This window comes from Sorex araneus, chromosome 1, assembly GCF_027595985.1.
Source record: "Sorex araneus isolate mSorAra2 chromosome 1, mSorAra2.pri, whole genome shotgun sequence".
NCBI classification, from domain to species: Eukaryota; Metazoa; Chordata; class Mammalia; order Eulipotyphla; family Soricidae; genus Sorex; species Sorex araneus.
Window position 1 is genome coordinate 2,033,684 of NC_073302.1, and position 117,613 is coordinate 2,151,296.

General features: G+C 65.4%; 4 protein-coding genes across 4 annotated transcripts in view; 1 reads left to right on the plus strand and 3 right to left on the minus strand.

Annotated features, from left to right (window-relative positions):
* Positions 1-671: 671 nt before the first annotated feature.
* GTF3C4 (general transcription factor IIIC subunit 4) lies at positions 672-12,562 on the minus strand. Its single transcript, XM_055119765.1, has 5 exons — positions 12,175-12,562; positions 5,406-7,229; positions 3,099-3,229; positions 1,972-2,060; positions 672-1,183 (listed from the first exon to the last, which is right to left on the minus strand). The coding sequence occupies exons 1-5, from the start codon at positions 12,505-12,507 to the stop codon at positions 1,119-1,121; spliced, it is 2,442 nt and encodes an 813-aa protein (XP_054975740.1). The 5' UTR covers positions 12,508-12,562; the 3' UTR covers positions 672-1,118.
* A 155-nt stretch (positions 12,563-12,717) lies between these two features.
* On the plus strand, positions 12,718-51,077 carry DDX31 (DEAD-box helicase 31). The gene is made up of 20 exons (XM_055123879.1): positions 12,718-12,910; positions 17,323-17,588; positions 17,669-17,744; positions 17,888-17,931; positions 18,556-18,626; positions 19,750-19,814; positions 23,311-23,355; positions 24,261-24,302; positions 25,499-25,563; positions 27,707-27,826; positions 27,905-28,011; positions 28,551-28,834; positions 29,206-29,382; positions 31,335-31,394; positions 36,412-36,462; positions 36,957-37,096; positions 38,374-38,455; positions 41,769-41,880; positions 44,943-45,111; positions 50,161-51,077. Exons 1-20 carry the CDS (start codon positions 12,836-12,838, stop codon positions 50,321-50,323), a joined length of 2,214 nt encoding a protein of 737 aa, XP_054979854.1. The 5' UTR covers positions 12,718-12,835; the 3' UTR covers positions 50,324-51,077.
* A 2,198-nt stretch (positions 51,078-53,275) lies between these two features.
* On the minus strand, positions 53,276-58,985 carry BARHL1 (BarH like homeobox 1). Its single transcript, XM_004613437.2, has 3 exons — positions 58,133-58,985; positions 54,905-55,121; positions 53,276-53,776 (listed from the first exon to the last, which is right to left on the minus strand). Exons 1-3 carry the CDS (start codon positions 58,596-58,598, stop codon positions 53,482-53,484), a joined length of 978 nt encoding a protein of 325 aa, XP_004613494.2. The 5' UTR covers positions 58,599-58,985; the 3' UTR covers positions 53,276-53,481.
* A 6,160-nt stretch (positions 58,986-65,145) lies between these two features.
* CFAP77 (cilia and flagella associated protein 77) overlaps positions 65,146-117,613 on the minus strand; it is a 74,453-nt gene continuing 21,985 nt past the window's right edge. The window contains exons 2-6 of the mRNA XM_004613438.2: positions 96,289-96,388; positions 95,778-96,006; positions 78,005-78,110; positions 77,661-77,762; positions 65,146-65,425 (exon numbers count right to left, since the gene is read on the minus strand). Of these exons, the coding sequence (XP_004613495.2) occupies positions 65,303-65,425; positions 77,661-77,762; positions 78,005-78,110; positions 95,778-96,006; positions 96,289-96,388 (660 nt within the window). The 3' untranslated portion in view covers positions 65,146-65,302. The remainder of the gene's footprint in view (positions 65,426-77,660; positions 77,763-78,004; positions 78,111-95,777; positions 96,007-96,288; positions 96,389-117,613) is intronic.

Genomic DNA, 117,613 nt, shown 5'->3' on the forward strand with positions numbered 1-117,613 from the left:
CGAGACGTCATGGGGGCTTTAGAAGGAAGCGGCACGAAGACCCCCTCAGCGAGGCCAAACTGACCGCTGGTCTGGTCAGGCGAGAGCGCGAGGCAAGCCGCACGTGCCGGCGGCCGGGGCTGCAGACAGCATCGGGGCCATGAGTCGGCCACGCAGGACCCTGCCGCGCCCGGCCCTCCTCCTGGAAAAGGAACCGAACAGGCTGGACCCTGCGATCTAGATGCACATTCCGGAAATTCCCTCCAAGGCGAGAGCGATGAGGAGACGTGAGACGCCCGCGGCTGCGGTGAAACCGGGACGGCCCGGAGACGCCTGCGAGGGGCCAGAGGGGCAGCGCTGTGCTGCGTCGGGGCTGGACGACCCGGAGGAGCCGCGACCGCCGCGCGCACTTCCCACCCGGCTTCCCAGCAGAGCGGGCAGGGGGCCGGGTGCCCGCGGCGGGACACCCCCACCTGCGACACCGCGTCAGAGGCAGAGCCTGCGCGGGGAGGACGGCTCCAGGGCCGGGCTCGGCGCCTGCGTCTCGGAGACACGGAGGCCGCTGGGAAACAGCAGGACAAGACCTTCCTCTCGAGCAGGTCAGCAGGGATTCAGGGCGGGTGTGAGCATCGGCCCTCCCCCGCCTGGGCGCACTGCGGCCGGAGGTCTGACAGCAGGGAGGACCATCAAAGTCAGTTCGTTATTAATTTATTGAGTCACCTGATCTTTAAACACGTTAAAACCAACTTTAGTCTCACTTCAACCTCTTAAAAATAGAGTTTTAGGAAAATGTTTTCAATGTACATGGAAAACAGCAACGGGCGGGATCCGGCCCGGCGGCAGGCCCACGACACCGTCACGCGGAGGCCGGGGCACCGGGTACCAGGCGGGCTAAACTCCGGCCCTCAGAGCCGGCCCAGCCCTGCCCGGCGGCCTCTGCTCCCGGTGACGTCACGTCGCGGCACCGTCTGCTCCGGCTGCTGAGTGTCTCCCACCGGGACGGCTCGGGCACCAGCACCTCTCCCGTGACCTCCACCGCTGCACGCAGTCACTGGCGAGAATCCTGGGGTCGCGGGGGCCTTTCGCCCTCAGTCCCAGGCCTCTGCCACCGCGGGGGCCGGGCTGCGTTCAGGCTCCGCTCAGAAGACGGGTGAGTCGCAGAAGGGACAGGGGCTCTGCAGCAGCCTCTTGATCCAGTCGGGGTCTGCGGGGGGAGGGGGGGCTGAGCGGGTGCCGAGGGGAGCCTGAGGGGAGCTGGAAGACGGGGCGATGTGACGCCCGTCCCGGACTCCAGTCCCTTCAGCGGGGCCCTGTTCTGAGCCCGTGGCACCGTAAGCCGGGATCAGCGCGGCGGCCACGGGAAGGTGATCTGCCGCGAAATGGCGCGCTTTATTTTTCTACTCTGGGGTCTCGGGGGCTGCGCCCAGGGTTCACATGAAGCACAGTTTCTATCTGCCACTGAGCCGCGCGCCCGCCTGGTGGTTTTGGTTTTTAAATTAACTTTCTCCCCCTGGATTTCCTGCCACACAGGGAGCAATGCCTGGAGGAGTTTGTAAGCTCTCCAACCCCGATTTGAAGAGCGTCCGTGAGAGGAAGTGGGGGGGGGCATGAAATCCACGGTTTCGAGGCAGGGCCGCGTGCAAGGCAAACGCCCTCCCCGCTGTGCTCCCGCTCCAGCCCCGCAGGAAGAGCACGTGTTGTTTCTGTTACAGGACCATGGGCTTCTCCCACACGACCGTCGATGCTAGGTCGAGGAGGCGCTCCTGGGAGCGACGTGACGCCCGTGGGCCACAGCCGTGGGTTTCACTCCCCCAAGGCGCTTCAGACCATCCCTCCCTCAGCCCCAATCGTACTCCCAATCAGGTGGTTAGAAAGGTGGGCTTTACTGGGGGAGCGATCGTGAGAGAATCGAGACCCCAGGAGAGACGCAGAGGGGCCCATCCCGGACTGCACCAGCAGAGTGGTCTCCTCCGCCAGGGCTGCGGGACTCACCTTCCGGAGACGGGTGGCGGGCGATGCTGTCGTGCAGCAGACACCTCCTGTAGATCAGGCTCTGGCAGGACTGGTAGGTCAAGAAGCACCTGGAACAGGACAAGGCACGACGCGGCTGAGCACCGGCACACGGAGCAGTGTCCGGCGCCCTGGAACCGCCCAGCGCCCAGAGAGCCGTGTCCCTGCTCTGGGGACGTCCCTAACAGCCCAGGGGTCTGTCCTGCCTGGCTGCTTCGGTTTACATCTCATCCCTTTCCGAAAATGATTCCTGTCCGTGATTCTGAAGGACGGGTGTGAAAAGCAACTTCCCAACAGTGAGGCCAGCACAGCAGGGGGGCGTCTGCCTTGCACACGGCTGACCCGGGTTTAACCCCCGGCATCCCACAGGGTGCCCCGAGCACCACCAGGAGTAATTCCTGAGTTCAAAGTCAGGAGTAAGCCCGGAGCACCGCCAAGTATGGCCCAAACAGGGGTGGAGGGGAACCAGCGAAATGAAGCAGAATATCCAGACAGGACCTCGGGGGGCACAGGGGGGGAGAGGCAGGAAAGGCTGGCCGCTGACCCAGCCGCTCGCTCCACCCCGCCGGGCCCGGCTGAGGGAGCTGGGGTTGACTCTAGCCAACGGAGGCAGAGATCAGTGAGCACCCGGCGGGGAGCTCCGGGGCTGGCAGGGCACCGAGGCCCAGGAGACGGGCGGATGCAGGAAGCCAGGGGTGCGAGTGCGAGGAGGAGGAGGGCACAGCGCCCAGGCTGTCCAATGCTCATCCAGGCTGGAGCGCTGGCCACCCGTGAGGGCGCCGCGGGGAGAGTGCCCGGGCACCAGACCCGCCAGCGCGAAGGGCTCGCTCTGCGCTCATTTTCACTCTGAAACAACACGGCATCGCAAGGACAGGAGAGCCCGTGTGCCACGCGGTGAACGCGGCCCGGCACGGCTGTGCGGCTCGGTCAGAGCATCCACCGTCGCTGCTCGAGGCACAGGCCCCAGAGCACAGAGCTGGGAGCAGGCGGTGAGTGCCCACACATGCTTCCGCCCGCTGCAGGGCTCGGGCACCAGATCCCGCGGGTCAACACAGCGGCCTGTGTCCCCAGGGCCGGGCGAGGCGCGGGGCGGCCGTGCAGCGGCTTACCGGAGCCAGATGTGGCCGTTGGAGCAGACGGCCTGCTTGCGGTCGGTGAAGGGCAGGACCTCCTTGCACAGGCTGCAGTGCTCGGGGAATGTCTGCTTGTTCATCTTCTTTGAGATGTGGCCGATCAGCACCTGGAGGGCAGAGCAGGTGATGCGGGGGGCGCCGGGCCAGGGCGGGGCTGCTTCCCGCAAGGGGCAGAGACCTGTGCGGAGTGCCGGCGCGGCGGGCGCCAGGACGCCCAGGGGGAAGTGCTGAGGCCACAGCTCTTACTTGCCTTGTCCGGGCTGCTCCTGAAACAGACTGCAGAGCTGTTAGAAGACAAAGTGTCTCGCTACTATTATCATGCTCTGACTCTAAGAAGACGCTACAGGAAACGCGAACTCTGTGAAGCCGAACAGTGTCTGCTCTCGGGAGCGCCCTGCAAAGGGAAACCGAGCATCGGGATTTAAAGACCTCTGCCCGCCCGCGGGGCCCGAGCCTGCAGCCTGACGGACGAGCGCCTGCCCTCCGCTCGCTCGCGCCGGGCCCGGAGGAGGCGTCCAGCAGCTGCCCCGTCCATGGGATCCACGCCTCGGCAGCCCACTCGGAGGTGTGGACGTTGTGACCTGGAGCCGGGCTGTGTGGCCCAGCGACTCCCGTCTGCCTGGAGCCGGGCCCCTCCACCCTGTGCCAGCTCCCTCGCCGGCAAACAGGCAGACAGCGGCGCTGGGACGAAAATCAGCTATTTCCTTTTCTCGATGTCTTACAATTCCTCTCACAGGGATGTCCAGTCCCACCCCTCAAGCCCCCGTTTCATACAAGCAAATGTATGAGCAGAACAGTTAGTTCAACTGAGGCATCTTCCGTGGGAGGACATTCCTCGGGGCGGGGCAGACTGGTTCTTGGGGGGACAAACATCTTCCCCTTTCAGGTGCAAAGGACAGACATGGAGATCACACGTGCACACAGTCTGTGGCACTAAAATTTCCAAAACTTAGGAAAAACTGCCTTAAAAATGCTTGGGTGGGGGCTGGAGTGATAGCACAGCGGGGAGGGCATTTGCCTTGCACGAGGCCGACCCGGGTTCGAATCCCAGCATCCCATATGGTCCCCTGAGCACCGCCAGGGGTAATTCCTGAGTGCAGAGCCAGGAGTGACCCCTGTGCATCGCCGGGTGTGACCCAAAAAGGAAAAAAAAAAAAGAACTGATTGAAACATGAGCACGAAAGTGTGTAAGTCTGTCACGCGTGCGTCTGGCCCGTGGCTGGCCCGGGTTCAATCCCTGGCATCCCACATGGTCCCCTGAGCCCTGCCAGGAGCAATCCCTGACCGTGGAGCAAAGAATAACCCCTGAGCATCGCTGGGTGTGGCCCAAAGCAGAAGCAGAAGCAATGCTTGGGCGAGGGGCTGAGGAGCTCTGCGAGGGGCCGGGCGGTCGTGCGGGGGGAGGCTCTTGCCTCACACGGGCTGGCAGAGTCCCCAGTGCTGCTCTGGGCACGGTGGGAGTGAGCACTGTGCGATCAGAGGTGCAGCACCCCCTCCCCCCCGAAACCACATGACCCCGGGAAATGCTTCCTTAGCTGACGTGGTTTCTAGGCGACCACCCCAACTTACACCCAACCCCTACGGGCATGGCTAACGTCTGTTACTCCTCACTGTGGTCTTTAAAGCCACAGCCGGCAGTGCTGGGGGCTGAACTGGGGGCTTCGCTGGCTGAGCAATGCTCTGGCCCCACCCTCTAGCCCTGCTAGGGCCAAGAAATGAGAGTCGGATACTATTTAACGGGCGGAAAAGGGCGACACTTTCTAAAAGCTGCCGTGTAAGAAGTCAGCCTCAGACGGACACTGTAACCATTCCTAAAGATGTCTGGCGCCGGGAGGCCCTCTCAGTCTGTCCCTGCGTCTGTCCCTGTCCGAGGCTCCCAGCATCGACAGCTACAGGCCGGAGGCTTCCAGCAGTCTCTCCGAGTAACACTCAACTATTTCTCAGAACCCGGAGGAAGGAGAGTGCCTGGGGCCACGCAGGCGTGACGCGTGTGGGGCACCTCCCAAGGCGGAACGGAGGGTCCGCCGGGACACTTACGCTCCGTGGGCTATTCCCAGCGGAAGACTGTCCTAACGGCAAACAGAGCCGCGCTTTAGACGGAGACGGCGTGAGGAGCAGCACTCACGCACGCGCCTTTCGGAGTGAACCTTAAGCCCCTCCGGGTCCGTTGGACTCCCGCAAAGGCCAATCACCTTTCCAAACTGTCACCGAGGGAGCCGGGCGCTCGGGCCCCCCCACTGACCACGGCCCGTCTGCTCGGCCGCCTCCTCCGCGGCCACCTACCCGTGCTGTCCTGTCCTCGTAGTCCTCGTCGGACATGAGGAAGTTGCAGAGCCCCCGCGTGGGGATGCTGGTGTTCTCCGTGATCCACGTGTGCAGGTACACCTCGCCCAGCACGCGCTTCATGTGCTCCCGCGTCAGGTGCATCTCCACGGCCTCGATCTTGCCCTGGATCTCCAGCAGCTTCTCCTCCACGGGCTCCCGCCCGCCGGGCTCGTCGGCGGGCTCGTCGGGCTCGCTCTCCCGGCTCCTGTCCTGCGGGCCCGGCCTGCCGCCCGCCCGGGAGGAGGAGGCAGCGGAGGCGGCGGCGCCTTCCTCGTGCGGCTCCTCCTCCGAGGGCCCAGGCCGGGGCGAGTCCGTGAGCAGGACCTTGGCGTCCTCGTGCGGGGGCTTCCACAGGACCTCGGACGGGTTCTTCTGCATGGACTGGTACCAGATGCGCAGCAGGAAGAGCTTGAAGCGCCAGAAGTAGGTGGTGCCGCTGCTCTCGATCTTCTTGTCCAGCGCCTCCTGCAGGAACTGCGGGATGTGCTTGTCCCGGAGGATCTTCCAGCGCACCAGGTCGATGAGGTCCACCTGCCGGAAGAGGTTCTGCACCGAGGACTCCAGGAGCTGGGCCGCGGCCTCCTCGAAGGTCTTCAGGGTCACGAACTGGACCTGGTAGTTCTTGTTGACGGGGTGGAGGCCGTTGACCATCCCCTCGGTCGTGATGACGGCCAGGTAGGCCCCGCAGGGGCTCACGGCGATGCCGTGCGTCCGCACCGAGCCGAACACGTCCGACAGCTTGATGAGCTGGTGCTCGAACTTGAGCGCCACGTCCGTGAAGATGGGGATGAGCTGCCGGACCTTGCCGTCGCTCGAGCACGTGTAGACCGTGCCGTTCTGCTTGTCGGCGGCCATGGAGACGATGGGCAGCGAGTGCAGGCCCGTGACGTGGGAGTTGTGCACGTTGAGGCCCGCCTTGGAGATGAGCAGCAGGCACCAGAAGACGTAGGAGCCGCGGGCGGCCACCACCAGGCTGCAGCTGCACTTCTGGTAGGGGTGGTAGAGCGGCACGCACTTGATGCTGTGCACCGGCAGCTGGTCCGTCTCTTTCCACAGCACCACGGGCTGCCGCAGCGTGAAGTAGCCCTTCACGGCCTTGAGGTTCACGGGCAGGATCTTGACGGGCCCGAAGGCGCTGCCCACGATCAGGCCGCTCATCTTGCGGTTGCTGTGCTCGTACTCCCACCAGAACAGCACGCTGGGCGAGCTGATGCCCGACTCGATGGTGTTGCAGGAGGAGATGGACTCCTTGCCCACGAAGGGCAGCTGGAACTGCCACACGGCGATGTTGCCGTTCTCGAAGAGCACGGCCAGGAGCACGCTGCCCACGTCCCGGCACTCGTTGTTGTGCTTCACCTGCTGCGTGGTGCAGATGCCCGACCACTCCATGCGCACGGGCGTCTGCATGCTGTGCCGCCGCTGGAACTCGGCGAAGTCGCCCAGGCTGCCCTCGGGCACCTCGTTGGTGGAGAGCCGGAAGCTGGTCTCGTACAGACGCTCCCCGTAGATCTCCGTCAGGTCCACCAGCTGCACCCACTGCAGCCGGTTGAGGTTGGCCTGAATGGTCAGGCGGTTGTCCATGGTCAGCGCGGCCAGCAGGCACCTGCCGTTGGCGTCACAGCCCATGGGGGACCAGCTGGTATACTTGAACCCCCGCATGGGCGGCAGCGCCTTGCCCTCGGGGTTGAACACCCTGTCCAGCATGAACGTCTGGCTGACCGAGGGGTCTTTCGAGGTGGCGAATTTCTCCTTACACTCGGCAACTTCTGTTTTCGAGCCGACCTGGAAGCAAGAGGCACAGAAGCATGAGTGAGCGCTGCACTCTGCCGCGCTGAGTCACCCGGGCGGCGGGAACGCGCGTCCAGAGATTCTCCAGCCACCCCGCCGGCTTTCGTGTGACACGCATGACTGAGCAGACGTCTGGAGAGCACGCGAGCAACCTCTGGGGAAACAGTGACCGTCCCCGTCCCGGGTGACAGGGGAAGCTCACCAGCTCACACCTCCCTGGGCAGCTACAGGCTGCCGAGGGACGTTCGACATGGAGGAGAGACGGAGGAGCAGGAGAAAGAGTCCCGTAACCAACGGTCCCTACACGATGCCAGTGCATGACGACAGAGAGCCAGAGGCTGACCCGGAGCAGAGCGGAGGAGCTTGGCTGGACGCGGCTGCTGGCTCCGGAGAGAGCACGGCCCCCTGCTGCCTTCCCGCACTGCGCACCGAAAAGGCAGAACCAGCAGGCACAGTTGCAAAGGCTTCAGCCGAGGCTGGAGCAACAGCACAGCAGGGAGGGCGTTTGCCTTGCATGAGGCCGACCGGGGTTCGATTCCCAGCATCCCATATGGTCCCCTGAGCACCGCCAGGAGTCATTCCTGAGTGCAGAGCCAGGAGTAACCCCTGAGCATCACTGGGTGTGACCCAAAAAGAAAAAGAAAAGAGACGCTCCGGCCTAAGAGGGCAGAGCAAAGCCACCCTCCGTGCTGCGTGTCCCCGAGCCCAGAGAGGGAAGATGTGGCCCTCCACGGGGGCGTCCTGCAGAGAGGGGGAGACGGGACCCAGAGCAGCTTCAAAGGAGTCCCTGAAGGGAAATGACGAAGGAAGGAAGGTTACAGACGTAACAAGCCCCAGCCGTCACAGGCCCCCCAGGGCAGGCCAGTGAGGAGGGGTGGGGTGGCAGCAGACCAAGCTCTGCGTGCAGGAGGCCTGGTTCGGACCCCTGCAAGCCCTCTCCCCCCAAGCCCCACCACGAACGGCCCCCGAGAGTGAGGCCAGGAGTAGCCTCGAGCACTGCCGGATGTGGTTTCAACTGTTTAGAAACTAGCGCGGGGTAAGTGGAACGACCTAATGTCATTAACAAAACCAAGACTGTTCTCAGGCTAGAGAAACAGCACAGTGGGCACCTGCCTTGCACTGGCTCACCTGGGTTCGATCCCCGCCCGGCACCCCTATGGCCCCCCACGCCTGTCTGAAGTGATCCCTGAGCACAGAATCAGGAGTAAGTCCCGACCGCTGCCAGGTGTGGCCCTAAAGCCAAAAAAAGAAAAAAATAAGAGACTAATATAGCTTGTCCCTCCCTGCTGGGAAGGCCACCTCAGTTGCACGAGTAAAGCACACATCAATGAGGCTCGAGAAACGTGAGCAACCAACTGTTCCTACAAACGCTCTCTGAGGGCTGAAACCGCAGGACGCAGGAATGCAGGGCGTCTGTCTGAAAGTGACCGTGGAAAGGCCGTAACTGATGTCCTTCACCGAGACGGCCTAAGCGACACTCCTTAGTGTAGCCGCGCCCGCTGTAAACACCAGCCCTCTCAGAACGGACCGAACGTGCCACCTAGAGCGGCCCGGGTCCCCCCACGGAAGACAGAATTCCCGACAGGGGGCACCAGGCTGATGTCGGCCTGCAGGGAAAATCCTTCGGGCGTGGGGAGCCAACTTGGATCCGCCTCCTGCACCTCCCCCAACCCACCACCCCACGAAACTAGCTAACAACTTAAGGCAACTGGGCCACAGTCCAGTTCCGAGGCCTCCAGCCAGACAGGTCAGCACACGTGACCTCATGCAGCGGCACATCCACACACACCTGCAGCCACCTGACGAAGCTTCATTCGGAGCTAAAGGGAGTAAGCTTCTTGAGGGCAGGGCACACAATCCCAAAGACGAGCCATTCTGAGCTAACAAAATGTGGTCCCGAGTGAACACCTTGCAAGTCAGAAGCACGGATCGCACCAAATTTATTAGCAGAATTTGGGATTGCATACTAGGCAAGTCTACAGCAGCCGTCCAATCAGAAGACTGCAAATTGTTACAACTACAACTTTTGTTCATTTTAGTTTCGGGGTCACACCCAGGGTGCGCAGGGATAGAACCTGGGTCAGCCGCGTGCAAGGCAAGCATCCTACCACTCGACTATCTCTCTGGCCCGACACCCCGAGTTTAAAGTTTTTCAGGCTTCCATTTCCCCTTTGCACCCCGTAAGCTCTGTGCCCAGGGGGTCACCTGCAGGAAGCCGACAGTGTCTGAGGTCCTGGGCAACGGCAGCTCCCTGACGTCATCCAAGTAGCAGAAGCAGGGAGCGCCAGCCTGCAGGTCTCCCCACCGGCCAAACCAAGCTCTTCTCTGCAGTCTCGTGTCAACGGAAACACCACCAGAAACCCTAGCCCTTTAGATGGGGAGAGAGTCCAGTCCTCCCGACCCCCAAGGAGCCGCCCGACCTTATCAGACAACACTCGGGCCCGAGACACCACGGCTGCCACGCAGGAGGGCCGTGAGCAGTCTGCCCGGGGGCCCTCGGGAAGGAGCGTGGCCGTGCCCACTGGCTGCCGCACTCAGCGATTTCCACTTTTGGTCTTTTGCTCTAAGATCAAATCCTCTTTGGACTTCTTTCAGTCAGCCAGAACAGATACTAAGAAAGGTATTTCAGGAGAGCAAAGCACTGGAAAAAGAAAAAAGAAAAAGACACAGGTGAAGATTTCTTTTTGGGCCACACCTGGCCGGCTCGGAGGCCCATACTCGGCAGGCCGTGAGCAAGGCAAAAGCCCTCCCCATGTGCCATCTCTCCTGCACAGACCATCGGTGGCTGAGACGCGGTGCAGTCCAGGGCTGACTGGAATTTGGATCAGATACCAGAATATTCGCGTCCACAGCCCAGCACTGACCCAGATTCTTACTCCTCTGTGCCTGCCTGAAAGCATTTTCCACCTGAGCACCTACAGGGTAACTGAGGGTGTGCAAGCACATCTGTACCTTTCATTCATCTCTCAGCAAAGGCCAAACGGGCAGATTTTGTTCCCTGCTGAGAAACCTACCTTGCACGAGCCCTGTTTTCTACGACAGCTCAGCACTCACCCGCTGGCCTCCAGCCCAGCCAGTCACATTCCTACACATCAGCTCGGTTCGTGCTTAAGAAACTTGGGCTAGGGTGGGAGAAACTGCAAGGCTTCGAGCGTGAGCCTGGTGTGCAGTGGATCCAGGTGCAAGGGTCCCTGACATCACTAGGCCAAGTACTCCCAGTCCCGAGGGTCTGCACTGAACCACCTGAAGGCATCTGTGAGCAGTTTTTTGGGCAAGAATTGCTGGGAGGAGGACCCGAGACAGTGAGCATGGCAGACGGGATCCTTGCCTTGCACACGGCCGACTCAATCCCCAGTACCCCATACGGTCCCGAGTCCACCAGGAGTGATCCCTAAGGTACCTTAAGGCTTCCCAAACGGAAGCCAATGTTCCCACATATACTTCACCCCCCCTCTGGCTCTAGTGAGCTGGACGATGAGGCCACCTGTCATGTCCCTGTGTGGGGCGCACTCTGGGAGAGGCCTTTGTAAACAACGGCCTTTTCTTATTTTTATGCCTATAGGCTTTGGAGTCATACCCAGCAGTGCTCAGGGGTCACTCCTGGCAGTGCTTGGGGGACCATAAGCAGTGCTGGGGATCAAACCAGGGCTGGCTTCATGAGGGCAAGGGCCTTACTCCTGCACTCTCTCCAACCTGAAATAATCAGGACTGGATCGCTCCTGAGAAGGACACGGCATTCCTGCCACCGGAGACCCAACCCCACGCCACTTTTCAGAGCAAATCAGATCTGCCATCAATAGCCACCTCCGAAGACCTCCTTCTTCCTTTCGTGAAACCCCCTCTAATAAAACTCGAACCTTCTATGCGTTTACACACACCCCAGCAGTGTTCTCTAACTGGCTGCTCAAACCCTAGGGTGCTCCCCCACTCGGGCTGTGAAAACTGTTTCCAAGCAAATGCCTGACTCTCAGTAAATGCTTGATTTGAACGCCCACTTCCTTTACTGAGGGGGGCTCCCAAGTCGAGCTCGGGGCCCCGCACAGCACACCCAGGGACCAGGTGTTACTGCAGAGTGACCCTGGGTCAGCACGCACCCAAGCACTGCACTTGCTCCCGGGCCGTTCCCTGGCTCTACCTCGCGGACCCGGTTTCATGAGCAGGTCGGGAGAGGCGGTGATGGCAGCTGAGCGAGTCCTGCCAAGGCCAGGCTGCCCAGGAACAACCTCTGGCAGTCCCAGGCTACCTGGTTTGTTCATGCTTACCCCAGCCTCTTCCCACCTTCTCCAGATCTCAGAGGTCTGAGTCAGACTGATGGGCAGTGACGGAATTCACACAACCTGAACGCTGAGTCCTTCAAAAGAGCCGGGCTCCCCGCACCTACTCAGTGATGCATATTTTAAAACCCATGCACGGGCTGCGTCCTGTGGCGAGAGGAAAACTTCTCTTCTGCGTCAAGTGTGCTCTCTGCCTGCGGGGCCCTGGATCTGGTGCGGAGCTGCAATCAGCTGAGACTGGAAGCTCCGGGGAGCAGGCGCTTTGACACGGCTCCAAGCCACCCTTCGCACACATCGGAGCTGGCACGGGGCAGCAGGGGCACCACTCGGACGGAGCCACGCGCGCCCGCGGGCAAAGCCTCCATTCATCAAAAGCGCTAAGGCACGAACGAAACGGCCTGCGCTTTGGCGGGAGGGAGGAAAAAGACAAAAGAGAAAGACCCGCGCCCCCCCCCCCCCCAGCACGGACTTGCCACGGGCCGGGCCGGACGGGAGCATCCGTGTCACACTCCGCAAACGCGGTTCCGCGGAGCAAGTCGCAGAGACAATGGGCCGGGCCGGGCCGGCCCGGGAACAAAGCCGGGGCGCCGGGCGCAGACAATGGGCGCGGCGGCCGGGGCGGGCCGGGCGGCGGGGCGGGGCCTCGCCGGGGGTCGCGGGCTCACCTTGAGCAGGCAGCTGCTGAGCGGGGCGGGCACCGAGGTGCGGTGGATGACCAGGTCCTGGCCCGGGTTGTGCACGTCGCAGATGAGCTCCAGCACGGCGATGCTGCGCGCCGTGGACACCGACACGCGGTGGTCCTCGGACCAGGCCAGCGGCTCCAGGCCGCTCACGGCGTGCTGCAGCTTCAGCGACGGCTCGCGCCGCGTCACCAGCAGGCGGAAGGCGGCGCTGGGCCCCGCCGCCGCGCCCGCCGCGGGCTCCCGGCCGCCCGCGTCGCCCTCGTCCTCGTCGCCGGCCGCCGCGGGCCCCACCCGGGCCATGTCGGCCGCGCTCATGTCCCCCCGCGCGCACAGGCCGGATGCCCGCGCGCCGGCTCCTCCCGCGGGCCCCGCGCGCCGCCGGCCAGGAAGGACCCCGCCGTTGCCAGGCGACGGGCCGCGGCTGCCCGGCGCGCTGCCTGTCCGCGGAGCGGCCGGCCGGGAAGGCCCCCGCCGTTGCTAGGCGACGGGCCGCGGCTGCCCGGCGCGCTGCCTGTGCGCAGCGCGGGGGGGCGGGGAGCGGGGCGCGGGGCGGGCGCGGGGGCCGGAAGGGGCGCGGCCCGGGCCGGGGCTGGACGCACGTGGGGCCGCGCTGGCCGCTTCGCTCTCCGCTCCCGCCGCGTCCATGGCCACCGCCGGGACCCTCCTGCAAGTCTCGGGGCCTCGGGCCGCCGCGCCCGCCGCCGCCTCCAGCCCGCGGGTGAGTCCCGGGGGCGGGGGCGGGGGCCGGGGGGCGGGGAGCCGGGGGGCCGGGGGGCCGGGGGGCCGGGCTCTGGGGATCGGAGGGGCCGGGGGGCCGGGAGTCCGGGCTCCGGATTCCGGGGTCCCCGGGGGGGGGGGGTCGCGGCCGCGGTGGGGGAGGGGCGCGGCCTGGCTCGGCCCTGCGAGGCCCCGGCGCCCCCCGCGCCCGCCTCCCGCGCGCGGCCGTGTCCGGAGCGAGGGCCGGACGCTGGACATTCCTTCGCGAACTTTCCTACGTGGCAGGGGCCGGCGGGCGCGTCGGCGGGGCGGGGGCGGGGGCGCCGGACCCCGCGGCGCCGCGCTGGGCAGCGGGAGTGACCGCTGACCCCCTGCCGGGCGGGGCTGGCCCCCCGCGGGAAGGCCCGCGGGGTCGCGCGGACGCAGCCCCCAGCGCCCAGTGAAGGGCAGAGAGCCGCGCGGGGGGGGGGGGGGGGGTGGGAGCCGGAGTGACCCCGAGCGACCCCGAACCCCCCAGCGGGGGTCGCGCGCGGGGACACGGGGCGAGGCGGGCCGAGGGGGTTTCTGCCCCGCCTCTGGCTCCCCCGCTTTCTGTCTGCAAAGTGGCGCTTTCGGGAAAGTTAGTTGGAGCACTCGGAGAGGAGCAGGGGCCGGCGCGCTGGGGCGCGGGGCAGGCGCTTGCCGCGTGCAGCCCACCCAGGTTCGGTCCTGCGCCCCAGGGGGTCCCCCAGCCCGCCAGGAGTGATCCCTGAGCACAGCTGGGTGTCTCAGAGACAAAGAGAGGATACAGCGGGGCCCCTCGCTTCCTGGCCCACGGGGCCCCCTGATAAAGGCCGGCCACACAAAGAGGCTGTATTCGGCTGCAGGGGGCTACAGAATTCCCCCCTCTGCAGACCGGGGGGCTGCTCGCCCAGGCCCCCCACGCAGGAAGCACTTTCTAGCACTGTTGAGCCAGTTGGGTCAGCAGAGGGGTTGTGATTTTCCGAGGGTGGCAGAGCATGGGTTCCTGAGGGGTGTCTCCGCTGTGTGGTGTGATGGGGCGAGAATTGGGTGTGCCCACCCCCTGGCGAGCCCAGGCGCCCGAGCTTCGGGAGATCGCTGAGGCACGTATTACCCTTGAGTTTTGCATCCCGTTTTTTTGGTCCAGAAATTGGCCTCTCAGCTTCCTGCTGCTTAGTTGTCGCAGGGATGGTTCTGTTCGTGTGGCTTCAGAGTGAACAGCAGGGACTGGAAACGCAGGACAGCGGGCTGGGTACTTGCCTTGCACGCCGCCAGCCCGTGTTCTAGCCCCAGCATCCTGTATGGTCCCCCAAGAACGCCACGGGTGAGCCCCGAGCATCGCCTGGTGTGAGCCAGCCCACCCTCCCCCCAAGTAAGAGTAAAGAGCAGTGATTGTTTCATCAGTGCCCGTGGCTGCAGCCTCCTTTTTTGCCCCCTCCTCCAAATTGGCACAAAGTATGTCATAATTATGCAGTTAAACGTGGAAACTCAGTTTGGAAAGACTTGAATGGCTGGATTGTGCTAAGTCAGACACCGTGCAGAATGCCTCTTTCCAAAGACTTTCTGATTATTGATATCAGAATTGCTAGAGGATACTCACTTATTTTGGTTGTTTCGTGCCGTTCCTGGCAGTGACCGCGTGTGGTGCTGTGCTTTGAACCGTTGTCAGCCGTGTTCGAGGCCTATGCCTGGTCTGCTGGAGAATATTTAGACGGCTTAAAAGGTGGCTTAGTAAGAGACAGGACCCACCGAAACCCCGGGGACCAGAGGTGGCACGGCAGCTGAGGCGCTCGTCTTGCCCGTCTCAGCCCCAGTTTGATCCCTGAGCTCCGCCAGCTCTGGCCCCCGCACCAAAGTCCAGGCTAGCCTCAGACCCAGGCTCGGAGCATCCTGGTGTACGGCCGTCTCGGGAAGAAGGCCACGCTCACGGGGGTCGAGCGCTGCTGTTTTCTCACCGGCCCGGGCACACAGTGAGCATGTGCCTGTGGAACTTGTCACCAAGGTCTGGCTGCAGACCCGGGACGGCCCGGTTCCCCGGGAGCTGAGGGCGGTCACGGTGCAGTGGGCTGGGCGAGAGAGCCCTGCCTGAGGAGGCCCTCAGACCCGGGTGGCTTGGGGAGGGTCCGGTGTAGCCTCACGGTGCCCGCCTGTGCCCGCCGGCCCCTGTCTCTGCTGGGCTGGGGGGACAGGACGTGTTCAGAAGCTCCAGACCTCCCCTGCCTCGGGGCAGCCCCCGGGCTCTCACCCGGCGCAGCCCCTCACTGCACGGGCCGCCTGGCTGGTCAGTGGTTGGACACATCGGCCTCTTCTCCAGGGTCTGATCAAGGGCCGGAGCCAGGGGGTGGTGCAGAGGCGTTCGCCTTGCGTGTGGCCAGCCCGGGCCAGCTCCGCACTGGCCCGTACCCCGAGCCCGTGGGGGGTGGTCCCCGAGACGGCGCCAGGATGAGCGCGAGCGTCACTGGGTGTGCCCCAGCGCCGGGAAGGGGGGAGAAGGAATTTGTTATTCTTTCCGACGAGCAGTCTGGCGTGCCTCTGGCCAGGCCTGGCCGGCGGAGGGGCCGAGGACAGCCCCGGGCCGTGGGTACACAGACTTCACCCCCGACCTCAGCCTTCGTCTCTGCCTCTGGCCAGTTTTTTTTTGTTCTAGGGTCCATGTCCAGCTGTGCCTGGGTTACTCCTGGCTCTGTGTTCACGGGTCACTCCTGGTGGGACGTGGGGTCCCTGTGCAGTGCTGGGTCCCGCCCGGCCGCGCACGTGCGAGGCAGCCTGTGCTGTGCCCGCTCCGCTGTGGCCAGGCCGTCGGGCTTTGTTCTCGCTCGGCGGGGGGCACGGTCAGTAGTGCCCAGGGTTCCTCCCGCCTCTGCACCCAGGAGTTACTCTGGCAGCGCTTGGTGGCCACAGAGGGTATGGGGACCGGCCCCGGGTCGGCCACATGCAGGGCAAGCGCCCTGTCCCCTGTGGCCGGCTTTCCCCGCGGGTGTGGGTGGGCCTGCAGTGCCAGGCTCCTTTCCGGCTCATGGGACAGGCCCGGGGTGCTCTGGGGCTGCTGCTGGGGGCCCAGACCCTCTCTCTGGCCCTCGGCCCCTCCTGTGGGGGTGGCACAGACTGGCCAGGGCAGCCTGGATTCCATTTCTTTCTGGAGCTCCCAGCCCGCTGGGGCCCCAGGGGAGGGGCCTGTGGGCGCCGGATGGGGCTGGGTGCGGGCGAGCCCGTGAGGCCTCCCCAGGCCCCGCGCCCAGATCTGCAGGGCGAGCGTGGATTAGCCAGAGAAGGCGGGAGCAGGGCAGGCGGGGACTCTGAGGGGGGCTGGGCATGGTGGCCCCCGGGGCCAGCAGGCCAGCGCGGGGCACGCCCCAGACGGGAGGTTTTCTGCAGGCCTGCAGAGGTGGGGGCTGTCTGGGCCTGAGAAAGGCTGCTCTGGAGCAGGGGGTGTCTGACGTGGCAGGTCCTGCGCCCTGCAGGCGGCCCTGCGGGCAGGAGCCCCCGGCCTGGTCCCCAGCCCAGGGCTGAGAGTAGCCCCTGAGCACCTCCGGGTAGGGGCCTCCCTCCCCCCCACCCCGAAAAACCCACCCCAGCCTCGAGAAGTGGCGGGTTCTGCTTGGGTGGCAGAAACCCTCCTCCCTCCCGCACGCAGATGGGCTGCCTCAGGCTGAGGCCCCGAGCCCCCAGCTGCCCGCCCCGCCCCCTGCTCCCATAGGGTCTCCCCGCCAGCGGGAGTGGCCACGCCTGTGTGTGCCGAGGGGCCCGGGGGCCGGCGGCCGAGGCTCTGCAGCCCGGAGTGGCTTGTAAATGATCCAACAGACTCCATCTCTCCTTTGCTCTGGCGCTTCGTACAGTCGGGGCTTGGTGAAGGCACGTCTGTGAAATGGAGGTCAGTGCCTCGGGCGGGCCCGGGCCGGGGGGCTCTCGTCGCTGGGGTTCCCCAGCCAGAAGCAGGGGCACCGCCACCCTCGTCTGAGGTCAGCTTGCTCTGGGAGAGGCCCTTGTGCTTCCAGGCCTGGTGGAGAAGTGACATATTTCAGGAAAAAGCAAAACTCCAGGGAAGCAGCTCTGGCTGCTCCCGGGGAGGGTCCTGCTCGCGGAGGGGGAGGGGAAGGGGAGGCCCTGGGCGTTTCCGTCCCCGGCAGGGGGAGCTGGGGCAGCGCGACTCAGGAGTAAGAAGCAACAGGCGAGAGTCGTGTGGTGCTGTGGCGCGTGGCCTGGACAGGCCAGGGGCCGGACTCCTGCTGCCCAGGGCAGCGGGCCCCCAACGGGCAGCACGCACCGTCCTCTGCAGCCTCTCCGTCCCCCGCGCTCGGGGCTGGGGGCCCTTTGGGTCTCCCCGTCCCTCGGGGCTCTCCCCCGCGGGCGGAGGGCACAGGCCTCACCGTGGCCGGGATGCTGTCGGGCCCCCTGACGCCTCTCTCCCCGCAGCCCGCAAAGGCCAAAAGGAAGCGCCCGGCGGCAGCCTCCGGGCAGGCCCCGGCGGGGAAGCGGAGGAAGAACGCGGCCCTGCTCAAGGCCCAGAAGGCCCAGAAGGCCGCCGCCGGGCGGGCCCCCAGGACGGTGCGGGGGAAGGCGCCTCGAGCCGCCCCCAAGAAGCCTCCGGCCGGCGCAGGCGGCAAGAGCCGAGGGCAGAGGCCGAGCGTCAAGACGTCGTCCCTGTTCAAGAACAACCCGGAGATCCCGGAGCTCCCCAGGTAGGGCCCGGGCGGGGCGGGGGTGGGGGGCGCGGGGCGGGCCGGCCTCTGTCTGCTCACCGCGGGCACTCGCCCCGCAGGCCCGCCGTGAAGCCGGCGCAGGAGAAGGTCTTCACCTCGGACGCCTTCCAGGACCTGGACCTGCACCCGCACCTGGTAGGTGCCGCCTGGCAGGGCCCTGGGGCCGGGCGAGGGGCCGTGCTGGTGTCACCCGGCACGCACGCCCGGTGGGGGGGTCTGGGGTGTCGCGGCCTTGGGGGCACTGCCCGGAGCCCTGAGGAGTGTCTTGGCTTCTCTAGATCTCCACGATCAACACGGTGTTGAACATGTCCAGCATGACCAGGTGAGCGCCGGCCGGGGCGGGGGGAACCCGGGCAGGCTCTGCGGCCCCCCCAGTCCTGCCATCCCCTCCGAGTGGTGTCCGCTTCAGAAGAGGGCTCCCAGGAACCCCGGGAACACGCCCCCAGAGAAGCCTCTGACGAGCACTGTGGCCCGACGGACTGGGCCTGAGCCAGGGAGCGTGAGAGTCGCCAGAGGGGCGGCTCAGCCGGTGGGGCGCTCCAGTGGGCACTGGGTGTGCTTTGGGGCGCTGGGCAGCGCTTACAGGGTTTCCTTTTTTCTTTTTTGGTTTTTGGGGCCACACCCAGCAGTGCTCAGGGCTGACTCTCAGCTCTGTGCTCAGGCCTCACTCCCGGCTCTGTGCTCAGGGCTGACTCCCCCCGGCTCTGTGCTCAGGACTGACTCCTGGCTCTGTGCTCAGGCCTCACTCCTCCCGGCTCTGTGCTCAGGGCTGACTCCCGGTTCTGTGCTCAGGCCTCACCCCTGGTGGTGTTCGGGTGCCCTCTGTGGTACTGGGGGTTCAGACTTGAGTTCTCCCGTGCGGGGGGGGGGGGGCTTGGCCCGTGTGGTCTCTCGCCTGCCGTGTCTGGGCCACCCCGTTGGCTCACGGCAGTGCTCTCTCCGGCAGTGTGCAGAAGCAGAGCATCCCCGCGCTGCTGGAGGGCAGAGACGCGCTTGTGCGCTCCCAGACGGGCTCAGGTCAGTGCCTTCCTCCTCCTCTCCTCCTCCTCCCCCCCACCCCCCGCGCCAGGTGGGGGCAGGGGCTGTGGGTCCGAGCCCCTGGCTGCTGCTTGGCGGTTGAGGGGAGGGTGTGCGGTGTTGCGGCAGGGTTTTATTTATTTATTTATTTTTAATGTTGAGCTTAATTTTATTTAATTTCTTTATTTATTGATTTTTTTATTTATTTTACTTTTTTGCTTTTTGGGTCACAGCTGGCAATGCACAGGGTTTACTCCTGGCTCTGCACTCAGGAATTACTCCTGGCGGTGCTCAGGGGACCATATGGGATGCTGGGGTCGAACCCGGGCCGGCCGCGTGCAAGGCAAATGCCCTCCCCGCTGTCCTATTGCTCCAGCCCCTGATTTTTTAAATTTTACTGAATCACCGTGAGAGAGTTACAAGCTTTCATGTGTGGGTTAATCTCACAGTGATCAAACACCGCCCCCCACCAGTGCACATTCCCCACCACCGATATCCCGGGTGTGCCCCCCTCCCCCCTCCCCTGCCCCCACGGCAGACAGTGTTCCCCGTGCTCTCTCTGCTTTCGGGCAGTATGGCTTGGTGGCAGGGATTTTTGTTGGTTTTCCTGGGCCATGCCCCGCTGTGGCCTTCCTCCTGGCTCTGTGCTCAGGGGTCACTCTTGGCAGAGCCGGGGGTTGACCCGGAGCCAGGCCTGCACCCCCGGCCCAGCTCTCGGCTTCTCCCTCGTGGTCCCTGTTTTTGCCGGGCGGGGGCCGGGACCCCCCGGCTGTGCTCAGGGTCTCCGGGGCCTTGGGGGCCGGCGAGGGGCCGTGTCAGGACTGGCGTCGCGCTGCTGCCAGGCTTGGTGCCCCCGAGCCCCACTCTGCCCTTGTCCCCGACCCTGTGCCCCGCCCAGTTGGCTGGCAGCTGGCCTGGCTCCCTCCGTCCTCTGCCCACTCGCAGCCTCGCCACCCTGCCCTGGTGGCCGCGTGTGTGCCAGCCCCGCTGTGCCAGGGCCAGGGCCGAGCTCTGGGCCCGGAGCAGCTCCGCCCGTTGGCAGCGCAGGGGCACTGGGCCGGGCCTGGGCGGGGCCTGGGGGGCCTCCCCGCCCTGCCTCAGCCGCTGTCCGCTTCCCCCGCAGGTAAAACCCTGGCCTACTGCATCCCCGTGGTGCAGTCGCTGCAGGCCATGAAGGTGAAGATCCAGGTGAGCCCCGGGCGCCCTCACCCCTGCTCTCGGGCGTGTAGGGCGGGAGGAAGCTCCCCCCAGCTCTCCTGCCCGTCCGTCCCGCCGAGTCTGTCTGTCCCCCCGTGTCACCAAGAGTTAGGGGGCGTGGGGGCGCCCTGCTTGCAGGCCAGCGGGCGGCTGCAGGGGTGGGCGGGAGGGGGAGCAGGCGGCCACGCGCAGGGCGGGGTGGAGGGGGATTTGCGTTTTGGTGGGAGCACGAGTTGCATTCCGGTGAGAAACGTTTAGCTCACGTCTGGACGGGGGCGAGGGCTCCGCTCCTGAGGGGTCGGCGAGCTGGCTGCTCCGGCCCAGTGTGCTCTGACCTCGCCCCGGTGGGGGGACGGCCCGGTCAGACGTGGGTGCTGGGGCGCGGGCGCAGAGGCAGAGCCACATTTGGGGGCGCGCGGTAGGGAGCGGCTTGGTGCCGTGGGGACCGAGTGGGTGGTGGCCTGCGGCCTGCACTGCCTGACGGGGCTGGGCGTGGCCCCCGGGACCCCCGCCTCCGGGCAGGAGCCGGCCAGCGCAGACCCCGCAGGCTCCTTCCTGTCCTTGCCCCGGCGCCCACGTGGGCGTGCCCAGCATCCGCTTGGGTTGCTCCTCTGCTCTGAGCCCCAGCAGAGCCAGGGAGGGGAGCCGGGGCCCCGTGCCGAGCGCGTCTCTGCCCTCTGAGCCATTCCCTGGCCCCACAGATGCTGCTTGGTCACAGGGGCGCCCGGCTGTCACCTCTTCCTCTCGTCACCGAGAGATGAGAGCCGGCACCCTCCCTCCGCGGTGCGCGGGGACACGGCAGCACCTCTGGGCTCTCGCCCACATGGTGGCCCGAGTCAAGGGGCGTTTCAGAGCCATTGATCAGGACCCCTCCCGGGTGTGGCAGTGACCTCGGACAAGTGCTCCAGAGTCGCCCAGCCCACAGAGGCGAGGGACCGTGGCCAGTGGCGGCTGACCCGTTTGGAGAAGGGTGTCCCCAGGCCTGTGGGTGCCACCCCCAGCTGCCAGCTGCCTGGCTGGGCGCGGTGCCCCGTGAGCTTGAGAAATGGCCGGGAGAAGGGGGTGCGGGGAAGACGGGAGAGCTGCTGGCGCTAGTCACCCGCGTCTCCGTGAACTTGGAGGGATTCCGGCTTCATCCGAAGAGCGTCACCAAGAAGCCCTAACAAGCACGTGGTCGATAGGCCCTTCTCGGCCGCTAGGAGCTGGTGTGGGTGGGGGGGGCGTGTGTCTGCACGCAGGGGCCCCCGCTGTCCCCCCAGCAGCGCGTGGACCCCGAGCACGGCCAGGAGCAGCCCCGGGACGTTGCTGGGCGTGAGCCAGAAGTAAATCTGGGGAGTCAAGGGCGGTGGTCTTGGTCACTGCTGTGGGCTGGACACGTGCTCGCCCTGTAACAGGAGGCGGGCCACGGGCCCGTGTGGGGACTGTGGTCCCGGGACGTCCGGGAGAGGCAGGTGGCCTGCAGCAGTGCTCCGGCAATGGGCACAGCCCGCTGGGCGTCTGGGGTCGTGCTAGCAGGGCCTTTCCCGGGCCCTTCCTCAGCCTGGCAGGGAGGGAGCTGACCCGGGAGGAGCACATCTGGACGGGCGCACGCAGACCGCGCTGCCCTGGGCTCCCCTCTGACCGCACCTCCACCCTCCTTCCCTTCCCTTTCGCCCCGCACGCAGTTGATCGTCTTTCTTCCTGTTTGAAACCTCAGTGTCTCCTGCCGCCACTCGGCACCTGGGGGCGTCTGCTCGCTGACACGGTCACCGTCCCTGCCCCAGGGCCGCTGCACCCCCCAGGGCCGCTGTGGGGCGTGCACCGGGGCGACTGTGAAAGCACCAAAGCCCACCACGGGCGGCCCTGTGTGGAGCCCGGCCCTGCGCAGCGCCCCCTGCTGGCGGGGGGAGGCGCCTGGTTTCTCCCCCTGTTGGTGGCTGCTGTTCGGTTCCCTTCCTGGGTTTCGATGGTTCCCTTGCTGGTGCCGCGTTGCTCTGCCTTGGCTTTGCGAGGCCCCAGCACCTGGCCGAGTGTGGCAGGCGCGACCCCACGGGTCCCGTGCCCCCGGGCAGGGTTGTCAGACGCGCTGGGTCTGTCCCCGTAGTGCAGGTGGGCGTCTCGGACACCAGCCTGGAGCGGGCCCCGCCTGGCACTGGGCAGAGGCGGCCACGGTCGCCCTTGGAAGGGCTGTGCCCTCGCCAGCGCCCGCAGCTGTTGGTGCCGGCGGGACTCCACTTGGGCTTCTCTCCTGGCGGGCCCCCGCGGCCTCTGCCCTCCCGTCACCCTGCGGCTCTGGGTTTGACGCAAGCGTCAGTTTTCCACACGGGAGATTTGGGCTTTTCTGTGTGCTTGTTGTAGTTTTGGGGCCCCCCGGGGGGTGCTCAGGGAGCACTCTGGTGGGACTCGGAGACAGGCCACACGTGGGTGTGAATTTGTGTGTTCCGGTGTGTTGCTGTTCTCTCCTGTCTGGATTTCATGTGGTCAGGATAAAGGGCAGCATGATTCCAGCTGCATTTTTCTAATTTCATTTTTTTCTAAAACATCTTTTGTTTCTGAACAGTTCGTTTTTTCTTGCCTGTATCCGCCTGCCCTGTCTGTGTCCCTGAGTCTCTGCAGTTGACTCCGGGCTGTGGCCCTGCCGTTGTCATCTTTCCTTTGGTGCTGGTGTCAGAGGAGGCAAAATTATCTTTAAAATTGAAATTCTTCTAAGTGGTTTTAACACGATGTTTTTCAGAAATGTCTTGGTTGTTTATGCACGTTTTAATCTTTTTGCATCAACTTTGAAGTCCACTTGTGTGATTACATGTTTTATATATGCCTGGTCATGGCATGTTCAGGAGTACATGACACGGAATCAGTCGAGAGGAAATTAGCTTATTTGTAATAGTTTTATTCAAGAACGGGATGCATATTTTCGCTCAAATTTCATGCTCCTCAGATCACAGTTTCCATCATATAGATTCTATTTGCTCTTTTCCTCCAGTTTATTCTCCTTTTTGTTGCTGCCGTGGTTGGTGTTCCCTGTTCCGTTGTAGTTTCTAACTTCTCTCTTGGAAGACTGTTGATTTTTGAATATCTTACATTCAGCTGTTTGGTCTTGTCAAACAGTAAGAAATTTCCTTTCGAAGGGGGTTTTCCGTTGCTTCTCTTGGCTGTTTTTCCCAGCCTGAGCTGATCACATTTGGGATGGACAGGCAGTCCAGCCGCCCGCACCCCAGAGGGCCCCCAGCACCGCCAGGAGTGACCCCTGAGCATCATGGTGTGGCCCAAAGGGAAGACAGACAGACAGACATTCGCTCACAGTAACAGCTGGTGCCTACTGTGTGTCTGTGTGTGTGTGGGGTGTGTGTGTGTGTGTGTCCGTGTGTGTCCGTGTGTCCCTTGGTTCTGGCTGCAGGGCCTTTGGAGCGTGTCCCCGACTACGGGGGGGGGGGCGTTTTCGTCCCTCTGCTGAGGGGCAGGACTTCCTTCTTCCTTCCTGTGACTCGGTTCCTTCTTATGTCCACAGCGGGGTGACGGCCCCTATGCCCTGGTGCTGGTGCCCACGAGAGAGGTAAGCGCTTTGGGGCGAGCGTCCAGCAGTCCCGACCACAGGGACAGCACGTGTGCCTTCCAGCGCCCCCCCCCCCCACACACACACGTTCTCCCTTCATGTACACAAACGAGGCTGCGTTTCTCTGTCAGGGGAGGTAAAGTCGTTGCACTCGCCCCCTTTCTGGTTTGGGTGTTGGAGCAACTCAGAAAGAACATCAGTTTCACGCTGTGGGTTCCCTCACTCCACACCTCCGCCCATTCTGTTCTCTGGGTTTTGTTTTCGAGCTACTCTCCCTAAAATTTTCTTGACTCCTAAAAAGGCTGAGCTTTTGGCTCACGTTTGCCGTCTGGGTGCCGCCTCCGCCTGTCTGTCCGCCCTGCTTTGTGTGCCTGCCCGGGCAGGGGCCGGACCAGGCCGTCGGCGTCTGTCCGAGCGCAGGGGCCCAGCGCGCCCGTCTCGCCAACGGCCCGGCCGGGCACGCGAGCACGCTGCCCCCAGAGCTCCCCGCGCCGCCCACCGCGGAGAAAGGGTCCGAGTTAGAACCCCCGTGCCTCCTTCCCGCCCCCCCCCGCCTGCTGCTGGGGCCTCGCCTCTGTACGCGCCCCTCTCTTGGCCCTCCCCGCCCCTCTCCGCGCCCCGCCCCGTGGCGGGCACTCTGGCGCCTGAGCCAGCAGAGGGAGCACAAACAGCCCTTCTGTAGCCGTCCAGCCCCCGGCCGGGGTTTCTGCCCACAGCCCCTGGCCGACAGGGTCCAGTCAGCCTGAGAGGCGAGTGCAGTTTTCCAGCAGGCTCTGAGCAGATTTTCAAAAAGTATCTAAACGAGAGTCATCCCCACATTCGGACCCTAAGCGCTTAGTATCACCTGATGCGTCCAGAGTGAAGTGGCAAAGTTTGTGCCATGGTCTGTCCCTTGGTGTTTGCAGCTGGCCCTGCAGAGCTTCGACACCGTCCAGAAGCTGCTGAAGGTGAGGCTCGCACCCGCAGCCGGCCCCGGGGGAGGAGGGTCTGTGCCCTGAGGGGGTCCCGGGGAGAGGGTCTGTGTCCTGTGGGGGTCCCGGGGGAGGAGGGTCTGTGCCCTGAGGGGGTCCCGGGGAGAGGGTCTGTGCCCTGAGGGGGTCTGGGGGAGGAGGGTCTGTGCCCTGAGGGGGTCTGGGGGAGGAGGGTCTGTGCCCTGAGGGGGTCTGGGGGAGGAGGGTCTGTGCCCTGAGGGGGTCTGGGGGAGGAGGGTCTGTGCCCTGAGGGGGTCCCGGGGAGGAGGAGGGTCTGTGCCCTGAGGGGGTCCTGGGATTGAGGAGGGTCTGTGCCCTGAGGGGGTCCCGGGGAGAGGGTCTGTGTCCTGTGGGGGTCCCGGGATTGAGGAGGGTCTGTGCCCTGAGGGGGTCCCGGGGAGGAGGAGGGTCTGTGCCCTGAGGGGGTCCCATGGAGGAGGAGGGTCTGTGCCCTGAGGGGGTCCCGGGGAGAGGGTCTGTGCCCTGAGGGGGTCCCGGGATTGAGGAGGGTCTGTGCCCTGAGGGGGTCCCGGGGAGGAGGAGGGTCTGTGCCCTGAGGGGGTCCTGGGATTGAGGAGGGTCTGTGCCCTGAGGGGGTCCCGGGGAGAGGGTCTGTGTCCTGTGGGGGTCCTGGGGAGGAGGGTCTGTGCCCTGAGGGGGTCCCGGGGGAGGAGGGTGTGTGCCCCAGCCGGCCCCGGGGAAGCCCCCCAGTCCACTCTTGGCTGGTCTCTGGCTGGGCCGCAGACCCGAGCACTGCCTGCCCTGGTGTTGCTGGAGCTTCGCGACTCCCCTGGCTCCCGGAGGTCTGTGCCCCTCCAGCCCTCGGGAGCCGCGGCCCTTCCTCCGTCCGTCCTTGCCACTAGCAGGCGCACACCCGGCTCAGTGCCGTGGGGCAGGCGGGAGGGCAGCGAGTGGGGGGCACGCAGGGAGGGCGGGCGGCAGGAGAAGCCTGCGGGCCCCACTCGGGTCATGGTGGGCGTCCCTTCTGGGGGCGGGCGGTGGGCCGGGCACCGGCTTCGTGGCCTTGGGAGACGTGTTTCAGGTCGGGCTTCCCTGGGGAGGGCGAGACACTGTGTCCACCCCGTCGGGGGCCTGGTCGGGAGGAGCCTCGCTGGCAGGAGCTGTGGGGGGCTCGGGCCGTGACGGGCCCTGACTCGCTGCTGTCTCCACAGCCGTTCACCTGGATCGTGCCCGGCGTGCTGATGGGTGGAGAGAAGAGGAAGTCGGAGAAGGCCAGGTAGGAGGTCAGCCCGCCGGGCCAGCCCGTCCCAGGGAGCTGGGCGCAGGCCGCGGGGGGACAGCTCTGGGCCGGCCGCCGTGTCTCAGCGGCTCCCCTTTGGGGGCGGGGGTGGCTGCTCGAGGACCGGCCAATGCCCGGGGGTCCTGCACGCCTCACTGAGCCTCGGTCCCTGGAAACCAGCCAGGAGTGCAGGAAAGTGTTGACTCAGGTCGTCTGCATTCTTATGCTTTAACTTATTTTGGATTTTGGACCCACGGGCAGTGCTGTGCTCCTGGCTCTGCGCAGGGGCCATTCCTCATTGGGATCGAGCCCGGGTTGACTGCATGCAGGGCAGCGGCCCTACCCCCTGTTCTCTCTGGCCCTTTCCATTCTTTTTTGCTTTTTGGGTCACACCCGGTGATGCACAGGGGTTACTCCTGGCTCTGCTCTCAGGAATTACTCCCAGTGGTGCTCAAGGGACCACATGGGATGCTGGGAATCGAACCCGAGTCGGCCACGTGCAAGGCAAACGCCCTCCCCGCTGTGCTGTCACTCCAGCCCCTCCTTTCCATTCCTTAAAAAACGCCATATCCAGGCTAGTGCACGGTCACATCAGGTCGTCTGTAACCTTTAACTGAGAAGTGAGTGTTCAGTTTGGAGAAGTATTCGTTCAAATTACTTCCAGCTGTAGACGGTTCCCACGGATAACAGTGGCACAGGTAATCGTGGAGACTTTGCTTCTGTGTCCCAGGAGCCTGGCAGGTCCCTGCGGCTCTGGCCACTCCCTGCACCTCTCAGCCTCGGGCTCCTCACGGCCTCCTGGTGTTGGGGAGTTGCTGGAGCCCCAGCTGTTACGTCCAGTTCTGTCGGCCGAAGCCTCCTCCCTCTGCAGAGACTGGGACTGAATGCCCCTTTCATCCACGCATGGTGGTGCTGGAACGGGTCCAGACTGACAGGGGAGCCCAGAAACCTGTGCCAGTAAGGTTCACTGCCACGCGTGGTGCAGACGGACGGAGGGTACGAAGGAAGTGAGGTTTGTTGTTCCCAGTTAGTGGGACAGCAGAAAGCAAGATCCAGTGTGACTCAGTATGAGGAAAAATTCAGGGGCTGGAGCGACAGCACAGTGGAGAGGGGTTTGCCTAGCCTGCCACGGACCCTGGTTCGATCCCTGGCATCCAATGGTCCCCTGAGCACCACCAGGAGTAACCCTGAGCATCACCAGGTGAAAACACCTACCCCCCCAAAAAAAACAAATTTCAGCTCTTTTTGAATATATTGATCTGAGGTACGACTCATTCAGAGAAGTTTCCAGGCAAATAAACATTGAAAGAACAGACTATAAAATGACCATTTTTCTAGAACGTTCCAGAGAGAATCTGTGTGTTGAGAAAAAGCTATCGTGTTATATAGTTAAACTTCTCTCACAGTAAAGATTTTGTGCTTTTAATGAGATTTCAGGTCTTTTTCTTTCTTTCTTTCTTTCTTTTTTTTTTTTTTTTTTTGCTTTTTGGGTTACACCCAGCGATGCTCAGGGGTTACTCCTGGCTCTGCACTCAGGAATTACTCCTGGCGGTGCTCAGGGGACCATATGGGATGCCGGGGATCGAACCCGGGTCGGCCGCGTGCAAGGCAAACGCCCTCCCCGCTGTGCTATCGCTCCGGCCCTCTTTCTTTCTTTCTCCCTTTCTTTCTTTCTTCCTTTCTTTCTTTCTTTCTTTCTTTCTTTCTTTCTTTCTTTCTTTCTTTCTTTCTTTCTTTCTTTCTTTCTTTCTTTCTTTCTGGGTCACACCCAGCGATTTACAGGGGTTACTCCTGCTCTGCTGCACTCAGGAATCACTCCTGGCAGTGCTCAGGGGACCATATGGGATGCTGGGAATCGAATCCGGGTCGGCTGCGTGCAAGGCAAACGCCCTCCCCCCGTCCTATCGCTCCGGCCCCAAGAGGTTTCAGATCTTTAATGATTAGATCTGGGGCCAGAGAGCCAGGCCAGGCATTCAGGCTGTGTGCGGGCCGGCTCCGTCCCCGGAGCACCGCCGAGTGAGCCTGAGCCTGATCTGACTGCGGCCAGGGGTTGCTAGCGGGTTGCCCTCTTGATTTTCCCTGTTTCTCTTGATCCTGCTCCCTTGATTTATTTCTTTTTCTGATACAAAATTTTAAACAGAATCCGCAAAGGGATCAATATCCTCATCTCCACTCCGGGGCGCCTGGTGGATCATATAAAATCCACAAAGAACATTCAGTTCAGTCGACTGCGGTGGCTGATCCTGGACGAGGCCGACAGGTGAGCCTCGGGCCGCGGAGGGGCGGGGCTGGCGCCACCCCCGCCCTCCCTCCCTGACGCTGCCTCCGCGGCCCGCAGAATCCTGGACATGGGCTTCGAAAAGGCCATCACGGTCATCCTCAACGCCCTGGACGCCGAGTGCCCTCAGCGCCAGAACGTCCTGCTCTCGGCCACACTCTCCGAGGGTGAGGGCAGGCAGGAGGGGCGTCGGGGGGGCGGGGGTGTCCTGGCGGGGGACCGTGAACGTCACTGAGGAGGAAGACCCTGAAACTGTGTAGGCGGGACTGTCCTGTGTCCCCAGCTGTCCCCTCCATCCCAGACTCTGCCGTGTCCCTCGGGACAAGGGCCTCCCGGTGATCACGTCGAGGTGGACAGGGAGCGACAGGCGGCCCCGGCCTGGCATCTTCCTGGGGGTCCAGGCCAGCCACACGGAGCGGGCCCCGTGCCGAGCGAGGCCTCTGCCTTCCCCACGGACGCTGTCCCCGGACACGGTCCTCTCCAGCCTGGGCCCTCGGGACTGGGCCGGCCCCTGCTCGGGGTCCTGGCCGGTGGGGTCGGCCCAGTGGGAATTGGGAGATGCTCGAGTGTGGCCAGGTGGGAAATGGGCATGTGTCCCCCGGGTGGACGGTGGGACAGCTCTGCCCAGCGCCCCGCCCGGGTGTGTGGCGGCGTGACCCGCCACGCGTGTGCTCACGCCTCTGCCGTGTTGTCCCTCCGCCCGCAGCCGTGACCCGGCTGGCTGACATCAGCCTGCACAACCCGGTCAGTATTTCTGTGCTGGACGAGAGCCACAGTTCAGACGGCTCAGATGACGACGATGATGATGACGACGATGACGATGACGATGACGATGACGATGACGACGAAGATTCAGAAGACTCGGGGTCACAGTCGGGCGACGAGCTGGACAGCTTCGTGCTGCCCGAGGGCCTGGAGCAGCACGTGGCCCTGGTGCCCAGCAAGCTGCGCCTGGTGTCGCTGGCGGCCTTCATCCTGCAGAAGTGCCGGGTAGGTCGCGGCTGTCCGGTGGCCCCGGCAGCGCCAGGAGCAGGAGGCTGGCCTGGGTGCCCGCGGTCTGGGCTCGTTGCGAGCAGAAGTCCCGGTGGCGGCTGGTCCTCCCGCCCGTGCCTGGGGCGGGCGGGGGCTGGAGCTCGGGCCTCCCGCGTGTGGGACGTCTGGGCCCCTTGGCCCGGGTGCGAGTCTGAGGGATTTCGTGTCTGCACCTTTAGGCTCCGGGCGCGTGGGGAGGGCCGGGGAGGGCGGGGTTCGCTCCCTGGAGAGCCGGCCTGTGCCAGCCCTCCCGCCCCTGCCCCGCCCGGCCGCCTGCTTTCCCGCCCCCTGGTCTCCAGCGCGTCCTCGTGTGCCCCTTTGTCCTGCAGTTCGAGAGCGACCAGAAGCTCATCGTCTTCCTGTCCAGCTGCGAGCTGGTTGAGTTCCACTACACGCTCTTCTCCCAGACCCTGCAGCGTGGCACGGAGCCCCCCGCCCCGGGACAGCCGCCGGCGGCCTCGGCGCCGCTCAGGTTCCTGCGGCTGCACGGGGGCCTGGAGCAGGAGGTGAGGGGGCCCCGGCCCCGGGCGGGTCTCTTCCACCTGAGGGCACGCGGCCCGGCTCTTGGCCGGACTCTGCCTCGGCCAGCTGTTACGGCAACCGAGTGCCACCGGGCCGCTGGCACTGGGGCGGGCGCTTGCCTTTTTAGTGCCCAGTGTGTAATTAGGGCTTGATGTCTTCAAATTAAGAGCATTAATGGAGCTAAATTGTGGATCCCATATGGCACTGCTGAGCGCGGCGGCTGTCATTGTCAACAAGATGCAGCGCTCGCGCCGCGTGCGGGGGGCGGGAGCCGCGGGCCGCAGAGGGCCGGGCCGAGCAGGGGGCGCCAGGCCCGAGTGTTCCGGGAGTCGGCGGGCAGGAGGGGCCGTCCGTCCTGGGGGTCAGGAGGAGAGACGCAGCCAGGTCGGGTGCCATGCGGTTCGCTCGGACCCCTTCCCGCCGACGGGGGGGGGGGGGGCACCGCAGGTTTGGCAGAGACCTTCCCAAGGTCGCCGGGGACACAGTCGCTTCGCCCTGGGGTTCCAGTTTCTCCACAGCCCGGCTGGGGTCTCACCTTCAGGCCCGAGCCTGGGCGGCCGATGCAGGCGCCCCGCTGCCCGCTGGCCCTTCTCTGTCTGAGGGGGCTGCAGAGGCGCGGGACGTGGACGCAGGATGTCTCCCGGCTGGGGTGTGCCCTGGGGGGGCCCGGCGTGGTCTCCGCGGCGGCTGCCCAGGCCCGGGCTGGGTCCGTGCAGGGGTGCTGGCCAGGCCAGCGGACGTGGACCCCGCTGGGCTCTGGGCCTCCTGTCTCCCTGCAGCCAGAGCCGATGACGTCCTCGTGTTACTTGTGTGGCCTCGTGGTGGGCTGGTTCACCTTCACACGCCCTCCTGTGCGGGCCAGAGCCGGGGGGGCCCATTGCCCGTGCTAGTAGGAGGTCCTGTGTCTGGTCGCAGGGGGCTGGGGGGAGGGGCACCTCGCATGCGACCTGGGTCAGGCTCCACGGGGAGGAAGCTCCGGATCTGAGCTCACGCGGTGAAGCTCCAAGCCGCCGCCCGCAGTCCCCCGGGCTCAGCTCGAGCCCCGCGCAGGGCTGCCCGGGCCGGGTCAGGGCAAGGGCAGCTCCAGCCACAGGCTCCCCGAGGGCTGGCGAGTGCCCTGGCCTGAAAGCGCCCCGGGGCCAGCCGAGTTGTGCTCCTGAGACCGTGTTCTCTCCAGCCTTGTGGAAGGTTCCAGATTGCGTGGCAGCTGGGCAGACGCCAGGATTCTGCCCACGGGGGTGTCCACGCTGGGCCGTGGGGGGTGCCCTGGGCCTCATGAGCACCCAGGATGCTCGACAGCCAGCTCAGCTTCTGTTGGCATCACAGGGCTGGTCTGGGCCATTCACCTGCACACATGGGGGGCAGAGCCGGGAGGGAGGGCCTGTTGCCGTCCCAAACCATGGTACAGACTGACCTGCCCCCGGGGTTTTTGGGTGTTTTTTTGTTTTTTTTTTTTGGATCTCACCTGGTGATGCTCAGGGCTGACTCCTGGGCTCTGCACTCAGGAATTACCCCTGGCGGTGCTCAGGGGACCATATGGGATGCTGGGAATCGAACCCGGGTCAGCCGCGTGCAAGGCAAACACCCTAATCGCTGTGCTGTCGCTCCAGCCCCGCCCCTGGGTTTTTAATTTGAGAAAATTAAAATTACGGGTTTTGGGGGCCGGACAGTAGTTCAGTGGGTAGAGCATTTGCCTTGTGCCCACCAGGTTTGTCCCTGCCCCCCCCTGGAGTCGGCCCTGAGCACCCCGGGAGTGGCAAGGCTCTGCGGGGAGCAGCCCCTGCTCTGTGTTCCTGGGGCCGGCCTGGGCGCGTGCCCGCGCGGGGCGGCCCTGCGGGGCGTGCAGGGTGCGCTGCCCCCTCCCCGGCAGCCCTGCTCTGACGGCGGCGCGGGTGCGAGCGGCGGGTGCCGGCTCTCAGGCTCTCTCCCGTTGCAGGAGCGGACGGCGGTGTTCCACGAGTTCTCGCGCTCCAGGAGCGGCGTCCTCTTCTGCACGGTACGTGCCCCGGTGCCCGCGAGGGAGGCCGTGTGGGGAGGCGTGCGGGCGAGTCCGCGGGAGACCGGCCCACGGTGGCGGCTGCCGGCCCCAGGCCTGTGGCCACAGCTGCTGGGGGAGTTGGAGCAGGAAGCCCTTCGGCCGGGTCCCGAGTCCCTCTCCTCCCTCTCCCTCTCCGCGCTCTCGCTGTCCCCGTCTCGTTGCCGGGGCGTTCCTCCGCCCAGTGCAGCGCCGGTCTCTGGCGCTCGCAACCCGGGCCTGTTCCCGAGCCGGGGGTCCGGGCGGGTGTGACCTCCTCCCAGTGTGTGTTGGGGCAGGACGGCCGGCAGGCGGGGGCCGGGCACACACAGGCATTCCTGACGGGGCTCATCAACACCGGTACAGGCTGGGGTGGTGGCCGTCCCCGCGCTCGGGCGTCACTCCTGGTAGGTGCCCCCGACGGACCTGGGCCAGCTGCGTGCGAGAGAAGTGCCCCCCGCTGTGCTCTCCCCAGCCCCTCGGTGCAGTGACTTGGTTGGTTTGGGGCCACGCCTGGCTCTGCCCTCGGGGCTCTGCTCTCGGGGCTCCCTGCGGTGCTGGCCCTGGGCCCTGGTGCCGTCCGACCAAGGCAGGCGTCCCCCGGGCCCAGTGCCGTCCCGTTTTAAGGAATCCCCGCAGTGCAGTTCACAGAGGAGCGGAGATACGTCCGGCCCAGACTCCCTGCCCGCTCCCGTGCCCATCATTGTGAAAGTGTCACCGGGCCTGGGCTGTGGGGACGGGCAGGCAGCACCTTGGTCACGCTCATCCAGGGGCTGCAGCAACCCCGGCTCCACCCCCCTGCTCCCCTTTCCCGGCCCCTGACCATCTCCCATCCCTCCGCCGACGGAGGCTGTTCCTGCCCCATGCTCCTGGCGTCCAGCCCTGAAGACGCACGACCGGGTTTAGCTGGTTCCCTGGTGTCTGGGCCGGAGCAGCCGTGCATGTGGGGGGGGGCCCCCAGGAAACCAGGTGGGGGGAACCCGCCTCCAGGTATCCCCCGAGTGACTGGCCTCGACAGGAGGGGGTGTGTAGGGTTAGCTCCTCCCCGGGCGCGTGCCCTCAGGTGTGAGGCGGAGGCCCCCTGCAGCAGGTCTGATCCTCCCGTCGGACCTGGGGTTCCCGGCGGGCGGAGAGCAGAGGGGCCATGTCCCGAGTGGGAGGGCACAGGGGCGGGGCGTGGCAGCGGGCCAGGTGCAGCGCTGCCCGTGGGCCACCCGGGAGAGCGGGAGCCCCCTTGCCCGCAGCCCCACTCTTCCAGAACCTCTTCGTGTATGTCCACTTGCTGGCCCGGCTGGTGCCCACGATCCCCTGTCTCAGCCTCTTCCTGGCGTGCTCCGTTTCCCGGCCCTTCCCCTCTCGGGGCTGTGGGGCGCCACCCTGCCATGTGGGCGCTTCCTGGCATGCTCAGCCCGGGGGCCTTGGAGGGGCAGGCGGGAGGACGCTGGGCTTCTACTGTCTCAGGCCACACTGACCTCTGCCCATTCCTGTGTCGTCAGAAGGCCTTACAGGGGCCGGGAGACGGGAGAGTTGGCATTGGGCAGGGTGGCACGAGACCCACTGTTTCTCCTGGGAGACCCTCCCGCACCCCAGCTCCCCCCATGCCACACACTCACACACACTCACACACACACACTCACACACACACATACTCTCACACACACACACATACACACACACACTCACACACACATACACACTCACACACACATACACTCACACACACACTCTCACACACTCACACACACACTCTCACACACTCACACACACTCACACTCACACACACTCACACACACTCACACTCACACACACTCACACACACATACACACACATACACACACACACACACACACACACACACACACACCGTGTGCGTGTCCCCAGAGCAGAGCCTCTGCTCATCCCACTCGTCCCACAGTCTCACAGGAGCTGGCGTGGGGCCTTGTTGGGGGGGGCGGGGGCTGGTCTCGGGGCACCTGGGGTCTGGGTGGGCTCCGGGGTGAGTCCCCGGGGGAGCAGCAGCGAGTCCCGTGACGTGCCCGGGGCTGCCCGTCGGCTGCGTCTCGGGGTCTGTCCTCGCGGGACTCAGGCGGCTTCCCCGCGTTCCTCGCGTGCGTTTCCCGAGAACTTTCCCCCCGCTCTCCTCTTTGTGCAGGGCGGGCCGGCCGCGGTGCTGGCTGCTGGCGCGGCCTCGCCGCTCGTGGTGCCAGCTCCGCGCGGCCGCAGCCAAGCGCTCTGACAGCGTCTGCGCCGCTCCTTCTCCTCTGATCACGCAGCCCAATCTGTCACCCGGCCGGCGGGGGCCGCACCCCGCTGCTGCCTTTCCACACACGGCAGTAATGACTCTTGGCAGGCCGGGAAGGCGGCCGAGGCGGCCCTGCGCGTGTCCGGCCCCCGGAGCACGCCCCGCCCCCCGTTAGCGAGAGCACTTTGTGAGGTTCTCGGTAAATAAATGAGTCATTTTAATCCGACTGACAGGCTGGCACCTGAGCAGGCTGCCTTCCATCTGCACTCCGTGGGCGCGCGGAGGCGTCCGATTGTCAGGCCCGGCTCCAGGCCCACCCCGGCGTCTCTGAGCACTGGCGCGAGCCATTCTTCTGCCCTAATTAGGTGGAAGGGGCACAGTGGGGCGGGCAGGGAGCCTCCGCCCCGCCGGCCTCCGCTGCCCCCTCTCACCTTCCAGGGCGGTACGCCCGCGCACTCCGGGGTACTCTGCAGCGGCCCCCGGCCCCCACTCCTGATCGCCGAGATGCCGGAGCACTGAGAAGCTCCAGGCTCTGCTCCCCTGGCGGCCACGGCCTGGCGGGCCCAAGAGCGCAGCCTGTGGCCCGGGGGGTGAGGCTGCGGCCCGCTCGCTGCCCCCGGGCCGGCTGCTGGGTCTGGGAGCCTTCGTGGGGACGTGGGGGACGTGGGACCCGTGTCCTGGTCCCCTCTGACTCGGCGACTTGCCCGCCTGGCACACGCCGGCCGAGTAGCTGGCTCCCGGGAGGGCATGGACCCCCACAGAGCCTGTCTGCAGGTGCAGGGGCGTCCCCCCTACACACAGCTCCTTGTAGCGGGCGTGAGGCCCCGCTGCCCCGAGCCCCAGCCCTCGGCACACGGGTGCTCGTGCTAATGCCCCGCCCCACTGAGCCCCCACCCGGAGCTCCGTGCAGAAACCGCAGAGCTGTGACTGTCCCCTTTGGGTTTGGGGTCACGCCTGACGGTGCTCAGGCCTTTCTCTGCGCTCAGCCGTCTCTCCTGGGGCTCGGGGCCCCTGGGGGCTGGCGGGGACTTGGACTCCTCCAGACACTCGGACGTTCCCAAATTGGTAGTCGCCCCGAAACTGGGTGAGTCTGCGAGGGCAGGGCACCCCGAGGGACGGGGGCAGGCGGGACCCGTCCCCGTGAGTACCGGTGCCACTGCAGGAGGTTGGGTGTGGCCCGGCCACTGGCCGGTGGTGTGACTCTGCAGCTCTGTTGGCCCCGAGGGAGCGTCGTGTTTGCAGAGCGAGGGGACACCACGTTGCCGCTTCCCTGAGCTCGGCCCGGTTGAGCCAACTCACTGTCAGGTGCGGAGATGGCATCGTCCCTGCAGCCCTCTGCCCGTCGGGACGCCGCCGTCCCCCTCTGCTGCCCGTCCCACCCCTCCATCCCCGTCTGTCGGTCCTCTCCTGGGTGTCCTCTGTGCGTCTCCTCCTCGGATGGGACTTTCCTGGTGCTGGGCCCTTCGTCCTGCCCTGGGTGCGGGTGGACCGTCCCTCCCTCCCTCCGGGGCTGGGGGGCATGGGGGCCTGGAGTACCCTCCTTGTGGGCTTGCGGCCTCCGGGTTAGTGTCCAGTCACGTCATAAAGGGGCGGTTTCCAGGGTCAGCTACAGTCCAGCGGGGAGGGCGTTTGTCCTGTATGCAGCCGACCCAGGTCCGATCCCGGTCCCCCGAGCACTGCCGGGAGTGATCCCTGAGCGTCTCGAGTGCGGCCCCAGAGAGCAGACCAGCAGCTGCTGCCTCGGGCCTGTTGTAGCCCTGCGGCCAGCGTGCCTGTGAGCCACGGCCGGTGTGGCCAGGCGCCGCCCCCTGGGGTCAGGCCGCGGGTGGGCGTCTCCCAGCCTGGCTCAGAGACCGCCTGTTGGCGGGGCGCAGGTGTGGTCTGCTCTGGGGGCCCGTCCCCGGCTCCTGTCCAGGCCTGTGCCTTGGGTCTGTGCTTTAGGCTTTTCCTGGGGAACCAGCGGAGCCCCGGGCGCCCCCACGGTGCTGGGCCGGGCCAGGCCTGTTTCCATGGCGACCCCTCTCCTGTCTCTGGGTGCAGTTCCAGAAGTCGCTGCTCTGGGCAAGGGGCAGGTGCGCCGGGCCCCCCGAGGCCAGCAGCGTCCCGAGACAGTCTGTTTGACTGCAGGGGAGGGGCGGGGACAGCGACCCACGGGGCCTCCTCCTGGGCAGGCGCGGGTGCGAGGCACCACCGCTCTCAGCGCCCCCAGGCTGGCGCAGGTGAACACCCGCCCGCCGCACGCTGTCTGGTGGCTAGTAGGTGCTCAGCAAACGTTCCCAGGCAGTTCTCGGCACGACCTTAGGGTTGAAGGCCAAGGGCAGCGTTGGGCCTGAAGCCGGGCTCTGGTCTCTGGAGCGGCCAGCCCCGAGCACGCGCCGACTGAAGGGACACAGCTGCCAGGCTTTGGGTCGGGTCTGGGTCTGGGGCAGTGTGAGGGGGCGCGTGACTCGCTGGGCCCAGGGGAACGTCTCAACCCCTGGGCTGGACACACAGGCCGCCACAGGCGCTCTGCCCAGGAAGGGCTGTGGCCAAACATGCTTCAGGTCTGCGGCTGCTCTCGGCACAGTGCTCGCTCCCCCCTCGCTGTGCTCCTCCAGCAGCTGCCACAAAACGGACGTCCCTGCTCGCTGCAGTGTGTGTGCCTGTGTGCGGGGGCGTGGGGGGCGTGGGGAGTGGGTGAGCCCGAGTGCCTGCTGGGGGCACGGGGCCGAGGGGCGGGAAGGCCAGGCCTGAATCTCTTCTCTTCTGTCTTGAAGGACATCGCAGCTCGGGGCCTCGATCTGCCTCAGGTCACGTGGATCGTCCAGGTAACTCGCCCTAGAGCCGGGCTCGGGGCAGCTGGTTCTTCCCGTCCTCGGGGCCGGCCCCGGGCTCACAGGCCGGGACAGTGTCCGCGGAGTCCCAGGCCTCGCGTTCCCCCGTGCGCCTGCTCCTGGGCCCTGCGTCCCACTCACCGCGGGAGGGTGTGGGGGGCCGGGTCCCGCGTCGCGTCTGTGGGGTGTTTCCGTGATGGCCTGGCCTGGCCTGCCCAGGGCGCTCGCGGGGCCGGGCCGGCTCCTCTCCCCGCCGCGGTGCGGTGGCTCCCCGTGGCCCTGGGCTCTGCCGAGGGCGGAACTGAGGCCAGTGCAGCCCCCGAGCCCCTCCTGTGGCCGCAGCCTGGGTGGGCCGGGCCCGTGGGGCCTGCCGGCTCTGGGCTCGTCCCTGTTCCCCGGCTGGCCCTGAGCCACCGTGGGGGGTGGGGGGGTTCGAGGGTCTCGCTCTCGAGCGAGGTGGCCCCTGACCTCGCAGCCTCTCCCCGCAGTACAACGCCCCGTCGTCGGCTGCCGAGTACGTGCACCGGGTTGGGAGGACGGCCCGCATCGGCGCCCGGGGCAGCAGCCTGCTCGTCCTGGCGCCCTCGGAGGCCGAGTACGTCAGCTCGCTGGCCGCCCACGGGATCAAGTGAGTGGACACGGCAGGGGAAGGCCCCGACTCACTGTCCCCTTCCCAGGCCGGGCCGTCAACCCTGCGATCCCTGGAGGGTCCCCCAGTAGCCCTTGGCGGCACATGCCGGGCGGAGCCCTGCGAGGGGAGGTGCTGGGGCCGCCCTGCCTTGCCCCTGCACGGCCTTCTGGCGCCTTCCCTCCTGCCAGCCCTGTGCCAGCTGCTGCCCGGGGGTGCTGGACTGGGGGCTCGCACCCTGCACCCTCGGAGCTGCCGGCCGGCCAGCCGGGTGCTCCCTGAGTCGGGGAAGGAAGGGGTGCTCCCAAGTTCCCACTGGTTGGGGCTCCGCACCCCTGGGCCGCAGTCACGTGCACCCCTGGGGAGCGGCGGGGCGAGGCCTGGCCCACTGCAGGGCCCGGGAGCCCACTGAGCCCTGGGCGGTGTTCTTGGCGCTTCCTGCCGGAGGGCAAGTGTCAGACACCCCCCGACCCTGCTCCCCGCACACTCGGCTGTGACTCGGGGGGACAGGACAGGACTTGCTGTCCCCAGAAAGTTCGAGTTCCGGGGACATCAAGGAGGAGATGCGGTCACTGGCAGGAGGGACAGGGCCTTAGCAGGGCAGCGGACCCCTCTGGGTGGGGGGTGGGGGGTGCAGGCCTTCTACGGCTCACCCAGCTCGCCCCCAGGCCCCTACACCCCCTGCCCCCCCCCCGTCCTGAGCACCGTCAGGTGTGGCCCCCAAACCAAACAAAATCCTGGGTAAGTAGGTGGCGGCCTTTGTGCGGGAGCAAGGGGAGGCCCTCCTGGTGGCAGGAGGCAGCTTGGGGGCCGGCCTGCAGCCCCCTGGCCTTGCGGTCCTGCCGCTCGGGTCCTCTCCCTCCCGAGATGTGCCGTGCAGAGCGGTGACGCCCCCTTAGCCCGGCGGCAGGCCCTGGGCCTCTGTCCCCCCACGCCGCTCCCGGGAGGGAGGGTCTCCCGGGGACACGGGGGCGCCTGCCGGCCAGGTGGGGACACCCTGACGTCAGGCCGGAGGGGTGCGGGGCCCGCAGGCAGACGGAGGGTGCCCTGGGTCGGGGGCAGCCAGGTGACGGGCCAGGGCACTGAGGCCACCCCGTGGGGGCTGGACAGAAGGTGCCAAGACTCTGGTTCCTGAGGGTGGGGCCCATGGCCGCTGCCCCGTCAGGACCCGCCCCTGCGAGGGGCTGTGACCCCGGGCCATGGCCATGGGAGGGGGCTCCTGGGGCGGTTGGGGGCGCCCGCGGCGCTGAGTCTGGCGGGGCCCCTCGCTCCCACAGCCTCTCGGAGATGACGGTGGACGACATGCTGGGCGCCCTGACGCGGGACGACTGCCTGCAGGCCACGCGCTGGGGAGACCAGGTGAGCTCGGGACCCCCCGGGGTGCTGTCCCCGCCGCCCTGTCCCTCTAGGCCTGAGGACCGTGTGATCAGTGCAGGCCAGGGGCCGTTTCCCGGCTCCCCGTGTCGGGCAGCCCTGGGCCCGCCTCAGCCTCCCGTGTCCGTGTGTGGTTGAGGTCGTGGTTGCGGACGTCAGGACTGAGCGGGCTGGTTCCGAGACCCCGGCCAGCCCTTGCGCTGGGCGCACGCGTCACTGTGTCTGGGACAGGCAGTGGCGGTGGGCACGGAGCAGCTGCAGTGCCCTCTCGGCCGGCTCCTGGCCGGGTGCAGCTCCGCCTCTGTCCTGGCACCGCCCACTCTCCTCTCCCGCCTCCCTTCGGCTGGCTGCCCTCGGTGAAGCCAGCTGCAAGGCGGGAACCCCTGCCCACTCAGGCCTGGGCCTGGCCCAGCTCGGCTCGGGGACACGGGCGTGGATGTGTCCAGGCTTTGGTGGTCCCTGTGGTTTAAAAGAAGAAAATGCGGGGGCTGGAGCAATAGCACAGCGGGGAGGGCGTGTGCCTTGTACACTGCCGACCCAGGTTCGATTCCCAGCATCCCATTGTGTCCCCTGAGCACCGCCAGGAGTAATTCCTGAGTGCAGAGCCAGGAGTAACCCCTGTGTATTGCCAGTGTGACCCAAAAAAGCAAAAACAACAACAACAAAATAAAAAGTAAAAGAGGAAAGTGCTGATGAGCAGGTAGGGCTTTCACTGACTTCACTTAGTTAACTTCGAGCAATAAGTTGATACTAGTCCCAAGTGTCGTGTTGGGACCGGAGCTATAGCACAGCGGGAGGGTGTCTGCCTTGCACCTACTGACCCAGGTTCAGTCCCTGGCGTCCCTTATAGTCCCCTGAGCACCGCCAGGAGTAATTCCCACCTGAGCACCTCTGAGTGTGACCCAAAAAGCAAAAATAGGGGCCGGAGCGATAGCACAATGGGTAGAGCGTTTGCCTTGCACGCGGCCGACCTGGGTTCGATCCCCAGCATCCCATATGGTCCCCCAAGCACTGCCAGGAACAATTCCTGAGTGCAAAGCCAGGAGTAACCCCTGTGCATCGCTGGGTGTGACCCAAAAAGCAAAAATAAATACGTAAATCGAAGTGTCACATTGCTTTACAATGAAAAGAACGGGGTGGGGTGGGGCTGAGCCAGGAGTAAGCCCCTGAGCATTGCTGGGTCGTGGGTGGGACCCAAAAAAGCCATAAATAAATATATAAAAATTATAAAAAACATTTTGGACCAAATTTCACTTTGAGCTCCAGGGTCCAAGAGAAACTGACGTGTCGTTGCTGCTGGCTCAACGCGGCCGGGCTCCTGCGTGTGCCCCTGTCCCGGCCCCTTCCTGCCTGCGGGGGGGCCCTTCCCCTCGGCGGGCGTCCGCCGGCAGCCCGAGCTGAGCGGGACGAGGAGGCGTCTGTAAAATGTATATTTCATATTTGGGGCCATGAAATATACATGCCCGTGGCTGGGTCTCTGCGTCCTCATCTCCTACAAAGAGAATAAATTGGATCCTTCAACTTGGCTGGGAGGCTCGCGGGGTCCGAGGGACCGTGAGGGCGAAGCCGCTTGGCAGCCGAGAGAGGAAGACAGGACCCGCCCGTTCAGGGGAAAAGCACCTGAACGTTGGGGCTGTCGGGACACGGGCTCAGGAGGGAAGGAGAAACTCGCCCTCCCGCCCCGGCCGTGCCGGGTTCAGGCTCTCCGGGCTCGAGTTGGTGGGTGGCTCCCCGGGAGCGGAGGGTGCTCGGGCCGGCTGTCCCCCGCTCCCCGAGGGGCGGGGCAGGGGCGCGGCGGAGACACTGACCTCCGCGTGCGGAGCCGGGCAGGCCCGCCGCGCTCGCTCCGCGCACGCTCCGTGATGTGTGTGTATGTGGAGGGTTTTTTTGGCTTGGCTGGGAAGAAAAGATACCTCATTTGAAACCTAAAGGGGGGCCTAAGAAAAGCCCTTTGTAATATATTGCCATATTATCACTAAATCCCCTGACAGCCGTGACACAGAAGCAAGTCACCTGTCACTTAAGCTTGAGGTCTCTTTAATTTTCTCCTGGAATTCGCACCAGGCTGTCTTTAATTTGAGGCCTTTATTGGAATTCTGAAACCTCTCTGCCTCCCTGGCTCTCAGATCTATTCTGAGAGCTGTTACAGAATGTATACAATAACCAACAGAGGGATTCAGAGGGCTGGAGCTGTGTTTATTTAACACTCTAGAGGGGATTCTCGTGCTTACTCGGTCCTGGCTGCCCGGCTTTCAATATCGCTTTGACAACCATTCTGCCCTTCTCATTAATTTTAAACAGTTAAAACACAGGAAAAAGAGGAAAAAGTTTTCATTATTAAAGTGCTTTACTTTTTAATAACAGAGGATTCTGTCCGCCAGGGGAAAGGGCACCCTCGCTAATTTCACATTCATATTAAAAAAAAAAAAAAAAACCACGGCGGGGAGGACGGTGGCAGTCGCCCGGCGAGGTGGCTTAGGGAAGGAGGGCAGCGGGGAGGTTTGCACTGCATGTCCTAACCGACGCGGGGAGGAAGGAGCCTGGTCAGCCGCAGTCGGGAGTGTCCACGGCAGGACACGGCCCCCGCCGGGCAGTTAGCCAGAGTCCCCTAACGGCAGCGATGGGTGTGGCTGAGCCGGGACAGGGCTGCAGCGGCAGCTGCCCCCCCCCCCAGACCAGCCGCTCCTGGGCGCTTTGTTCTCCCACAGACACACCCCCCACCCTGGGACCACTGAGCTGGGCTGGGGCTGCTTGTCCAGGGACACCGTGTGCAGGGCCGGGGGCACCACCACATTCCTGCCTGTTGAGCCGGGCCGAGGGGCCAGACTGACCGTGTAGCGCCCAGCGGTGCTCCTGCGGGCCTCCGTGCCCCACCCGCGTGGGTCCTGCCAGGCCCCTGCCCCAGGACCCCCCGGGGCTGCGGGGGGCTGCGGGGGGCCGCGGGGCCTGGGCTGAGCGGGGGCGGAGCAGGGTTGAGGCCTGAGCAGGCTCCCTCGGAACCGGCTTACGGTCAGGTACCTTAAATACCCGCCTTGGGCTCGGGAGGCTCCGGGCCTCGGCGGTCTCGCCCTGAGCGGGACTGCAGAGGTGAGTAAACACAGCCCCGCGCTGCCGCCACTCAGCTGCCGCGTCTTTGCGCGACGTTAGCGTCTGGCCGCCCCTTCGCTTCCCTGCAATATTGAGAGGATTACCCTCGTCGGCCCGGTGGCTCCGGTGTGGTTTTACTGTTATTAAATCTATTAGAAACTGCTTCATTATTCCTGACTCTGTCTCTCCTCTAATCCCCGCCCCCGCCCAGCACCCCCGCGCCCTCGGCCCCCCGGACGTCCAGGCGCGGGCCACGGTCCTGCAGACGGTGTTCGAGGATTACGTGCACGCCGACGCGCAGAGGGTCTCCTGGGCAAAGCGAGGTGGGTGACCGCGCAGCTGCCAGGTGGGTGCCCGGGGTGGGGGGAGCGCCCCCGCCCAGAGCCTTCGGGCCCAGCCCTGCGGTGCAGGACGGGCACAGAGGGCTTGAAGGCAGAATTAGCTGTTAATTTCGCCCTCCCCACGTTTTGTGCCGGTGAGGCTTTATCGTGGCTTATTCCCGGGCTCGAGCCCTGGGGTCTTAGGGATGTGTCTCCCCCTGCCTTGGGAAAGTGGGGAGGAGAGCCGGCTCCGGGGGGCGGGGCCAGGCGAGCGTGCAGAGGACGAGGCGCAGACCCCGCTCTCAGGGGCGCCAGCTCAGGGCGCAGGGCTGGGCAGGTGTCGGGGCCGGCCTGAGCATCCCCGGCGAGCAGGCCCCTCGGTCCAATGGCCCAGCAGGAGCCCAAGCGCTGGTGCCCAGGGGCTCCTCCCTCTGGGCGCCCTCCGGGCGACACCGACCATGGGCCTGGGGCGTCCCATGCCCAGGAAGGTGGGCCAGCAGGAGGCGCTGTGGGACGAGCTGCAGGGAGGGAGGACTGACTGGAGGCGGCAGCTTCAGCCACTCACGGGTCAGAGGGCACCTTCCACAGTGAGGGCAGTGCCCGGTGGGCACCGCCATCGGGCGACCCGCAGGCCCCGCTCTGTCCGGGAGAGGGCGCCCCCGAGCAGCCAGGCAGTGGGACTGAGCCGGACTGTCGCCTTCGGGGGCGGCCGTCTCGGGTCAGTCGAGCCTCGGGGGGCGGCGCCCACCTGCCCACGCGGGGCTCGCGGCAGAAGCAGATGGCTCTGTGCGCGCTCGCTGCTGGCACCCCGGGGTGCTGAGGTCCAGGAGGGCGCGCTGACCTCTCCTCTGGACAGGGGGCGCCCGTCCCCTCCTCTCGGAGCTGCTCCCAGGGGGCCTTCGGGGACTCGACACTCAGCCACTCGCCGCCACGTCAGGACGGGAGTCGCCGAGCCCTGCCGGCCGGGAGAGTGGCTGGATGCCGGCCGGCCGGGAGAGTGGCTGGATGCCGGCCGTTCGCGGCGCCTGTCCCGTGCTCTGGCCCTTCCCCCTCGCTTCTTTGCAGCTTTTAGCTTGGGACTCGGTGCTACACACCGGGGGCCGGAGCTATGGTGAAGCAGGTCCTGCCCCCCATGGGGTGCCTGGGCCCCGGCAGGATGCGGAGGCGGAGTGAGGTCCGGGCGTGGCCCAGGCGTGGTCTCAGAGTCAGAATTCAGTGCCAGGTGGTGCAGTCTCCTGTGACGGGCCTCAAGCTCCCTCTCGGGGCCCAGGAGACCCGGCAGTGCTGGTCAGCCCCTCCCCTCACGTGGCTTGAGGGAAGCTGCGTCTGCCCCACGGGCTGGTCTCCGTCCTCCCCTCCCCAGAGAGCAGAAGCCTGCAGGTAGCTTGGGGTGCTCTGGGGGCAGGGGTGAGGGGGCCGCGTGTGCTGTGAGACTGGACGGGAGCGGCGGGATGCAGGGCAGGCGTGTTCGCGTGTCTCCCAGAGTAGGCCGGGCGCTGGGGGCCGAGGTGTCCACGTGCTCAGAGCTGCACCCCGGGCCGTGCTGGTGTGCGTGAGGCTGGACACGCGGCCTGTGGCCCCGGGCCCCCGGAGACCAGTCAGTGGAGGACAGGGAGGGACTCTCGTGCAGACGCGTGGAGCGGGCACTGCGGCCGCGACCAGCCTCTCCCTGGGAGCTGGTCATGGCTCCCCTGGGCAGCCGCCCCCTCCCTCGCCCCTGGGCTGCCCTGGAGAAGGGGAGGCCCAGAGGCTGGACGGGAGGCCCAGAGGGTGGACAGGAGGCCCAGAGGCTGGACAGGAGGCCCAGAGGCTGGACGGGAGGCCCAGAGGGTGGACAGGAGGCCCAGAGGCTGGACGGGAGGCCCAGAGGCAGGACGGGAGGCCCAGAGGCAGGACGGGAGGCCCAGAGGGTGGACGGGGCGAGGCGTGAAGCTGGCGGTGTGGGAGAGCCCAGCGCCTCCCGCGGGGAGGGGTGAAGGCCGGCCGGGCCGGGGTCTCAGCAGAGGACGGAGTGAGGCCCGCCCGTGTGCGGCCACTCTGCGGGGCGAGCGGAGGGGCTGGTTCTCGCTGCCATCGACTGGGAAAGGAGTTCACTTTGCTCGGTAAACAGAGCTTTGACGGAGTCCCAGGGCCCCTCTGGAGCTGATCTGCTAAAATGACACTTTTTATTACTGTTCAGAAACGCCTCTCTCCAGGCGCTGCCGGGGCGTTCGGTGTAAGCTGCGGGCAAACTTGCCAGGCCAGCCGCACCGCAGCCGGGGCCTGGCCGGGAGGGGCGGCACCGGCGCCCGGGGCCCGCCTCACGTTCCGCCCCTGCTAGGGGTCTGGATCCTCCCCCCCTCCTGAATCAGAGCCGGGCTCCAGGAGAGAAGGCGTGACGGGCCGCGCCGAGGAGAGTCGCATTCCTGGGCTGCGCACACACACAGGCACACACGCATATACACGTGCATATGGACACGCACACACGCATATACACGAGCACATGCGCACACACAGGCACACACACGCATATACATGAGCACGCGCACACGCGTGCACACACAGGCACACACACGCATATACATGTGCATGCACACACAGGCACACAGGCATGAGCACGTGCACACGCGCGCACACACAACACGGCTCCCTGAGAGCCCTGGGCCCGGCCCCTCGAAGCACACACAGGCGCACGCTTCAGTTTGCCCCACACGCACAGTCACAGACACTCTGTTCTCACCCGTGCTCTGAGCTGCTCAGTGCCACTCTGCCCCCGTGCTGGGACGTGTACCTGGGTCTGAACCCCACGAGCACTTGAGGCTTTGCTCTGCAGTGAGCCCTCCAGAAGGGGACCTGCAGGTGGCCCGGAGCGGCCCCTCCGGAAGGCCCCGTCCTCTCAGGCAGAAGGACCACCAGAGACAGACCTCGGGGGCCTGTGGGGAGGTCGGGCCCCGGCCAAGCGAGCGGCCCCCAAGCCCCCGAGGAGGGGGCGGGCGAGAGCTCCGAGAAAGGGCCCTGGGGCCAGCGCCTTGCTGGGCCGAGCTGGGCCAGGAGGGGACCGACCCCGACCCCGTCTCTGCCCGCAGCGCTGCAGTCCTTCATCCGCGCCTACGCCACCTACCCGCGCAGCCTGAAGCACGTCTTCCACGTCCGCGCCCTCCACCTCGGCCACGTGGCCAAGAGCTTCGGGCTCAGAGACGCCCCCCAGAACCTTGGCGTCCCGGCCGTGAAGAAGAGGAAGGCGAGCCCCAGGAGGTGAGGCGGGTGCCGCGGGAGGGTGGGCGGGCGGGCGGGGCGCTGTGGGGCCTCCTCCCACCCCCGACCTTGGCGTCCAGGGCCGCACCTCCCCTCCCCCCCTGCACCCCCTTGCCCCTGCCCGCTCAGGGTGTGCGGGTCACTTGCACGGGGCCGGCATTGGGGCCGGCAGCTGGAGAGTGGTGGGCAGGGAGGGGACTCCAGCCCCAGCGCTTCAGGTGTGAACTTTGAACCTGACCTTGGCCAGTGTCCCCGGCTGCCAAAGGGAGGAGGAAACACTTGGGGCCCACCTGCCTGCCCTGGCCGGCCTCAGGGGTCACCTGCCCGCCCTGGCCGGCCTTGGGGGTCACCTGCCTGCCCTGGCCGGCCTCAGGGGTCACCTGCCAAGGCCCTGAGTGTGGGCAAGGACTGAACCGTCCCGAGGAGGTGGGTCCTAGTGTCTCGGTGGACAGGCCCTGCCCGCCCAGCCTACTGGACTGTCCTCCCAGGGTTCCCCAGCAGGGGGCAGCACAGGATGGGGCTGGATTTGGGGTACGGCAGTGGGGAAGGGCCTGCCCTGGCGTCTCCTGGCGTCGTCTGTGCGTGCACTCCATTTCCACGGGTGTGAACACCCAGGTGGCTGCCGGGGGCGGGGGGCAGGCGTGATCTGGTGACGCTCATGGGGGTCAGGACTGACCGGGGGGCTGGGGGCCCCCGACCTGCCTTTGTGGAGAGCAAGGGCTCTGCGGCGCGGGCTGGGCCGGCTTTGTCCTCGCCGAAGGCCTCCAGGGAGGGCGGGCAGTGGCCTCGCACCCGTGCCCACGCCAGCAGATGGCACCAGGCCCGTGCCCCTGCGAGCAGGGATTTGCCAGCCTTCTCGGGAAGAATGGGCTGATTAGGCGGCGGGAACACGGCAGGCCCGGGCGGCCTTTGATGTGGGACCGGCCCAGCGGGGGCCGGGCTGAGTGACAGCAGCATGTCACAGGATTACCGCGACAATGCCTGGTGCCTCCCTGCGCCGGGGCCTTTGCTCCCGCTCCCTCTCCCGCCGCGGGACGTGCTCAGACACCCCGGCTGCACGTGGTGTCCCGCTCGGGGTCCCCACCCGGCCCCGTGTGTGCTGGGGCCGTGCACCGTGCCCCGCCCCGGGACTTCTGGGGTCGCAGGAGGCAGGAGGCAGGGGGCAGGGGGCACGGGCCCTGCCCGGCCGTGGGGAGCAGCCTCGGCGTCCCTGCACGCGGAGTCCAGCCTCGCCGGTCAGAGGCAGGGCCGGCCCGGCCCCAGGGCGGAGTCCTCGCGGCCCGGGTGGGGGCTCTGTCCCCCCACACCCGTCTTTCTGCTGGTGCCGCGTGCCCGGTCCCGCCCCGGGCACTGCGGTGGCCCCACGCTCTGCCCGCACGGCCCCTCACCCCGCCCGGGGCCGGACCCCCGCACACACACGCCCCGTCTGCCCGGGGAAACCTTCCCTCTTGGGCTGTTGGGGTGTCTTGGCCACACTTGAGGGCCCCCCGCGGGCCTTGGGGAGGCTGGGGAGGTCCTGGCGCGCCCGCTGTGCGGCTCTGCCGGCCCGTCTTCCACCACCTGCCCCTCCCCAGCTGGACGCCCGCCCGCCTTCTGTCTGGCGGGCCCCTTCGAGGCGTCCCGTGCTGCTGTGACAGGCCGGGCCGTGGCGGGCACGTGCGGGGCGGGCGACTCGGCGTGTCAGCCCGGTGCCCGCGCCCCTCCCAGCCTCCACCCTGGAGCAGCCCCTGCTTCCCCGGCCGAGCCGAGCGGGCCCGCAGCTGGCGCTGCCGGCAGGGCCCTCGTCGTGACGAGCACCTGCCAGTTTCCCGTGGCATTTACAGCCTCCCTGGTATCACTTAATTAGCCGCGGCAGGGCTGGACCCGTGCCCACCCGAGGCTGCTCTGGAGTTTGCCACGCCCGTCGCCCTTCGTGAGGCGCAGCCGGACAGAGCCCGGAGGGCGCTGCCCCCGTCCCGCGTGTTCTCCAGGCTGGACCCTCCCCCGGGGCAGCCCCTGCGTGTGACCTACGAGGGGGGGGGTGCGTGGGGGCCCGTGGCCAGGCCCTGGAGTGGCCCGGGCGTGGAGTCTCGGGAACACGAGTCCCCCGACCCCGGCTCTCCCGGGCACGGCCAGGTGCCAGGTCGAGTCACAGCCCCGCAGGCCAGCGTGCCCGGCCCTACCAGGCTGCCCGGGAGGGGCCTCTGTCGCCTGCGCTGAGAAGGGCACCGGGGCGCGTGGCGGGGCTGTGCCAGGCCGCCCTGTGGCCCCCAGCCCCCCGGGGCTGCCCCCACACCCCGCTGGCATCCCCACAGCTGTGCCCTCGCCTCCCACGCGGCCAGTAGGAGGCTCCCCGCCCGGTCACCAGCCCGGCCAGCCTCACCGGGAGCCGCCAGCAGGGTGGGCAGCGGCAGGAGGTCCCCAGGCTCCTGACACCGGCCGGCCGGGCTCTGCCCCAGCTGCTCCCCCGCGTGTGCCTGGCCAGCCACCCGGCCCCTCTAGCTCATGCCACTCGCCGTCCTGTCCCCGAGCCCCTCTGTGTCCTGGCCACAGGCCCCTCGGCCGCAGAGGGCAGCGGGCCGTGTCTCTGGGCGCCTCCAGCAGTGGCCCCGCCCCGCCGGCCACCCTTCCTGGCACGGCATGGTTCCCTCGGGCCTCAGCCCCTGCCCGAGGTGCGCCGACCCCCCCCCCCCCCGTGGGTCCCCCCAAAGGTGCTGTCCACTCGCCTTCTTCGAGCTCTGGGCCCTGCAGCCCCCGGAACACCCCCAGCCCTTGGGGACAGGCGCCTTTGTAGCGTGAGGTTGCAGGGCTGTCCACAGAGCCCCTCCCTGAGGGTGAAACGGCCCCTTCACCGGGGGCTTCCACGGGAGACCAGGGCTTACAAGGGCCGTGAAGGGCTGGAGCACGGCGCCTGCCCCTGCGCCCCAGGTGGTCCCCTGAACCCTGCGGGCTGACAGTTCCTCCTCTGTGTGGCCCGGAAAGTTAAGATTCATCATGGGTGACTGGGCCCACAGGGTCTACCTCAGTACATTTGCGGGGGGTGCCGTGGGTGTGGGGCCACCACCTTCACCTGCTCGTCCGTGCAGGAAGTTCACACCTGAAGGAATGTTCTAGAGGCTTAAGTCCTGGGTGGGGGGTGGCCGGAGTGGGGTGAGATTCTCAGGGACTGAGAAACCTTGGGAAGAAGCGGTAAAGTCCTCTGCATCCTTCCGGAAGCCAGCGTGGAGTCTGCGTGGATTCCAAGCGGTGGCGTCCGGGAGGAAGGACGCGCGGGGATTTTCTGAACGTTCAGGGAAGACGTTCCCCAGCGGGAGCCAGGCGTGCGCAGGGATGGGCCGGCCTGCGGCCCGCGGCTGGGCTCCCCTCTGCAGTGGGGCTGCGGCCCGTGCTAGGAGGGGCTGGCTGTTGCTTGGAAACGGGGTCACTTTGGAGGGTCTAGCCTCGGAGGGCAGGGAGGGCCCCAGCACACGGCGCGCCCACCCGTGTCCCGGGCGGACCCATCTGGAGTCTGGGGTGTCCGGGAAATGTCCGTGCTCTCGGGGACCCGGGCCTCCTTCCTGCCCTGGGCCGACGGAGGCGGCGTCCGCCTGCTCGTCCGGGAAGTGGCAGGGCCACCGTGCAGCTGTCCCGTAGCGGCCACTTCTGTGGGAGCACCAGGCGGGGAGGACGTTGTGACAGACCTTCCGTTTTGGGGTTGGGGGTGTCGCGTTGAACCCCATCCCCGTTGCAGGCACCCACCCGCCTTCAGGGTGAGCGTGGCAGCGAGCAGGGGGCTGCCGGGGTCTCCCACAGCCGTTGGGGCTGGCACGGTTGGCAGCAGAGCCCAGGCTCCCGCGGGCACCCGCTCGCACCCGCCCTGCGGAACACGCAGCTGTGCCAGCGCGGCCCCAGCCCGGGTCTGCTGGGTCCTGTCGCTGCTGCTTCCCGTGTGGAAACTGAGGCACATCCTGGCCCTCAGGCATGCTGTGCCAGGCAGGTGCTGCCCATGCACCACTGAAGCCCCCCAAACCCCCCATGGGCCCCCCATCTCCGATCCTGCCCCGTTCCGGACAGATCACACGGGGGTGAGGAGAGAGCCTGGCCTTGGTGTCTGCACCCCGTACACGCACTCACACACACACACACACACACACACACGCGCGCGCGCGCGCATGTGCGCACGCGTGCTTGCATCTCGGCTCCGAGGAGGGCCCTGGCAAACACCGCCCGCACCCGCCCGCTGGCCTGGTCAGACGCAGTTAGGGGTCGGGCCTCAGTCACCTTCAGGGGTAGAGACGCCCCGAGTCCCACGCGTGTGCTCACGTGCCCGTCACCCTGGCTGACCCTGTCCCAGCCCCGACTCCTCTGGGCTCAGGTGCCAGGCCCGGTTGTCCCTCTGGGCTCAGGTGCCAGGCCCGGTTGTCCCTCTGCCTCCCGCCTTTTGTCCCCACAGGTCACCTTTAGCTTCTCTGATGTGTACAAACCCGTTGTGAAACGCAGGGGTGGGCACCGTGGCCTGACCCGCCCCTGGGCTGCGTGAGCCCCCACCCCGCCCCCGCCTCTCCCAGGACCCCCCAGCACTGCCATGTGGGGTGAGGCAGCCTCGCCGTGGTGGGTCGGGCCGAGACGGCGGCCCCGTGGCAGTCTGGGTCGGGAGTGTCCCGGGAAACGTCACCTGTGTCCAGTTGTTCCCGTCGCTGCACAGGGCGAGTCCGTCTCTGCCTGGACGGACCCGGGCCCACCGCTGGGCGTCACTGCCGCTCGGCCTGGGCGCGGCCCCGGCTCCCGCCACGCGCTCTGAGCGTGGAGTCGGCGTTCCCGGCCCGGCCCTGCCACCACGCACCTCATTTGCCGTCTGCGTCTGCCCCGCGCCGTTTCCCGGGAAAACAGCAGAGAACAAAGCCTCCCTCTAACGCCGTGATATTTCGCCTCCGCCACGAGAATCTGTCAGCGCCGCATCTGATCTTCCGGTGCAGGGACTACCGCAACAAGCGCCATTGAGGGGCGTGCGCGCGTGTGAACACGGGCGGGCGTCAGCCCGTGGGCTCGGGACGAGCCTCAAGTGTCTTTTCTCCCCGGTCTCTGCTGCAGGTCCGGCCTGGCCCAGAAGACGCCCAGGAAGCAGCGCCTCTCGGAGCTGCTGCGCTCGGAGTACGCCAGCGGCTTGGAGCCGGCAGCCAAGGCCGGGGAGCCCAGCCGGGCGGCGGGGCCCGGGCGCCCCGGCCCCAGCGCGGACGGAGGGGCTGCAGTCTAACCCGCCGGCCCCGCCCAGGGTCAGCATCCTCCCGGGGGCCTTGTGGCAGGACCTGAGGACGCGGGCGCGGGGGGCAGCATAGCAGGGTGGCCAGGCGGGCCCCTGTCCCTCCCCCTGGAGCCCCCGTTTGCCCCCTGTGCCTGCCCGTCGACCCTCCCCGGACGCGCCGGGGACAGCCTGGGAGCCTTCTAGGGGGACCCTGGGCCGCTAGGGCAGAGCCCCCAGCCGAGAGCTTTCTTAGAGGGAGGGGGTGGGGGGGGAAACGAGTAGTTTGTAAACGCAGAGAGAAATATCACTTAGTATTCTTTTTCATTTTCTTCTTTTTTTTGTTTCTGTGTTTTTGGGCCCCGCCCAGTGGTGCTGGAGCTTGGGGGGCTGCTCCCAGCTCTTCGCTTGGGGGTCGCTCCCAGCGGTGCTTGGAGGACGTGTGTGCTGGCCCCAGCCTTTCCCCCCACCCCGCTGCGTTCCTCACGCACACAGCCACACCCCCAGCTTGCACCTCAGACGGGCCTGGGCCACCCGGGTCCCCGCCACCCCCACCAGGCGCTCCCGAGGCTCGGAGCAGCCCCCCTCCCGGCCCGTGGGTTTCCCAGTGAGTCAGTTTGGACGGGGCGGCCAGGCTGGAGTGTCCAGGTGGGGCCACGTCTGCACAGCACAGCACACCGCGGGGGGGGAGGGGGGCTCAGGCCTGGGCACCCTGGGGCCAGTAGGTGCCTCGTGTAACCGGAAAGATGACAATAAAGCAAGCCTGCCATGTCCCGTCTGGTCCGTGTGGAGCCGTCACGTGCTCTGACGAGCGAAGAAGGGATCAAGCCCAGAGACAAAATCCAGCTGTGTGAGAAACAGGATTAGCGCCGCGATCACAGGCGACCGGAGAGAAGCCGCTTGGGGTCACACCCATGCACACCCCCTCTGCATTCCAGGGCAGTGGGGCCGGCCCCGCGCGCCCATCTCCGAAGGGGGTGGGGGACCCACTGACCCCGGCTAATAAATAGGGTTCTGCGATCTGGGGTTAATCAGCTCAGAACACGAACACGGATCTTTCATGGTGGCGCTTGGCGGTTCTGTGTTGCAGACACACGGAGCCGAGTTCGGTCAAACTCCCCCATGCAGTTTTGGGCCCAGAACCTCGGCCCGGGGGCAGAGGTCACAGAACTTGGCCCCCGCAGTGAACGACACGGCCCCGAGTGTTTCCTTGAGCACGGGACACCAGCACGCGTGCCCCACTGGTGCAGAGCCTTGGTGTCTGGGCCCGCACGAAGGGCGCCTACAGGGCCACGCCGCCAGCCCAGGCCCAATCCCCTGCACCCCGTGTGGTCCCCGGGCCACCAAGGGGAAGCCCTGAGCACTGCCCAGGTGCCCGAAAATTACCCCACTCAAAAAAAAAAAAAAACAGGGAACCCTAATTTCCCCCTCTGAGCCCCTGCAGGGGAGAGACCCTCTAGGGCAGGAGCACCCCGCGCCGAGTGGCCCCACTGTTCAGCACTGCATCCCCCGTCAGGCTTTCCTACCGCCTGCCGCCCTGTTGGAGAAGGGCCTTGGGCTGCGGGCCCCCCGCCCCCTCATCCCACCAGCCCCTCTGCGGGGCGCTGCGGGAGGGGGGGGTGCGTCTGCAGGGTGTGGCTCACTGGGGCGTCCCCCTCTACAGCTTGGTGCCTCCGGGTTTCCCAGGAGGCAGACAGGGGACCTGGACCCACGTTCTACCCTGGTCGCCCTGCCCTGGGGGCCTGGGGGCCTGCGCGGGGCCCACCATTGTGCCAGCGTGGGGGGTCCACCCCCTCCAACGCGTCAGTGATCACTCCCCCCTCCCGGCGCCCGCGGAGAGAGCCGGGAGCCCAATTTCACCGAGAGGCACGGGAGCCGGAAGCCAGCCCTTGCGAAGGTTGTAAAGTTATTATTACAGCTGGGAAGTGCAGGACAACTTAAAATAGTGTAATTATAAACTTGTCGGGAAGCCTTGTTCTTCATTAATGTCAGCTAGGAAGCCGCCTCTGCCGTACAAGGACGATTACATAGTTGGGAGCGTGTCTCGCCGCGCCCGCCCCTCCTCCACGCCGGCGAGTGAGAGGCACCTCCGTGCAAGTTGTCCTTTGATAGATTTTTAATATGATTTTAAAGAGTTTTGTTTGGTCTCATTCTTATTCAATGAGATTAATTTAAAGCACTTATCCCCTGGGTTTAAGTCAATCCATGTAGGATTTGGACTGGGTTTGTCGCTTGGGGGGTTTTGTTTGCTGGAGGCTAGCGGAGACTCCTTTCCCACTTCATTAACCCTGAGCTGGGGACTGGCCCCCCCCCCCGCCCCCCACCAGCCCGAGCCCAGGATTTACCAACCCCCATTCACATGCAAAAGAACTCCGAGCCCAGAACCTCGGCGACTTAGTCAGCTGCTGTGCACTTTGCAAAATTAGAATAATACCCTCCCCAGCCGCGGGAAGAAAGGCCTGGGGGCTGGGGGTCCGGGGGGCAGGGGTGGATGCGGTGGGGGAGGCGGTGGGGGAGGGCCCCCACCCCGCCCTCTCCCCGGAGCGGTCCTGCCACCCAGCTGGCAGGGGCCGGGCGTGCGCCCCGCGAACCGCAGCCCGGGGCGCTCGGCCTCCGAAGGTGACCTTGGCCCCTCGGACGTGAACTCGGGCGGGGAGTCGGGCTTACGCCCCCTCCCCCGCGGGCCGGTCCCCCCCGCCCCCCACCCCGGCGCTGGGCCCGGGCGTCCGCGTCGCCTTCCCGCGCGGCCCGGCCGCCGCCGCGCGTCCGCAGCCGGGGTGCGGGCGGCGGGGCCGGGGGGGCCGCGGCCTCGGGGTCCATCTGTCGGCCCCGCGCCCCGCGCTCCGGTCACCAGCTGCCGGCGCCCTCGCCGCGGCCAGATGAGGCGGCTCGGCCGGGGCCCGCCGCGCCGCCCGCCCCCGGCGCCGGCGCCCCCCGCCCGCCCCTGGGACCCGGGGCCAGATGGAGGGGGCGCGCCCCTCCGGGGAGCAGGGGCTCGCGGCCGCGGCGGAGGGAGCGCGGACGGCGCCGGGTCGTTTGTAAGAAGTTTATTTGGACACTTAGAAAAGCGCGCCCCGGGGTGGGCGCCGCGCGGGCCCCGGGCCCCCCGGGCGTCGCGGACTCACGGGCACGAATAAATAACTCGGCGGACACGGCGCGGGCCGGCGCGGGCCTCACCGGGGCTGCGCGGCGCGCGGGAGGACGCCGGCCAGCGGGGGCAGCGGCGGCGGCGGCTCGGCCGCGCCCTGGAGTCCGTGCAGGAGGAGGCGCGGCACGAGCGGCCGCTGCAGCGCGGGCGGCGGCGCGCTGGGCCCGCGGTACAGGTAGAGCGCGGCGCCCGGGTCCAGGTTGGAGACGAGGCTCTGCGGGTAGAAGTAAGGCGACGGGAACATCCGCTGCAGCGCCGAGTAGTTGCCGGCCTCGGCCAGCAGCTCCAGCCCCACGGCCGTCTGCCGCTTCCACTTCGTCCTGGGGACCCAAACACACCGTGCTCAGCCCGCGCCGCCCGGGCCCCGCGGGGCGGCCCAGGGGCGCCGTCGCCCGGACCCCACTCCCACTCGGCCCGGGGGCGGGAGCGCTGAGGTCCGGCGGGCCGGAGGGCCGCGCCGCGCCCGGGTGCTGCTCCGCGCCCGCTCAGCCCGGAGGGGGGGGGGTCCCAGAAGGGCCCTTCGGGGCACCCTCAGGGAAGGGGTTGAGGGCTGCAGGGACCGTTCAGGGGCGCGCGATCCCAGGAGTAAGCCAGGCGCCCCCCAGCTGCATCAGCTGCGGGCGGGGGTTCCGTGCTGCTGCGGGAGGGGCGGGGCGGGAGGGCCACCGGCCCGGTCCTGCTGCGTCCGCAAGCCGACAAGGAGCCCAGTGGCCTGTGGCCCCAGCCGCTCCCGGGAGCCCTGGGTGCACCTGGCCCATCCGTCCGCGGACGGACCCCCGGCCCTCCCTGAATTATTCATCTTAGCCATAATCGTGTAATTACTGTACCGCCCCTTAATTATTGATGCCCTGAGCAGTGGTCGGATCTATTATTCATGGGCGGTTCCAGGCTTGTTGTGGGACACTCCATCCTGGCGGCCGAGTGGTGGGTGCATTGTGCACGTATGTGCACGTATGTGCGTGCACGTGTGTGCATGTGTGTGCATGGATTTGCATGTGTGTGCATGCATGTGTGCGTGCACATGTGTATATGTGTGTGTGTGTGTGTGTGTGTGTGTGTGTGTCCCTCCATGTGACTGGCCTACTCAGGTGTCCAAGTTTCCATCAGGTAATGCATTTGGGGACAGAGATGGGGTGTCACCCCCTTGTCCCTGTTATGGGGGGCAGGGGGCTGTGCCCTTCCCTGCTGGGGTTAGAGATGGGACTCAGAGTCCAGAACCTGCCTCAGCCCCCCCCCCACTCCTGACTCCTGCCTGAGCTACAGCTCACACCTAGGCCCGGGCCCCTGGGGACTCGGGAAGCTGGAGTGGGGGTGGGGGAGGTTGGTCTGAGAGGGCGGTGGGCCTGGGGCCCGGGAGGGTGGGGGTTCTCGGGGCCTCGGTTTCCCCCGCCGCTCCCTCCGGGGCCGCCCCTCGCCTTAGGCCTGGCAGGTGCCGGCCGGCGCCTCACCTGCGGTTCTGGTACCAGGTCTTGACCTGCGTGTCGGTGAGGTTGAGGGAGGCCGCCAGCTCCATGCGGTCCTGCACGCTCAGGTACTTCTGCCGCTCGAAGCTGCGCTCGAGCTGAGCCAGCTGGTGGTCGGTGAAGGCCGTGCGCGCCTTGCGCGGCTTCTTCAGGCGCACCGGGGGGCTGTCCCTGGAGCTGGAGATCTCGCCCTCCTCCTTCACTGCGGGGAGAGCCGCGCGTCAGCCCCTCGCCGGCGGCCCGGGACAGCCCCAGCGTGGCCGGCAGGTCGGGGTCACCCAGCCCTCGGCCGGGCCGGGCGGGGGCGCCCTGCAGCCCGCATTTGTTAGGCGGTGAGAGACCCGACTGCTCCCGTCCGCTGTTTCCGGCTGGGGCTCCCCGCTCCCTCCCGCGACCAGCCCCGAGACCAGCCCGAGACCCAGACCCCGCAGAGCTGAGCGGACGTGGGCTGTCGCGTCTCTGTTCCCCCGCGGCGGCCGGAGACACCCACCAGACCCACCCCTCCGATGGAGCAAACTCAGAGACCCCCGTTCTTCCCCCCACGCCCCCCACGCCCTGCGCTCCCTCTGGCTCTCCTTTACGGTTTATCTCGCTATGAGCACTGTGCAGAGAGGGGTTCGCCTGGCCTGGCCCGTTGATCTCTCTCTACAGGAAACAATAATCCAGTTAATTGAGCCGCTCGGGAATGCGCCTCTTCGGCGGGAGCCCGTGGCAGGGTGGGTGGGGACCTGGGGCCGAGGGGCGGAGAGGCAGAGCAGGGCGAGGGGCACTGCAGAGGGACCCCCGCGGCCCCGGGCGCCAGCTCTCCTGGTCAGGAGGGTGCAGGCTTGCTGGGGTGTGGCGGGCTCGGGAGATTATTTCTGTCCCAGCCGGGTGCCATTGGACCGAGCGCGGACCCCAGGAGCCTCATTCACCCTGGGTTTGCCGTGTGAGGGGACCCCCTTTCCAGATCGTGCTCTCTCCTCACTGAGGCGGGTGCGAGGTGTGTGCCCGTCGGGCGTGTGGTGTCACCACGAACAGGTTGGTCCCGGCTCCCTCGAACCCCTGTCGGGCGCAGGGCACAATCTCGGCTCTGCTGGGGGTGGAGGCTCGGCCTCTGTCCAGAGGGAACAGCTCAGTGGACTGTCGCAGGCTCTGTCTGCACGCCGGCACCTCAGATCAAGGCCGGTTTAGGGACGGGCTGAGCGAAATAGAGCGGGGACGGCGCTTCCCATGCACTCGGCCGATCCGGGTTCGATCCCCGGCACCCAATATGGTCCCCAAGCCCTACGCTACAGGGCTGAACCCCAATGCTGGCCCAGGAATGACCCCTGAACATCACTGAGTGTGGCCCCAAAAAAACGTGCTCGAGGAGCCTCAAGGCTAGAAATGCCTGGTCAGGGAGGGGGTGCACTGGCCTCCCCCAAGCCCTGCTTAGGACAGACGACTTGCAGCTGGGGAGGTGTGAGCGGACAGAGCTGTGGGCCCGAATCCCAGGGGCCAGAACCTGCTGGTCTCTGCTTCTTAAGTCATGCTCCAGAAGCCTCCTCCTCCTCCTCCTCCTCCTCCCTCTCCCCCCTCTCCCTCCTCCTCCTCCTCCTCCTCCTCTTCATCCTCCTCCTCCTCTTTCCTTCTTCCCTCCTCCCTCCTCCTCCTATACCTCCTCCTCCTCTTCCTCCTTTTTCTTCTTTTCCTCCTCCTCCTCCTTCTCTCCTCCTTTTCCTCCTCCTCCTCCTCTTCTTCCTCCTCCTTCTCCTCCTTTTCCAGATCTCTGCAGTGTTCCCCTCTTCCACCTGAACTTGAGGGTGGAAAGGCAGCCCCGTTCCCCCCCTCACCAGACCCGGTGCAGTACAGGGCCCCGGCCTCCCCTGGCCAAATATCCCCAGGGACAGAAGGACATTAACGTCCCCATGGTCTTAGACTCTTCAACGGAACCTCCTGTCAAAAACCGGCCTGGCCACCCCTGCCACAGAGAAGGCAGAGCCAGAGGCCGAGGCCAACTCTGCGGGCGGCCAGCCTGGGCTGCCCGGCACAACCCTCCAAACCTGGGTATTGTTGCTGAGAATATAAGTAATAAAACATGAGATCATAAATCAGCAGGACCCGCTCCCGTCCTGCACCCGCACCTGCCTTTCCCAGGGCGAATGGTCTGTGGGGAGGGTGTCATCTAGGGGTGACTCTGGGTGCTCCCCGCCAGGAAGGCAGCCCTGTGTGGCTGGAGGGGGCTGAGGTTTTGGGGGACCAAGGGACAGGACGAAGGCATAGGCGAGGCCCCAAATGCGTTTTGGTTTAAGGTTAGGGTGCTGGGCAGAGGCCAGCGTTTCGTGCTGGACAAGGTGGCCACTAGGAGCCATGGGGCTTCTTAACGGAAAAAAAAAAAAAGAAGAAGGGGAAGAAGTAGAAAAAAACGAAGTTGGCTTTTGAGGGAAGTTTTGTCTCACGGAAAGGGTTCCAGGCAGGACCGGGGCGGGAGGCGGCCCTGAGCACTCTGCCTACGCCCAGCCAGGGGGAGGACGCGGCCGGGGGGCACTGGGGGCAGGGACCCCAGAAAGGACCTTTCTCTTCTTCCCTTCCTCCTCCCCACCCCACCTCTCAGGTTAAGGGGAAAAAAGGGACAAGATTCAGGATGGGGTTGGGGGTGGGCAAGGCCAGTATAGCGCGGCCCCCTGGAGAGAGGGGCTGCCGCGAGGGTCTCGGAGCCCGTCTGAAGCTGGAGCTCCAGGCAATGCCCGTCAGGTCCAGTGAGAGCCGCCGGGTGGGCCGGGCGCGACCCCCACGCCCGCCGCCCGCTGCTGCTCGTTCAGTCTGGAAATGCGATCCCGGCGAGAACCGGGCTGTCCTCGGCGGCGAGCTGCTCTTTCCCTCCCTCCCGCGGGCGCCGGGAAGCGGAGCCCCCGGGGCCCTCCCGGCTTCTGAAAGGTCATTTCCCCGGGAGACCCGGCTCACGGAGACCCTGCCCTCCGCACAGCACCCCGAAAAGCGAAAGTTGGGAAAGTTTGCATCGTGGATTTGGGGCCCGCAGCACCCGGCTCCCCGTGACCTCGCTCCTGGACAGGCTCTTTGTTGCTGGAGGGCCTGGCCGCAGGGCTTCCAAGGGTCCCCTCGGCCCCACCTCTCAGCCGGCCCGGGAGCCGCGCTAGGGAGCATTCTGGCAAGTTCCAACACCCATTTTGTTTTGTTTTGTTTAGGAATATCGTCCCCCCCCCGCACCGTGCCCCCCTCCTGCTCTCCTACCTTTGTATTCAGAGTCCGACGAGACGTTGCTGCCACTTTTGTCCAGCTTGTCTCGAAAGTCCCCTGTGGCCTTGGCCACCAGCCGGCCCCCAGGCTCAGGGGCCGCGGGCTGCCCGCTGCTGGAGTAGGGGGCGCAGGCCGCCAGTGGCTTGCAGTCGGCGAGGATGTCCCTGATCAGGAAGGAGGAGGTCACCGTGCGCGACTGGGCAGTCCCCGAGAGCTGGCCGGGCTGCAGGTGGGGGTCCAGCGCGGGACCCGGGGCTCCGCCGGCGCGCGGCGCCCCCGCCTCCAGGCAGTCCGGTCCGGGCGAGGCCGGCGAAGAGCAGGAGCTGCCGCTCTCGGAGCGCGGGCTCAGCTCCAGGGGCGAGCGGCAGCCGCGCAGCAAGGGGTCCCCCTTGGGAAGGGCGGGGCTGCCCGCTCGGTGGGAGAGGATGGAGTCGATCCCAAAGCCATTGGCGCCTTCCATCTCCGCGCCGGGACGCTTCCTCCCCGCTCCCCGCCCGCGCGGGCCCTAGCCGCGGGCCCTAGCCATGGGGGTGGCCGGCGGGGAGCCCGCGGGCACCTTGGACCGAGTTCAGCCTTGGGGCAGCCGGGGCGCGCGGGCCCAGCCTCTGCGCATTAGATCCGAAAGCGCCTTCGCGTCTCGCCCCGCGCCGCCGAGCCGAGGGGGGGCGGTGGGAGTGTCGGGGAGGCGCGGGAGGCGGCGAGGGGCCGAGCCCGGCGCCCGTGGGCGCGCGGAGCCGGCGGGGCGCGGGACGAGCCGCGCGCGCGGGCGCGTCAGCACCTCGGAGAGCGGCGGCCCGAGCGCATCGCGGCGCCTGGTCCAGCCCGCGCCGCCGCCCCCGGCTGTCAAAAATGAACTTGTGTCACTTTTACTTTGCGCCTGGGTGGTTTTTTTTTTTTTTTTTTGGTTGTTTGTTTCTATCCTCCCCCCCCTCCGTTGTGTGTGTGTGTATGTGTGTGTGTGTGTGTGTGTGTGTGTGTGTGTGTGTGTGTTTTAAGGGCCCTCACCCACGTGTCCCCGGAGTGTTGACGCTGATTGGCTGCGGCCGATTTTGGGGGTGATGTCACGGCTCCGCAAGCCACTGCCCGATTCCCTTTCAGTTTGATTAAAAGAGACACTGAATTAATTACAGCCCAGACCCAACTGTTTACCGGCCATTTCCACACGGTTTGCTTTCATTAGGCCGGTGATGAGGTTCCTAATGAGGGGTGATTAGCCGAGGGGGGTCCTGGCTGTTGGGGAGGGGTCGGGAGCCGGCTGTTGCCGCGTCGGTAGGATATGGGCTCTTTTAAGTTTTTCCTTTCCCCAATTATTCCGTTTACTGCCCTACATCCCTTTTCCTCCTCGTTTTTCTTCACCGAATACAGCGGAACAAGCGATCGTTCCTGGTTGTGGCTCTGAGCTCTGAGCTCGGGGCTCCAACATGTTCCGTGGGTTCTGGGCATCTCGGAGTGGGGGTTCTGGAGGTTTTCTGTGCAGGACAACCTGCTGGTTTCGGGTCCAGAGAGTTGGGGTGGGCTGGACGGGGGCGGTGTATGGGAGGGAGAGAGCCGGGCTGCGCACCAGGGGAGGTAGCAAAGGTAGGAGGGTCGGGGCTGGGGGGGGGGGGGCGAGAGAGAGGCGTGTGGCCCCAAGGGGCAGCTCAGCGGACAAAGAAGGCAGGTCCCTGCCCAGCAGCCCCTCCTAAGGCTTTTGTACCTCTGCGAGGCGTGAACAAAGCTTCCTGGAAAGGTGCGGGCAGAGACGTGGTGCACGCCCGCGTCCCCGCGAGAGTCTGGGGCCTCTGCAAAGGGCGTCGGATTCCGCACAGAGCCGGGCCGCGCCGGGAAGGCTTCTCAGGGGAGCCCCGGACCTGGCTTCTCCGCGGAGCCCGTGGTCCTGCTCCCTCCTCTGCCCGCAGGGAAGGAACTGAGAGGCTGGGGTCCCGCACCTTCTCCTCCCTCCTGCCAGGACTGGCCACCCCAGCGGTCCGAGGAGGTGGGGCGTGGGGCTGCCGCGCCCAGTGCTCAGGATGTCCGGGGGACAATTGCTTGCATCTCTTGGGTGTCGTCCCCACCGGGCCCCCAAAAGCTCCCCGGTCCCCCTGGGGCCCGGCCTCGGGAGCCCTGGGAAAGGGGAGGCTCCCCACCCGCGAGTGGATGTGGCCCCTGGAAACTTTCTTCCCCTCGGGCGAGGTCCGTGGTGCTCTCGCCTGGGCCGAGTGCTCTCCCCCTGCGGCCCGGCCGCCGGCAGATTGGAAGCGGCGCTGCCGGCCGGGCTGGGGCGAGGCTGGCGGCTCCCCGGGGACGGAGGGCCCGGCTCGGCTACAAGCTGTCGGCAAGGCAAGGCGGGAGGGCGGGTGGCGAGGGGCCGCACAGGCTCCCTCTCCGCAGCAGGCGTCTCCCGCCGCGGCCGAGCTCGGTTTCCTTGGGTGGCCGGGAGGGGAATGAATCACCTGCCCAGCCAGCCCCGCTCCTGCCCGGTTCCTGCGGACACCCTGCTCCTCCTCTGCCCGCCCCTTGGCACCCCCAACAACACCCACGTCCCACTGGCCCCGGCCCCCTCCTGCTGCGGCCGAGGTCACAGGGCCCAGGGCCAGCCCTGGCGGGGCCTGGCCAGCTCTGCCCGCAGGCAGATCCCAGTTCTCCCTGCCCCAAACCCGTGGGACTCGGGTGGCGAGCAGGGACACCGGGGTCTGCATCCCGGACCCAACGAAACAGAACTAAGGGAGGTCTGGGGTGCCAGCCGGGCACTGTGCGGGGACTGGAGCTGGGGGGCTGGGGTGTGCCGGGCACAAACCCTTCCTGTGCGACCAGGGCCGCGGGGCCCAGCCCTCACTTCTCCTCCTGGGGCCGGGCATGTTTCTTCTCAGCAGTTGTTGGTCCGCAGGGAGGCAGGATTGATGGTGGTGGCCCTGGGCCCCACCCTCTCAGCCCACCGCCATTCCTGTGGTTCCCGTCCTCTGGGCCCCCCTTTCTCCATCCCGGGGGTTTTCTCTGCAGCTCAGGCTCTGCGGGCTGACGGTGGTTCCCAGGGCTCTGGGACGGCAGGGAGGGAAGGAGCTGGAACTGGCACTTCGCTTCCAGGGCATGGGGCACCGGAGGCCCCTGGGAGGGGGCTCCCTTCCCTTGGACAGAGGTTCAGGGAGGGCCTGGAGGGTCTGCAGAGCTTGACCTCCGGGGCTTGGTTGAGGCCAAGCTTTGTCCCCTGTCCTGAGCTCCCCCCCAATCCCCAGAAGGAACGTGACCCCCTGAACTGAATGCAGAAGTGTGGGCAGGCAGTACCCAAGCCCCCCCAGGCCCTCCTGAGCCTCTAACCTCAAACCTCTGCTCCCTCCACTGGGGGGGGGGGCAGAGATTTTCCTCTCCTGGCACCGGGAGTCTAGGGGGGCCCAAAGCTGAGTCTCCTCCCCTCGGGCTCCGGCCCTGCCCGCACCACCCCAGGCTCCTCCCTTGGGTATGGAGGGAGTTGTGTTTGCCGCCTGCGGGGGGCCACCCCGCCTGGGGCCGGTCAGGGTGGCCAGGGAGTGGCCCCGGAGGGGAGGAGGGGGCGCTGCTGCTCTGGCTTTGGGCCCCTGGTCCGGCTGGTGGCGCCCAGACCTCTCCCTGGACCGTGCAGTTTCACTGGTCACCACTTCCCTCGTCTAGAGGGTCAGAGCCGCTGGCCAGGGGGGCAGGGCATGCCCCGACACTCCGGAGCACAGCCTGGGCTTGGGGGCCGCATCTGGGGATGCTCAGGGCTGACTCCTGCGTGGGCCCCGTGGGGTGGGGTGCCTGGAACCCAGCGGCCCTGGCCCGGCCCTGGGGTCCAGCTGCCGACTCCAGCTGTCGGCTGAGATGGGGAGGTGTTTTGTTTTTGTTTTCTTAATTTTAAAGATGCTGCTTGGCACATTGTCTGCCATTTGCTGTGTTCTCCGGCGTCCCTGTGGAGTTTGCCCCTTTGCCAAGGCCCTGAGCTGCTTCGCCAGGGCACCCCCCCCCGCCCGCTGGCCCCAGCAGGTGCCTCCTTGGGACCCCAAAAGCAAAACGAATGAACGATTTTGAGTGGCGGTATTTTCAGCTTCTAGGTGGAGACGGCTGCTTCTTTATTTTGGGAGTGTGGGGGGGGCGGGGGGGGCGTCACACCCAGCACTGCCCAGAGGCTACTGGCTCTGAACTCAGGAATCACTCCTGGGGGCCCAGGGGCCAGATGGGATGCCGGGCATCGGGCCTGGGTTGGCTGTGCGTAAAGCAAGTGCCCTACCTGCTGTATGATCTACTTCTTTAAAAAAATAATAAATCTGGCGCCTTGAGCGATAGCACAGCGGGGAGGGTGTTTGCCTTACACGTGGCCGACCCGGGTTCGATTCCCAGCAGCCCTTATGGTCCCCTGAGCACCGCCAGGGGTGATTCTTGAGTGCAGAGCCAGGCGTAACCCAAAAAAGAAATGGAAATCTTTGGGTCCGTCACACCCAGGGGTCTTGGGGACGGCGTGGCTCCCGGGACTGAGCCCAGGGCACCTGCCAACGCTGGTGCCATTTCCGGCCCACGATGGAGCTAAAAGCACCTCACAGTTCCCGGAGGTCGTCCGGGGACAGGACTTAGTTCCTCACACAAGCACTGCTGGTGTGATCAGAAACTGTCCCCTGGGTTCCAGCCCCCCACCCAGCCTCAGCTCCGAGCCGTCCCCTCTGCCGAGGCCCTCCCCGCCCTGAGCCCGGAGTTTGCCTGCGAGATTCTGGCCGGGTCTGGGCGAACAGATGGGCTGGGCCCCGGGTTGGGCAGTTTGTGGTCTTCAAGGTCGTGCTGTTCCGGCCCTGGTGTGTTATTTAGCTCCGAGCCCGCCGAGCCCTGGGCTCCCTCCCTCCTGCGCCCACACCCCTCTCCCTTCCTCCCTCCCCGGCCCTGCACCCTGCCTCCGCCCCTCCGCCTGCACCCTTCCACTGCTGGCCGGGGAGGGGGGCACAGAGTCTGCCAGGCCTGGGGTCGCCCCCAAGACCCCCTGGCGTGGAGGCCCCCAGAGGGGAGGGTCTCTGGACCTGGGATCCCAGGGGCTGGGGGCGGGTGAAGCGAGACCCGCCCCTGCCCGCCGCTGCCTCACCGCTGCGGTCCCCTGCAGGCCCGCAGAGCACAGGCTCCAGAACCTCCCGACTGCGGGCCAAGAAAATGTTTGATCTTTGGATAGGGAGAGCGCAGGGGAAGGGGGAGGAGAGGAGAGGGAGGGAAAGGAACTGAGAGGGAAGAGGAGAAGAGGGAATGGGGAGGGAGAGAGGGGAGGCGGTGGAGGGAAGGGGAGGGAAAGGAGGGAAAGGAAGAAGAGAGCGGAGGAGAGGAGAAGAGAGGAGGGGACGGAAGGGAAGAGGAGGGAGGGGAGAGGAAGAAGAAGAAGGGAGGGAGGAGAGGAGGGAGAGGAGGGGAGGGGAGGGAGAGGAGGAAGGGAAAGGAAGGGAGGGATTGGGCGGGGCGGGGAGAGACTGTCTCAGCCCGCAGTTGGGTCTCTGCCGCACGGCCCCTCCCCCCAGCAGCAGAGCCCGGACTGGACTCGGGAACAAACACGTCAGCAGCCTCATCGGGCCCCCTCCCCCCCTCTGCTCTGCACCTCTTGGTGTTGCCTCAGCCCTCGGTGGCAGGGCAGTGTGTGTGTGTGTGTGTGTGTGTGTGTGTGTGAGTGTAAGTGAATGTGAATAGGAGAGAATATTGTGATTGTGTATGTGTTTATGTATGTGAATGTGTAAGTGCATTGTGTGTATGTGTGTGAGCATATGTGAGTATGTGTGTTTGTGTGAGTGTGGGAATGTGAGTTTGAGTGTATGTGTTTGGGTGTGTAAGCATACGTGCCTGTGAGCGTGTGCGTTTGTGTGTACACGTGAGTGTATGCATGTGTCTGTGTGTGCACCTGCGTGTGTGCATGTCTGTGCATGCATGTATGGGCATGTGCATGTGCGTGTGCACGTGTGCATGCGTGTGCATGCATGCGTGTGCATGCATGTGTGTGCATGCATGTATGGGCATGTGTATGTGTCATGTATGTGCATGCGTGTGCACGTGTGCGTGCATGTGTGCGTGCATATGTGTGTGCATGTGTGTGCCTGTGAGCACCAGCCGGTTCCCAGGAACCCCCTTCCCCCAGGCCCCCACAGCGCCGTCCCAGGGTGGCCCCCCACTGCCCGCCCCGGCTCCGGGGGCAGCGGCCGGGCTGCAGCTCCCCTGCTGGACGCCGCGCGCGGGAAGGTGGGCGGCCCGTGGGCGCAGGCAGGACCGAGGGGGCCGCGCCTGCCGCCCGGCGGCCGCTGGGTGGCGCTGCAGGACAAGGAGCGCGGCCGGCCGCTGCGGCTCCCGCGGGCGCCCGCTGGCCCGGCTCGCCTCCCCGCCCCGAGTGCCCCTGGCCGCCGCTCGGTGCCGCTGCTCCCGAGACAGTGCTCCTGGCCCGACAGAGCCTCCCTCGTGGCTCCCGAGAGTGCTCCCGCTGCCGGTCCGGCGGGGCGCGAGCTCGGGGCAGAGTCTCCCCAGGTCTTGGTTCTGCTTTGGAACTTTGGGCCGCCCCGGGGGCGCTCAGGGGCTGCGCCCGCGGGGCTGAGGGGCCGGGAGGGGGCGGGGCCTTTCCCTTCTTGATGCGCCTGGGCCTGGAGGTCTTGGTCCCGCCGGGGCTTCTTCGCGCACGAGGGAAACAATGTTCTATTCCCCGACGCTGGGGCCCCGGGGCGGACGCCACGTGGCTCATGTTCGCGGTCGCGTCTAATCCAGCTGGAGGAAGGTGCAGTGCCACGTGGGGTGGGTCTTCTTGCAGCCCTGGCACAGAGAGGTCGGGACACCAGCTCAAGGTCACCCAGCTCTCACACGGAGAGCCTGGCTGCTGGCCTGGCGGGCCTCCCTGGGGTGGCGACGGGGCGGCCCTGCCTTGGAGAAGACCCTTGATGAGCCCCGCGAGCAGCCAGACCCCCCCCCCACCCCGAAAGAAGACGCCGGGAGAAGAACGTGGCGTTTATTTAAAATAGCTCTGGGTGTCACCGGTGGGGAAGGCTGGAGCGCATGCGGGGCGGGGGGCGCCCGCGACCGGGAGGGGCTTCCCGGGGAGCACCCACCTGATGGGTGGGACCCGCATGAGGGGACGGTGCAGCCGGGCTCTCCCGAGACCCCGGAGTCTGGGGGTCGCCAGCCTGGTGACGTGCGGGCTGGTCGGGGCTGACCCGGGTGGGGCCGCCAGGCGGGTCAGGGCTGCGTGTAGTTGCCCAGGCGTAGGGCCCCCTGGCGCACCGCGCGCTCCTGCGCATGCGCCCTCAGGGCGCGCTGGCGGTCGGCCTCGGTGGGGAAGGTGTCCAGCTGGGCGCCCACCTGCGGCAGAGGGCGCCGGTCAGTGGGCAGCGGGGCTCCGGGCCCCCTGAGGCCCCCCCCTGACAGGCCCTGCAGCCCTCTCCGGGGCACCCGCACTTCCTCCTGCTCCCCTGGGGGCTCCGAGTGGCACCCCCAGACCCTGGGCCTCTGCTGCGGCGGGAGCGACCCGCCAGGCGCGCACGCGTGTCCAGTGCGTGGGAAACTACCGTGGCTTTTGGCGGGCCTTAAGCTCTGGATTCTTTTAGGGGCGGGTGTCACACCTCGAGATGCTCAGGGGTCACTCCTGGCAGTGCTCGAGGGACCATATGGGATGCCAGGGATCGAACCCAGGTCAGCAGCGTGAAAGGCAAACACCCTACCAGCCGTATCGTCCCTCCAGCCCCAAGCTTTGGATTCTTTCCAGAATGTTCTGCTGCAGGGCACACCCTGTGTGGAGGCGGGAGGCAGGGACTGTGGAAGCTTGTCGTGTGGTGAGGAGATTGGGGGGTGGTCCCAGGACCTACGGTCTGTCCACGTGGAAGGCAGAGGGGCCCAGGGCTGTGCGGGCGGTGGGGCCCCGGAGCCCCCAGCAGAGCGGCCCCTGGCCTCCCTCCAGTCCCCAGTTTGCTGAGCTGCCTGGGGGGCCGAGGCACCTTCCCACACCCAGCAGTGCCCGCTGTCCGGCAGGCCAAAGCCCGGGCCCCCCGGCTGCAGGACCACCCAGTGGCCTCTGCGAGGACAGCACAGAGGGAAGGGGGGTCCGAGGGCAGACCCCGGGGGAGGCTGTGCTGCCCGGGAGGGCCTGGAGAGTCTCGAGGGCCCGGGGGCCCTGCTGAGGGCAGCCCCAGGACTGGGGTCCCGCATGTCCCCTGGGGTCCTCGTGGCGGGGCCTGTTCCCGGCGGGGCCTGCGTGGGCCGAGTCTGCCCGGAGACTCTGCAGGCGCGGCCAAGCGTGAGCGCCAGGGTGAGGTCACCCACGGGGACCGAGGGCGTGGGGGATCCGGTGGGCGGGCTGCGTCCTGGGCGCCCTTCCTCCCCAGCCCGCGTCACAGACCCACAGGAGCCTCCTGGCACAGATGTCACCCCTGAGCCGGGGGGTCTGCAGCCAAGCTGAAGAAATGAGGGAGCGAATGAATGAAGTGGGCGGCACTCGCCTGACCACATGGGGCTGGGCCGGACCAGCAGAACCAGGAAGGGAGGCAGGAGGGGGCAGACTCAGGCAGCATCTCGGCCAGAGGGACATGGGCACTCAGGGCTGGCCAGACCCCAGCCCCGGGCAGAGCCGGGAGCCCCGAAGGGCGACCCCCGTCCCTGGCCGTGGGCCAGGCCCCTCCTTGCAGCCCCAGACGTCGGGGGGACGGAGCCCCGAGTGGGGGCCGGGTGTGCAGAGGGGCCCGGGGTGGGTGGCCGAGTGGTGGCCGAGGACCGGACATGCGCTCCCACCTCTGTCTGCAGCCCACCGGCCCCAGGCCCCCACAGCCTGAGCAGAGCACTGTCAGACGAGCCAGCTTCCGGCTGCCTGTGGTCAGAGCCCCGCAGAACTCCCGACGTCCAGGGAGCGGAATCCCCCGAGAGGCTGCTGAATTGTCGGCAGGGACCCTCCTAGAGCCGGGAAACCGGTGGGCCGTGGCAGGAGACAGCTCGGCCGGGAGGCGCCGAGGCTGGGGGGCACCAGGGTGGGGCTGGGGCTGGTGGAAGGGGGTCTGCAGACAAGCATCGCCCAAAATAATGACCGCATGGCCCCAGGGTCACAGGCTGAGGACCCCAGGGACCACCCAGAGCCCCCCCATAAGACATGGGGTCCGAGCACATCCTGTATGAGGTGACGGGGCGGGGGGCAGGGAAGCCCAGTGCCTGGGGGTGGGCAGGCTTGGGGGGTCTTTCTAGAGAAGCCAAGCAGGAGGACGAGTTTGAGTTTCTTCTTCGGTTTTTTGTTTTTTTGGGTTTTTTGCTTTTTGGGTCACACCCGGTGATGCTCAGGGGTCCCTCCTGGCTCTGCACTCAGGAATTACTCAGGGGACCACATGGGATGCTGGGACTCAAACCCGGGTCAGCCGTGTGCAGGGCAAACGCCCTCCCCGCTGTGCTATCGCTCCAGCCCTGTTTGAGTTTCTTCTCTGCTCCTTAACTTTTCGTTGGCTTCCAGTGTTGGCGCCATACCCGGTGGCTCCTCCCAGCTCTGGGGCCGGGGGTCACTCCCACTGGTGCTCGCGGGGCCCTGAGGTGATGGGCTTGCGTCCAGGGCTCCCCAGCCCCTGGCCCTGACTCTAACACTGGCGGGGGCTGGGACGGGAGGGCAGCGGGATGGGCACAGCCAGCCTGGCCCGAGCCCCCGACCACATATGGTCTCCGGAGCCAGAGGTGATTCCTGAGCACAGAGCCAGGAGTAAGTCCTGAGAACCTCTGGGAATGGCCCCAAAACTAAAAGTACTAACAATAAACAATAACAATAACACATGTCCAGGTAGTCTTGTGAGTTATGTTTCAGACTATTTCTAATTTAGTATCTTGATATCAAAGTAATGCCCATGAATCAGGCCCTTTTCCTTTTATGAGTGGGAGAGAGTATTTGGGACACTCTTGGCAGTGCTCGGGGATCACTCCTGGCTCTGTGCTCGGGCCTCACTCCTGGCTCTGTGCACAGGCTCACTCCTGGCCCTGTGCTCGGGGCTCACTCCTGGCTCTGTGCTCAGGGCTGGCTCCTGGCTCTGTGCTCAGGGCTGGCTCCTGGCGGGGTCCAGGGGAGCCGCGGGTGGGGTGCCAGGGCTGCACCCGGTCAGCCAGTGCAGAGCATGTCCCGCCGCCCTGTGCTACAGTCGGCTCTGCATGTAATCACCACCTGCCTCGTGCCCTCTCCTGTCCCCACTGCCCGCCCCTCCCTGTCACTGGCGGCAGCACTGGGCTGGCGGTGCCTCGTCTGCTCACGGCCCTCGGGCCGCGCCTCTCTGGGTGGTGCTCAGGCGCGCCTGGGGGCGGGTGGCCGGGAGTCCCGGGTGGCGTCGGGTTCTCGGGCTGGGGCACGGGGTCCGGCTCAGGCGAGCCACTTGCCGTCCGTCCCGGCCCCGTTCTCTCTCCCCCAGAGGAAAACCCCATGGGGGGGGCGACTGCAGGGGGGAAGCCACGGGAGCAGGCGGCAGACCCCGTCCCGCGCGTCCCTCCAGGCCCCTCTGCTCTGGCCTGTGTTCTGGGGGCTGCACCGGCCTGGCCTGGGCTCAGGGCGGCGGCTGGTGCCGGGCTGGAACCCGGGCGGGCGCGTGCAGACACCCTCCCCGGGGTCCACGGCTCACTGCTGAGTCGGCGGCCCTGTTGCTTTTGTTGCCACCAGCAGCGTGGCCCGGGGCCTGTGTCCTCCCCGAGCCCCCCACTTCCTCTCGGCCTAAGGAAACGCCGCTGGCCCCCCTGGAGGCCGGCGCTGCCGTCCACGTGCCTCTCCTCTTCTCTTTCCTGGGTCTTCGGCTGAAGCTTTAGCTGCGGGGTCACTGGGGGCAGCCCCGCGGGGGACGCTGGGCCCTGCTGCTTGTTGAACCCTGGTCCTGGGGCTGGACGTCAGGAGAAGCAGCCCCTCATCACCGGCTCCAATGCCGGCAGGCCCCCAGCCCCCCAAAGGGGCAGCAAGAAGCCCCCCAGCCCTCTGGGCCTCCCCGCGCTGAGACGGGGGCCTGGGAAGTCGGAAGGCAGGATTGGGGAAAATAGTCAGGCTTGGAAAAAAAAATAAAAAAGGACTAAATCTGGCAGGAAGCTGAAAAAGTGACAGCTATAGAGATTTTAGTTTAGTTTTTTCTCAAGTGACAAGGGCTCAGGTGACTGGGGAGACGGTGCCTCCGAGATTGAGGGGCTGTCTCGGCTAATGAGGGGCCCGCGCGGTCTCAGGTCAGTGATTCCTGCCGGGCGGCCGCTGCAGGTCAGGGGCCCCGGGGACGGGCGGCCGCGGCGCAGATGCCCGCGCGGAGGGCGGGGCCCCGCGGCTTAAGCCATTACGGGGTCGCCGCTCCCCCGGGGTGCCGCCCCCGACTCGTTATCCGCCCGCGCCTAATCTCTCTGTGCCCGGAGCCAGCGGAGCAAGGACGCTGTGACCGCCCAGACCCCACGTGCCCGCCCCAGGGGACGCCCAGCCACGTGCTCGCCCCTCGCTGCCCGGGGCAGGGGCTCGGGTGCGGGGGCTGTGGCCACCACCCACCCAGAGCGGCGGGTACAGCGGGCGAGCGTGTGCCAGCCAGACAGCGGCGGGGACCAGCGTGTGCGTCTGTGCCGGCCAGAGGGGCCAGCCATGAGCCGGTCAGTGACGGTGGCCAGTGAGCCGGCCAGTGGCCATGGCCAGGGAGCCCATCAGTGACGGTGGCCAGTGAGCCGGTCAGTGGCCATGGCCAGGGAGCCCATCAGTGACGGTGGCCAGTGAGCCGGTCAGTGGCCGCGGCCACCTCTTCTAGGAGCCGCATCACTGTGCCTCAATGGTTTCCCGGATGAGTCCAGGGTGGTCAGCAGAGGCTGAGTCCACTTTGGGCAGAGGCCGGGCTGGGACTGTCCGGGGAGCTGGGGACGGAACCCGGGTCACCACGCACCTTCCCGCGTCCTCCAGATGGGCTGATCTTCCTAAAGCAGCTGGCGGGGGGCAGGCGCAGGCACACGCCTGCCCCAGGTGCCCTGAGCCCCCCCAGGAGTCAGGAGTCCCCCCACCCCCGTGGCTTCCAGAGGCTTCTGTGGCACAGCCGCGGTGACTGCGCCCAGGGTGCCGTGGAACCCGACCCCGCAGGGACCATGTGGCCAGTCCCGGCACGTGGGCCCCCTGGGCTGGGTTGGATCGGGCAGTCGAGGCCAGCCTAGGGGGTTGCGTGTCTTTGTCCCCGGGCAAGGCAGGTGTGGCCGTGCAGGGTGGATGCTCCTTGGGTGCCCTCCCCATGCCGGTGGCCGTCTGCACTCCGCCTCTGGGGGTATCTCCCACTCACAAACAGCTGCGTCAGCTTTCCCACCCTCGGCGGCCGTGGTGCGTCCACTAACCCCTCGATGTGGCTCACCAAGACTGTGGCCGCCCCGCCCCTTCCCTGCTCCTCATCCTCGCTCTCCTGACCACCACTGGGAACCGCTAAGATTCCCATCTCGACGAGGCCCGCCTTGCCCACCTTCCCCCCCAGGGGTTCTGTTTCGTTTCCGTTTCTGTAAATGTCTTCTCGGATCATCCAGAAAAAAACAAGAAACGTCTTTTCTTCACTTGTTTGTTTTTGGGGTCACACCTGGCAGTGCTCGGGACCTGCTCCTGGCTCTGTGCTCCGGAATCACTCCTGGTGGGGCTCAGGGGACCATGTGGAGGGCTGGGGGTTGAACTGGGTCCGTGGAGTGCGCAGCCACGCCCGCCTGCGGCCCATCTCCGGCCCTGGACGGCTCCTCCCGGTGTGTGGCACTGGCAGTTTCTTTCTTTCTTTTTCCTTTTGTTTTTGGACCACACCTGGTGCTGTGGACGCTCTTGTTGTTGTTGTTGTTTGCTTTTCGGGTCACACCCGGCGATGCGAAGGGGTTGCTCCTGGCTCTGCACTCAGGAATCACCCCTAGAGGTGCTTGGGGGACCCTATGGGATGCTGGGAATCGAACCCGGGTCGGCCGCGTGCTGTGCTGCCTCTCAGCCCGGTGGCAGTTCTTTCACGGCTCCTCTTGAGCTTCACTCCTGGCGTCGGTGCTGAGGCCCCAGGCACTCGCGGGCTCCTGCGGGGACTGAGCTGGACGGGACTGAGCTCCTCTCGGCAGGGGTGAGCACTGGAGGGCGAGCAGCAGACTGTGGAGGCTGAGGCAGGGGCTCAGAACTGCCCGCTCTGGAAGAGGGGGTGCGGGAACCCCCCGGGACCGACAGCCGCCTCGCTCTGTCTCTGGGAGGGAACGCGAGACCCTGGGAGGTGCTCAGCCTTGGAAGCCCTGAACCCCGACAGGGTGCGAGCGGACGGCAGGGACGTGGCGCCCAGTGGGTCCCGGAAGAACAGATGTGCTTTTCATTTGGGCTTTTGCTTTGTCTTTGGTGCTCAGGGCTTGCTCCTGCCCCTGCACTCAGGGATCACTCTGGGTGGCGTGGTGGGCGGTGGCCACCAGGGGGGCCCTCTGGGGCTCCAGGGACCAAACCCGGGTCAGCTGCATGCAAGGCAGGCACGCTACCCACTGAGCAATCTCTCTGGCCCCCTGGATGCAGTTTCCACTCCGGCTCAGGTCGTCTGTCCGTGCTCGCTACCCCCTCACCCACCAGAGCTCCACCGGGTGGTCTGGGTGCCGCAGACGCTTCTCCCAAGAGCCGACGGGCGCGGGCTGACCGCTCCTTGGAACACGGGCCCGCCCAGCAGGCTGTCCCTGTGCAGGGGCCACGTGCACCACGGGGCCACAAAGACCCCAGCGCTGCCCTCACTCCACCTCCGGCCCCGCGCGCACACGCACACACGCACACACGCACCCCTGGATGCAAATGATAACCGCAGCCCCCTCACCTGTGAAGCCTGACAGGAAATAATGAGAAACACTAAATCTTTTATAAGGTCAACACTCGCCTGAGCCGAGCAGCTGTCAAACAAGAAAAGAATTTAGCGCCCGAGCCCCGGAACTTCCATCGACTCATTAAACCCAGCCGGGCCTGGGCCTGGCGTGGCGGAGGCGGTGCGGGGCCGTTCCGTTTTGTGTCTGTAATTTGCGGCGGAGCAGGCGAGAAGAAACAGCCCGTGCCGGAGGGGCCCGGGGGCCGGCTGGGGAATCGCGAGCGCCAGGAGCGGGCCGGCGCCTAATTGGAAGCATTGGGCATTATCAGCGGAGGATTTGCCTTGGTTCCCTGACAGCTCGTGGGCCCGGAATGATCGCCCACTTGTCAGTGTAAAAGACCATTAAAAACAACCCATTTTGATTTAATTGGAGGCGCTGTACTGTGGGGCCAGGTGAGACGGCCGGGCCCCAGGCCTCCCCCCTGGGCGCCGCGGGCCAAGTGGACAGCGGGGCGAGCGTGTGTGTGTGTGTGCGCGTGTGCGTGCGTGTGTGTGTGTGTGTGTGTGTGTGTGTGTGTGTGTGTGTGTCCCAGACTTCTTGCCTTTCAAACCTGTCTGGGGGAGGAGTGAACGGAGCGGAGACGGCAGAGAGGGGCTTGTCAGCAAACCCTGTGACAAGTCCAGCTGCTGGAGGGGGCGGCCCCCCTTTTCCTGTCGACTCCAGGGGTGGACACCCACCGGGTGGGAACCCCGGGGGCAGGGGGACACGCAGTCCACGGCCCCTGCCCGGAAGTATCAAGTACAGACGTGAGCGGGGCCTGGACGCAGGGCCCGGACGGAGGGCACGGAGCGGCGCCCCGGGGCTAAGCACGGCCGCCCCGCCGAGAGCGGGGGCTGCCCCCAAGCAAGGCGGCCGCTGGCTTCCGGCCTGAACGTGCCCCCAGCAGGCCCCGCGGAGCTGCCGGCTCTGCACGGGGACTCTCGGAGCCGGGGAGACGGGGGACTTGATAAATATTAATTGGCCTCGCCAGGTGCCAGCGTGGCCCGCCGGTGGGGCCATTAATCTCACCCCCACGGCCCCTCATTTACTGCCCACCGTGTCTTCGACAAGACAACACGAGCAGGGTGCGCAAGGGGCGGCACGGGGAAGCAGGGGGCACCGCGCGGGCCCGTCTCTGCCCCTCGGACGCCTCGTTCCGGCGCCGGCTACGGCTAGAGACACCGGGTCCCCTGCAAGCACCGGATTCCAGCGCCTGGGCCGCGGGGCCTCCTTAATTACTTTCCCGGAAACCCAGCGGCCTGGGGCCCTGCGGCAGGCGGGCGCCTCTCCCGCGGCCCCTCCCGCGACAAGTCTTTGATTTTGTGCTCGCTTGCAAATGAAGTCCTGAGCTGAGCCTTGCTCCGGTGCCCGCTGGCCCAGGCGGGCGGCTCTCGGAGGCGGGGCGGCCACGAGGGTGCGAGGGTGCCCGTGGGTGGCTGCCTCCCTCGCCGCTGCTGGGGCAAGGGGCGCGGGGAGGGTTTCTCTCTCCGTTTAGCTGATGTGCAAAGGTACTGAGCGCCGAGTCTCAGGCCTACAACGTCCCAACAGCGGTCCCAGCACCCGGGTCCCACTCCCCCGGCCAGTGTGCCCGTGTCCCCCCCACCCCCGCCTGTCACTGTCCCCTGTCGAGTCCCAGCGGCGGCAGCATCTCAGTGTCCAGCGCTGCCGCCTCTGTCCTGGGTCTTGGCGCGGCCACTCCCCGTATGGCGCTGCTGGCGCCCCGAGGCCGCCCGCCCACCACTCCCCGTCCTCCCCCCCCCCCCCCCCCCGCAACGGCTTCCCGCCTCTTTCTCCTCGCTCCACGCTGGGGTCAGGGGCATCTAGGCTCCCCCGCTTACTCCATTTCCTCGCCCACTCGTCCGCGTGCCGCAGGTCGGTCATCCTGCGTCTGTCTTCCTGCCGCCAGCTTTGCTCAGCGGGTGCCTTCCGGTCGCAGCCACACGGTCCCCCGCCGTGGGTGCACCCCACAGCCCACACCCCTCCCCTGGCCTCGGGCACCTTCGCGAGGCCCGGAGGGCGGCGATGAATGACCGTGGCAGAGGGTGTTTTTTCCTGAAGAAATGGGACCTTCTGTCCCGCTTCTGAGGCCAAGTCCATGAAACACTCAGCCTGTAAGCACCGAGTGGTCAGGGCAAGGGAGCAAAGCCACATCTGGACACAGCGCTGAGGGACACTCAGCAGACGGGAGACCACCAGAGGCCTTGGAGTAAGGGCGGGGGGTGGGCGCTGGCCTTGCACGTGGCCGATCTGCACTGAGTTTCCAACATCCCGTGTGGGCCCCCAGCCCCACCAGGAGGGACGCCTGAGCACAGTGCCAGGAGTTGCCCTGGACATAGCTGGGTGTGACCCAAAAACAAATATAACACAGAACAAAGGTCTTGGAGTAATTCTACTGTTAGGGGTTCAACAGGCAACAAATCTTGCTGGATGATAGAATAATGAAAAGAAGAAAGGCAGGGAGGGAGAGAGGAAGGAAGGATGAATGGATGAATGGATGAAAATAGATGGAAAGGAGGGTAGTTGGACAGACAGATGAATGGAAAGACAGGGAGATGGATAAATGGGTGGTTGAATGGATAGATGGGTGGCTGGGTAGATAGATGGGTGGGTGAATGATGGATGGTTGGGTAGATAGATGATGATGGGGAGATGGATAGATGATGGGTGGATGGATGGATGGATGGATGGATAGATGGGTGAATGGGTGGATGATGGATGGATGAATGGATGGATGGTTGATGGATGAATGGATCGATGGATAGATAGGTGGATTGATGGATGGATGGGAGATAGATGGATGGACGGATAATGGATGGGTGGGTGGGTAGATGGATGTGATGGAACAGATGATGGATGGATGGTGGATAGACAGATGGCTGATGGGTGAATGGGTGGATGGGTGGTGGGTAGATGGGGAGATGGATGGATGAATGGGTGATGCATGGGTGAGTGGACAGATGGATGATGATGGGTAGATGGACAGATGCTGGATTAGAGCTTGGCCAAGGCAACGGAGATCATAGAAAAGCGTCTGAGATTCAAGACTCCCCAAGCGCTTCCCATGTGCTCTGTCCGGCTAGCGCTGAGCAGCAAGTCAAGGGGACGTTCTTGGAAGCGCGTGCGCTGCACTGGCAGCTGGGCACGGCGGGGAGAATGTTCTGGGCAGGGAGGGAGAGGCTGGGGTCGCCTCCTACAGGGGGATGCTAGTTGGTGAAGGCCCAGCTGGGACCCCAACTGGACGGGGCGCCCGTCTGTCCATCTCATGGGTGCCCAGGCGAGGACAGACGTGTCCCTCAGGGCAGCGGGGCCGAGCATCCCTCTCACCCGGCTGCCTATGTGCGACCCTGCCCGCCAGGCCGCTGACCAGCCAGAGTGTCCAGGGTGGCAGGGCTGGGCCGGGCCCCCAGTCCGGGGGTGCCATGGCCAGAGCGTCGGGGGGGGTCACAGACTGCACAGGGCTCAGCTGACGGGACGCAGACGCCCACAAGGGCCTCCGGACCCTCAGGTGGCCTGTGGCCCGCCCCCGCGGCTGGACTCTGTGCTGTCTGGGAACGTGTCCCCAGGCCGCAGGTCCTGCTGGTTTTTCAGCCCCCCCCACCCCTGCCTGGCAGCACAGCAGCCGGCGGCCCGGCCCGGCCCGGGTCCCGATGGTGGAGACGCAGAACCAGCTTCAGTAGCTGAGAGACCATTCAGGGGTTAACGCTCTCCCTTGAACGTGGCCAACCCCAACTCCGCCCTCCGCACCCCCTGCTTCCCTCGACACCTCCACAAGGGGCCCTCGAGCACAGAGCACAGAGCACCGCCGACTACGGCCCGGAATGGAATGAAAATCCACTTGAGGGGCCAGAGAGATGGGACCACGGGGAAGGTGCTTGCCTCGCACTTGGCTGACCTGGGTTCAATCCCTGGCACCCCGAAGGGTCTCCTGAGCCTGCCGGGACTGATCCTGAGCACAGAGCCAGGAGTCATCCCTGAGCACTGCCAGATATATGCCAGATAGTCACTCAACGAATCTTGAGTTCCCCCACAAAAGGAAACAAAACAAAATCTCTTTGAGAAGTTGGCACGAGCACCTCTGGGTCAGCGTGTGTACCCCGACACGCCTCAGGACCCCGCTGTTTCCTCTCGAGAGCCCCCCTGGCATCACCTGGGCAAACTGACTCCGTTTCACTGGCCTTTGCCTTCAGCCCCGCTGCCTTAGGACAATGGCTGGTGCTACTAAGGAACGGTTTGGTTTACAAGCTCTGGTGCCCTCAGTGCCAGGATCAGCCTCCTCTCCGGGGTCTCCTGGCCCCCCGGAATCCCTAATAGAACGGGGGGGGCAGCAGCCAGTCTGGGAGTGACGCCCGGGACAGGGCTGATGAGTGAGAGCTGCTGAAGCCAAGGAAGGGACTTTCCTGGCCGCGTCCTTACGGGTCGGCGCAGGCCGGAGGGGTAAGGGGGCCTCCTGCCTCGCCGCCCGCCGCAGCCCAAGGCAGGGGCTCGTCCTCGACCCCCCGAGCCTCGCCCCTGTTCCGGCCCCGGCAAGGCCGCCCCGGCCAGCTGCCTGCACCGGGCGCATCTTCAGAGCCTGTCACTCGGGGCGCAGTCCCCCGGGCCCCGGCGTGCAGCACCAGGCACGGCTGAGACCTGTCACTCGGGGGCCCGGGCCCGGGAACGATGACTCACAGGCCCCGATGCCACTGGCGTTTCGCCCCTAAATACAGACGCCCCCATTAGCATCAGCCCCGCCGGCTGGCTGGCAGCATGAAAGCAGCAATTTAATTGGTGTTACACAAGCGGCACCCGGGAGGCTCAGGGTGGGGGGACCCGCCCGTGGCAGAGTCACAAATAGCCCAGCGGAGGCTCTGGGGACAGGGGCGAGCGGGAAGGGGACAGGCCGGGAGCGGCAAGTGCCTGGGGCAGAGTCCGGAGTGGGGGTCCCTGCGAGGAGGGTGTGGGAGCTCCCGCCTGCAGCAGGCCCAGCCTGGGGGGCCGGGGGCTCCCACTGTCCACGAGCGCTTCTCGCACTGGGGAAAAGATCCCAAACTCCATGTTGGAAATGACGCAGAGAAGACTGAGACGCGGGAGCGACAGCGAAGCGAGGGGGGCGTTTGCCTGGCACCCGGCCAACCCGGGTTCGATCCCGGCATCCCAGGTGGCCCCCCGAGCACCGCCAGGAGTGTTTCCTGAGTGCAGACAGGAGGAGCCCCTGAGCACTGCCAGGTGTGGCCTCAAAGACGAAACAAAACAGAGTGAGGCGGCACGTGAGGTGGGGCCGTCTCCTCTCTGGGGACAGCGGCATCGAGGGCGGAGTCTGGGGCGCTGCTGCGGCTTTGGGGCCCCAGACCCCACATCGGCGACACACGCAGAAGCTGCAGGCTCAGCGGGGAGTCTGGGCTGATGCCCCCCCCCCGCCATTCTGGATGTTTCCCCTCCCGAGTCCCCTTGCGCCTCTGACTCCAGCTCTGCTCTGCCGCCCCCCTGGACGGGGTGCCTGGACCCCCGGGGCCTGGCTCGGCATGTGGCCGGAAGCATGAGGGCTTCGGTGAGGCCCACTCGGAGGCTGAGCCCCCCATTCTCCCCACTCTCCCCGTCGCCCCCCTGCACTCACCTGCCCCTCCAGCCCCTGGCAGACCGCGAGAGTACTGAAGGGAATCCCCCTGCCCATGCCACTGTCCCCGGGGGCCCCCTCTTGCTAGGGGCCCCTCGGGGCGCAGCTATTACAGCCGGGGTGTGAGGAGCCGTGGGCCCCGGCAGGGGGGTCGGGGGGGGCAGCGGGGGGGGGACTGACCTTCTGGAAGCGCGGCAGGTGCCAGAGGCTGTGGGACTGCACGGGCGGCTGGTACCTCCTCAGCTGGCAGCTCCGCGTCTCGTAAAGCTTCCCCAGGTTCACCTGCGGGGCCCGAGGGGGTCTCAGAGCTTGGGGGTCCCCGCGCCCCTCGCCGGCCCGAGGGGGTCTCAGAGCTCCAGGGGTCCCCGCGCCCCTCGCTGGCCCCGAGGAGGGTCTCAGAACTCCAGGGGTCCCCGCGCCCCTCGCTGGCCCGAGGGGGGTCTCAGAGCTCGGGGGTCCCCGCGCCCCTTGCCGGCCCCGAGGGGGGTCTCAGAGCTCGGGGGTCCCCGCGCCCCTGCGCTCACCTTGTGCTTCCTCTCCAGCTTGATGGCCTTGCGCGCGGCCGCCTGCTCCTGCGCCCAGAGCCGCTGGTACTGGTGGCGCAGCAGGTCGAACAGCGGCGTGGACGGGCTGCGGGGAACCAGGCGGGCTCAGGAGGGGATCGGCCCGCCCCCGCCGCCCCCGGAACGCACTCCCCGCGCCACAGACGGGGCGGCCCCCCCTAGCCCAGCGTCCACTGCGGGGCTGAGCCCAGAGTCCACTCACCTGTGCCCAGCTGGCGCCTGCCCTCCCCGGGCCTGTGCCCACGTCTCCCTGGCGCCTGCTCTGTCCGCGGAACCCCGCCCCTGGGCCCCGCCCCCGCCCCGTCCTGCTGAGGGGGTGAGCGCGGGGGTGGGGGGGGCGTCTCCCTGGGAAGCGGCTCCTCCAAGCGGGGCCAGGCCTGACCCCGCACCCCCGGGAAACCAGCAGCAGCAACGGGCCGGCCCGACCCCGGCTCAAGGGCGACCGCTTCCGGGACGAGGCTGCCCCGTGCCCACTTCAGGCGGTGGAGCCCCCTCACCCGAGACTGCCGCCCCCTTTCCCGCCGCCCCCACAGCCGCTCCCTAGCCATGGGCGCTGACTTGGGCCCAGCAGCAGCCACTGGGGGCTCCCCCAGGAGCTTAGCTTGGCGACACGCGGTGCCAGGTCAGGCCCCGGCCCTCGGCGCCCTCTGCAGGGCCCTGGACGCAACTGCCCCGCCTTGAAGCCGGTCCGTGGGTCTTGATGCACGTTTCCACGGTTCTTCATGGAAAACGGGACTCACGAGAGAAAATCATCCCCAGCTAAGAGGAGTCAGGAAAACAACGAGGGCGGCAGGACCAGGGCAGCGGGGCCCGGATGGTGCCAGGGGAGCGCAGGGCAGCCTCGGCCAGCGGGGACATTTCCCGGGGCCAGGAAAAAGGACGCGGCAGCTGTGTTCCCGCTGCTCCTCAGAGCGGCAGGCGGCACTTTGAAAGCGTCTCACTAGGCTCGGGGGTGAAGCAGCTCACAGCTGTGTACATGCCTTCAGGAGGCGCGATCGCGGGGCTAAGAGGAAAGGAATAGACAGCAAAGAGGTAAAGGCGCCGCCCAAGCCCTCGGCTGAGCTGTGAGCGTGAGGCCCTCGGTTCCTTCACTGGGGAAGAATCACGGGGCCCAGATTCTGGTGTTTCCTGTTTCCCGCCCCGAGGAATCTCAGGGCACGAAGACGGGCGTTGGAAAGAATGAATGATCCCAATCAAAATGCATGCACGGGGCCCCAGCCAGGGCTCAGCAGGGAGGGCGCTTGCCTTGCACGCTGCAGACCCAGGTTCGGCCCCTGTTATCCCATGTGGCCCCCGAGTCTGCCAGGACTGATTCCTGAGCACAGAGCCTGGAGTTACCCCTAAGCACTGCTGGGTATGGGCCCCCCTGAAAAACAAAAAAAGAAATGCATGTATGTAAGGTGCACTTCAGTCTCTACATGTGCGTGCGTGTGAGTCTCTTATGTGGCAGGCAGGAAAGGCCTCCTGTTAACCTTGCACTTGACCCAGATCACCAAGTTCTTGCTCTGGAATAAAGCCATCATAGCTAGCGTGGCGTTTCCCTGCCTGTGCGGGAAGGAAGCCATCATAGCTAGCGTGGTGTTACCCTGCCTATGCGGGAAGGAAGCCATCATAGCTAGCGTGGCGTTTCCCTGCCTGTGCGGGAAGGAAGCCATCATAGCTAGCGTGGCGTTTCCCTGCCTGTGCGGGAAGGAAGCCATCATCGCTAGCGTGGCGTTTCCCTGCCTGTGCGGGAAGGAAGCCATCATCGCTAGCGTGGCGTTTCCCTGCCTGTGCGGGAAGGAAGCCATCATCGCTAGCGTGGCGTTTCCCTGCCTGTGCGGGAAGGAAGCCATCATAGCTAGCGTGGCGTTTCCCTGCCTCTGCTGTCAGGGCTTGCACTGCAGGAGCCAGACAGTGTGAGGGAAAGTGCTCTGCCAAAGGAGTGCGCTGAGAGGCAGGAGAAGCGTGATCGGAGGGAACCAGAGCTGTGCATTTCCTAATGAATCACGGACGGGTCAGAGCCTCCCGCGGCTGCCCGGTGCAGCGGCCGGCAGCTGCTGACCGGCAATGAGGGAGCTGCAGGTGTGTGTGGGCATTTGGTGGGGCAGTGGGGGGCACGCGGGTCTGAGCGTCCAGCAGGGCTCGCGCCTCCCGTCTAGCACATCGACCTCATTTCACAGACCAGGGGCAGAGGCGGGGAGGGTGAGGCTGAGGCCGAAGCTGGAAGGAGGCCTTGGTAGGCCCTAAAGCAGGGCCTTAGGACACCCCTGTCCTCCTGACACTGAGACCCCTGGGCCGGACAGACGGCTCCGCGTGACAGTGCTCGCTCCACGCCATGCGTGCTCCCCCAAGGCCCGTGAGGGGGGCCCTGAGCACAGAGCCGGGAGCAGGCCCTGAGCGCGGCTGGGGAGGCCCCTAACTAACGAAAGGCTTAGTCGCTGGGAGATTTTCCGTTTGGAAATCCAGCTTCCTGGCAGGGGTGGACTGGGCGAGCCACAGGGCTGTCTGCCCGGACCCCTGCTCCCTCCGCCGCCCGCCCGGGCCCCTCTCGAGATAGACATGAGGGAGAATCGACCTTGGTCCTAGGCAGAGTCGTTCTGGGCCCGAAATATTACACGCACCCCACATTCTCCCACCTGCCTGTGCTCCTGCTGCAGCCACACGCGATCACGCCAGCACACACACGCTCACAGGCACGCACATACTCACATACTCTCATACAGACATGCACACGCTCACACATGCTCACGCAGGCACGCACATGCTCACATACGCTCACAGTCATGCACACACGCTCACACAGGCATGCACACGCTCACACAGGCATGCACACGCTCATGCATGCACACTTGCGTGCATACACACTCACAAGCACATATGCTCACATGCATTCATGCTCACACATGCATGCACACGCTCACAGTCACATGCCCACATTCTCATATGTGCACACACACTCACATGCACACATGATCGCACGTGCATGTACATGCTCACAACATACATGCACACATGTTCACACATGCATATACATGCTCATTTGCATGCACACATGCTCACACATGTACGCACATGCTCACTCGCACACGCACCCCTACTGCTCACGTACCAGCACACACTCGTGTACACACGGTGCTCACATTCAAACACACAGGTGTATGCACAGAGATCTCTCCCGATGAGCCGAGCAGAGACTGCCGGAATAACTGAAAGGCCACTTGTGCCCTGGGGTCCCTCTGCAGAGCAGCCCCCCGTGCCGAGAACACTGGGCAGCCCCTCACTCCTCCAGCTGACCCCACCAGCCCCGGCTTCCCGGCGCCCACTGGGCTGCTTCCCAGCGGAGACGCCCGAGTTCACAGAGCTGGCCCCCGGCTGTTCAGGACGGGAGCTCCTGCCCTTAGACACGGCCACCCACTGGCCTGCCCGCCCAGCGCCAGGACAGCCTCGTGAGTGGCCATTTCCCTGGCCTGTTCAGGCCCCTGCAAAGAAGCAGGTAGAACTGGGGGTGCCCGGGACCCGCTGCTGCTTGGCTCCTCGTGGGTCAACAGGGCAGCCAAGGGGTCCTGTGGACCGTGCAAAGGGCCTGAGGGCGCCCATCCTCCACCTCACCCTCCCCACGCCCCCGCACCCGCTTCCTCCACTCTGGGAACCCTCCAAGTCTCTCCCCTCCTCCTGGCCCGGGGCGCAGCTCAGAGCTGGTCCCTCGCCCTGCCTGCGCCCCCCGCCCCCCGTGGGCTGCGAGGTGGCCGGGTAATGGCTCAGTGGGAGGGCGAGTGACGGGAGACGTGTCTGGGCTCTGTGCTTTGCCCGGCAGAGCAGCCCAGGGCGGGGCAAGGCAGGGGTGGGAACGGCGTCCGGAGGCCAGGAGGACCCTCTCCAACTCTGCTGGGGCACGGCACGCTGGAGACCGTGGAGCGAACCAGCCCCAAACCCCCCTGACCGCGCATCCACCTTGGGCATGAGCGGCCAGAACAGAGCAGAGGGGAGCGAGCTCTCGGGAGGGGGGGGGCGGGGCGGGGCAGAGCTTCGGGAGCTGGGGTGAGGCTGGGCGGTCACGGCTGGGTGCGAGGCCGAGGGCATCATCTATAAGAGGAAAAACACTTCATAGCCAGACTTCTGTACGTGAGGATTCCTTCCTGCTCAAGGAAGATCCTCCCCAGAAGGGGCCCCGGCAGGGCCGGGAGGCGGGCCGGCAGGTGCTGGCCTCTCGTGTGGCTGACTCCGGTGAGTGACCCCTGAGCACTGCTGCTGCTGGACCGACTTAGTCCCCGCAGAAAAGAGAAAACAGAACGTGAGCGGGAGGGACGGGGCCAAGCGGGGGCCACAGGCCTTGTGGCACGAAGTCAGCCTGGTCCCTCGAACCCTGGTGCAGCCCAGTGACCTCTGAGCATGAGCGACCCCGGAAGGAACACAGAAGATGGAAAGACAAGTGACAAGCGAAGGGGTGGGGGGGGCAGCTGCTCCGAGGGCCGGGAACTCCCAGAACCCGCCACAGGAAGGAGGCACCAGGCCGCCAATGCAGAGCTAGTGAGAGAAGAGGCTGCGTCCGGGACAGAGCACGGACAAGCAAGCCGAGAACGAGGGTCACGTCCCAGCCTTGCCCAGGCCGATAGGTCCCCTGGGGACACCCCCCTGCAGCCCCCGACAGTGCCAGGGACGAGAATGGCGCTGCCCAAGGGGGCGTAGGCAGAGCTGGAATCTGGTGTGGACAAGTGTGTGTTTGTGCACATGTGTGTGGGTGACGCGTCACTGGGGGTGTGGGTGATCTGTGCACCACCGCGCATCCCCCGGGCAGGGCTGAGTGGGGCGCCCGGCGAGCAGGCGCTGGACACTAGGCTGGTGGAGGGCTCTGCAGCCATGCAGGCAGTTTCCTAGAGCTAAGCCCACCCCGCAGGCCTCGCGGTGCTGTCCCGGGCACTTACTCTAGCACATGGGGACCACGTGTGCTGCTGGCCTGGCCAAGCGTAAGGCGAGCGCCCCACCCGCAGTGCCGCCTCTCCAGCCCGCTGAATATTTCTTTTTGCTTTTTGGGTCACACCCGGCGATGCTCAGGGGTCACTCCTGGCTCTGCACTCAGGAATTATTCCTGGCGGTGCTCAGGGGACCATATGGGATGCTGGGAATCGAACCTGGGTCGGCTGCGTGCAAGGCAAACGCCCTCCCCTCTGTTCTACCGCTCCAGCCCCGCCCCTGAATATTTTTTAAAGAGAGAAAACAATCTTGAATGAGCAACAGGTCCCGTGACTCCGGGCTGGGAGTGAGGTCAGGGGCAGTCCAGTTTTCACAGAGGGTTATCACGTGTATCTGTCTGCCAATCCCCATAAAAAACTGTCACTGTCACTGTCGTCCCATTGCGCATCAATTTGCTCAAGCGGGCACCAGCAACGCCTCCATTGTGAGACTTGTTGTTACTGTTTTTGTTACTGTTTTTGGCATATCAAATACGCCACGGGGAGCTTGCCAGGCTCTGCCATGTGGGCGGGATAGTCTCGGTAGTTTGCCGGGCTCTCTGAGAGGGGTGGAGGAATCAAACCCGGGTCGGCCGTGTGCAAGGCAAACGCCCTACCGCTGTGCTATGGCTCTGCTATCGCTCCCCCATGAGAAACAAAAGGATAGTTTGTTCAGGAAAACAGAGAAGACCCAAAGTGGCTGCAGCCCGTATACAGAACTCTCAGAGAGGCCAGGGCGCGAGACCCAGACTTTCACACACCACGCCCCAACTTGTAGATAGTTCCAGGACTTTCTAGAACTTTCTTTTAAAACCCTCCCAAGTCAAGGAGAGACAGGAGAGCGTGTGCAGCACTCATGCATCCGGGATGGGGGATGGACTGGGGCGGGTCGGCCGGGGTACACGGGTGAGAGAGCCGCTGCCCTGCCCTCCCCTGAGTGTCCAGACAGGGGGACGCGGGAGCCCAGCTGACCCAGAGCAGGTCCGGCGAGGGCGGGACCGTCCCGGCTCCCCGGGGTGCGGTGCTGGGGTCTTAGTGGGAAACAGCCTCAGAGAGCGGGCCTGCAGCACCGGGGTCTTTCTCCTCTTGGAGTCAGCAGGGAAGGCGGTGGCTGGGACGGGTGGGAGGAGGAGCGGCTGCCCAGGAGGACCCAGGGCAGGCAGAGGCCGGGCGGACAGGGCGCGGGGCAGGACAGGGGGCAGGAGGCGCGGGGCGGGGGCGGGGGGCGGGTCCGACGGGGCGGGCCGGGGCACAGCTGGGCCGGGCCTAGACCGGGGTGGGGGCGGGGCCGGGGCCAAGTCCTTGGTTCGCTCGTCCCTGCTGTGTGGGGCGGTGGTCGCTTAGGTTTGGACTGGGGTCCAGGCCCGGCCGTCTGGGGGCTGCTCCTGCGTGCGAAGCCTGAGCAGTTCCGGGCGGGGAGGGGGCGGGAGCGGCGCCCCCGGCTCGGCTCGGGCCCGGCTCGGGGTGCGCGTCCACGCGGGCTGGGTAATTGGTTATCAGTGGCCGCTAAGTCCTTAGCAGCCCGAGGCGGGTTTTTCCTTCCCGGGAAGTCAGAGCCAGGAGGAGTCTGTCCCGCGCCGTCTCTCTCGCCCCCCCCCCCACCCCAGACAGCTACTTTGTTAAAATGAAATTAAAATTCGCCTCTGGTAGGCCGTGCTGACCAGCTGGACGGGTGGGGTGTCCCAGAGGTTAGAGATCACCAAAACAGGGCCGGGGACGCAGGGGCGCCGCCGGGGTCCTGCTCTCCCGTCCTGTGGGAGGCGGGGCTCTCGTCCTCGCCCCCTCTGCTGACGCCCCTTCCCACGCCGGCGTGTGACTGGCGCTGGGGGGGGCCGGCCATAGCCCCTCACTTGCACTTTAAGGACAAATGACACGGGATCCCCTGTAAGAAATCACCCCAGGTTCCTGTACCCCACGTGCCGCAGAGATGGCATCTGTCAAGCCCAGGAGCGAAACTGCAGCTGGACGCGTGACCCATCAGGGGCCTGACCCACCTCGCGCCCCTGCCCCCACAGGAGCCCTGAGCTGTGCCTCCCCTGGGGTGCGAGTAAGGCTGGGCGGGGAGCTGAGCCCCTCCCCCCTCCCCTCGGCACCCCCACCCCTCCAAGAACCCTCCACACACCTTATTATCCCCCTCTTTTTTCTTTGCTTTTAACTTTTGGGGCCACACCGGCAATGCTCAGGGTGGCTCCTGGCTCTGCACTCAGGGATCACTCCCGGTGCTGCTCAGGGGACCATGTGGGATGCTGGGAATCGAACCCGAACCCAGGTTGGCCGTGAGCAAGGCAAATGCCCTCCCCGCTGTGCTGTCGCTCCAGCCCCGCCCCTTTTCCTGTTTTACTGATTGACTTGTTGGTACTGAGTTCTTGCTGTGGGACTCCCTCCCTCCCTCCCTCCCTCCCTCTCTTCCTCCCTCCCTGTCTCTCTCTCTCTTTGTGGCACCTGGCAGTGCTCGCGCTCCCTCCTGGCTGTATGCTGCTCAGGGACAGTATGTGGCCTGGCGTGGAACCCAGGTCTGTGGTGTGCAAGGCAAGCGCCTCCCACTGTCCTATGGTGCAGCCCTGCTCTGATCTGGTCTCCCCCTCTGATCTGCCCTCCCCCCTCTGATCTGCCCTCCCCCTCTGATCTGCCCTCCCCCCTCTGATCTGGCCTCCCCCCTCTGACCTGGCCTCCCCCCTCTGACCTGCCCTCCCCCTCTGATCTGTCCTCACCCCTCTGATCTGTCCTCCCCCTCTGATCTGCCCTCCCCCTCTGATCTGTCCTCCCCCTCTGATCTGTCCTCCCCCTCTGATCTGTCCTCCCCCCTCTGATCTGCCCTCCCCCCTCTGATCTGCCTTCCCCCTCTGATCTGGCCTCACCCCTCTGACCTGGCCTCCCTCCTCTTACCTGGCCTCCCCCCTCTGACCTGGCCTCCCTCCTCTTACCTGGCCTCCCCCCTCTGACCTGTCCTCCCCCCTCTGATCTGTCCTCCCCCTCTGATCTGCCTTCCCCCTCTGATCTGGCCTCCCCCCTCTTACCTGGCCTCCCCCCTCTGACCTGTCCTCCCCCTCTGATCTGTCCTCCCCCTCTGATCTGCCTTCCCCCTCTGATCTGGCCTCCCCCCTCTGACCTGGCCTCCCCCCTCTGACCTGGCCTCCCCCCTCTGACCTGGCCTCCCCCTCTGATCTGTCCTCCCCCCTCTGATCTGTCCTCCCCCCTCTGACCTGGCCTCCCCCCTCTGATCTGGTCTCCCCCTCTGATCTGCCCTCCCCCCTCTGATCTGCCCTCCCCCTCTGATCTGGCCTCCCCCCTCTGACCTGGCCTCCCCCCTCTGACCTGTCCTCCCCCTCTGATCTGTCCTCCCCCTCTGATCTGCCTTCCCCCTCTGATCTGGCCTCCCCCCTCTGACCTGGCCTCCCCCCTCTGACCTGGCCTCCCCCCTCTGACCTGGCCTCCCCCTCTGATCTGTCCTCCCCCCTCTGATCTGTCCTCCCCCCTCTGACCTGGCCTCCCCCCTCTGATCTGGTCTCCCCCTCTGATCTGCCCTCCCCCCTCTGATCTGCCCTCCCCCTCTGATCTGGCCTCCCCCCTCTGACCTGGCCTCCCCCCTCTGACCTGTCCTCCCCCTCTGATCTGTCCTCCCCCTCTGATCTGCCTTCCCCCTCTGATCTGGCCTCCCCGCTCTGATCTGGCCTCCCCCTCTGATCTGGCCTCCCCCCTCTGATCTGGTCTCCCCCTCTGATCTGCCCTCCCCCCTCTGATCTGTCCTCCCCCTCTGATCTGCCCTCCCCCTCTGATCTGGCCTCCCCCCTCTGATCTGCCCTCCCCCTCTGATCTGCCCTCCCTCCTCTGATCTGGCCTCCCCCCTCTGATCTGGCCTCCCCCTCTGATCTGCCCTCCCCCTCTGATCTGCCCTCCCTCCTCTGATCTGGCCTCCCCCCTCTGATCTGGCCTCCCCCCTCTGATCTGGTCTCCTGGGGAAGAGACCCTCTGGCTGTGCCCCGCCCCCGGTGGGCTCTCAGCCAGGCCATGGGGCCACTGGCTTTCCCTAGGCCCAATGTCCCTGCTCCCCCCCGCCCCCACCCCACCCCGGCATCAGGAGTGCTGCAGCCCCCACTCTGGGCGCCCCACGCGAGCAGGGCCCGTGCGAGCTGCCGGGAGGCCCCGAGGGGGTGGGCAGCCTCCTCGTTAGCGCTGACCCCGGCACCCAGGCACTTCTGATGGATGGTTCCGGCGGCGGAGCCCGGGAGGGCTGCCCTGCTCACTCGGGGCCCAGCAGCACCGCCCGAGCCCGCAGCCCGGGCCGGAATCCATCTCTGTCTGGCCGCAGGAGCGCAGCGAGGCGGGCCCTGACTGATGCCTCCCCCTGCTCTGACCTCGGGAGTTTAGGGAGCGGAGGGGCCGAGCGCGGCTGGGTTGGGTCCTGCGGGCTTCCTGGCCGGGAGGGGGGAGGCGGGAGAGCACCCCCCCCCCCCGCGGCGGCCCTGTCGGTCCAGACAGGGCCAGCAGGTCTGGTGGGGCGCCCCACTGGGCAGGGATGGGGGCAACACCCACTGCCTCCCCCGCCTCACTTCCTGCTCAGGGTACATGTCACTGCGCCTCAGTTTCCCCATGGGAGAGCTGAGGTCTGGGGCTGCCGTGGGGCATCCCAGACTTCCTGAGGAAAGCCAGCCCCTCCCCTGCCGCCCAGACGCTGTCACTGCAGTGCGAGGACAGACTGACACGGGGCAGGGATCAGCCTGAAGACCCCCGCCCAGCCTCAGGCTCTACACGGGACTCACGCCCTGGCACCATGCGGGGGAGGGTGGGGGACAGTAACACCCCACTGTGGGGCTCAGGATTTAGCACCATCATGCATGACAGTGCTCTGTGTGTCACAGAGAGGACGGGCTCCATAGACAGTGCTCCATCTGTCCGTCACTGCTTTGGCCCAGAGAGGACGATCTCATAATGCCAGTCATGGAGGCTACACCTCAAACACGCCCTGGGGCTCCTTCTGTCATCTGACCCCCAGGGAGTGACACTGTCCACACACACACACACACACTCTCACACACACACACTCACACACACTCTCACACACACTCACACACACTCACACACTCTCACACACACTCACACACACTCACACACACTCACACACACACACACTCTCACACACATACTCACACACACTCACACACTCACACACTCACACACACTCACACACTCACACACTCTCACACACTCACACACACTCACTCACACACACACTCACACAAACTCACACACTCACACATTCACACACACACACTCACACACACACTGGGCTCCTAGCTCTGGGCAGTGAGGCCCATCAGCAGCTTTCTGCCAGCTGGAAGGATGTCTTTCCCATCAAATTCTCTGTGCCGTGTCTCCCCCTCACCACCCTGGCTCTCCCCTCCGGACACTTTCCTTTTCCTGAACCTTCGCCAAGTGTACAATATTCCTGACTTTCACTCAATGCTATGATCTGAGCAAAATTCTCACCTCCCTTGTTCTGGGTTTGCTGCCTCTATTAATGTGGCCATCAAGCACATTAATGGGAGAGCCTGGCAAGCTCCCCGTGGCGTATTCATATGCCAAAACCAGTAACAAGCTGGGTCTCATTCCCCTGACCCTGAAAGAGCCTCCAATGCGGCATCGTTGGGAAGGACGAGGAAAGAGAGGCTGCTAACATCTCAGGGCTGGGACGAATGGAGACTTACTGAGACCACTCGAGTAATTCAACAATCAACGGGGTGACGACGACGACGACGATGATGATGATGATGATGATGAAGAAGAAGCACATTCACAGCACTCCAGGGGACCACAGTCAAGCCTACTCAGGGGAGTCTCTGGCTTTCCCGGGTCTGGGTCCACCTGCCTGTCCACTCTCAGTCATTCTGTCTGGAGCCTCACACAGCCCGGAACTGTATTTATGCCAGACCACTCCTCACTCTGGGCCAGGCTCTGAGGACAGAGCAGGGGGCAACCATGACTCAGTCCCCGCCGTGTCCCAGAGAACCCAGCAATAGAGAATTTCTGCCCCGGCTGGGTTCTGGGCCGGCTGCCCTGGTGCTCCCCCTTGTGGCCAGTCTGCCTCCGCCGGGCGCCCGTCCATCCAGCCCCGCCTCCCCGTTCCCACACCGGCTGGGATGACTATTTTAGGGGAGTTTGGGTGGCTGCTCGGGATTCTGGCTCCAGGAGAAACAAAATAAGCCCGAGTGATGGATGGGTCCATTGTAAATCTGTAAAATAAATCAGCCTGGCAGAGGGATTCAAAAGCCCTGTCAGGCACAAACATTTTTTAACTGCCTGTAACGTGGCCTCCTTCCTCCGCATCCGTCACTGTCAGCGAGGCAGCCGCGGGGGGGGCAGGGCTGGGGGGAGGACTGGGGGCGCTTCCGGTGCGGGCTCCGAGGGGACAGACCCAGGCCTGCCCGGGAGCACTGCCCCAGAGCCCCTGGGTGGGCTGTGGCGGCCCGGGTGCAGCCCCAGGTGCCAGCAGGCAGACGCCCCGGGGTAACCCCTGGAGGAGGCCCGGGGCCCACCCAGATGTGCGTCGCGGCAGTGAAAGGGGCTCCTGGGCTCTGCGTCCGTGGAAGCTTCTGGAAAGTGCCGGGCGGTGGCCTCCCGCAGCCTCTGCCGCCTCGGAACCCCCTTCTCTTCCCTGTCATCCCCAGTCTCGTGTGCCTCAGTGAGGCAGGCGGGTCGGTGCCGTGGCCGCCCGCCCTTGCTCTGCCCACTGCTCACGGGCGTCCTGGCCGACCCCCGTCTCTCCCTCGGGGGATGGGAGCGTGTGCCCAGGCTGGCCCGCTGGCAGCCCCTCCTGGCGGGTGCTCAGGCCACGCCGCGGGGCGCAGGACATGACTCGGAATCGTGAGTGATTCCGAGGGGCCCGCGCCCCTCCATCTGGCCGAGCCTGGCGCTGGCACGTGGGGGCTGTTGGCTCCTGGGCAGGGTGTGGGCAGAGCCCTGGGCACCTTGTGCCAGCTGCCGCCGGCGCCTCCCCCCCCGCCAGCCCTCGGCTGCTCCCCGCCGTCTACACTGCCGGAATAATTAAGATGTGCTGAGGGCACGCGAACATTTGCAAACACTTAATAAAACACATCAATAATTAAGCGTCCCTCTAATAGTTACATCTCTGGCCTCCAGACACGGCTGTTGGCGGATGGGGGTCACAGCACGCTTTGAAACGCCCTGATGACTCTCCCGGCTGGTAACGAGGAGGGGCCCTTCCCCGGTGGGAAGGCAGGGCCTGACCCAGCGGGTGGTCTGCTCGCCCGCCAGCAGCTGCCCGCTGGGGAGAGCGGCGGGACCCGCCACCACGCGTGCAGAGTGCCCACTAGTGCCCGTGTGCCCGCCGCGGCTCTGCTCTCACAGAGAACAAAAGGAGACGGCAGGGCCGGAGGGATGCGCCCAGGGACAGCCGGTCTGGGGTGGCAGGCCCCGCGTGGCCCCCGCGCCCCCGGCAAGTGACCACTGTCACTCACAGTCACAGCATCAACAGGCAGAAGGGGGCACATTTGGGGCCGGAGCGATAGCACAGCAGATTGATTGCCTTGCACACTTCCCACCTGGGTTCGATTCCCAGCATCCCATACGGTCCCCTGAGCACCGCCAGGGGTGATTCCTGAGTGCAGAGCCAGGAGGAACCCCTGAGCATTGCCGGGTGTGACCCAAAAATAAGCAAAAAAAAAAAAGAGAAGGGGGCACATTGGTTTTTAATTAAAAATGGATCGAAAGCAGAGAAGCAAAGAGAGAGAGAGAGAGGGAGAGAGGGAGAGAGGGAGAGAGGAGAGAGAGCAGAGAGCAGAGAGCAGGGCAGAGAGAGAGCGAGTACAGAGGGGAAGGTGCTGGTTTACAGATGACAGACCCCAGTTCTATTCCCCATGCTACTGAGGCGCCTGGCCGAGCCTGGCAAGCCACCCATGCCGTACTCGATATGCCCAAAACAGTAACAACAATGGTCCTCGTTCCCCTGACCCTGAAAGAGCCCCCAGTATGCATCAGGCTACACTAGCATGTGACAGGTACGAATGGAGACGTTACTGGCGCCCGCTCGAGCAAATCGACGAACAAACGAACGGGATGACAGTGTTACACTGACAGTGAGACTGAGGCGCCGGAGCCCTGCCGGGGTCACTGGAGCACAGGGCCAGGGGTAGTCCTGAGCCCTGCAGGGTGAGGCCCCCAAAGAGGAAAAGCACATCTCCAAAAGCAGCGCCATTCCTACCAATCGCAGAGGGCCCGGGGCCAAGCGGGGTGACTGGCACGGGACCGGGCAAGTCGAGCCCCATCTCTGCTCTGGAGAAGAACCAGCCCTCAGCCCTCAGCGGGGGAGCGGAGGGTCCTTGTAAAGGCACAGAGGGACTGGGGTTTAAACCTCTGGTGTCGGGTCTCTGGGCTGAGATCTTCTTGGGCGGGGCCAGGAAGCCTCCCCGACCCCGTCCCCCTCAGCTTCAGGAAGCTCCAGGCCACGCCCGTGTCCCACAGCGTCCACCACGTACTGACCGTGAGATATTCTGCAGTCCCTGCGGCGCGTGGCTGCACTCCCGTGAGAACTACAGTTCCGACAGTCCAGTAGGAGAGTCACGCAGAGGCCACCCAGGGCAGTAACAGAAACAGTAGCCCCGGAGCCCCCTACACCCCAGGGCAGTAACAGAAACAGTAGTCCCGAAGCCCCCTACAACCCAGGGCAGTAACAGAAACAGTAGCCCCGGAGCTCCCCCTACAACCCAGGGCAGTAACAGAAACAGTAGCCCCGGAGCCCCCTACACCCCAGGGCAGTAACAGAAACAGTAGTCCCGAAGCCCCCTACAACCCAGGGCAGTAACAGAAACAGTAGCCCCGGAGCCCGCTACAACCCAGGGCAGTAACAGAAACAGTAGCCCCGAACCCCCTACAACCCAGGGCAGTAACAGAAACAGTAGCCCCGGAGCCCCGCTATAGCCCAGGGTAGTAACAGACACAGTAGCCCCGGAGCACCCCCCAGGACAGTAACAGAAACAGTAGCCCCCGGAGCCCTGCTACAACCCAGGGCAGTAACAGAAACAGTAGCCCCGGAGCTCCCCCTACAACCCAGGGCAGTAACAGAAACAGTAACCCCTCTACAACCCAGGGCAGTAACAGAAACAGTAGCCCCAGAGCCCCCTACACCCCAGGGCAGTAACAGAAACAGTAGCCCCGGAGCCCCCTACAACCCAGGGCAGTAACAGAAACAGTAACCCCTCTACAACCCAGGGCAGTAACAGAAACAGTAGCCCCAGAGCCCCCTACACCCCAGGGCAGTAACAGAAACAGTAGCCCCGGAGCCCCCTACAACCCAGGGCAGTAACAGAAACAGTAACCCCTCTACAACCCAGGGCAGTAACAGAAACAGTAACCCCTCTACAACCCAGGGCAGTAACAGAAACAGTAGCCCCTCTACAACCCAGGGCAGTAACAGAAACAGTAACCCCTCTACAGCCCAGGGCAGTAACAGAAACAGTAGCCCCGGAGCCCCTAGAGCCCAGGGCAGTAACAGAAACAGTAGCCCCGGAGCCCAGCTAGCAGCAACAGCTGAGCGACCCCCCACGACCCCCCACGAGGACTAAATGTCTCCACGGTGGGAAATAACAATTCCCATACATTTTCTTTTACTGGGGTGTTTTTTCAGCCTAAAGCTCTCCCACCTGAGCCATTTCGGCCACCTATGCCAGTGTATATTTTGATCACTGCACCCGCCCCTTAATTGCAACAAGCAATATAAAATAAATTGCTTTGTGCCTGCTATGGGTCAGGCTGGAGGGGTGCTGGAGATGGGGACAACTGGACGGAGGGTGGCCGTGGGGGTGGGACTGGGGCTGGAGTGTGGAACGTCTGTGACAAACGCCTCACGACCAGCTTTGTAAACCGTGGAGTTTAAACAAAGTGGGGGCAGAGCTGTGGTCTGCACCCTGTCCAGCGGGTGCAGCCCCCAGTGTCCTGGGGCCGGGCCTGCGGGTGATTCCCCGCCTGCTGCGGCTGTTGGCGTCCTCACTATCTCTTTCTTTATTAGACCAAACCGTGCCCACAGCCCTTGCTCGGCCATAATCAGATTTGGCGTTTAACATGCTTTTAAAGAAAGGAAATAAATACCATGGAGGCACGTGCAGGTGACCCTTAGGAGGGGGCCAGGCCCCATAACTTTAAAGTAATAGCCCCATTATGGAGACAGGAGGCGGAGGGGGTCCGTGAGCAGATTGGACGTTTCGGTAAAAGCCTTTCCGGTAGCCATTTAACCTCCATTTACGAAGAAATAAAGCAAAATTGATGCTGATTTGGACCTGCTTTGGGGATATTCTTGTTGCGTAAAAGCCTCTGGCCTGCACTCCGCGGGCCTCGCCGGGGCGTCTGGGGGAGCCGCGGCTGGTGCAGATGAAGCTTTATGGCCGCACTATTTGCTGAGCAGCAACCTAATGCAGCATTTTCATTTCTGTGCAATTAATGTTAACGTCTGCCACGAAAATTGTCATTAAATACCATTTTAAAATCCATTCAATTTGCATATGCAAAGCCCATTTACCATCACAGAAGATGTCGCTTCCACTTTATCAGCGCTTCCCGGGAATGGGGCCACTTGGCTTTAGGGCCATTTAAGACTTTATGGCGAACACCGGCCCATAATGCATGAGCTTCCCGAGTCCATGGATTTCAGCGTTTTCCTTTGTACAAGTAAACAGTGCGGCCCCGGAGCCAGGAGCCGCGGGCCTTTCACAGTGTGCCCTGTCCCAAGGAGGCAGGAGGGGAATGAACAGCCGTGGGTAGCAATCCACCAGCTGGCACCACACCTGGTGCCGGTCTGCTCACAGCGTGCTGGGTGACCTTGGGAAAGTATCTTTACCTCTCTGAATATGTAGGTTCCTGTTTCAAATAAGGGTTTCAGAGCCAGAGGGAGAGAGAGAGACAGACAGAGAGAGAGAGAGAGAGAGAGAGAGAGATGGAGAGAGATGGAGAGAGAGATGGAGTACAGGCATGAAGGCACTCGCCTTACATGTGGCTAAGGCCAATTTGATCCCCAGCATCACATATGTTCCTCCTAGAACCACAGAGAGTGGCCCGAAACGCCCACCTACAACAAAAACAAAATCCCTGCAGGGCTTCAATCCCGGCGGTTGCTCTTCTACGCACGTCCTCATATTTATCCTTTTTGTGGTTTTGTTTTGGGGGTGCACCTGGCAGTGCCCAGGTCTTACTCCTGGCTCTGTGCTCGGGGATCACACCCTGCACCGTTTAAGCAGTGCCAGGGATCGAACCCAGGTCAGCCCCATGGAAGGCAAGAGCCCCACCTGCAGTCCTGCCTCTCCTGTCCCGCCCTCCGCGCTCTCAAGCGGATGGTGTGACAATCCGTGGGAGGACGTCGCCTGCCCCCAGGGGTGGACCCGAGTGACCTCTCCGTGCTGCCTCCCTTCCTACCTCCTGCGCCTGGTTTACATGACAAATAAATGGAGTTGATTAGCAACAGAGTGTCCGAGAATTCCAGAATGCCAGGCCACGGCACCCATGGAAAGACTGGGGGTGTAGGGGACGAGGGGCCAGAGCACCCCAGGCTCACTCTCTGCAAGGGTCTCCCGGAACGCCCTGCTGTCCGAGACGGGGTGACCAGCTTGCACCAGACTCATGATTCTGGCACCAGTCTCAGCTGGAGATCCTCCCTCTGTCCCCTGGGAAGTCTGTGGCCTGGGAAGATGGAGACAGGTCAGCCACGCCCCCAGGGGACCGTTCCCTGAGCACCAGCTGAGGACCTCGAGTTAAAGGTATCCTGCAGGTGGGCCTTTCCCATACATCGCCCATGTGTCACTCCAGACTGGGGGACAGAAGTGCATTTCAGGTGAGTCCTACCGGGAGCGATCCTGAGCACAGAGCCAAGAGAAAGCCCTGAGCACTGAGCCCTGAGCACTGCCAGTGTGGCTCAAAACCCAGCTCTCTCCTCCAAAATTTACTGTATGGTTCAGGAATGTTGAGACAGGGAGTGGAAGACAGGCTGGAGACAGACTGTCACGGGCCCTAGGTGTGGACACAGCAAGGGACTGTCCAGACAGGATAACACACTGGCCAGTCTCAAGCATTTGCTAGGGGGTGGGAATAGCCCTGGCCAAGTGCAGCTGGCTGCGCATATCCATTTTGCATTTATTTGCATCACGCCTTCTCCACCGTGTCCTGGATTTTGTAGCATTTGTGCTGTGATGTGGGGTGAACTTGAGAAGCGCTATTAAAATGGACACCCATGGCTCTGCATGCTGTTTCCTTCTGGTCTGCTCCTGGGATCAGAGCCCCAATTTCTTCATCTGTCCCATTTCAGTCTCTGGGAACCCTGGGAGAGATTCTAACCACGCCCCCTCAGGGAGGGACTCGTGTTCAGGACTGGCCAATCAGAGCCTCAAAAATCACTGGGGCGTGTTTAACCACGCCCCTCAAGGAGGGACAAGTGTTCAGGACTGGCCAATCAGAGCCTCAAAAATCACTGGGGGCGAGTCTAACCACGCCCCTCAAGGAGGGACAAGTGTTCAGGACTGGCCAATCAGAGCCTCAAAGATCCCCTGGCCTCAGTGATTGGCTCAGAGGCGGGCACGTGACCCCGGGCTGGCCAACCAGGGCGCTTCACAAACCTTGGCACCCGGACTGGTCCAGCGAGAGGCGCCCTTTGAAGCCGGAGCCGGGCAACTTGGGTTTTGTTGTTTCGCGGAGCCAGGACTGAGACCCGGGGCCCCAGACGTGCGAGGCAAGGTGCTGCCACAGGGCCACGGCCCCGCACTGGCCCGCGCCCCCCAAGACTGAGGCTGCCGCCGCAGCCCCCTTACCGCGCGGGCATCCCGAAGGTCATGTTCGGGGGCGGCGCGGGCGCTTCCCTCTTGACCGGCCGCTCGTTCTGGTCGCTGATGCGGATGTTGTTGAGCTGGTGGTAGAGGAAGGTCTCCCGGGCGGTCACCAGGCCCGTCTTCAGCGCCCGGCGGTTCATGGCGATGTAATTCCGGGCCAGCTTCTGGGGGCAGGTGGGCGGCTGTTTGTACTCGTTCCAGTGCCCAAGAGCTGCGGGCAGAGAGACGCAGGGCCGGGTGCGGGGGTCAGGCTGGGCAGGAAGGCCGCGGCCTGTGGCCTGCGACCCCGCACACCCAGTGGGGCCCGGGCCTGTCCCCTCCCATCAGCCTGCGGCCTGGGGAGCGGCTCCTGAGGTCACCTGCTCTGTTCTCTGCCGGCGGCTCCGGGGACCCTCCCGGTGCCACCCCCGTACCGTCACCTGAACCCCAGCTGGTGTCCCCGTCCCCGCTGGAACCCTGCCGGGTCCTGCTGCTGGGGCGAGGGCCCGCTCACCTTCGGGGACCCCTCCGTCCAGCCCGCGCACGTAGAGTCCGTAGCTGAAGTCCAGCCCGGGCAGGCTGCAGCTCCTCTCCCGCGGCTTCCCGAGCTCGGGCTGTGCGGGAGGAGAGAGCCACGTGAGCAGCAGGGCCAGGTGCTAGGCAAGCACGCCTAGCAAGGGAGCAGGGGACCCCTTGCCCAGCCCTGGGGGGATGGCAGGGCTAGTGGGGTGTGCAGCCCAGAGGGCAGGAGGGGGGCTGAGGAGGGGCTTCCAAGGCCCTGGGTGGGGGCAGTGTGCTGGGTTGGCGAGTCTGCTGTGGTGTCTGGCCGGCCTGGGCCTGCCACGGCAGAGGACGGGCTGGGAGAGACTTGGGGCTCAGCTCACAGCAACTCAGGGTGGGGGCCTCTCCCTCCCAAAGCTCCCCTGCCAGGGAGTGACTTTGTCGGGATCCCCACGCGGGCTGGGGACAGTGCGAAGGCTCCTGGCCAACCCCCAGACGGGCTTTGCAGGCCCGAAATGGCTCTAGCGTCGACGACATGCAGGCCCGTTTCATAGAGGGGGAAACTGAGGCAAGGGCCCCGGCTTCACCCTCCTGAGCTGCCTTAGTCTTTGCTACAGGCGGCCTTGCGCGCCACCTGCAGGGCACTCTCAGCACTGCACCAGGGTCTCTGCGCCCCCAGGATGCTCTAGGAGGGAGCCTGGTGACGTCACTGACATCCGCGTCCAGGGCTCGGCAGTAACTGGGACTGGGACGCCAGGGGGCCGAAGGCGAGGGCAGGGCAGCGCGCGTGCTGTGCAGTCAGTGACGGGGGCTGCTGGCCAGCTCTGCGCTGGGCTGTGCGGTGGTCCGGGTCTGTGGGTGCACGCATGCGCGGGAGTGCCAGCTCAGCCCGGCCGGTACAGGGTCACCAGCGAAGTCTGCCCCAGCGCCCCCAGCCCGCGCACAGCTCCTGCCCGCCCTCTCCAAGGCTATTCTAGTAGACTAGGCTTATTTGGGGGTCCCACCTGGTGAGGCTGCGGGGTAGCTCCTGGCTCTGCACTCAGGAGCTGCTAAAGGGACCGTTCGGGGCGCCGGTGACGGAGCCCGTGTGGGCCGTGTGCAAGGCAAACCCCCTCCCGGCTGTCTTACCACTCCCACCCAACAACGGTCTATTGCTAAAGCACTTTTAGGCTTTCAGCAAACTGCGTGGGTGGCACTGAGACTCCCCGTCCATGTTGTCAGTCTTACTTTGCCCAATTTGTCCCATGTCCCAGCCTTGCCCCGAAAAGGGGCTAATAAATGAGGGTGACGGAATGAATGAGCTGGCAGCTCTCTGTCGCCCTCTTCTTTTCCATCTCGCGCACAACACACACACACACACACACACACAAGCACACACACACACACACAAGCACACACACGCACATGCACACACACGCACACACACACGGCCACCAAGTTCTGGGTTCAGGCGGGTGCACGGGGCCTCTGCTAGGGCTGGTTTTGAATTTCTTCCACACGACTCACTCCGGCTGCAGACAAAGCCCCGGCTTCCCGTTTGTTTATGAAACTGATCCGGTTTCTCCGGCGAGTGTGGGGGAAGTTAATTAAAATGTGACTTCTCGGGCCCTCCCGAGGAAGGCTCACGTGGGCAGCCTTCCAGCTGGCAGAGGAAAGACAGACTGACTGCGGTGCCGGCTGCCCTTGGGTGGCACCAGGAGGCCGCGGCGCCTCCGTCCCTGCGCCTTGCTGAGGGCTGGCGGAGAGGCAGCGCCGGCTGGCCGCCCTGCAAGACCTGCCCTGCCCTTCCGCAGATGCTTCTCTCCCCCCCCCCCCCGCACCAAGCTCAGGGTCTTATTCTGTATCGCTCGAGACTGTGCTCATGGGGGCTCACAGGTAATGACAATTAAGCATATATGTGTGTGTGTGTGTGTGTGTGTGTGTGTGTGTGTGTGTGTGTGTGTGTGTGTGTAGGGGGGGCTGGCTGGGGAAGTGCAACAGCCTCCAGCTGTAAACATCTGTGAGTACACAGTGAGGGAGGAAAGAGCTCAGAGCAGCCCGCTGACAGAACTCCTGAGCCTGCATATGTAAAGAGCTGTGGCAAGTCAACATCACTGTGGAAATGAAGTCCGAGGGTCCCCAGGTTGCAGGTGGGGAAACTGAGCCTCGGGTGTGCCTCGGCATAGTCATCCAGGCAGGAAAGGGAAGAGTTTGGTCACACTTGGTGCTCTCAGACCTCAAGCCAGGGGCCCGCCACCCTCAAGGGTCACAGTATTCCCCACACCTCGCATGCGGGGCGCCAGAGTGCAGGATCGGGAGGGGCTGTGCCTCCATGATGGACTCTCTGCAGTTCCTAGCCCACAAGGGTTTTCTGTTTGAATTTGTTTTGGGGCCACACCTGGTGGGCTTACTCCGGGCTCTGTGCTCAGGAACTGCACCTGGCAGGGGTTGGGGGACCACGTCGGTGCCAGGGATTGAACTCGGGAACCTTCCCTGCTGTCCCATCTCACCAGCCCCAAGATGCTTGGTTTTAAACAGGGGCCACCCCCAGGTGGTGCCAAGGGCCGGATCGGGGTCTCACGCCTGCCGGCCTGTGCCCCGCCCTGGTGCTCACTCCCGACTCGCTTGGGTCTATTTGGGGACTCGGGAGCACGGGGAGGGCCTCATCTCTCACCTGCCGGCCGAGCCACCTGGCCCTCGGGGTGTCAGAATCCAGACGGGAGGTGGGAGGGGACGCCCCGGCCCGCCGCGCGTGCGGCCCGCCTGGCTGCCGTGCTCGGGTGACAGCTGTCCCACCAGCAGACAGCTTCATTAAACCTCATTAAGATGTCATCCGTCTCGGCCTCGCTCCCGTCTCTCCGCTCTAATTAAAACCCTCTCGCCCGGCCCCAGGGGCTCCTGCGGGGAGGGATAGAGCACCGCGCCCCGTCGTGGGCCTCGTGGGCCTGTCCGGGGCCGGGGCGACCTGGGGCCGCCGCCCTGCCCCGCGAGCTGGAGGCCAGGAGGGCAGGCCGCCGGCCGCCCCAGAGCCCAGGGCCCAGGAAGGCTGCTCACACGTCCCGGCCGCCCACACGCTCTGTTTTGTTCTGGGGCCACATCGGCGATGCTCAGGGCTGACTCCGGGCTCTGCGTTCAGGGACCCCTTGTGGAGGGGCTCAGGGGCCCACCCAGGGTACCCGGGGTTGAACCCGGGCCAGCTCTGTGCAGGGCAAGCGCCTGCCTGCTGTCCTGCCTCCTGCCCACCCGCCCCCCATCTTAAAGTCTTGAACTACCTCCCCTCCATTTTCCGACGGGGGAACGGGAATGGGTGAGGTCAGCTGACTCTGTTCCAGGGTCACTGCTGAGAAGGGCTGCTGAGGACGGCCTCCCCACCGGAGGCGCCTGGCACCTCCCCTTGGCCCTGGACTTGACTCGCAGCACCTGCTTCGCCCCGCCCCGCCTCCACCCCCAGCCCTCCCCTGGGGCCCCCCTCCCCACAGCCCCGCTGCCCAGCCCGGAACGTCTGCCTGACAGTGAGAAACCTCCCTGGCTCCCCGCACCCTATTACCGCGTAGTTGGGCGCGGCCAGGTAGTTATTAAATAAATATCTATCGCCTCCCGCTCCCGTACAGACATACGGGCGGGGGAGGGCGGGGGAGGGACAGTTCATTACTGGGAAACAAGTTAAGGTCCTCGAATGAAAAGCACAATATAAATGCAAATTGTGATCGCGATTAGCATAGGGGTATTTATGTCCTCGTAATGAGCTCAGATAAACAGTCACGGAGAGGAGGCATAATGCATCAGACGCGGGAACTGCCAGAGAGAGCCTGGCCGCGGGCCGGGGGCTGGGCTGGACGCTGGGTGTACCTGGCCCGCTTGTTTCAAAGGGGCCAGCTCGGACATCTCCTATTTCCTGTGTCCCCGAGGGGTCAGAGGGCGCCAGGAGCCTGGGTTGGGGGTACCGAGCACCGGGGAGTGCTGTCCCCCTTCCCCCCCACCCCACCCCCGCCACCACCACGCAATCTCGGACCCGTCGCTTGCTGGGTCCCCCGGCTCTTGGCCCATCCGTGTCTCTGGTGGTGGCCGCCCCGTCCGTCCGTCCGTCCTCACGAGGCCTGCTCCTGGCGGGCAACGTCCCCGGCCCCGCGGGGTTCCCGTGACAGCCTGGCCCGTGTCCCCTCCCCCTCGGAGGCAGGGTCTTCATTTGCATTTACATGATCTTGCGGCTCCTTGTGGGACGGGGAGATTTATTTGCTACTTAGCCTGATGTTTGATTACACCCGGGAAGGCGGCAGGCCGGTGGACGCCTCGCTCTGCGCCCGCAGCCCCTGGAGGGGGCGGGGGGCACAACCCAGCAGCGGTTCAGGGGGACGAGGGGATGCCGACGGGAGAGTGGGAAGGAGTAAACACTGTGGTTCGGAGTTTGGGATTTTTTTTTTTTAAGGAAAGCCACAGAGGCTGAGAGAGGCAGGGCCGGGCGGGGTGCACAGTGGCTGGAGCCCCCCCACCCCCTGCCCCTCGGGACTTTCCCTCCACGCGCCTCTGAGTAGGGACCCGAAGAGCCGAGCCTGTCCTGGTGGGGGGTGCAGACAGACGCAGGGCGGGGGAACAGGGCGCAGACGCAGGGTGGGAGCAGCGGGGCGGGGGGCGGTCAGGCCTCGCCTCTTAGTCAGACCCCCGTGCCCGAGTCTGGGTCTGTCCCCAGGTGGGCTGGGGGCACCCGTGTCTGTCCCTAGGCTGCCTCTACCTCCCAGCTCTGATGTGGCCTCATCCTCTTGGGGCTGCTATGGCTGGGGGCGGTGGGAGAAGCAGCCCCCACTCATCCCCAGGCCCCTGGAGGTCAGACCCCTTCCCTTCTTCTGTGGCTCCCAGGAGTCAGGCACCCAGCCCCATGCTGCCGTTACGGGGGTCCCGGGAAGGGGGTCCAGCCGGGCTTAGAGGAGAAGAGCAGCTCCATGGCACTTAGGGGGAAACCCGCAGGGGCCACCCGGAGTCACGGGCTTTGCAAGGCCAGCAGCGGGCTGGCTTCCCAGGGTGGACAGGTTTTGTGTGTGGCGTGGCCGAGACGGGGGCTGTGGCCCCGGGCCCCGAAGCCTGAGGAAGGGGCTGCTCCATGCCAACTCTGACGCGTCCACCCGGAGAGGCAGGAGACGGGCATGGAGCATCCGAGCTGCCCGAGGCGGCACCCACAGGCAGGAAGCACAGGACGATGGGCCGGCCCGGGGTCCGAGCCACATTTAAGAAAGCCGGTCCCCGCCAGCCGGGAGACGGGGAGAAAGGAAGGGACGGAGAGGCGGGCGTGAAGGGGGACCTGTGTCCATCTCAAGACTGAAAGCAGGGATCAAAGGGAGCCTGAGCTGTTTCAAGTCCTGGCAGCCGCGGGGTCCCCCGCCCGCGTCCTGTGTTTGCGTGTTTGCTGCCTTTAAGGACTCATTGAAAACCGCGTCATGTAATACGGACGGAAACAGTTCCGGGTCCCTCCCGCCCCCAGAGCCCTTGTTCCTTCCCGCCCGCAGATGAAACGGCGCGTCTGGTTCTGATGTATATTTCATCCCCGATTCCGAGTCTCACTTCCTGTCTGGCACGGACAATCCCCACTCCTTTCGTCTGGGGTTTGGGGTCACACCTGGTGGGCACGGGCAGGTCCCGACGGTGGCTGCAGTTCTGTCTGTGGTCCCCGCAGCTGGCCCTGCACGGCCCGGGGCTGTGGGCGCGCAGTGAGGGGTCTGCGGGGAGTCGAGGTGCCCAGCAGGGGCCGACAGGGGGCCGGGGACTGGGCCTCATGAGACACGGGCAACCCAGCGGCCGGCTGACGCGGGGTTGTTTGGGGGCCGGCAGAGTAGGTGCCCCCCGCCCCCCGCCTGAGCCCTGTGGGTGAGTCCCAGAGATTCAGCGCCAAGGGCTCCTGGCAGCTCGGGGCCCCGCCCTAGCGCCTGCTCCACCTCTTTTTGGGGTGCTGGGGCTGGGTCAGAGCTCAGGAACCCTGGCTGCGCCCCTGGCCTACGTCCGACCACCCCTAGCCGCTGGCCCGCACTGGCCTCCTGGGCTGTCCCAGCCTCAGGCCGGCTTCCCAAGGAGCGTCCCGGCCGGCACCCCTGTTGGGGCCCCTGGGACCCGCCTGGCAGGGCTCCGGGGGGCCGCGCGTGGTGTTGGGGATGGAGCCCTGGCTGGCTACGGTAAGGCAAGCGCCCTCCTGCCCTGCTGCGTGTCTCGGCCGGGCAGCCGCTGGCGCGGGCCTTGCTGGGCTGCTGGCCAGCTCTGGGCGCCCCCGGAAGCTCCCGGAAGCAGCCTTCCTCCCCGATGGGGCCACGCAGATCGTCCGGAAGGGGGGACGGACCCCCAGGGCTGCGCCAGAAGGAAGGGGCCGTTCCAGACCCCGTGGGGGCCACTCCCTGCTGCACCCACCTACAAATGGGGGCCCCGCCCCAGGCCCGGCTGGAGCCACGTCTCCGAGGCTTTTGCCCAGGAAGGCTCCCTGGCCGCGGCCCAGTACCCGCGCCTGAGGGTCTGTCCCTTCCCAGAGTCCTGCCACCGCCCCGCGCCCACCGGCACCCCTCTGCCGGGTGACCAGCTCGAGCGCCTGCCCGCGTGCCCAGCCAGGTGCCCGAAGCAAAGACTTGGGGCCTCCCAGGAGCAGACCCTCCGTGTCACGGCCCGCCAGCCAGGCACGTCCCCTGGGTCAGTGCTCGGTCCTCTGGCTGCTGACCTGCACCACAAGTGGCAGAGGGACGGATCCCGCGTGCTCAGGTCCCCCCAGCTCAGGAGAGGAAGTGACCCAGCTCCACTGGCCCCTGGCGGTGTCTCAGCCGTGGCGCCCCGCGGGAGGGCGGCTGTGCTCGGCTCTTAGCCCGGGAGACCCGCCCGTTAGGGACTTGGGGCGAGGGCACCCGCTCTCGGGAAGACGCCGGCTAGGGAACAGACTTGGTGCAGGGAGTCGTTTCCTCCGGCCGAGTCCGCGCGGCCGGCGGGACGGCTTCCAAGCGGGGGACCAGCCTGTAATTACCAAAATAGAAAAAGAACAGCGTTTCGTAATGAGTGACAAGCGGCCGAGCAGAAATCTAATTTGGTCTAATTAAGCAGCCTTTTGTGGGGATTTGTCTGTAGATGAGAAGAGGGAGCCGGGAGATCTAAATGCAAATGAACTCGGAGCTGGGTGATCGAGGGGGGCTTCCCGCCAGCCCCCAGCCCAGCCGCACCTGCCTCGGCCTCCCGGACCTTGTCACACGGGGCCCCTCGCTGTCCTGTCCGGCTCGGGGTCACCACAGTGAGCTCTGCCCGGCGGGGAGGGCCCGGGGCCCCGGCCGGGACCAGCCCTCGTCTTGCTCCTGGGCGTCCATGCTCCCGCTCGAGGGGCAGCTGCTGGGGCCTGTGCTCCAGGCTCACTCCGGGGCCCCCACCCCGGCGGAGCAGCAGGGCGACGCCCGGCCTGGTCTCCAAGCAAGCCTCGGGGACCCCCAACGTCCACACTGCCCCTGGGTGTGTGTCCACAGGAGGGGGCGGGGGGCTCACGTCCACTGCTGGGGTCACAGGCTCAGCCTCAGGCTGGGGCTCTCTGCGGCCCCCGGGGACGATGGCCCGGCTCTGTTCACTCTGCAGCATGCACCCGCACACAACCCCCGCACACACGCACAGAAGCCCACCACACGGACACACAGACACACACACCCACGCCTGCTTGCACACATGTACACTCACATATCCCTGCCGCATACATACACTCAGCTGGGCACACAGATCCACACACTCACACCCACACACACTCTCTCACACACACACACACATACTCACACCCACATACACACACATGCACACACACATACACACATGCACAGACACACATGCACACACACACTCTCACATACACACATGCACACACTCATACTCACACCCACACACACATACACACACATGCACACTCATACTCACACACGCACACACATACACCCACATACACACATGCACACACACATACACACATGCACAGACACACATGCACACTCACACACATGCACACATACTCACACCCACACACACTCACACACACATACACATACATGCACACTCATACTCACACACACATACTCACACCCACATACACACACACATGCACACACACATGCGCACATACACATGCACAGACACACATGCACACACACACTACACACACATGCGCATGCACACACACACACACACACACACACACTCTCGCAGAGCGCGGAGGTGGCAGCGGTGCCGGGGTCCCGGCTCACGGTCAGTGCGGAAGCAGAGGCCCTGGGCTGCCCCTCCGCCACGGTCGGGCGCCCGTGTGTCCCCGAGCCTGGAGACACCCCAGGGGCAGCGCGGCCACCGGGCCCCTCACCCTCCCACCTGGACCTGGGCAGGACCCCCGCTCTGCGGCCCTCTCGGAAAGCCCGTGACGGAGGGGGAGAGGGTGCAGTTTGGGGGTTCGGGCAGGGGTGAGGAGGGGCCCAGAGTCCAGAGAAGCTGCCGAGGCGAGACTGTGGGGGCCGCGCCCCACACTGGCCGCTCCTTCCCACGGAGAGGCCAGGGAGCCCCTCCCCGCCAGGCCCTCTGCGGGTCGCCTCTGGGGCCGGGTCTGCTCACGTCCCCATCCCCGCTGCAGAGCTGCTGGGCCAGGAGAAGCGCGTGGACGCACGCCCTGCCCACAAGTCCGGCCTGGGGCCCCGCCGCCTCTCCAGAGTGCCCGCCTCTCAGTGCTCAGGGCTGCCTCCCGCTCTGCCCAGGTGTCCGGGTCAGCTGCTGCCAGGCAGGCGCCCGGCCCGCTCCCCGCCTGTCCACCCACAGCCTGGGTCCCAAGGGTGGGGAGACCCGCCCCCACATTTCCCAGGGGACTCGGCGCAGCCCCCAGCCCACGCCTGGTGGCCGGCCCGCCCCGCCCGCCCCAGTGAGTTTTCTTAGCTCCCAAGTTCTGTCTAAAACGGCGTGTTTCCTTCATGTAAAACCATCTCCGAGGGACAGACCATCTCCCCAGAATTCCCTCAAGAAATCAAATATAATCCTCTTTAAGAAGCTTTAAATAATTTTGAGCTTTCTTATTGACTTATTAAAATGCAGCTTAAAGCACGCCGTCCCTGCAATCCTTTACAATGGCCGGGGATATGCACGGGAGGAAACACGCCCGCAGGCTCCGAGGGCCCCGGGGCCCGGCCTGGGCTGCTCGGGCAGCACAGGGCACTTCCCACCTCTTCCTCTGCCAGTGCTTCGGTGGCGCTTCAAGGGGCTTCCAGCCCCCACGGTGGGCCCTGACCCCCGCCCCGCAGGGTCGCCGGGTGGCGCCCTCCCCCACCTGGCTGAGGCCGGGCACGGCCCAGCTGCTGGGGACAGTCCCAGGACCGTGCAGGGAACGACCCACCGGCCTCGCGCACCCCCACCCCGGCTGGAAGGGTGCTGGCTCAGGCGGGGAGCAAGTGCTGCCCCCCCCAGCAGTGCCCGTGGCACTGGGCGGCCCTGGAACCGCCCAAACAGGCGCGTGCATGCGTGCGGGCTGTGCCTGTTTGCGGGTGAGTGTTCGGTGGCATCTGGCGCAGCCCCTGTTCTCTCCTCAGCGCACCCTCCTGCCCGCGCGCCCTCCTGCCCGCGCGCCCTCCTGCCCCTTCCTCAAAGCCTCCGAACAAAATCTGGTTTTACTTCCCGCTGGTGCCCCCCACCCAAGATGCCGCCCCGAGGGAGGAGGACGGAGCCCTGGGGCGGGTCGGGGCGGGGCTGGCTCCCCCTCCCGCGGGGGTGGACTCCCGTGTCCAGCAGGCCAAGTGGACGCCAGGCGGGGCTTCACGGCCACCAGGGCGGCCCCGGAGAAGGCACTGACCGTCTCCCCGCCGCACGTGGGCCACTGTGCGGGCCCACAGCTCCGTGCGGGGCTCCCAGGCAGTGCTGGGGGGCACCGGGGCCCCAGGCTCGGCCCACCAGGCCTCACAGGTGCTGGGGCCACGGGGGCTGGCGGTGTTTGGGAGTGGGGGGTCCTCCAGGGTGAATTTAGGGCACTGGACCTGCTAGGCTTGAGGGTCTGGGTTCTGTTGGGGGCCACACCAGGGCGCTCAGGGGTCACTCCTGGCTCTGCTGGGGACCCTGTGGGGTGCCGGGAGTTGAACCTGGGCCGGCTGCGAGCCAGGCCGTTCCCTCCTCGCTGTGCTCCCTCAGGAGCTTTAGAAACGCGTCCCCCCCACCCCCCCCACCGTCCTGACCCAGCAGCCTAAGCTCGGGGGACGCCGGAGCCCGCCCGAGCAGCGGAAGGCGGGTTCAGCGTGCAGTCTGGGGGTCTGGGTGCTCCTTCCTGCCACAAGGGCAGAGGGACCCCAGGCCAACCACGGGCCCGTGTCCCCGGGCTGCTCTGCAGCTGCCCCGGTGCCACTCGGCCCCGTCCCAGCACCCACCTCACATGGCGTCGCTCCCTGGGCTGGAGCCCTGCAGACCCCGCCCCACGCACTCGCCTCCTCCTCAGGGCAGGAGCCCACCTCGGAGGAGGATGTATGAGACTGGGGCAGGGGGACTTAGGCTGGCTTCCTGGAGGAGGAGGACTTAGCAGCCTGACTTCCTGCTCAGAGGCAGCTGGAGACTGGGGAGCAAGAGTGTGGACGCCCTCAGCGCCCCGAACCCTGCACTCCCACCCTCCTGCCCTCTAGGCTCCCACCCGCCTCCTTTGCGTCCCTGCTGCGGGGCCTGCACTAGGGGCACCCATGGGTGGCGCCACCCTCGCTGTTGGAGGTGTGTCACCCTTGGGGACCGGGCCAGTGGCTCGCAGCTTCCCGGGACTCTGGGGCCACTGGGAGTCAAGGGCAGGAGGCGGGGCGGGGACGGCTGAGGCGCCCGGCACCCCCTGTGCTGCCCCCGCCCCTGCCACCACCGTGGCTGGGGCACAGGAACAAACCAAGAGGAGGGCGAATCGGGAGGACGGGCAGGGGGTGCGGGCAGCAGCGGGCCGTCCCCGGAAGCCCCCGCCAGCCCGGCCCGGCCCGCAGCTGCCGTGGTATTTCCCTTCATTACGCCGAGCCTCAGAAGTAAACCTCTCTAATTTCCTACACCACAGCTATTTATTTAAATGCTAACTCGCATTATGAAGTGATAATCCACACGCGCAGGAGATAATTTATGGAGCATTTAAATTAAGAGGAGCAGCTAATTGGGAGCATGTGTCTTGTAAGCCCAGCTAACACCAGAGCGCTGCAGGCCGGGGTGGGGGCCCTGCGAGCCAGCGCCCCCTTCCTGGGGAGCACTGGGGAGTGGGCAGGGCCTGCACACAGCCCCGCCCCGCGCCCACGGCAGCCCCGGCCCCGGCCGGGAAGCCCCCAGTGCTCACAGACGCCCTGTCCACGCACGCGGACGCCCACCCCTTGCTTTTCCAAGAGCGTCTTTCATTTCCTCTCAGTGCTCCTCCGTGCAAAGGCGGCCTGGGCGAGGGCGGGGCTTCTGGGGGGCTTTGTTGGTTTAGGGCATACATGGTTGACGCTCAGGCTCACTCCTGGCTCTGTGCTCAGGGCTGACTCCCGGCTCTGTGCCTCAGGGTCACTCCTGGCTCTGTGCTCAGGGCTGACTCCCGACTCTGTGCTCAGGGCTCACTCCTGGCTCTTGTGCTCAGGGTCACTTTTGGCTTTGTGCTCAGGGCTGACTCCCGGCTCTGTGCTCAGGGCTGACTCCTGGCTCTGTGCTCAGGGCTGACTCCCAGTTCTGTGCTCAGGGCTGACTCCTGGCTCTGTGCTCAGGGCTGACTCCCGGCTCTGTGCTCAGGGTCACTCCTGGCTCTGTGCTCAGGACTCACCCCTGGCTCTGTGCTCAGGGCTGACTCCCGGCTCTGTGCTCAGGCTGACTCCTGGCTCTGTGCTCAGGGTCACTCCTGGCTCTGTGCTCGGGGCTGACTCCTGGTTCTGTGCTCAGGGGACCAAATGTGGCACCAGGGACCCAGCCCTGGTTGGCTGCAGGCAAGTCAGACCCCTCCCCGCTGCCACTCCGGCCCACAGAATATGGCCTGTTTGATCTGTCGGTGCCTTCCCTGGAGAAGGGTCTCAGGGGCACGTCTGTGGGTGCTGGGCCCCGGGTCGGGGGCTTGTCCTTCCCCACATGACCTGCGCACACGCTTTGGTTCCTGCTCCTCTAGGACACAGGGATCCCGGGTCCCCGCCCAGCCGGGGGAATGTGGCGGGTCTGGCCGGGCAGCCCTGCAGGGGAGGGGAGGGTCTGTGGGTGTGGGGGGCCGTGGCCTGGTGTGGGGGTGAGCCGGGCAGCCCTGCAGGGGAGGGGAGGGTCTGTGGGTGTGGGGGGCCGTGGCCTGGTGTGGGGGGTGAGCTGAGGGGCCAGAGCTGCAGCGGGTTTGGGGGGCACCAGCTGGCAGGGCTGGGGGCGGCAGGCTCTCGGGACACGGGCTGGCAGGGGTGTGGCTGTGGCTCCCCTGCGGGAGGCACGGGGCGAGCCCCCACCCCCGCGCGTGCTCTGCGGCCGTCCCCGCCACCCAGAATCAAGGCACTGGCCTCGCATGCAGCCTCCCGGGGTTCGGTCCCCGAGCACTGGGGACCCAGACAGAGTGAGCGCAGAGCCAGGAGGCACCCGGCCTGACCAGAGGTGGGGTCAGTTTTTCAAACGGGTTGGGGCAACCACAAGGACAGGAGGAGTGAAACCAGCCATCACGAGGCACACCACACTCACACACGCACACGCATGTCACACACAGACACGAGACAGACACACAGACAACACGCACACGCGATACACACAAGACAGACACATACACATGTCCACACGAGAAACACACACACAGACACACGAGACACATGCACACACATGCATACACATAAGACACACACAGACATGCACACACATACATACACATGAGACACAGACACAGACACGAGACACACGCATGAGACACAGACACACGCACAGACATACACGCCCCACTCAGTGGTCCCCAGGGATCCAGAATCACAGGCAGTCACTGGTCCATTTGGGTCACAGAGCCGAGGGGGCGTCCACACCCGCGTCCTGCTCAGCAGACAGTGCTCCATCGAGCAGCGGGAAGCCCTGTGGAAGGCTGAGCGGCACAACCCCCTTGAGCAGATGGTGCTTGCCGGCCCCCGAGGGCACTTCCGGGTCCCGGAGACACCCCCCCCCCCGCCCGCCCCGGACCCCACCCCAGCTTCGTGCGGGCGGCCGGCCTCTCCTGGGCTCAGCGCCCCGAGCCGGCGAGACCCGGGGAGGACCCCGGGGCTGTTAAAAATGCTCCCTGCCTTCCCAAGGACGCGGGCAGGCGCCGCCCGGCTCTAACGAAGCGTCGCTGCACACCAGTAATTGCCGGTGCCGGCGCCGTGCCATCGCTCATCGGCCGGGCGAGGGCCCAGGGGTGCAGTTCTGCCCGCGCGGAACCGTCTCCCCTGGACGACCCCCGCGGCCTCCCCTGGCGCGGCAGCACCGAGCCTGCTCCCGGCGCGGTGAAGGATCATGAGGACGTGATTACGGCGGGAGATTTATGGCTTCCGCCAGGCGCGGCGGCTCCGGGCCCAGCCGGAGGGACCACGGCGAGGGGACTCGAACCCGGTGGGCAGACCTCGGCCGGAGAGGCCTCGGGCCCCATCCCCTGTCGGGAGGCCGGCGGGGCAGCCCCTCACCCCCGCCCCGGCTCCTCCGGCCCCTCTCTGGCCGCTGGGCTGGGGCAGCCTCTGGGCCCCCACTCTGGCCTTTACTGGGGCCACACCTGAGGATGCTCGGGGCTGCTCCCGCCTCTGTGCTCAGGGAGCAGTCCTGCTGGAGCTCGGGGACCCTGGGGTGCCGGGGATCGAACCTGGGTCACCGAGCGCCAGACAGGTCACTGCTGTGCTCTCGCTCCAGCCCCCGCCTCAACGGGTTTATTTCTTGGGGGGAGCAAGGAGGCCTTTGCTACAGCAGCTGACCAGAACCGGGGTCTCACCTTGCGCCCGCACAGGACGGCACCTTCGGGTGCTTACAGGGTTTCCTAGACTCAGCATTTTCTCAGCTCAGAACGGGAAGCCCGTCCCCAGTACAGGCGGGGGGAGGGCACTTCCTCTTTGGGTCACACCCGGCGATGCTCAGGGTCACTCCGTACCCTGGGATCCCCCGTCAGCGTTTTAATCTGACGTGTAGTCCGTCCGTCCGGGCTGGGAGTGAAGGTCCTGTAGACCAGAGAGCAGGGCGTCTGGCTGGCTCTCCCGCCCGCCCCCCTTTGTCAGCAAGTCAGTGGCGGAACCTGGGCCCTGACAGGCAGGGCTCGAACCCCAGCCGGGTCACAAATTCTTGCTTAATTCGTGTTTTTTTTTTTTTTAATTGAGGTGAAAATCATGTGCTGCACAATGGACGGCTTCAAAGCGCAGAATTCAGTGCTGTTGGTCCCCTGGGGGTCATGCGACTGTCCCTCTGTCCAGCGCCCACACCTTTTCACTTTCCCCAGAGTTGGCACCGGCTACCCGTCTGCCTGGCAGGGCCAGGACAGCCGCGGAACCAGCAGCAGCAGGAAAGCTCGAGGCTTCTCACGGGTCCAAAGGTTCCGCTAAGGAGCTGGCGTCACCCTGGGGCGTGGGCGCCCCTAGTGTGCGGGTACGGAATGGCAGTTTGAAGTGGACTTCCAGAAGCTTCTTTAATAAGCCCAGGCACCCAGCATCTTCCCCCACCCCTTCCCTCCCCCCCACCCCCATCAGTCCATGGTCCAGTCCTCCCTCCATCCCTACCTACGCCACCCACCCACCCGTCTCTCCATGGACCCATCCTCCAGCCCTCTCATCCACCCACCCGTTATCCCTCCATCCTCCCACCCACCCACCTGCCCCAGTTCACCCCTTACTCCTCTCCACCCACCCTCACACCCACGTGCCCCTGCCTCCATCCACCCCACCACCCCTCCACCCCTCCTTCCACCCCTCCTTCCCTCCCTCCACCAACCCACCAATTTCTCTCTCCCCTTACCCACCACCCATTCGCCTGCCCTCTCACCCTCCCTCTCCCTGTGCCCCCACCCAGCCACCCGCCACTGTCTCAGGGAGCGACACCCACCCTGCAGGAAGTAATCAAACAGCTCCGGGGGGCCTCAACGTGAGCTTGACGGGGAAGGCAGTCCCGGTTTCCCAGATTATCTTTTCATTTTTACCCCAGGAAAGTTTTCTCCCACAATCCAATCTGGAGTGTCTCCGCCCGGATGGTGTTTAGGAGAGCATGATGCTAAAGGGGTCCACGTTTCAGGCCCCCGTGCGCTATCCCCTCCCCCCCCCCCCGTTGGGGCGCTCGCTTGCCGAGGCTGCAACTGCAGAACCTAAAGGTGCTCCTTCCTGAACGTTCTGTGTCACGTCTGAGCTGCCTCAAGCCACATGTAAACAGATGTGGTTGTTTCAACTGAACACGATGACTTGTGTTATTTGTGTTATCAAGTCACAACTAAGTGTGAGCCACCGGTGGTACACACCAGCATCCACATGTACAGTGACTTAAAGACGAGGCTGTAGGGGGCCAGAGCCATAGTACAGAGGGGAGGGCACTTACCTTGCATGCGGCCAACCCAGCTTCAACCCCTGACATCCCCTGAGCCTGCCAGGAGTCAGCCCTGAGCACAGAGCCAGGAGTCAGCCCTGAGCGCAGCCAGGTATAGCCCCAAAACAAACCTGTTGGATATCATTGGTTTGTCCTTTCTCCCTTGCCACAGAGTTTGGGCTTATCTGGTAATAAACTCTAAACAATTCTAGACTACACTGGTATGTCCTGCTCCCCTTGCCACTAGGAGCTTAGGTATATCAGAGCACCCATCAAAGTGCTCCGAGTCACTCCCATTCCTTTGTTTATCCGTAATCATTTCTATGCTCTCTTCCCCAACTAGTCATTCAGCTCTTCCCCTAATCAGACTCTGTTAATTTGTAAGGTCAGACCTTGCTAGGACAGTGAACTTGTACTGTAAGTTAATATTGTCTTTCTCCTCTCTTATGTCTTTTGAATAGTTTACTTTAAAACAATGTCCTTTTGTATGAACAAAGAAAGACAGTTGTTAATATACTTTGGTAACATGGGATTTAATTGGCTTCAAATATTATCCACTCCCGGGCATCTGCTTTCTTGATTTAAGCCTCAGCTGCCCTTACTTCCTAGCACCCCCAAAAGCAGGGTCCCAACGAGGGACGGGACGGACCCAGGGCAAGTGGTGAGTTATGTGCTTCCCTGGCATTGAGATGGGCCTGGACAAAGTGCCTAATGCTTAACTATATGTTAAGAGATTGGTCATGGACATGTCATGTCATGATCCAAAAGCAATGACGAGACTAGGACCCTGCTAGGGATAGGAAAGACTAATCTGGCCTGAGCACTGTAGTGTGAGATCGAGGTGACCCCAGGAGAGCAATTCTATAAGCTTAATGCATCTCTTTCTATGTCCATACAAAATGATTAATATTATGAATACTTATATGTTAGTTGGACAAGGAGAGGAGAAACACACCCATGGGACTCTGCTCTTGGAAGGGTGTCCTGCTGAAAGAGATTCTGTCCTAGAAGAAGCATCCCCTGAGAGAAAGACCTTTACCCCATTGATTGTGACCACACCTATGTGTAAGCCCCAACCCCTCATGCTGGGGGATTTAACTAGGCTGTGAGAGTGGGCTGGGGGCCAGTCCCAGTGCCACATCTGGAGAAGCTAGATGGAGATCCAGATCCAGAGGAGAAGGAGAATGAAGTAGCCTGGGAGAGGGAGAAGCAGGAGGAGAATCAGAGGAGAATGGAGATGGGAATGGAATAAACTGCAACTGAGACCAACCAGCCTGGCTCCGTTCCTTCCTTCACCTGCCTCGTCATCGCCATCAACCTCCCCGGGGTGGTGCCCGCTCTTTTTTCTTTTTTTGTGTTTTTACACACAAACCATTATCTACGAGTTTAAAAATCTTAGTCTTTCCCTCGGCAGCTCCCAGTGCTCAGTACCCCCAGCAGGGCGGGTGAGCCCACCCATAACAGCCACACGAGTCCCACCGCACGGAATGTTCTACTGGGCAGCACCAGTCCACACAGCACCCATCTTCCAGGCTTCATCTCTAGATCCGTCTGCCCAGTGTAGACCTGCCCTGACCGAGACACTAATATTTCCACGGGGCGACAGCACAGTGGGGAGGGCATTTGCCTTGCATGCAGCTGGTCCAGATCTGTTCCCTGGCCACCCACATGGTCCCTGAGCCTGCCAGGAGTCAGCCCTGAGCACAGAGCCAGGAGTCAGCCCTGAGCACAAAGTTAGGAGTCAGCCCTGAGCACAGAGCTGGGAGTCAGCCCTGAGCCCAGGTGTGGCCCAGAAGCCAAAACAGAAGAAGAAATGAATCTGCCCCTTGGCTGAGCCGAGATGCAGCTGCGATGAAAACTCAGCTTCACAGGAGACAATGACGAGGCAAGAAGTGGGGACGCGGCTGGAGGGTGGAGGGTGGGGGGCGAGGCCGGGCTGCCCTGCCGGGAGTGGGGGAGCCACCGAGTCCCCGGGTGAGCGAGCGTCGCGTGGCTGGAGTCTCCCGTGCCCGCCCAGGGTCCTGCGGCCGCCCCGCCTTTGTGCCCTGGTTTAAGGCTGGGCCTGGCCTCACACGCGTCCCGGCCCCCGGGACCCTGAAACCAAGCCGGGACACACAGGCCAGGGCAGGGCGGAGGGCGGCGGGCGGCGGGCGGCTGGGGGAGCCCCAGGACAGCGACCCCCACGCGGCCCCCCGCCTCGGCGCCCCTTCCGAGCCCGCCCAGCAGTTTGCGCCCGCCTGCCAGGAGGTGAAATACGACGGCGGGCGACGGTCCCCGCGGCCGGGCGCGCGCACGGAGCGGCAGCCCCATCAGTAACGCGCGCCCGCGCGCCCTTAGCGCGATGGATGCGCCCGCGCTAAGCAGTGTCTTTCCCGGCGCGTTACGGTGATTTATAAACCCCATTTCTGGGGGAGAGGAATAGATCAAAGGGAGAGAAAGGAGAGCAGCTGGAGGCGAGATCACAGCCTGAAATAAAAACGCGAATGAAAAACGACGGGGTGACACCGGCGGGCCGCGCCTTCGCCGGGAAAATAACAGCGAAGTCTGGATTTTAATTCTGAGAGTTTTCCCCTTTTCTCCCCTCCCTGGACCAGGTGCGACGTCCTGGGGGTGGCCTCCTCCCTCGGCTTCGGGGTGCCCCGCCCGGTTTCGGGGTGCACTTGGCTCCTGGGTGGGGGGCGCTGCGGGGCCAGGGCCCCCGTCTCTCCCATCAGCTCCTGCTGCGGGACCTGCAGCCCGTCCCCGGGGCCAGGGCTCTGCACCCAGAGCTGCGTGAGACTCAGCCCGCTCGAGCGGTTCTAGAAGGTTCCAGAGGACAGCCTGGCAGAGCCCGGGGAGGTGGGGGTGAGCTTGGCAGACAGGAGGAGAGGCAGGGCGGGGGCGGGCTGCGGGTAGGCGATCCCAGGAACACACCGAGGCCCCCACCTCTCAGACTGGTCTCTGTGACCCCTGACCCAGGAAATGCTGGGGGCTGAGGGGCAGGGGGTCGGCCCAGCAGACCCCCCCAGGCCCTGCTGGGAACGACCCTCCCCAAGAGAGAAAGGACCCTGAGATTCCAGGGCCCCGGGAGTCAGCCCCTCCCTGCCTCTCAGCCCTGTGGGGGTGGGGGGAGAGAGCAAGAGAGAAAGGGAGAGGGAGAGAGAGGAGGGGAGAGGGGGGAGAAAGGGAGAGAGGGGGAGGGGGGAGGCAGGAAGAGGAGGGGGAGGGGAGGGGAGGGGAGGGGGAGAGGAGGGGAAGGGGAGGGGGGAGCTCTCTCCCCTTTCCCACCGGGCTGGCGGCTGCTGGAGCCCCTCGAGTGCCCAGACCCCCGAACTCACAGCTGTGCGAGGAGGGTCCCCACGCGGGCGGCTCCCCTGTGCCCTGTCCTGCTCAGCCCCCACGGGCTCTTCTCCGCCGCTGGGGAAGGTGCAGACCCCCGTGGAGCAGGAGCAGCTTCCGCCCCCCCAGGCCAGGCGGGGGTGTGGGGGAGCGAGAGCCCCCGGCCCCCTCGGAGCCAGGACCAAGCCCGCTCAGACGCTCATGACTTTTGCTCACTAATCTTAGGGCCCTCCGGCAGTGCTCAGGGCTGAGTCCCGGTGGTGCTCAGGGATCATCCTGGCTCGGGGCTCGGGGCACCCACCGGGCCAGCCGCCCCCGGGGCCAGCGCGCAGGGCCCTGCTGTGACACTCACTCTGTGTCCTTGTGGTGCCAGGACGGGCCGGGCCTGAGTCCTCCCCGCTCCCGGGGCCTTGAGGGGGGCCTGCAGGGCTGGGGAGAGAGCCAGGCACGGGAGGGGCTTCTGGGTGGTCGGACCCCCGCACCTGGAGCACCCAGGTCAGTTTGTGGGGTGGGGGCCCAGCCGCTAGCCCCGTCCCTCGTCCTCCCAAAGGGACCTTCTCTGAGAGAGAGGGGGTCGCCTTCGGGGGGCCGCAGTGGAGCTGAGGACCAGGTGGGGGAGGGGTGGGTCACTTCCCAGGCCCCAGCAGGCGCCCCCACCAGCAGCCTGATCCCCCCCACGGGGCGGGGAGAGCCGGCCAGGGAGCTGGAAGTTGAAAGCAACGGGTCAGGGGGACGGGGTGGCAGAATATTCCAGAATGCGCTGCGGTTCCGATCGAGAGTTCCTCGCCGTATTTTCCACCTGGTCTGGTTTTTAAATAGACAAGCTACAAACCTCCTGAAGATCGGAGCTTATAATTGAAATATTGACCAACTCGTCCCATAAAGAAGCTCCAGACAGTGTGGCAGTGACGAGGAAACGGGCAGGAACGCAGCAGAACGCTCCTCTCTCCGAGCCAGAGACACAATGGCAGAGTTTATTGCTTACAAAACAGCTGCCTCGCTCAAATTGGATAGAGGGGAAAAAAGGAACCCCGATAAATTATGAGGCCCCTAAATTCCAGAGAGTGTGCATCAATTATTGGGGGTGCTGGCGCGGTCCTTGGGGGAACCTACTTATTAGGGTCATAATTTATGGTTATTATGCCTCGGTGCAAATACGCAGGCTGATAAAATTCAAATCTGTGCAAACCAACATCCTCTGTCCCCCCCCCCCAGGAGGAGGTAACAGTCACGCCCAAGGGGACCGAGACCCGGAAGCCAGAGGCCCCGTCCGACTCAGGACTCAGCCAAGGGGCCTGCGACTGGCCGGGAGGCCCGAGTCCCCCAGTCTCAGCACTGGGACAGACCCTGCAGCAGGAGGGAGGCTGGGGTCCCGACGGTGCGGGCAGTGCCGGGACTCAGTGGGGCGGCGGCATGAAGGCCGGAGACTGTGCTCTGTCCAGCCTGGGTCCCCCCGATCCACCCTGTGGACTCCGTTGCCCAGCCGGCTCCCTCAGCCCCTTCATGGCCAGCCGACCCCGACACCGGGGCACAGCATGGGGTGGGCAGCGCCCTTGGGCCTCCACACACGTGCTCACATGATTCAAGGTGCCCGCACCTGTGCCCATACATGCAACCTCACGCAACCGCACACGCAGCCTCACACGTGCCCGCACACGTGTCCTTAGGGCCAGTGTCCAGGGTGGCGGTGGGCGGCAGGACCCTGCCTCCCTGTCGCTTCTCTCTGACCGTCCTCCTTGGAGGTCCTGGGGGGGCACCAAGCGGGCGCCAACGGGTTCCCCCTCGTGTGTCCTGCTGCCCCCCAGCGTGCTGGCCAGGGAAGGGCGACGGGTCCTCCTCTTCTCGTGCTCTCCCCCAGCTCGTCCTGGCACCCCCTGGCAGTGACCTGCACACAGGGACGGGGGGGGGGGGACCCGCCCGGTGCAGAGGGGCGCACCCTGCGGGTAAGAGGGCGAGACGGACTCGGGGCCTCCTGGCCTGGCCCGGGGCACGCTGGCCCCGTCCCGGCCGACCCAGGGCAGAACACCCGCCTGCACGTGTGAGCCGAGTTCGACCCCGGCTGCCCCCGTGCCGTGTGCCCCCGGCTGCCACACTCCAGCGCCTCACAGCGAGTGTAGCAGCCCCCGCACACCCCGTGACACAGCGCCGGAGAGAAGGAGGGCAGGGAATGGGGCGGACGTGGCCCCCTGGGCCGGGGGCCAACAGCGGGGAGGGCACTTGCCTTGTGCGCAACCAACTGGGGTCAATCTCTGGCACTCCATAGGGTTCCCTCAGCCCTGCCAGGAGTGAGCACTGAGCACAGAGCCAGGAGTGAGCACTGAGCACAGAGTTGGGAGTGAGCCCTGAGCACAGAGCCGGGAGTGAGCCCTGAGCACAGAGCCAGGAGTGAACCCTTAGCACAGAGTTGGGAGTGAGCACTGAGTACAGAGCCAGGAGTGAGCACTGATCACAGAGCCGGGAGTGAGCCCTGAGCACTGAGCTGGGAGTTGGGCCCTGCCCAGTGCCCGGCCACCCCAGGAAGTGGCTTCAGAGATGAAACAGGCTCTTGGTTGTTGACGCTCGTCCCCGCCCTCCACAGC

Excerpts from the sequence above, each read along its gene's own strand:
- GTF3C4 (XM_055119765.1), bottom strand. The coding sequence starts at position 12,507 with ATGAGCGCGGCCGACATGGCCCGGGTGGGGCCCGCGGCGGCCGGCGAC. Across the intron at positions 3,230-5,405 it reads ACGAGGACAGGACAGCACGG|GTGCTGATCGGCCACATCTC; the intron begins GTAGGTGGCCGC and ends TCTGCCCTCCAG. Across the intron at positions 1,184-1,971 it reads CCGCCACCCGTCTCCGGAAG|ACCCCGACTGGATCAAGAGG; the intron begins GTGAGTCCCGCA and ends CTCCCCCCGCAG.
- DDX31 (XM_055123879.1), top strand. The coding sequence starts at position 12,836 with ATGGCCACCGCCGGGACCCTCCTGCAAGTCTCGGGGCCTCGGGCCGCC. Across the intron at positions 17,932-18,555 it reads AACATGTCCAGCATGACCAG|TGTGCAGAAGCAGAGCATCC; the intron begins GTGAGCGCCGGC and ends TCTCTCCGGCAG. Across the intron at positions 41,881-44,942 it reads GGTCTCCTGGGCAAAGCGAG|CGCTGCAGTCCTTCATCCGC; the intron begins GTGGGTGACCGC and ends CTCTGCCCGCAG.
- BARHL1 (XM_004613437.2), bottom strand. The coding sequence starts at position 58,598 with ATGGAAGGCGCCAATGGCTTTGGGATCGACTCCATCCTCTCCCACCGA. Across the intron at positions 55,122-58,132 it reads GTCGGACTCTGAATACAAAG|TGAAGGAGGAGGGCGAGATC; the intron begins GTAGGAGAGCAG and ends CTCTCCCCGCAG. Across the intron at positions 53,777-54,904 it reads ACCTGGTACCAGAACCGCAG|GACGAAGTGGAAGCGGCAGA; the intron begins GTGAGGCGCCGG and ends TTGGGTCCCCAG.